The 144,179-nt window shown below is 38.2% G+C and overlaps 1 protein-coding gene across 1 annotated transcript; it reads right to left on the reverse strand.

The window, feature by feature from the left end:
• Positions 1-557: 557 nt before the first annotated feature.
• Positions 558-68,862, reverse strand: LOC150087441 (syntenin-1-like). The gene is made up of 9 exons (XM_090372071.1): positions 68,745-68,862; positions 48,998-49,064; positions 37,980-38,180; positions 37,660-37,824; positions 24,341-24,516; positions 18,052-18,193; positions 16,438-16,559; positions 9,947-10,003; positions 558-735 (listed from the first exon to the last, which is right to left on the reverse strand). The coding sequence occupies exons 2-8, from the start codon at positions 49,049-49,051 to the stop codon at positions 9,949-9,951; spliced, it is 915 nt and encodes a 304-aa protein (XP_090228197.1). The 5' UTR covers positions 49,052-49,064; positions 68,745-68,862; the 3' UTR covers positions 558-735; positions 9,947-9,948.
• Between the last annotated feature and the right edge of the window lie 75,317 nt (positions 68,863-144,179).

Genomic DNA, 144,179 nt, shown 5'->3' on the forward strand with positions numbered 1-144,179 from the left:
AAGTCCAGTTTTCATTAATACTTGTAGCAACAATTTAAATATACGTAATTCAATAAAAATATGATTTGAAAATAAAAGCAGTAAATTAAGTTCATATTTCAAAATAAGCCATTCTTGATGAGCCAACTGACACACACAAAACAAATTCGCTATTATGATTAGTGAAAAACTAATAAAAAATTTATAACCATACTTTTGTCTACTTCTGGGTGGTTAATGTACATAAACACGAGTATATGAAAGACACTAAGAATTCGTTTCAAAAACAACTCTTTTTAAGAAATCAAAACATATTTTAAAGCAAACTATGATTTTTCACAAATGTGCAGAATATACACAAATAACCCATTCATAATTTTGGATTACTTTTACTTAATGTTACTTTGCTTTAAAAGAATAATCTCTAAAATGTTAAATGCAATTTATAAATTTTAAATTATAAATGAATATATTAATATTCAGTATAAATTCTAATTATATAATACAACATATAATAAAATTTAATAATTTGAAGTTCAAATCTTCAGTCTGGTGAGATCTACAGTACAGTGACATTGATTTATATTCCTGAAGTATCCCCACTCCCCGACCACATACTCTCTTCTAGGTCAGAAATTTTTACATCAGAGAAATTGCAGATCCTGGTCAAAGGGAAAAATCAACTTGAAGGTGCTCTTATCTCTTGATGGTAATGATTTTGCAGAAATAGCACCAATAATTTTGGAATTTAGGAAACTGTAAGCAATAAAAAAAAATTGCATAGTTAAAAAAAAGAACAAAAGAATGATGACAAAGCAACAATAAATTAGAAAATTTATTTATATAGAATGGCAATAAAGTTCCTGGACTGGTGCAATAAAAAGAACAAAGTTTTATTCAAAGTAACTACTACCTGATTTAATGCACTTATTACACTGTTATAAAAGTTTCTGAAAAAGAGTTGGGGAAGGCATCTAGAGAGATTATGTTCAGCTTGGTGGTTGCATTTTTCTTTATGTCCTCAAGATCCTGAAATCTTTTTTTCTTTGATGGCAGTTTTCATCTTGGGAAACAGGAAGTCCTAGATTGTCCTGGTGCTAAATTGGGATCTGTACAATGCCACGTTTCATCAGAATTTTCATCAGAACAGCACAGAATGGGTGGGGTCATTGTTATGCAACAAGAACCAGCTGCCTTTATCTTGAAATTGCAGCTTCACCCGGGAAATGCGCTTCAATAATCTTTGAGGCATCTGTATGTAGAACAGTGTTGACTCTCTCCTCTTCAGGTACAAATTCCTTGTGAACCACACCCTATTTGTCAAAAAACATGATCAGCTTCATCTTTATCCTGAACTTCTTTAAATGAAACTTTTTGGGCTTTGCTCTTGAAGTCTATTGCATGTGCTCTGATGCTTTGTCTCAGGGTTGTTCTGAAACACCCAACACTCATCTTCAGTGACAACAGTCGAGGAAATCAGGATTGTCTTGACAAGTCTGGATGAAGTCTTTGCACAATGACACTTCACTGCTTCTGCTCATCCACGAGTCTGTGTGGCACAAATTTTGCACAACCTTCCTTTTCCCTAAATCGTCAAGCAGAATTTCAATTGTCTCCTTATTCATATCCAACTCATCAGTCATCATTATGAGAGTTGAACAATCTCTCGCTGCAATTTTCCAAACTTCGAACTCTATCCTCATGTCCATTTCTGAACTGCTTATACCTTTCAAACACACTGGTATTACTTAATGTTTTATTACCATAAACAGTTTTTAACATTTCACATTTCTCTGTTTCAGATTTTCCTAGTTTAAAGAAAAATTTGATATTTGTTAATTTCTCCATTGCAAAATCGTGACATGGAACACTAATGGTACTAACAAAACTGGTTGTTACTTGCAACCAGTCAGCCAACTAGACAATCTCCGTATCACCACCTGTTAGAGGAAGTTTGAACTACAACATACCACTTCAATTTGTTTTCAAACTGATTGAACATGACTGACACAGCACCAGTCCAGGAATTTTATTGCTATACATTGTATATAATGGGTGTTCAGAATATATTTAAGAGAACCTCTAAAATGAGTGTTTGAAAAGTGGACTCTGTGTAAGAGTGTACTGAGTCAGAGGGAGAGTAGTATTGGTATTACTAGTGGCAAATGATGCAAGCTTCTACATCAGTCAAACTAAACAAAAAAAAAAAAAAAAAAAAAAAACACTACCTTCCCAATCTATTCACTCTAATAATTCATTTGCCTAATTTTTCTTCAGTTATTCACACTACCCACTATCGCAAAACCAATTTTGGGGTTAAATTTACAAATTTTTGTAATGTAACCCGAAGCCATTCTTCTGAATTTAAATTTATGCCTCTCTGAGCAAGAGAAAGGATTCCATCAACAACCAGCTTACTCAATCCACTCAAAGCCTTCACCACCTCAATCAGATTTCCTTGCAGATGCTTAGTTTCCCCCATCCTGTATTTTGCAGAACTGAAATCTTTCTTTGTAACAGTACTCTTTTTGTTTTTCCCTTCACTTATCTCATTTCTCTTCTCTGCACACTCTTCCTAAAATGGGGTTCCAGAACTGTACACAATACTCAAGATGTGGCCTAACCATTACCTTATACAACAGGACAAACTTTATTTTCTAGTAAATTTCATTGGTTAGACATTTCAAGAATCAACCAGTAAAATAGTATTTTGTGTATCTTAAGTAAAAAATTCTTGAAGCCCAATTTTTATATGATTCTATGTTAGTTTAACAGGTTTACTCACAAACTAACATGAAAGCAACTTTACTATAGAAGTGAACTTGTATTATATAGGAATATGTTTGTATGGGAAGATTTGGATTGTGTAACTGTATATTTTTAATTCAGTAAGCAAAAGTGCTCAAGGAGATATCATTTCATATTCAAATCTTAAATCAATCTGCATTTTGCACAAACTGTCTTCCAATTTCTTTTAATGCTGATTCATCCTCAATTTCCTGTTTATTCATGAATTTAATAGTTATAGAGTTTGATAAGATACTCATTAATGTGTACCAAAAGTAATTACAAAGCAACAAAATCAGATGACATCAAGAATTTCTTACTTATTTTTTTGACAAGGTTTTGGCGCATTATAACCTAGTTGCTAATGCGCCAATAAAACTCAACCAACCATCAAAGATTTCAAACTGTAATCATAAACAGCTAAATCAATGGATCTTGCATATCTAGATTTCTAAAATATATCTTTATTTTAATCAAAGAACAACAAAAACTTGGTTTGGTTATATGAAGTGCACTGGTTAAGAACTCCAATCACCAATACTATCTATGATGGAAGAGGGAATTTCCACAAACAATATTTACCACGAAACAAATGGAATAAATTAATGCTATAATTAAGATGGATTGTGCTGGCAAGGTGCAATCCTACTAACTACCTTAGTACCAAGACATCCAAATATTCAAAATAAAATTAAATCACAAAAAATAAGAAACACAAAGCAACACTCACCTTCAGCAATGCAAACACATGATTCCCTCCTCAAGGAGGAATACTCCTTGAACAGGGAAACATCCCACCAGAGCATGCATGTCACTTTCATAATAAATAAATAGAGCTGAATAAAGACAGGGAACTCACAAGTACCACCTCTTCAAGGGGATATCAATTTTTAGTCTCCAAACAGGATTATATTTCAGCCATTGACTGCTATCCAGCCAAAAGTCAACTAATGTCCCTATATGATCTGAACACAGAAAGACAATAATAGACAAAAAAGGGTAAATTGCAGCCATTATCAATCCATTGCAGAATGGAATCCTCCATCCTGCAGTGGATTGATAATGAACTCAAATCCTTAAGTATGCTACGGCCTACTGCCTTCTATAGGATAAATAAACAAATGTAGCAAACAAAATGTAAATTTCAATGTCAACCCAGCCAACCAAGAGATCTAAACAATATAAAGAATTCCAGAACTAGGGGCCATAAATTCAAATTACAGAGGTTGAGGTTTATATTAATTGCAGGGAGTTCTCTTTTAGCCAGAAAGTTGTTGATTGTTGGGACAAGTTTCCCCTCGCAGGTAGTTGAGGCTGACAGTTTGAATAAATTCAAAATTCAACTGGATAGTTACCTGTATTAGGAAGGAAGCATATAATTTGTATTTTCTTATCTACTTGTTTTTTTTTTTTTTTTTTTTTGCAAGTGCAGCAAAAGCCTGTGGCTTCCTTGGACTATATGGTGAATACTATTACTTTTACTATTATTCTGTACTTCAGACACATTGGTTTGTTAAGGGGAAATCTTTGCTGACCAATTTGGATATTATATGATAGGTTTCATAAAGGAACTGGATGCAAAAAAGCAATTTTGATATCATATACTTGAATTTCAGGAAAGCTTTTGATACTGTTGCACATAAATGACTGCTGTGCAAATTGGAGCAATGTGGCATTAAGGGCAAGTTGCTGCTATGGATAAAGGGATGGGTGAGTGGGAGAAGACAGTGGTAATTTATATATATGATCTTTATTGGCAATGGGTTCGTGATTGGATTGAAAGAGATTGTAAGGACTGTCTTTGAGGTCGCATGGTGCTGAAGGGAATATCAAATCCAAGAGATTAGATTTCTCTCTCATGGGGTGGCAGTTAAGTAGGCTGATACCCAGGATTAATTAATGGACAATACTCTTTGTGGACTAATGTTATTAGCAGAGTCCCCCAAGGTTCTGTGTTGGGCCCATTACTTTTTGTATTTATCAAAGATATTGTTAACGGCATATCAGCATTAATGTCCAAGTTTGCAGATGATAGAAAGGCTGGCAGGATAGTTAATGAGAATGATGGTATGCTACTGCCACAGGATCTAGAAAAGCTAGGCAGATGGGCTGGGAAATGGCAACTGAAGTTTAACATTGACAAATGCAAAGTACTGCATATGGGTGGCAGTAATCCCAGAGTAATGTACTGCATGATACACCACTCTGGGATCTATTTCATTTATCCTACACTCAAGGCAGGGGAAAATGAAATAGACCTGGGAGTAATTGTGCAGTTAGATATGAAGTTCTCTGAGCAGCACAGAGAGGCTGTCAGGTTAACTCATAGGGTTTTTGTTAATGATATACAGAAATTTTGCTAGCATGGATAAGGAGGCGATTATACCATTGTATAAGGCAATGGTCAGGCCACATCTTGAGTATTGCATGCAGGTCTGGAGAACACATTTTAGAAAGGATGTAGAGCTACTGGAACGAGTAGAGAAGGGCAATGAGATTGGTGAGGGGGAACAAAGTGGTGCTAAGAAAGGATTAAGTTCTGCAAATTGCAGTGTATGGAGACTAGGCAACTGTGAGGTGATCTTATTGAGGTGTTTAAGGCTTTGAATCATTTGCACAAGCTCAATGCTGATGGGAATCTTCCTCAAACTCAGAGGAAGAACTGATACTATTAATGCTAATATGCGCAAGCCAATAAAACATTTACTGCATCTCATGTATACAAAATCAAAAGATACAACAAGCAACATGCTGTTACACATAAGTGTTCTATGTATAAATATAGTGCAAGCGCATCAGAAATACATAACTATATCTGAATAAATCAGAATATTAGTAAAACTGCATTGTTTTAAGTATATCTCATATTGAGGCTTATGTCTTAAATGCTTGAGACATAAGTGTTCAAAAAAGCATCCAAGTATTATGCCTTAATGTATTTTTTTTTTTTTTTTTTTTTATGTAAACTCCAAATGTGAGAGGTATTAGAACCTATAGTACTTAGTACCATGCTTGGGTTGGACGTTGAGAAGATGAAAGAAGATATTTGTTGATATTGGACTTGAACGTCTGTAGACTGTAATTTTCAGGAAATACATATAAAGGAAGGTTGTTCCAGAAAACAGCAGTTGAATGAATAAACGAGGAAAATGAAAAGTTGGTTCTGTGAGTTTGAAGTTGGACAGTAAATGGATGTTGGCTGGTGGCTGCACGTGTTCAGACTGTTTTGAAAGAGAGAGCAGGAATTATAGAAGCCAATTCAGAAGAACAGTGCCCATGGAAGTATCTGTAGAAGAGGCATGCAGCAGAAACAGTATGTCTATGAGACAGCAAGTGGAGAAACTCTGTTAGATATGAATCACTAATTAACCTAACTGCCCTCTTCTGAATGGAATCAAGAAGCCTGAGAGAGGTTTTCGGGGCACCACCCCAGATGTGGGAACAATATTCCATGGTAGGGTGGATTTGCAATTTTTACAGGGTGAGCAGCTGTTTCGAAGAAAAGTAACGCCGAGAGCGAAAACCAAGTTTTTTTAGATGCAGAGGAAGCAATATTTGTAATGTGCTTGTGCCAAGAGAGATTAGAAGTCAGGGTAATCCCCAAAAGTGATATATCATTTTGCCTAGAAATTGGAGTGTCACCAAAGATAAGCATAAGAGCAGAAGAATCCTTTTTGCAAGATATAAGACAAGACTGAGTTTTGGAAGGATTGAAATCAACTAAGTTGTCTCTGCCCCACTGGAGAATTACCTGAAGATCCGCATTTAGGGAATTGGTAGCAGATTTTCGAGAAGTTGAAGCTGATTGAGCAGGGCATGGTTTCTCAAAATAGAAAGTGGAATGCAATGTGCGATCATCAGCAAAACTATGGATAGAATTTCCTGTCAATGGAAGAAGGTCATTAATATAAAAGGAAAAGAGTGGGGGAAAGAACTGAACCTTGGGGGGACACCGGCATTAGTGGAGAAGTTAGAAGACAGAAAGCCATCTACCATCACCTTCAGTGAGTGATTAGAGAGAAAACTGGATAACCAATTACAAAAAACAGATGGCAAACCATAAGATGAAAGTTTGTTTAGACCTTTATGCCAAACACGATTGAAAGCATTTGAGATATCAAGAGCAACTACTTGTATTTCACCGAACCTTTCCATTTTAGTCCATAAATGGGTAACATACGCCAGAATACCACCAATGGATCGATAATGACGGAATCCATACTGGCGATCGTTGATCAGACGGAAGTTTTCTAGGTAATTTAAGAGTTGGCAGTTAATGGATTTCTCCATTACTTTAGAAAGAGTAGAAGTAATGCAATGGGACAATAATTGGATGGGAGGGATTTGTCACCCTTTTTAGGAACTGGCTGGATATCAGCAAATTTCCAAGCAGAAGGAAAAATACCTTGGGTATAAGAAAGTGAAAAAGGCGACAAAGAACAGGAGTAAGTTCAGGAGCACAGGTTTTGAGAACAAGTGGAGAAATAACACCGGGACCTGGATCTTTCTTAGCAACAAGATTCATCAAAATCCTTCTGACATCCTTTTGATGGAAGGCCACAGGAAACATTGAATGGAGCGTGTTGGGAATGGAGGGAGGTGTTTTACCAAGATCATTAATACATGAGTTGGAAGAAAAATGGGATGCTAGCAGGTCAGCTTTATGCTTGGCTGAAGTGACAACAGAACCATCTGGTTTGGACAGAGGTGGGAGCAGAGATGGGCAAAAGTTGTGGCCAATAGCTTTGGCAAGAGACCAGAATGCTCGACTACCATTAGTGCAAGAAGCAAGTTTTCTACTCTTAGCCTGTTCAAACTCTAGTTTGGACTGATTAATAACTGCTTTACAATTGTTGCAAGCTTTGGTGTAGGCAGAAAATGAAGCTGAAAAATTAGAAACAAGCCAATTACGATATGCAACGTTCTTCTCTTGAACAGCTTTAGCACATTTATTGGAAAACCAAGGTTTAGATAAAGGACGAGATTTTAAAGAGGAGTTTGGGATAAAGGATTCCATTCCTGCAAGAATAATTTCATTGACACGATCAGAGCAAACGGTGACATCAGAAGTTTTGAAACAGTAATCCGACCAAGGAAAAGAAATCTCACAGGTCATTCCATTTTGTATTCTTGTAATGCCAAACACGAGGTTGGGAATAGCCACGAGATAAAGGCTCCGTTGGAGAAGAGACAATCACCAAGTTGTGATCTGAAGTGCCTAAAGGACCACTCACGTCGACCGTGTACTTAGAAGGGTTGTTTGTTAGAAAAAGATCCAGCGTGTTGGCTGTATGATTAGGATTGTCAGGTATTCTTGTAGGCAAATGAACAATCCGTGCAAGGTCATTAGTAATTGCAAAAGCCTCAGCATCTCAACCAGCTGGGTCGGTGTGACTAGAAAACGGAAGCCAGCTGGAGTTGTGAACATTAAAATCACCAAGGAAAATTACCTCACTGTTATGAAAGTTGGACTGGAGAAAGTCAAGTTGCAAAGAGAGGAAGTTAAGGGCTCCAAGTGATTAGTGGAATTGGGAGAATGGTAGAGACAACGGAGTATATAGGTAGTTGTTCTCAAGTGGTCAATATATGAGTAGTGTGAAACCAGATATATATATATATATATATATATTTTTTTTTTTTTTTTAGTAGTTGTTGGCGCATAGGCTTCTGTGGCCATAATGCACCTCCCAAGGTTTTTGCAGTACATTGATCCAAGGCAGGAATCGAACCCGCGACCTTTGGGTTGCCAGGCACACACTTTATCCACCCGGCTAGCCCGTGAAACCAGATACATATGAAATTAACTGCTCAACTGAATTCCGGGCTATTAGTAGCAATGCTTTGTTTATAGATTGGTACACAATTTTTACAATTTGTTTTTTGCTTGTGCTGTTATTCATGTGCATGGAAAAAACTTTTGACAAAGTTCTGAGGTTTACTCTTCTGATTTACGGCTCAGCCCAAAAGTAAGTGTTCATTTTTAGCTATGAATTTCAGACTTCTACTTTTCAACATTATTATTATGAATTTTTGGAATGTTAAGGATTTCTGAATTTTGTTGTTTCCCAACACTGTGAAAATTATGACAGGCTGACTGCACTCTCTTAAATATAGGTAGAAGTGAAAGCTGAAACAAATGTTTCTAACTTTGGTCTAATTTTACACATCACAATTGGTGAATATCCCTTTCACATTGTCTTACATGATGCAAAAGGGAAATGCATTAAATGAGGTGTGTGATAATAGATGAAAATCAAAAACACTTGTCCCAACTCAGAAACAATACAACTTGAACTCCCCATTCATTTAAAACCATTTGTCTGTATAATATGATTTTTATGTTTCCTTGACCAAAAATTAGAATAGAAAGATTTTCAAGCACATGTTGCCTATATGAATTCAGATCTTTTAATTAATAAATGATATTATTAGAATGAGCAAAAAAATACCAGTAAGAGAAATAATAATAATAAAAAAAAAAAAAAAATCAGAATTCTGCTTAATACTTTGTAGCTTCTGGGGTTTCCAAGAAGTAGCTCCTGTAGTTTCTACCAAGATGTTTAAATGACCATTTTTACCTTAGGTATTTATCTTACATTTCCTGCTAAAATTCACTTAAAAAGGAGACTACCAAAATACAATTTATAGTGTTAACAAGGATTATATAAATTAATTTTTAATTATAAAATTATATAACTGAATCAGAAGTATGACTGCCACTTGTCCACTTTCTATGAGTGGTTTTTCAACATGGCTGCTTCACTGTTGTGGTGTGGCAGTAGACAAATATATATTATTGTGAATATTCAATGCTTATCACAGGATAAGAATGATAAGTGAGGAATTTGTTACAATGATCAGATTACAATGAAAATAACAATAGAGATTCAAGGATAAATAAATAAAATAATTTATGCAAAAACGGTGGAGTGAGGATTAAAAGGCAAGATTGAACTATTCTTGTAACCAATCTCCTCCAGCCAAATCGGACTATTGCACAGCAATTATTCTCAAAATTATAATAATTGTGCATTATAATGATGAAAAATGTTGAATTTTATATCAACAATCAAATAAAAAAAAAAAAAAAAAAAAAATCATATCTTTTTTATTTATCCTTTAACAGTTTCACTTCGCAAAATTTTTATTCAAAAAGATAATTTTCCTGTTGTTTACTAACCTTTATATATCAGGCACTGTGTGATCCATAAGTTTCTTTATTAAACTCCCAGAAATGCTTAAAAAAAAAAAGTTATAAAAAAGTTTATGCTCAGAACTTAACTTTCATAATTCTATAAATTATGAAACTGCAATCAACTAACAATATTATTGGTTACAAATAATTAATGTTAAGTGAGAAAGTATGGCAATTAATTAAACAATGACTGTTACAGACCTGATATAACATTCTAAGACATTCTATGGTCACTAGAATAAGCAAAACGGAAAGGAATGCAATATTTACAGTAATACCCCGAAGTTACGCGATAGGTGGGTCCGACGAAAATCGCGTAAGTCGAATTCGCGTAAGTCGGGGTACAACTTTGCATATAAATACATATAAATTTTGCTTAATTGGGACCAAGGACTAACAAAAACACTAGTTTAGAAGAAAAATATTAATAAAATTGCAGTTATTTATACATATTAATACAAAATATGTATTAAAAAAAACAAATGACTTACGTAAAAAAGTTATTTCGATGTCGATGGCTTCATAAAATCTAACAAATTCGTCTGACGACACAGCGCGTTCTTTTTTTCACGCAGAATTTCTTCGTAGCAAGCTAATAATTTTTTTTATTCCTTGCTTTGTAGCTATAACGCGTTCTTCGTTGGAGGCTATGTTTTCTAAAATTTTTAAGCCCTTTACAATTGAGCCCTTTTCAATTTTCAACCTGTCAAGTTTGCAATTGTCATGTGCTTTTCGCCGTTGCTTCATTTAGGCCTGTAGCACATGCAATATCACATGGTCTTTCATTTCGCTCAAAGCGTTTCACAATTTCATATTTTTTCTTTATCGACAGAGGCGGACTGGCCATAAGGGCCAGTGTAACCCTGGTGGGCCAGTGTGATTTTGGCCATAAACCATAGTATGAGGCCACTATAAATTTTCCCGGGTAAGAATCTTTGACCCAGACCGCCTCTGTTTATTGCTTTATAATTGCTTTTCTTTTTCTCTCTGATTCTGCAGTGTCTTCACCAGGACGCTTCCTTTTCACACCTTTTAATTAAGTATTTTACTCATTTTTAGGGAATAAAGCACAATTACAAAACGAGGAGGCACGCTGGATACGCATAAACAAAGCTGCGCGCATGTAGCAACTGAATAAACAACACCATAAAGGCAGAGATACACTATTAACACCTCACATTTCTAGGGGTTACTACCATAAAACAATAAAAATCCAGTTGCGTTTCTGCTAGTGAAATCTGTTATAAACTGGTAGTAAACTCGATCTAATTGCATTTGCGATTATACCGATAGCTGGAATTGTGTTGGTTTTTACATTATTATGGTGAAATGTGTTTCCCCTTCACTGATATAAAAAACATAAAAGCAACAAAGTTGAATTTTGTTCATCTTTCGCTCTCATTCTCCGCCGTCGCACCGTATATGGATAACATATGAAAAACGACCTTGAAGATAGTGGGCGGCAGCGTTGCCAAACGAAAAAAATCAAGAACCGCGTAACTCCGAGTTCGCGTAAGTCGGGGTAGCGTAAGTCGGGGTATTACTGTACTATACAGTAAATAAGCAATTTATAATCTCTTACATTTCTGGGAATAGGGTTTATTAGAGTAAGTACTTCCACCCACCCACCCACACATATATATATATATATATATATATATATATATATATATAATCTATTATAAAATATTGGAATAGATGTTAAAGGTATATCAGATTATCAATAATTAGCTGCATAATCATTGTTTTATTTCATTCTATTTTATATTTTTATTTTATTGCTAATTATATGTTTATTTCTAGGGTATAGCAATGCAAACCAACACAGGCTACCTTAGTCTTTATAGGTTCTTTTGGCCTTATAGCCAGCTTAGTACTTTTATGCCAATGTTTTAATACACTTTGAGTACCTATATAGTACCAATTATACTCTTACAGTAGTAATTAAACACTGGTGTTCAAAGAAAGTGCATCAACCCTTAAAATTGTAATTGTCGTCCGAATAACGTAAGTATAAGGCAATATTTATTACGGATTGATCAGATAAGAATGACACATGTAAGTAACGACGTAATATTGCATCAGCTGTTACTTTCAGCTATATAAGCACGCTCTGCAAGAGTTGCAGTCAATCCTTGCTTGTGCCAGGATGGAGAGTTAAGTGCAATTGATGCCATGAAGAAAGAATGATATTGTTGCTTTATGTGAGGAAAGATTTTCTTTCCATCATACTCCTTACAGAGTGTCTTGTAATCAGTCAACAGTGAGTAGATTTCTTTCCAAACTCGAGAATACTGGTTCTGCTGATAGGAAAAAAGGAACTGGATGCAAATGAGTATGTCAAAGCAGGACCGCGTTTTGAAGCGCTTATGCCTTAAAAACCATAAAACTTCTTTGTTTGCGCTGAAAAGGAAATGGGAAGAACATACATGAGTGGTAGCAAGTGCAGTAACAGTCAGAAGACACCTCTTCAAAAATGGAGCTGTAGCCCGTCGTCCTAAGAAGAAGCCCCTCCTCACACAAAAAATGAAAAAGGCCAATTAATTTGGTGTAAGGAGTGCCAAATGGACCCCCGGGCAGTGGAAGTCAGTTATTTTCTCGGATGGGAAGAAATTCAACCTGCATGGCTCTGATGGGAGACAAACGATTTGCCGTAGATATGGTGAAGAATACCATCCACTTTATGGTGTCTACAGTGAAATTTCCTACCAGCCAAATGATATGGGGGTGCATTTTGTATCACGGAGCAGGTCACATGCAGTTTATAAAAAGGTTCCATAAATGACAATGGATACCTGGCTATATTTGAAGGCAAATTGCTGCCAACCATTAGAGACCTCTTCAACCTGTCAAGTAACTGCATCTTTCAGGACAACTCTGCTCCTTGTTATCGGGCAAAAAGTGTAAGTAGGCACTTCTGTATTTACTTTAGCTTCATTTCTGCATTAGAGACTCAACAGTAATGCTTTAGCATTACTGTCGAGTCTCTAATGCAGAAATTTACTTTAGCAGTATTTACAGTATTTACTTTAGCTTCATTTCTGCATTAGAGACTCGACAGTAATGTGTTTACATTTGTTATGGGTGAAAAAATGGTTGGAAGAACAATTCATTACAACTCTGAGCTGGCCAGGAAACAGCCTGGACCTGAATTCTATAGAGACCTGTTGGCATCGTGTGGAATCTACAGTTGTCAGAAAGAAACCAAAGACCCTTTGTGAACTTCAGGAAGCCATAATTCGTGTTTGGAACCACGAACTATCAGTTGATTATCTTCAGAAATTGATCTTGTCAATGCCTTCATGGTGTGTTGCCGTCATTAGGGCCAGAGGCGGTTCAACTAAATATTAGTTTGCACCCGGTGAACTTTTCATTTTGTTTTCCATTTAAAATGATAAACTGAAGCAAACTGAGGGTGTCTGATAACATTTCAGCCATAATTGCCATGTTTACCAAAACTGTTGTATAAAGGTTGCAAATGCTCCATTTTGGAATACGAATATTACTCATCTTTGCCTTAACTATTAATAAATAACTTTTGTTTATATTTCTATTTTTGATGCTAGTCATTAATGTAACATACCATCACGAAAAAAGCTTAGAAATGTGAAATTCCAAGGTGATGCACTTTCTTTGAACACTAGTGTATATACATATATATGGAATGAAAGCTTTTAATTAAAAAAAAAAAAAAAAGGAAAAATTATCATAAATAGAACAGAAAAGAAAAAGATACAGAAAATTAGTACTGTAAACACCAGTGGCTGATTAATGCACATTCCACTAACTGCTGCTTATAATAACTAAGATAAAAACAAATAAAATACATGCCAGTAGCATGGCAAACCATTCGAGTGAAAATATAAATGAATCATAGATAATAACACAAAACAAAAGTGGGAGTGAAGAAAAGGGTATTGCAGAAGAAAAGCTACTAAAATAATTTAGAAAAGCCAAAATATACAATACCAAAATATATTTTAGAAAATGCCAATTAATTGAAAATTTAGTAGCCCACTGTCTGATAGCACTAGGTCCAAATTATGTGAAATATCGCTAAAAAGAAGACAAACACTATCTACAACACTGGATCAACATATTTAAATAAAATAAAACAGACTGACCATTATTAACACCCCAATAATGGTCAGGGGAATCAATGCCTTTCGAACATTAGACAAATCCACACACATATGAACCAATCGATCGATCTGCAAATACAATGGATTTGAATAATGGTGGCCTTTATGCAGTGAAAAATTATAATTATAGAATTATAATAGAAAATTATAATATTTTTTTTTTTATGAAAACCCCAAACGCGAAAGGTATCAAAACCTATAGTACTTACTAATTTTATTTATCTTCTTATTTTCTGTTCTTTTTGTGATATTTTTCCCTTTTTTTTTATTTAGTTAAAAGTTTTCATTCTATTATTCATGATAGTAGTGAGCGATATGTTAAAGCGTGCTTGTACCACCCTCTATACTAATTTTCCCTATATATTCTGATTTAACATTGTCTTTGTGAAAAACCCAAGTTTCTGGGAAAAAAGCCATGCTGTCCTTGTTTGAGACCAATTAACTTTGTCATATTATGAAAACTGCTCATAAAAATTCCTTATATCATTGATGCCCAGCAGTCATCCTTATTTTCTTAGAATCAGCTCTTGGTGGACTTACTAGTACTAGAAATGTGAATACCTTTCATACAGTCATATCTGGTAGATCTAGTTTGAGACTGAAAACAACTTCTTGCAAATGAAGATGATAAAAACTGTTAGATAAGCCATTACATTTAAAATTAGGAAAACTTATAGACATTTCTGTCCAGAAAACACTTTCAGGACACCAGTACAAAACAATGAAAACCTAGACAAATCCTGGAAAACTGGGATTAATAAATAACGTATAAATATTAATAATAATATAGCCATAATTATGAGAGCATCCTTAGATTCAGGGGAGGTTCTCATGGACTGGAGATGTGCAAATCTATCCCCAATTCACAAAGGTGATACAAATAATTATAGATCAGTTAGTTTAACTTCTGTTCTGGAAAAAATAATGGATTCACTGGTTAAAGAAGCGATGCAGGATCAACTAGACAAGACTGCAGTAATAGTTCAGACACAGCATTGGTTTGTTAAGGGGAAGTCTTGTCTGACCAATTTGATTGGATACTATGATGTGGTCAGAAAGGAACTGGACACAAAATATAATTTGATATATACTTCAATTTCAGAAAAGCATTTGATACTGTTGCACATGTAAGACTGAGTGACTGTACAAATTGGAGCGGTATGGCATTAAGGGCAAGTTTCTGCAATGGATAAAGGGATGGTTGAGTGGGAGATGGCAGAGAGTGGTAAACTGAAAATTCTCCACATGGACTAATGTTATTAGTGGAGTCTTCCAGGGTTCGGTGCTGAGCCCATTGTTGTTTTGTGTATCTATCAATGATATTGATGAAGGTATATCAGGCTTAATGTCCAAGTTTGGAGATGATATAAAGGTTGGCAACCTTTTTTAATGAGAGTAAAGACAGTATGCTACTGCAACAGGATCTAGAAAAGTTAGTCAGATGGGAAGAGGCAACTGAAGTTTAACATTGACAAATGCAAAGTACTGCATATGGGTAGCAGTAACCCAAGAGAAATGTACCAACTGTGTGGTACTACACTCAGGAAAGTGGAGAATGAAAAAGACCTGGGGTTAATTGTGCAGTCAGATATGAAGTTCTCTGAGCAATGCAGAGACGGGGTGCCAGAGCAGGTCATGGAGTTTTGTCGATGATATATAGGAATTTTGCTAGCAGAGACAAGGAGGTGATTATCCATTTGTATAAGGCAATGGTCAGGCCACACCTTGAGTACTGTGTACAGGTCTGGAGGCCTCATTTTAGGAAGGATGTAGAGTTGCTAGAATGAGTACAGAGAAGGGAAACAGATTGGTGAGAGGAATAAAGGGGTGCTGTTATAAATAAAGAGATAAAAGGGGTGCTGTTATAAATAGGAATAAAGAGAGGCTTAAGTTCTGCAAGTTGCAGCGCCTGGAGAGTAGACATATGCGAGGTGATCTGATTGAGGTGTATATAAGGCCTTGAAGGGTTTGAACAGGCTCAATGCTGATGGGATACTTCTGCTTGTCCAGTTTAAGAACCTAAGGGGGCATAGATTCAAATTGAGGAAAAACAGTTGTAGAATAGATGTGAGGAAGTTTGCCTTTAGCCAGTGAGTAGTTGATTGCTGGAACAGACTTCCATCTGTTGTTGTGGAAGTTGATAGCTTAAATAAATTTAAGGCTGGACAAACATTTGGAGTGACTGAATGGGTGAAATGGAAAGTTTTTTTTGGTTTTTTTTGTTGATGTTGTATAAGCTTGCTTTTTTTGCATCATATGCCTCAACTAATGCTAATATTACTTATTATGTAATCTTAGTAACACAAAATCAAAGATACAACAACTACTACTTACTGCTTTATCATGTGATTATAAACAAAATCAGGCATGATTGTCAAGGTAACAATATCACCACCTTCTTCTAAAATAGAATTGATTTCTTTATCTTTTAGCCCTATAACATTCTGTCCATTCACCTAAAGGGAAGTTATAGTAACAAAATTAATATTCAAACCCTTTTATACACTTATGCATAAAAATAATTATACATAATCTTATATGTTAATTTAAACTTTATATGAGGTGATATTCAGAAGTTTCAAGGCTAATAAAAAATGAAAAATAGCTACATGAAATTCACTTCGGATCATTAACACTCACGTGTGAAGCCACTTTAAGAAGATTTCACTTACAAGCTGTTCTATGGCATAACCCTTGAAGTAATACTCCCACCCACACAGGACATATCTAGCAATTAGAGAAAGCACTTCTGAAACACCTACAAAAATGTTTGTTATCCTTTGCATTTCCACTTTTGATTTTTGTTGATTTTACAAAATATCATTAAAACTCTCCTTCAGTTTAAACTGGAGGGAAGATTTAATGACATTTTGGGGAAACCCCCCCCCCCCAAAATACTGGAGCTAGGGATAAAGAGGTGGGGATCAGGATCATGTTGTTCTTTTCCAGAATTCCAGAATTCGTCACCAAAATACTCGCATAGTTACACTCCTTCAGTATAATCTATAACCATCTATTGGCAAAACTCCACCTCGTCATCACACATATTGCCACAGCCATGTAAATATGGAAATTTTAGAGTAGAGTTTCATATAATCTTTAAACTCTAAATTTGGGTTTCAGCAATTATCTGGGCATACTCAAGGAATTTATGTATACACTATATTACCAACAGCCTGATGGTACCCCCCCCTTCCCCCAAAGTGGAGTACCTTCATTGGAGTTTGCTTCACTTGCCAATCATCTTTCAGACTCTGGATCAGACATGATGGTCCAACCATTCCCCACCAACTTAACTGACATTATTTCAACCTTGTTCTGCAGCCATGTTAAAGATCACAGTTTATCAAATTACAGCAGAAAATATCATAGAAATGAAGAAAACTATTGCCAAAACTGACACTGAAAACAGTGTCAGTTTTTCTTACAAGAACCTGGTAAGAAACCAACTGTCAATGTGTATTGCATGCAATTCAAGGTATGCATGTAGATTTTTTTTTTTTTTTTTTTTTTTTTAATATGGCAATAAAAGATCAGTTTACTCTAAACAACAATAGGACAAATCCATTTTCTCTATTGTGCTTTTACACATTTACAAACTGCTAATCAGTTTCTCCCATATAGCCATATTTTGTTTACAACACATTGACATGTGTTGTAAAAAAAACATAAGTCTATCTCCTTTGCATTACTGAGACTTGTCATGCTCAACATGTTTTAAGTGATATCTTGTCTAATACAATGAGCAACACTTTGTCTGATCTTCAAAACAAGATACTGCCAATTTTTTAACACTTTATTATCCTATTCAAGACCTTAAAGCGATCTGAGAGAGAGAAAAAGAGACTAACTTGGATCACTGGATATCCATCTTAATTGATATTCATGTCTAATGTGGTGATTTTAATAAAAACTGAATAAGCAATCAAAAAACATTTTACTGTATACCTCTAATAAATAATGATTTATCAGCAGTCCATTCCGAGCAGCTGAAGAATCTTTCACTAGAGATGTAATTTTTCCATTTTTGAAGAGAAATCCCAAGTAACCGGCACTATCCTTGTGTAGTGTAACAGTGCGCTCAAATGGCCTATAAGAAATTGGAATGAAACTCATCAAATATGGGACTATAGTCCCTTGTTATTTTTCTTATTTTATAAAGAATCAATTTTAACAGTATTTACAATACATTAACAAGTAAGATTTTTACTATTAGACTTATCATTACATTCCTCGCCACTTAAATAAATTTGCTTATTTTTACAATTCATAAACATAACAGAATTTAGCAAATATGACATTCCTCTGTATGAGTCAAGCTCAAGTGCATGCATGCACGCACACACTTTCCTCCGCAAAGAAATAAACAAGTCTCCTATTTAAGAGTTAAATTTGGTTCAGTCTTAGCATGCTTGAATTACTGCCACTATTGAGACAATTTTTTTTTAGTTACAAAGACTGATACTTTTGTCTACTGTGTCATTCTACATTGTGAATCATCTGCAAACTTCGACATTAAGCCTGATATACCTTCATCAATATCATTGATAAATATACAAAACAACAGTGGACCTATCACCGAACCCTGTGGGATTCCACTAATAACATTAGTCCAAGAAAAGCAGCACCACTGATTACCACCCTCTGTCTTTTCCCACTTAACCATCCTTTTATCCATTGTAGCAACTTGTACTCCAATTGTACAAATTGGAGCAATACCATTCTGCTCCAATTTGTACAATAGTCTTCCATGCGCAACAGTGTCAAAAGCTTTCCTGAAATCCAAATATATGATATCAAAATTATTTTTTGCATCCAGTTCCTTTGTAACCACATCATAATATCCTATCAAATTTGTCAGACAAGACTTTCCCTTAACAAACCCATTCTGTGTCTGAATTATTGCTGCAGTCTTGTCTAGACGATCCTGCAATGCATCTTTAACCAGTGACTCCATTATTTTACCCGGAACAGAAGTTAAACTAACTGGTCTGTAATTACTTGTGTCACCCTTCGATCCCCCTTTGTGAATTGGGGATACCATTTTCACATCTCCAGTCACTGGGGACCTCCCCTGAGTCCAAGGATCTCTCATAATTATGGCTAAGGGTTTGCTTAGTTGCTTTTCCACCTCCTTTAATATAACTGGATAGATTCCATCCACCAAGAGAGAAATAGACAAAAGGCCACAGGTTCCCCACCCCTGGTCTAAGTCTCCCTTGCCATGTGTTATTATCAATCAAAACTTTGTTATAACTTCTTAAAAATGCAAACAGAGCTGGCCCACAAAAACAAAGTTGGGCAGCTCTATTCAGACTTCATTGGATGACTGATCCAGATTTGCTAATTGTCATTGCTCTCTCTGAAAAGCTTGGGTTTTGTTAGTGTAACTGTTAGTTAGTTAAGGAATACTTTCTGTTAGGATAGCAGCATTCCAGTAAACAGCTGATAATGGGAGGTGCCATTATGAACTGTCTACCATTACTGGAAAGCTTTTTGCGATACTGCATGAAAACATTGTAATCCAGCCTTTGATTATTCAAGAGAAAAATGATATATAACCAAAGAGAAAATTGCACTAAACTCATTCTGCTCTACTTAAAGTTGCCATTTTACTGTGTACATTACATGTATTACCAACCACTTGTGAAACTTTTAATTACTAATAAATTCAGTCATGAATAAAAATTTCAAGACTGCAGCTTTCAATCAATGCTTATTATGTTTTACTATTTCAAAATACACGAAGTTAAAAGCTTGCATTATAATAGTTAACTCTGTAGAAGAATGACTTTTCTTATACTAAACTGAAGATTTCACTAAATGGTGGTTACACAAAATTACATCAAGAAACTTTCTTATAAGAGTCTGTATTTAATTAGGATTAAAATAATTTATTTATATAAATAATTAAGGAAACTGTCACTGTTTTCAAATTTGTGGATAATTATGATTTTTTCCACCTCTAGTGATTCAGTTTATTTCTCGCCATAGCCATAATCAACAAGGTATTTTAAAAGCATAATAAAAACACAAGGAAACACTACCATCTGTCCAGAAAAGGCAGGACTCAGGATTTTAGCAAACTACAAACTGCAAAAAAAAAAAACCCTCAGTCGTGGGTTTAAAACCATGTTATATGGGACTACGAAAAAGTGCAAAAAGAAGGGGGGGGGGGGTTCTTAGCTCCATTTCCACAACTATCATTCAATAAGACTGTATTTTGACTAATATTATCACTGATATAATCACCATGCATTCCTATCTTCCCAAGAATGATGCCTTAACATACTATATATTCTGTTCTTCTCTTTCAGTTAAGGTGCCGTATTAGAAAGGAAACAAAAAACATCTATGCAATGGCATAGATCTCTCATACAAAATGCTTGCCATACAATGAGTGTCTTAGTACTGCACTGCTTCAAATAAATTAGCATTAGCATAATAAACAGCCCTTCCCTATTGACTTAGAGAGGTACTGTTCATTTGAATGTAGGCTGCTCTTTCCTCCCTCCCTCAAAGCAGTGTTGTATTACTTCAAGTAATCAGTACTTTTTCTAGTGAGATAAAAATGAATTACAGAAGTACTGGTATTATTCAAATATGAAGAGCTCTCCACCTTCACAACAAGCTACCTCTATTTCGCAGTATGAGTCCTTGTCACTGTGGGAGACACTTTCCTGAAAAGCACTACAGTTGGCAAGACTAAAGTCCTACAGAAAATAGGGGGTGGGGGTTTGAGGAAACAATAATTATGCCAATAAAATATATGAAAAAGTCAATAAATTTCATTTTCCATTTATATTATACAATATAAAAATGATAAGATTGACAATATAATAAGAAAAACAAGAACCAACAATATGTACACACATCACTTTCAGGGGACATATTGAAGAATAATAAAAATGTTAATTTATATTACTATATAACAAACATGGTAATCTTAAAAGCATTACAAAATCAAGTCAAAAATACATTCAGGAAAAATGTAAAATGTTAGTCATAACATTAAAATCTACAGGGAGGTGGAGAGTCCTTACGTAACTGTATATATCAGGAGTTGCCAACTCACTAATTTGTGTATAAAATAATTATTTCAGTTTTGTAATTTTGTAAATTCATTTGACATTTAAAGAATCAATCATATTACTGAATACCTTTCTTGACGTTCTATAATGAAAGGAAATAAAAATATAATAATATTAATATTACTATTAATATAATTTAAGCATAACACTATATATCGGGGGATCAAAAATTGGCAGTCTGCATCTGGACTGTGAGTGGACTAAACAGAGGTCAGTAATTTGTGCATAAAACTATTGCCAGAAATACCTGTGCACAGATCTGTCAAATCAAAGTGAAGGGGAAATGTGCTCTTATCATCATTGCTAAAGAGGGACCAACTTACTATTAACTGCATTTTTAATATTTTGATAGAGTCATCTATTTTTCAAAGACATGCTTGCACGCAGGCTATAAATAAGAACTTCTCAGGCTTTATACAGGATCACTGTGGTTTAGACAAGACGTAATTTTATTTAGATATATAATACTGCCATTAGAAATTTTAGATGTTAGCATGATCTACTTTAATAAGGTAAGTTACTTTTCTTGTAAGTATAATGGAATAATTACACAATTTTTATTAACATACTGAATAATTTTGCATAAACTTTCATAATAAAGGATTACAATTGAACTGAACTCTATCATAAGATTCTGCTGGCAAAAAAGAAGACAAATCTATGAAAAACTTGCCAGAGATTCTGTTTTACAGGAAATTATTATTAGAAAGAGTAGATGAGGACATGGATAAGCTGATTATAAATGTTTTTCTGTTAGGCAAGAGAAATCTATAATATGTAAATTTTCAGACATTGTGATCTACTGTACTGAGAAGACAACTTAAATTTTAGGTGCAGAACATTAAAAAATATATTTTTGAAATTTATTAATGACCTAAAAAAGGGATGGGTTAGTTAGAAGAACCGATCCATCTTTTTCAATTTTCCTTCAAAATTCAATGCCCATGAACCAATACAAATCTTAAATAGTTCTTTGAGGAATCAACATGTTATATAATTTTGTTTCCTAATTAATCCTCCATCCCCAGACTTAGGTGAAACAATGCCACTAACATGGATAAAAGCTACTGTTGCCAATTAAGGTAGTACTGATATTAGCTTAATTTTTCAGGTTAGAGATCTGAGTTAATTAATATAGTTAAGGATGTTACGTGATTGTTTTCCATTAAGATTATTACTAAATATAATACCACTCTTATAGCATGTGAAATTAATAATATAGTTTATTAAGCTATTCGCCTAAACTAATAACGTTTCAGATATCTTACCAATACTCATCGTCAGACTGTGCTGCTGCCAGACTGCTTGGCGATGCTCCCGGAGGTATGCACATCAGGTCTCCGAGAGCATCGGTAAGAGGAATCTGTTAGCAGCACAGTGTGACGATGGGTATAAGTAAGGTACCTGAAATGTTACCTTAATGCAGCAGTTTAACCTTTTTTTGTCTTGTGAACCCCTTTCAACATAATATTTTTAATGATATTAAATAATAGGTCTAATTTTTTTATTATAAAATATTTCCAATAGTACGTTTTTGTAAGTGATATTGCATAATAATATAAAATTATTGTTAAGTAATTATACATTAACAATGGTCTGAGAATGGAAAAAAAAAATAATAAAAAATAGTATGTAAAACATTTTTTAACACTATATACTGTAAGATAGGAAACTAATTATAAGAAATTTTTGGAAGATATGGTTTCTTTCATTGGCAATTCTTTACATTATATTTAATTTAATTTTACTTTATTCTATATTTGTTTATTATTAGTTATAATGATTGCTATGTAATGGCATGTGACCCAAACCACAATTAAATATAAATTTTTAACTGAACTACATGAATATTAAACTATTCTGCAGTTTATAAAAATATAAACTATGTAAATCAAAGCAGATGACCTTACAGAATTTTTAGTGTGAACTCCTTGTAACACTTTTGCGAACCCCCAGTGTTCACAAATCCCTGGTTGGGAAATGCTGCCTTAATGTATAGTAGTTTAGGCGAATAGCTTAATAAACCATATTAATAATTTCACATGGTATAAGAGTGGTATTATATTTAATAATAATCTTAATGAGTTAATTACTTTCAGTAATCTTTCGGTAAATGTTATCTACCTAGAGTCAAATACAATGGTATCCAGAGGCCACCATATTGCCCTACTCACTTTGTACATATATAATACAACTACACTACAACTGAGGTAGCATGGTCAATCTTCATGACCTCCATACTTGTGCTCACTGAACTCATATACTCAAATATTGAACACATTGAACAACCTCAGAGAAGCTTGTACAGCTTCTCTGAGTATGCTGTCCTGGTATAATGTTGGTCTGCTTGTTATTTTTTACAAGTGTTGCAAGAAGCTGAAAGTTATTTTTTTTTCTCTGGGTCTGTGTGTTACCTTTCTGGATAATGCTGATCAACCTCATTGTTGCTGGAAGTTTCTGCCAAAGTGTATGTAATTCTGTCCATCTAGGAAATTAAGTTGTTTAATGATAACTTTTCATGTGGTGTTTCATCATTACAATGATGTTTGTGGCAAGTTCTGCAAGTCTTCCCCGGACATGCTTTCCTGAAATCTCCTTTGCACCATGTGGCTAATACTAATAGTTTGCGTGAACTCATTTTTTTCCAGAAACTACCTGATTTTTTTAGCATTCATAGTGGCACAAGACTGTTAATGGTTTCAAACCATTTAACTATTAGTTTAGCCGAGTGGTCAGGAGCGGGAGTGCAGTAGCACATGCTCTTTGAGTAGACTGGGGTTCAAGCCCTTGACTGCTGAATACGGTCGATCTGCCAACCCGCACTGGACCAGCGTGGCAGATTATGGTCCATTTCCCTCAGCATGAATTGTTGAGGAGGCTTCCATCCTGCAGTGGGTTGATAATGGCTGCACTTTACCTTTTACCTTTTTTGTGTCAGTGAATGAGTTTTAAATGTATTGTGTGGAAGTAATCCAAGTTACCCTATTGCTGTTTCTCAAGGTTACTGTCTGCATTTCAAATTGTATCTGTCAATTATTTTAAAATTACAAATTTTTTTAAAAATTATATTAAGCATTTTTTTTTTTATAAAACTAATGAAAGTCATAAAGAAAATTATATAAATATTATGTTGTCTTTGTACACACCTGTCTCTTATAGCCATAGTAATTCTTTCCGATGACACCTTCTTTATGAGATCATGAACTCTGTTTGCACTAAAGCCAGCCACATTAATGTCATTAATCATTAATATCTGATCACCAAATCTTAAACCTACTTTAGCTGCAGGAGAATTTACATGTACAAATGCAATAAATATACCCTGGAAATAAAGAAATAATAAATTTTAACCATATCAAATGCAACTGAGAAGATTAATTCATCTTAAAAGTTTGTTCAAAATACATAAATAATAAAAATACCTTAATATTACAAGTACAGATTTTGAGTAATTTTAAACTTCGGAAATAGCTCTATGATAGTTAATTAACATGGAACATTTATACTATCAACACCTTTCTCTCAACTCGATTAAAAATAAAAAAAAAAGTAATAAATTTTTGGTCTTTCAATATGCAAATGAAACTCATAGGTACAACAGAGCGTCAAGAATTTTATTAAAGATCTGGGCACCACTTACAAAAGCAGGAGTAAAGTAAAAAATCTGTTATATTAAAAAAAACAAAAAAAAAAAAAAAACTTTTTTGTATTCAACAACTGTGTTTGAAATTTACCGAAGCAGCATGTTTCCAGATATTAATCAGAGAGCTTGAGTAGCATAATTCTCTTTGCATAGGAAGCATCTCCTACTACCCTTGCAAAATCAATTCTTTCTGCCAAATAACGTAGGAACACAAAAACTTCCAAGCCATCAACATTAGCTATCCTCATATGCTAACACACTTTGGTTGTGTACACATTTGCATTTCACATACAGTGTTTCTCATGATTTTAAATAACTAGTTTTTGTTTTACACATGTGCTGTGTTGTTACTTGTGATGTGCATCATGCAAGATAAAGTTTGTGACTGTGTTTTACAGCACTTATTTAAAGTATCGTTTTCTCTTGCTTCTAAGAAGAAAATCATTGAAAGAGGCATACCAATCCTCATTCTCACAAAAATGGAGAAATATTCAAAGATTAGGGTATGCAATTTTCCTGATCCATGGTACAGAACTGATCCTTGCCTGGGTGGGCGTACAGTCTTCATCACTGTATGGATGGGCTTGTTTCCTTTTTCAAGCGAAAGGAATATTTGGACCACAAATGGCGTTAGCGACATCTGTTCTTTCTGTGTGGTGGGGGGAAAAAAAAACCACCTGACATAAGAACTCAGATGAATCATGTAAACTGTATGATGAAAAACTGCATGTTCATTTGGAAACTTCAACAGTGTTTACTGGCACTTCTCAACCCAAAAATGACTTCACTGATTCCATTTCAACTGTGATGATGAACAAAATAAATGAGATGATGCATATCTGTAAGTTACTAATACTTTTTAATAAATTTAAAAAGATATTAGCAACTTAGGCAGAATCAGTTAACAGTATTTGTCTTTAAGATTAACGTAAGCCCAAGCCATAAGATTAAATACTCATCTAGGGAGAGTGGAAAGCTTCTCTGTGACTGAAATCAGAATGCAAGTAAAGTGTACAAATTTTGATTTGATTTCAATTATCGTGTTGAATATCACTGCAATCTGATAGTATTAAACTTTCTTTGCATCTATAACTAAAGGTGAGATTGCAGATATATTTGGAAAATCATTTTTCAACTGTTCATTACATTACTCCTGATAGTTGACAGGAAAGATTGTTCTATTGTTTCCTTGTCCATGCTTTTTATCTAATAAATGAATTTCAGAGTGATGATAAGTAATTCAAACTGACAATGAAGTGGCAATTATGATAGGTGAACATAAAGAATGACAAAAATAAGGGACAAATAAAAAACAGTCTTGTTTGTACATTGTTATGCTCACCAGCTGAACCTCAGTGACAAGAATATCAGTGCAATGTATTGCAAAATGTAAAGTTTTCTATGAAATGTTTTTTTGCAGATTTTTTTTTTTTTTTTATATTATCAAAGAGGTCAACTGCATTTGGCAGTTATGACTGGATGTCCATGCAGTTTGACCAAATAAGATTTATACAGAAAGCATGCTGAATTCATCTCATCATTAATCTAATTTTTTAAATTAGATTAATGATGAGAAACAACAATGGGCAAGTTTGGCCATGGGAAGATCAATGAAAATGGACTATGTTTGTTGTCCTTTGCCGCATCTAACCTGATCATCGGAAACAGTCAGTTCCAGCACCCTCAAAAACATCAACTTACATGGCGAAATCCATCTGGCAATCCTGGACTACATTCTGATCAACGCCCGATTTCGCTCATCACTCATGGATGTTCGTGCCATGAGGGGACCTGATTGCGGATCTGATCACTACCTCATCCGGGCTAAGGTGCAGCTCAAATTATGGCATGCAAAAAGGTCATCTCGGTCAGCCAAGCTGGACTGGAGGCAGCTAATGAATACTGCCAACAAAGGGGCATATCAGATCGCCCTATCCAACTGCTTCGAGACGCTAGCCGTGCCCGAGGATATAAATGAAGAAGAAAAGCAGATCTCTGATGCCATCCTGGAATGTGCCAAGCCCCTATGTCCACCTGCCCGACGTCGAACGCAACCATGGATATCAGACGAGTGCCTCGACCTCGTGGACAAATGGAAGCAGGCAAAGTTGGTCGACTTTGAACGGTACCGTTCAAAGTCGACCAACTTTGAATGGTACCGGCAGCTAAACCGAGAAGTCCGACAGAGGATGACAGCGGAAAGAGAAGCATACTGGAATCAAGTGGCAGACGATCTTGAAGTGGCGGCATCCAAGAACGAGTACCGCACTCTCTATCGCACCCTCAGATGTCTGAGTGGAAAGACCAAATTGACTAGTGACAACATCAAGGATGCTGATGGGACCTTCGTGCGATCACCGTCCTAACGCTTGCAACGGTGGAGTGAATTCTTCAAAGCATTGTATAATCACAACCCACCTCAGGGACCGCCAGAAGCCGCACTATCGATTGATCCCCCTGAAGTCTCCATGGTCGATGTTGAGCCTACAGTAGAAGAAGTGAAAGCAGCCATACAATCCCTAAAGAATGGCAGGGCACCAGGAGTGGACCAAGTCACCACAGAAGTGATCAAAGCTGGGGGAGATGTACTGCTTCGCCGACTACACTCACTGCTCAAAACCATCTGGTGCACTGAACAAATTCCGCTAACATGGAGGAAAGCCATTATTGTACCGATCCACAAGAAAGGTGATAACTGGGATTGCAAGAACTACCGTGGCATCAGCCTCCTTTCCATCATCGGAAAGGTCTTTATGAAGGTCATCCAGTCAAGGCTGCAAAAACATCGCGAGCAAACCAGTCGAGAAGAACAGGCGGGATTTAGACCCGGGCGAGGATGCTGTGATCAAATCTTTGCCATCCGTCAGCTGATGGAGGAGAGGATCCGGTGTGGACAGCGAACCGTCATTGTTTTCATTGACTTTAAGTCTGCTTTCGACTGTGTCCATCGACCTGCCTTATGGAAACTACTAGAGGTTGAACATGTACCTCGAAAAGTCATCACACTACTCCAAACTGCATACAATGGTTTAACCAGCCAGGTGCGCATCCAGAACGATTTACCTGAGGAATTTACCATCCAAACTGGAGTCCGCCAAGGGGATGTAGCCTCCCCGTTGCTTTTCAACATTGTGGTCGACGCCATTATGAGGCAAGCATTCAGAAACAGACGGGGCATACAATATGACAAGGATCACTATGTGACTGACCTGATGTTTGCCGATGATAGTGCTATCTTTGCTGGTAACGACTCTGAAGCCACAGACATCCTCTACGACATTGCCCGGCCATACGGTTTGAAGATCAATGCTGATAAGACAAAGGCCCTGACAACAGATGGGTCGCAAGCCACCATCTATCTCGAAGGCATCCAGATCGAGCAAGTGCAGGACTTTAAATACCTTGGGTCGCTGGTCCAGGAGAAGAAAGTTGCATCCACCATGGAAATCCACAGCAGAATCGGACAGGCGGCCACTGCGTTCGCCTCGCTCAAATGGTGTCTGTGGAAGAGGACCAACATTTCCTCAAAGACTAAAATCTGACTCTTCCGGACTTTGATCCTGCCCATTCTCCTTTACGGATCAGAAACATGGATTTGTCTCAAGCTAGATTTAAACAAACTTGAGGTATTCCAAATGCGATGCCTGCGGCAGATTTTGGGCATCTCACTTCGTGACCGCATCACTAATGATACCATCTGCGCCAGATACCAACAGCAACCAACCATTGCCGACCAAATCCAGAAGCAAAGGCTTAGATGGTTTGGCCACGTATGTAGAATGGGCACGAACAGAATACCATCCACACTCCTTTGGAGACAACGACCCACCCAATGGAGCATCCAACGGACTGCACCTAGGAAAATGTGGGCCAAGCAAGTGGAAAATGACTTGAAGAGCCGACGTCTCGACCTTAACCAGGCCAGGACTGACGCCATGTCTCGTAAAGTATGGAAGAACATCACAGAGCAAGTCTGAAACCCTGCAGCACCTACAGCAGCATACTGGTTGCGTGGCCAACCGCCTCCCCCAGTTGCCAGCTAAGGACCAAGAAGAAGAATTTTTTAAAATCAATTAGCATTGGCAGAGGCATATTATGCAAGAAAGCAAGCTTATGCAGCATCAGCCAAAAAAACAAAAACGCTCCCATTTCACCCCTCCGTTCGTTCCAAATACCTGTCCAGCTCAGCCTTAAATTTATTTAGGCTATCAACTTCCACAACAAAGAATAGAAGTCTGTTCCACAAATCAACTACCCGCTGGCTAAAGGCAAACTTCCGCACATCTATCCTACATCTGTCTTTCCTCAATTTGAATTTGTGCCCTCACAGGTGATTATTCTGAAGAAGAGGAAGAATTCCATCAGCATTGAGCATGCTCAAACCATTCAAGGCTTTATAAACCTCAATCAGATCACCTTGCAGGTGCTAGTCTCCAGACACTGTAATTTGCAAAACTTGAGCCTTTCTTCGTAAGAGCAACCCTTTGTTCCATTCACTTATCTTGTTGCCCTTCTCTGTACTTGTTCCAACAGCTCTACATCATTCTTAATAAGGCCTCCAGACCTGTATACAGTACTCAAGGTGTGGCCTGACCATTGCCTTATACAAGGGGATAATCACCTCCGTATCCCTGCTAGAAAAATTCCTGTATATCATTGACAAGACACTATGAGCTACTCTTGGAAACTATCTGCACTGTTCAGATTACTTCATATCTGCCTGCACAATTACCCCCAGGTCCTTTTCATTCCCTACCACTGTCAGTGTAGTACCACAGAGTTGATATGTCACTCTGGGTTTACTGCTTCCCATATGTAGTACTTTACATTTGTCAATGTTAAACTTCATTTGCCACTTCTCAGCCCATCTGCTCAACTTTTCTACATCCTGTTGCAGCAGCATACTGTCAGTGTCCTTAACAATCCTGCCAACCTTTGATCGTTTGCAAACTTGGACATTAAGCTTGATATACCATCATCAATATCATTTATAAATACAGAAAACAACAATGGACCCAACACTGCACCCTGAGGGACTCCACTAATAACATTAGTCCACAATGAGCAGTGTCCATTGATTACCACTCTCTGTCTTCTCCCACTCAACCATCCCATTATCCATAGCAGCAATTTGCCTCCAATTCCACACTGCTCTAATTTGTTCAACAGTCTTCCATGAGATTTTCCTGATCCATAAATCCAAATATATGATATCAAAGTTATTCCCTGCATCCAGTTCCTTCGTGACCACATCATAGTATCCAATCAAATTGGTCATGCAAGACTTCCCCTTAACAAAACCATGCAGTGTCTGAGCTATAACTGAAGTCTTGTCTAGATGATCCTGCAGTGCTTCTTTAACCAGTGCCTCCATTAATTTTGCTGGAACAGAAGTTAAACCAACAGGTCTATAATTACTTGTGTCAGCCTTTGATCCTCCTTTGTGAATTGGGGTCACATTTGCACATCTCCAGTCCACGGGTACCTCCTGAGTCCAAAGAAGCTCTCATAATCATGGCTAAGGGTTTGCTTACTTCCTTTGCTGCCTCCTTTAATATAACTGGATAGATCCCATGCATCCCAGGTGCCTTTTTTATGTTTATCTTCAACAATTTCTCCTCAACTTTCCTCTCAGTTATTACAAAATTATCTAGCTCACTGCCAGAGTTTAATTCACCTCTGGCATTCCCCTCCCTGAGTAACTCCTCATGTGTGAATGTAGATGCAAAAATACTCATTTAGTTTGTAAGCCACCTGAGCAGGATCATCAACAGTTGAACCATCAATATCCAGTGGACCAATCTGATTCATCCCTTTCCTTCTTGAGTTTACATAGGTAAAGAACTCTGTTGTTTTTCTTTACATCCTTTGCCAAAGATTTCTCATAATCTGCCTTTGCCTGCCTAATCTCCTTTGTGACTTGGTTACAGACCAGCTTATATCTTCTCTGTCATATGTCCCATTCATCTGACATCTATTTATGCCTAAACCTTGAACAATATTTCTTAGTTGGTATGTAAAGCCTAGTAGCTTCCAAGATAAATTCTTTGAATGCTTCCCACTTTGAATTTGCTGTTGGTAACATCATCAGTTGGTCTTACTGTATAGAATTTAAATACTGTCTCAGACCACCATAGGCGCCTTTATGAAAGCAAAAACCCTTCCCGTTACCCCTGATGGTAGTTACCTCTTTGAGTAAATCCCACTTCAGCACACTGATCACTCCCACCTAGTGGTTCCTTTATCTGCAGATTCTTAATGCATGAAGAATCACTACTGATAATCATATCAAGAGTATTACTCCCTCTAGTTGCCTCCTGAACATGCTGATGTAGAAAACAATCATCCAATAAATCCACAAAAGCTTTGCTAGTGTGGGAGTGACCAACCCACAAATTCCAGTCAATATCTGGAAAATTAAAATTTCCCATTATAAGACTCTCTGATTTACTGGCCCACTATTTTCCTGTACAGTTTCTTATTATACTCATCAGAGTCATTAGGCCTATAACACACTCCTACTCTCAATTTTGATCTCCCAATGCTTGTCACATCTGACTCTCGACACTGCACTGTCCAGTGTTGTCGACTGGCTTCACCTTCTTTGGATTTTGTGTGTTTCTTAACTAATAGCATAACCCCTCATCCCTTCCTATCCTGTCTATTCTTCCTGTCTCTGATATCCCAACAATATCTGCCTTTGTTGTTTTGAGCAATACCTCAAATTCATCAAATTTATTTACCAAACTCCTAGCATTGGTGTACATGTAAGTATGCATGCCTGCACCTGTTCCTATTCTTTGCTACCCTAACACAACCCATGTGGTTATTTGTACCGCAATGACTCCCAGCAGTCTCTGAAATACCCTGCATCTTGTTTTCCAGGCTACTGCTCATTCCAATAGAAGCAGTGCAAAAATCACTTTCACCTCTGCCAGTGGCTACTGTTAATCTATTAGTCCTTGTATCCCCCCCCCCCCCAACGTTAAATTTTTATATTACCTGGTCTTTAGCAACTAAGGCTATAATGTGCCAATAAAATCCAAACCAAACCCCCCCCCCCCAAGCTAGCTATTTTCTGCCACCTAACACTGCCTTGATAGCATCAGAAAATATTTTTGCACCCTTTCTATTTAAGTGTATCCCATCCCTGTAGAAGCAGTCCCTCCTGTTAACAAGTACAGACCAGGCTGAAAAAAAATTCTATCCCTTGAGCCTTGCACAATCTTTCCAGGGCCGAACTGATCGACAAGGCTCTCATCATATACTCCCATCATGTCTGGGCAGAATTGCAGACACTTTCAAATTCAACTCTAATTCATGGCTTTTTTTCAACAGTGACCTGTACTTGTTAAGTAATTCTGCCGGTCTCTTACTCTTAATATCATTAGTGCCAACGTGTACAACAAAAATATCACCTTTTGTGCCCTTAAACGACGATATCCGCTCTACGATGTCATCAACCTTTGCCCTTGGCAGACAAAGAATGATGAATGACAAAAAAAAAAAAAAAAAGAGTGGAATAGTAAAATGAATAAAAAAAAGGAGAGGGGGGTGAAGGAATATTTCAGAAATTTTTTAACAGAAAAGCACAACAGTCTTAAAAGGTTTGGTCAGAAAGTGAGAACAGCTTACAGGAATGACTTAAGAATCTCTCAGAAATGCCAGCTAGGAGATGAAAAAAGACAGCTGTCCAAAATTCTCAAACAAGAGAATGTTTCCCTTCTAGACTTTGGGAACATTAAACACTAATCTGTAAACTTTCCAGTTAGTGCTTATTAATTTTATTGAACTCGTGGATGGTAGTTTGGTTCCTTTTTCTGAAAACTAAACTTTCAGTTATAAAATCTTTATTGCAATAATAATGATAATAATACAATTCGATACATTGCAATATTGCCCTTCACGGCCACCAGACCAGGGGTTAACAATCATAATACAATATAATAAATAAATAGGAGAAAACACTGATATATTGAACATAAAGAAATACATATGTGGAAGTACAGCTCAAAACTCAAAGTATAATACAGTTATTTACACTACACTACAATATATAAAGAAGATATTGGCAGAAGCAAATAACTTCATGTAGTTATATAAGATAGGCAACGTTCTTTGCACTGAACAGAAGTAGTTAGTTCATCATTATTCACTGTCATACTGAAAAGTTAGTATGCCATCTTCATTTCAGATGGTACTGTTGGCTTGTGGCATTAAGATGAGCTTTGAGGAGAAGGATCAGGGAAGTACAAATCAAGGATGTGGCACTTGTATTCCCTGTCACAAGCAAACTTATTAAGGTCAGCAAACTTATTTTATGTGCCCACCCAAGGACTGGGCACATAAAAATAGCTGAAAAGGCAGGAACGTATCGGATAGGTGAAGATGGCTGAGATGTGGGCACAGAGTTGGAGTCGCTCTGAGGGAAGGCCGAGGGCCTCTCCATGAGGCCTCTTCAGCACCATCATTCTGGCACAGGTCCCAGAATGATGGTGCTGAAATCTTGCCAACGATAATTTTGATAGTTGTGATAAGACGTTTCATTCTAATCAGCATGGGGAGCCTGTGAATTTGAATCAAACTAGCCATTTCAGTTGTCCTTAGTTATGGAGGAAGTTTATGTTTGTTTATGGCCCATTTTATGAGCCAAAACTTGGCAGAAGAAAGTGGCCTGATTGTGATAGGGGCAATGAATGCCATACCTCTGCAGCACATAAAAGCTGAGAGTATACTGTGGTTTTTTTTTAATATATTTTCTAGTAGTTGTGACTTCATTAATATAATATAAATGCTGCTTGGCAATCCATCGGAGTTGAGCTGCCAGGGTAAGCAGCTTGTCTATGTGGTAACTGAAACAGAGCTTACGATCAAAAATGACCCAGATGGCTGGGTCATTTTTGATCCTAAGCTCCAGATGGGAATAGGAGAATTACACAGAATTGGCTGAATATACAAAGGCGTTTTCTTTACAGAGAATATCATAAATTCTGATTTTTCTGGGTTTATTTTTAATCCGAACTGGTTGAGGTAGTTTTCAAATTCCACGAGTGTATTATTATTTGATGTTGTTATCATGAGAAGGTTACTGTATGGAGAAATTGGTGTGAGGAGCTTCGTATTATCTGCATAACAGAGTATCATGCCTGGACTCAACAAGTGGGGAGATAAGTGCTGTAAACAAGAGCTCAGATAGGACACCACCCTGTGGCACACCTGAAGAGAGACTTCGCTCATATATGTGCCCATGGACAGTAAGCAGGATTATTCTGTTTTGAAGGAGTGACATGAGGAACTGCAGAGTGTCTCCCTTGATCTGATAGTGGTCCTGAAGTAGCTTCAGCACTGCAGGAATGTTTATAGAGTCGAAAGCCACTTCAAGGGCCAAATAGGTGACTGTAAGCTCTACTTGAGATTCAAACACAGAGGATAGAGCTAGTGGTGGCTAAGAAGTTAGTCGCAGTGGATCTATGAAGAAGGGAGTAATGGATTTGAGGAGGCTGATGTGGAAGAAGTTGTTTAGTTAGAATGGGGAGGAGTACCTTCTCAAGGAGCTTCAAAAGATTCAAGGCATTAGAGATTGGCCGGTAATGCTTAAGAAGTGTAGGAGATTGAATTTTGGGTATAGGCTTTGCAAGGTAGATGTTCCACTGCTGGAGAAAGAAGTGGCTTAACAAAACAGCATTAAAAATAGAAGGGGATCCAAAATATATGGGCCAAGACATTTGATAATGAATTGGGGGATTCCATCTGCTCCTGCTGTAGCAGAAGCTGGCATAGAATTAATGGCAGCAATTAGCTGTTCCCTTGGAGATTGATACTGCAGACATTGTGACAGGAGGGATTCCAGTTATAAGTGTATGAAGATCAGGACATCATTCCGTGTTCAAGGCAAATCTAGATATGAAGTTAAGCCACTGGTCAGGTTCAAGATTTAAGGGGAGATCAGAAGGTTGCTCAGAGTAGGGGCATTTTCCTCTATGAAGGATTATATCCATATAAAGCTTAATTGCTTGAAATTTCTGCTTGTTAAATGTTGCATGGGCTCTAGAGTAAGCTATTCTGTCTTGGACACTTTGCGACTGCTTCCATATTTTGTGCAGATGCTGTTTTAATTTGAGGCTCATTAAAATGGAGGGTCCATGCTCTGGACCAAGGCAGGATGGAAAATCTCTTTGATGATGCAAACATTGCAATTGTCTTAAGCCAAATAGTAAGCAAATTCACTGCAATTTTGAGATCGCAATTTTCTAAGACTGTCCACAGGATGACAGAGACAGCCTCAACACATTTAGAAATACTCAAAAACCTGGGACTATTACTTTGGTATTAGCTGAATTCACAACATTGAAGTTTGGAACAGGAATGTGTAAAAGAACTGGCTTGTGGTCCGAAATGAAATAAGTCCCTGGCAGGTAATCGGGTGTGCAAGGAAAAGAGGCAAGGATGAGATCTAGTTGGTTGTTACCTCTGGTCAGGAGATCGTTGATCATTTGTAACCCTGTACAAGATAAGTTTGATAGGAGAATTTGCTGAAGGTTAGCCAGCTGGGGAGGAAGATTAAAGCACAGACAAAGTGCAAGGATGAAGCTGGTTGATGAACCAGTTTGATATTTCATGGATGGCTTCATAAGAAGGTGCTGGGGGTATATATATATATATAACAATTACATCTATGAGGACCCTATGGTACTTGAGAGTAACAGCAAGAGCTTCCTATGCTGGTGTTTGGCTAGAAACTTGATGAACAAGTGAAGTTCTTAAAGAAAATTGCAACACTGCCCTCTCTTTGCCCAACTCTAGAAGTAAAAGCAGATTTACAGCCAGCTGGAGCACAGGATATAAAAAGTTCTTAGTCTTTATCAAGCCAGGTCTCGGTGACACAGAGGACATCAAAATCACTGGCAAGGAGAATTTGTTCAACAGTATCCAGTTTGTTTCGAAGGCTTCTAACATCCTGGTACAAGACTGACTGTATAATTCCTGGGGATCTTTTTAAGGTACATACCTCTAGTATTTTTACTGAAGGAAAGCTTTTGAGTTTGTCAATTCACGACCCAGGTTCTGATGAGCATTCCCGAACTGTTTATCACTGGTGATTGCAGGCTGATGTGGGTCACCACTAGTATAATTGCGACTTATGCGATGCACATTTTGAGAAAATACCTAGAGTGTGGAGCATTCATACTTGTCTCCTTGAAGCCTTGATTGCTATCAAGAGTGGATTAGTTGAGACTGTTGATGGGGTCTTTTTTCCTCAGAAAAGGGTCTGATATATATTCCTTGGGGCCAGGAGCCAGGATATACAACCTTTTGGTAGACAGCAGGTGAACACATAAGGAAGGAGGCATAGCATATTTGCCGACTTTTAAGCCATTTAACCTGAACTGAGAGGTTATGTTCCTCAATAAACATTATTCTAATAGATTCAGGAGATGTTCCTTCAGCTTGCCATTTTGGTTCGCCAAAGAACAGAGGTCCGAGAGCATATCAGTGATATGCTTATTTTGGTTCCTCAGTAAAAAGACCCCAACCTTGAGATCCTCAATTTGGGACCTCAATTGGTAAATTAGGTGGATCAAGAAATCTGCATTATGTGGCTGTAGAGGAAATGTCAACACTAGTTTCGGCATCAATTCTTGGAGAATTACCTTCATCCTGGAAAGCATCTGTTGTGACTAGTGGCTGGTTTGAGATGGAGAATACATTAGCATTCGAGGCACAATTTTGATCATTAATATTTCCAAAGGAAAATTAGGTTGATTAGTGCTGCATATAACGTGGTTGGCAGTGCCATCAAGGTGACGTTCTGTTGCTCACTGCTTCATCACATGCGACAGTCATGAGTGAAGGTTCAGGCAAACCAGTATTTGACTGAGAATACTGACTTGGATAAGTGATTGTCTGGTCAATAGGGATAGTTTCAGTCTGGGAGAGAGGAAGTTCAGATATTTTAGAGGCATCTCCAAGGCATTTGTCACATGTGAACCGTCTCCGATGTTGTTTGGAAAGATGTGTGATGTCTGTTTTTACCGAGTGGACACAAAAGGTTATTTTGCATACATGACATCGAATGGTTGGTTCTTTCCAGTCGTGGCAGGCTAGGCAGACAGATTGTTGCAAATTATTCTGTTTCTGTAACATGCCTGATTTTGGGTCTTTAAATCACTTGGAAGCAGTAAACAATGCTCACTTTTAAGAGTTAGTCTTTAATTCTTAGTACTTTTTTTTGCTCTGGCACTATTAAGCTTGCAGCTTTTATATTCACGTTTCCACAGCAATGATTAAGAGAACACAAGAAACCGTAAATGGTTGAGACAGGTGTACTTAACACAAAAGATTGAAGAGAGGGGGAATTTTCCTAGGGAACTTGGTAATCCGATGTTTTGTGACTTGGTAAAAGTTAACTCATTGTCACCTTAAGTCCTAGTAATGTGGCATTTGTCTGGTTTCATGAAGGCTAAAGTGCTAATGTATACAATGTAATGGAGGAATTCAAATGTGAGCAAGAATATTTAAAAATTAGAAATACCTGTTTATCATATAATGAAGATGATACCACATCAGGCTTCAGCAGAACAGGAATTAACTGGTGGGCGAATCATTCTATAAAGTTAAGTATAACTATCTAAAACTAAATTAATATCAGGAGCATAAATGGACACTGTATGCTACAGCTCGCGCACATGCACTCTCGTGATGTATTCAAATTCATAAAAAGTTCTTCTTAAAAACAAAACTTGTTCTTGATAAAAAAACAAATATTAGCATTAGCATCTGAGAACAATCCTCAAAAAACTTCCCTGTGTAGTAATTGATTACCTTATTAACTTCCTGTACTTTAATTCCAACCTTCCCATCAGCATTTTTACACAAAATGACTTCTCGAATACCATGCGTTACGCGAGACTTCACCAGACCTTGGGAGCTGCCCGAAAGTGGGGCAACCATCTGATTAAAAGATGTTGCTGGAAGGATATCCCGATTCTGTCAATCAAAAATAAAAAGTGGATTACATGCCTGTATGAGCATAAAACATTTGACATACTTAGAAATAAAATAGGATGGAAAACCTTTAAAAAAAAAAACTGTAAATTAATAATTGCATTATTATTTATCAAGTAAAAACATGAAAGACATACTAATGAAGTGGAAACTTCTGAAGAATAAGCAGCAACAGCTTCTGGTGTTATACTGAGACCCATATATTCATTAAGTGCAGGATAAAGTCCAGAAAACTTATCAGATGGAGAAATTGAAGTGGGATTTAATGGATAGGGCAAATTTTCTGGGGCTGAAGGAAGTTGGCTGTGTTCTTGCTTAAAAAAAGCTTGGTTTTGAATCTGAAATAGAAACATATTTGGTAACTAAGAAATAAATGAAAAACAAAAATCTTCAATCAAATTTTTATTCTTAAATTGCATAAACAGGTAAAATATTACATCACAAATAATATTAATACTTACCTGCTTCAAAAGTAATATAAAATTTATTTTAGATTTATGAAAGTAGATAGACAACAGTAAGTAATACAAAATGCTTAGGATATCAGTGGCAAGCAGTACGTGATCATCAAACAACTACCACGGGTTTACACCCAGAGCTTAATAGAACAAGTTCAACTTGGCTTTAAATGAGATATTTCTTTGCAGGTGATATCCATCAAGTAATAAACTATTTTAACACCTTATAACAACATTAAAAATATTTTAATAAATAAGTATCACATTACAAACCCTTTTCTGGTTCTTTTGCATCCAAAATGAGTAAGAAAAGGATTACAAATTTATCTGTCTCAAACTGTTGATGTCATGTCATAAGAGGTGTCACTAATCCAGTGTGTGGCATTTTCACAGCCCTTTGTTCTCTGGCACCCCTGACCCACATGCTCCATTAATCCCTGCTTAATTTTATTTTTCTAAAAAGCCCATCCTTGTCTATGTATACCATACCATATTTACAATTATTTTTATATATCACGTGTTCTATTATAATGCAGTGTGATCTTTGAATGAACTCCATCTTATTCCTTTCGTTTTTTTCACTGATCTTTTATGTGCAGAATCCCTTCTGTTCTTTTGTTAGCCATATTCTTGTTGTGTTATTATCTATCAGGAGTCCCAAACTATGGCTTGCAAGGGGTTGTTATATGGCCCACAGATATTTTTTATTGAGATCTGTAAAAAATTATGAAATTACATTTTTTTACCATTGGAAACTGCAAGATTTTTATCTAATATTATTCTTTTTACTCCAGGCTAATATTTGTGTTCTTTTATTTGGCTAGGAATGACATCGTACACAAGGGTGTCATACTGAATATTTATATTATAATCTCCTCAACTTAAGTCTTGCATGCTCATGCAACTGTGACCACAGAGGAGCTGATATATTTCAGTTGTATCAGTTGTAGTTTCCAAAATATATGTATGTATAATTGATTATTTAATAAATAGATAAAATGTGAGACAGATTTTTGGAGCTGGGCTTCCCACTATGCTGAATATTTGTATGTGGTCCTCCGTTAAAATTTTTGGGGACCCCTAGTCCACTATATGTTCAAATATTTTTTTTCCTATGGTTTTGTTGACATTTACATTTAACCAACATCACTCTTCAGTGCTATCTATACAAATTCATCCACACTCATCAGCTACTATTACCAGATTCTGCTGAAACAGAGACCTTTTTATGCTGCAATTTATTTTTGCATAGTAAGAGCCTGAATTTCAGCAAAACACTGGATCAATTGGACTTATTTTCACCTAAACATGTGTCTAAAATGACATAAATAAATTTCCATTTATAGGGCCAGGGCAGAGGAGATGATAACTTCAGTGTGTTGAGTTTTTATGGTTACCTGGAATGGATTTGACAGGCATAAAATTATGGCTAGCAAATGAGTTGCACAAGAGGAATATCTGTTCAGTGTCAGTGCAACTCTCATTCCATTTTATCCTGGACTAACAGGAGTAACAGCTAAAGTATTCAGTGTATGCAACTAGAAATTCCAGTGTGGGGTGATTAACAAAATCACAAAATTCAGTATTCAGATATTAAGTAATATCACCAATGTAAGGCAAGCTACATTGGTGAGGCTAAAATATGTATTAAGGACCATCTATAAACCACACTTTGGAAGATTTAGAAACTGGCATCAAAATTGGAGGACTGAAGATAAACAACCTTTGTTATGCAGATGATACTGTGTTAGCATTAGCATAGGCATTTGATGCAAGAAAGCAAGCTTATGCAGCATCAGCCGAAAAAAAAAAAAAAAAAAAAAAAACCCACTTCCACTTCACCCCACCGTTCGTTCGAAATACCTGTCCAGCTGAGCCTTAAACTTATTTAGGCTATCAACCTCCACCACAAGGGATGGAAGTCTGTTCCACCAACCAACCACCCGCTGGCCAAAGGCAAATTTCCGCACGTCTATCCTACATCTCTCTTTCCTCAATTTGAATTTATGCCCTCTCAGGTGATTTTTCTGAGCTAGAGGAAGAATCTCATCAGCATTGAGCAAGCTTAAACCATTCAAGGCTTTATACACCTCTATCAGATCACCTCGCTGGTGCCTAGTCTCCAGACACTGTAATTTGCAAAACTTAAGCCTTTCTTCGTAAGAGCACCCCTTTGTTCCATTCACTAATCTTGTTGCCCTTCTCTGTACTCGTTCCAGCAGCTCTACATCCTTCTTGAAATGAGGCCTCCAGACCTGTATACAGTACTCTAGATGTGGCCTGACCATCGCCTTATACAATGGAATAATCACCTCCTTATCCCTGCTGGAAAAATTCCTGTATATCATTGACAATACTCCATGAGCTACTCTTGCAGCCCGTCTGCACTGCTCAGAGAACTTCATATCTGCCTGCACAACCACCCGCAAGTCCCTTTCATTCTCTACCACTGTCAGTGTAGTACCACAGAGTCGATACGTTGCTCTGGGGTTGCTGTTTCCCATGTGTAGTACTTTACATTTGTCAATGTTAAACTTCATTTGCCACCTCTTAGCCCATCTGCTCAACCTTTCCAGATCCTGTTGCAGCAGCATAGTGTCAGTAGTGTCCTTGACAACCCTGCCAACCTTTGTATCGTCTGCAAACTTGGACATTAAGCCCAATATACCATCATCAATATCATTTATAAATACAGAAAACAATAATGGACCCAACACTGAGCCCTGAGGGACTCCACTAATAACATCAGTCCACGATGAGCAGTGTCCATTGATTACCACTCTCTGTCTTCTTCCCCTCAACCACCCCTTTATCCATAGCAGCAATTTGCCTCCAATGTCACACTGCTCCAATTTGTGTAGCAGTCTTCCATGTGCAACAGTATCAAAAGCCTTTCTAAGATCCAAGTATATAATATCAAAGTTATTCCCTGCATCCAGTCCTTTTGTGACTGCATCATAGTATCCAATCAAGTTGGTCAGGCAAGACTTCCCCTTAACAAAACCATGCTGTGTCTGAGCTATAACTGAAGTCTTGTCTAAATGATCCTGCAGTGCTTCTTTAACCAGTGCCTCCATTAATTTTCCTGGAACAGAAGTTAAGCTCACAGGTCTATAATTACTTGTGTCAGCCTTTGATCCTCCTTTGTGAATTGGGGTCACATTTGCACATTTCCAGTCTATGGGTACCTCCCCTGAGTCCAAGGAAGCTCTCATAATTATGGCTAAGGGTTTGCTTACTTCCTTTGCTGCCTCCTTTAATATAACTGGATAGATCCCATCCACCCCGGGTGCCTTTCTTGTGTTTATCTTCAACAGTTTCTCCTCCACTTTACTCCCAGTTATTTCAAGATTCTGTAGCTTACTGCTAGAGTTGAATACACCTCTGGCATTCCCCTCGCTGAATAACTCCTCATGTGTGAATGTCGATGCAAAATATTCATTTAGTTTGTTAGCTACCTGAGCAGGATCATTAACACTTGACCCATCAATATCAAGTGGACCAATCTGATTCATCCCCTTCCTTCTAGAGTTTACATAAGTAAAGAACTCTTTGCTGTTTTTCTTTGCATCCCTTGCCAAGGATTTCTCGTAATTTTATCTGTTAATTTAATCTGTTAATTTGCAATTCTAAAGATAATCTTAAAGAAACTCTGAGGAGAGTATGTGAAGCAAGTAAGAAAAAAAGGATTGTTTCTGAATGTGTGTAAAACTAAAAACTTTGTGGCGATTGGTAATAATCTCGGTTCCAGATATTGAAGAAGTTGATTAATTTGATTACTTAGGGTCAAGAATAAATAAAAATAGTGACTGCTCAAATGATGTAAAGAGACAACAGGCAATTGCTAAAACATTGGTCAATTGTTACATTATGTCCAGGATATGGTAGATATGCCTTATACTTTACATTTATTCTTATTTTAATTATTAAATTACGTTCTCTGTTGGGTCAACGATTTTCAATATATACTTACATTTATAATCTCTTCCTTTTGATTCAAAAATTTAACTACCTTTAATGTGTTTAGATTCAAATTACTTAATCTCTGGATTTTTTATATTTTATATATCTTAGCAGATATTGATCATTACAGAAACAGAGAACTGTTATGTTATGTTATTTGGTTTTTAGGAGCATTAGCAACTAAGGCCATATTGCTCCGAGATATGCGGTGGTCATTCCCTGACCTTTCCACATCCTCCGTATTTGGTGGTGACGGGCTCGAACCCCGGTCTAATCAAGAAGCGTGTGCTACGCACTGCTGCTCCTTCCCACCTGGCTACGGAGGCGCCCAAACAGAGAACTCCTTGTCGTTTTTTTGCCTTCAGTCTGGGTGGTTGGCCCCAGTTGAAGTCATCTAGATTGTGGGTAGACAACGATAAGTTTTTGCCACTTATGGATGTGAAGAATGGAATCTGAAAAAGAGTTGACAGGAAGAAAATTGAGGCATCTGAAATGTGGTGTTACAGGAGAATATTGCGTATTTCTTACCTTGCTCGAAGAACAAACAAGTGGGTACTGAATAAAATTGGCAGGCCTAAAATTCTTCTTCATAGCATCAACAAAAGAAAACTCAAGTTTTTTGGACATATAGTAAGAAGGAAAAATTTCTGTTAAAGAATATAATGGAAGGAAAAATTGAGGGGAAGAGGTGCAGAGGAAGACCTGCAACTAGGTGGAAGGATGGGAGCAGTGAACTTCTGGGCATGACACTTTGCGAAGCCGTTTGTAGAGCAATTTGTTCGTGACCACAAGAGCTTCTCAGGGAGCTATGTGACTGGAAGAAGAAGATAAACCACACTGATGCCAATACAGAATGCAAACTTTAGTTCAGCAGCTAAGACAATACAGAATGTAGACTTTAGTTCAGCAGTGATTGTGGGTAAACAACGATAAGTTTTATGTATATATATATATATATTTATATTCCTTGCATTTCTTTAAATCCAGCTTGGTATTTTCTGCTTGAATTACCTTCTATATTATTATCTTCAATATTATACAAAATATTTTATACACATTATGGTCGTAATGCATAATTGCTCTAGCAACTGCATTGGCCTATAAGTATTAGTTACAGCTTGTTACAAGTTATTAACTTTCTTTCCGTATTACTCATATATATATGGTAAGTCCTTGCTGTTCGTTGTGGTTATGTTTCTAGAACCTTTTTTTTTTAATTTTTTTATTCATATGGGTAAAGAGTACAGATGTTCTTTAAGATCACATTTATCATTTTTAATAAACTATAAAAATATTACTAAGGGGAAACCACTGACAGCTCTACCTTCTCACTCTGTACATCTTGTCCTCTCTTTCTCTCTCACGCATTATTCATGATCGAGTCACTTACAGTTTTTTCCTCAGCATAAATCTCATGAATGCTATAAGTAGACAAAAAATTAATAATGTAATCTATAAATAAACAAAAAGTCACCAGTTCATTTCTGCAAGGACTCAGATACTATGGCCTCATTTTTATTAAAAAACTGATTTTCAGTTGTTTAATTTGCTTTTCATTCTCTTTGCAAAGTTATTTGGAAATTAATCATCATCATTATTTCTTTTTGAAGTTCTTTCTAACAGGAAATTAATAGTCTTCAATAAATATACAGGAAGGCAGGCGTCCAAAAGAATCCTGTTTCACCTACGATCTGAAAAGTTGCAGGATATTCCTCTTTTATATTAATTTTATTAATAATAATAAGAAGTGACAAGTATTATATTACAGATGGTGGATGCTGGAGGCATCCACACCTGTAATACTTGTCATCTCCATCTGAATATATTTATATAATTGAAAGTATCAATGAAATTTTGAGAAATTCTCAATAAATATGCAATGCATAACTGATTTAACAGAAATAATGTGAACTATCAAAGACTGTGGTCTATAAGTGTTAGACGAGTGGCAATGAATTAAAAAATGGGATGACAAATATTGAGGACTCCCTGTACATTTTTAACACATTGTTTGCACCACAACATTAGATGGCAGAGGGAATATTTGCTGGATGCATCCATGTCTGTAACACTTGTCACTTTGAGTAATGTTTCAGCTGGAAGAAAATGGTTGGATATATGTAGTCCATGGAAATAGAAATGTATTTGTCTTAAGCAGGCAAAGGAGTCTGCCAGATGCATGTATCCCAAATAGGTGATATCATGATTATATATATATATATATAATTTTTTTTTTTATGTGAACCCCAAACACGAGAGGTATTAAAACCTATAGTACTTAGTACCGTGCTTGGGTTGGAGGTTGAGAAGACGAAAGAAGATATTTGTTGACATTGGACTTAAACTTCTGTAGATTGTAACTTTCAGGAAATAAGTATGAAGGAAGGTTGTTCCAGAAAACGGCAGTTGAATGAATAAATTAGGAAGATGAAAAGTTGGTTCTGTGGGTTTGAAGTTGGACAGTAAATGGATGTTGGCTGGTGACGGCACGTGTTCGGACTGTTTTGAAAGAGAGAGCGGGAATTATAGAAACCAGTTCAGAAGAACAGTGCCCATGGAAGTATCTGTAGAAGAGGCATGCAGCAGAAACAATATGTCTATGAGAAAGCGAGTGGAGAGACTCTGTTAGAGATGAATCATTAATTAACCTAACTGCCCTCTTCTGAATGGAATCAAGAAGCCCGAGAGAGGTTTTGGGGGCACCACCCCGGATGTGGGAACAATATTCCATGGCAGGGTGGATTTGCGATTTACACAGAGTGAGCAGCTGTCTGGAAGAAAAGTAACGCCGAGAGCGAAAGAGAAAACCAAGTTTTTTAGATGCAGAGGAAGCAATATTTGTAATGTGCTTGTGCCAAGAGAGATTAGAAGTCAGGGTAATCCGCAAAAGAGATATATCATTTTGTCTAGAAATCGGAGTGTCACTAAAGATAGGAGCAGAAGAATCCTTTTTGCGAGATATAAGACAAGACTGAGTTTTAGAAGGGTTGAAATCAACTAAGTTGTCTTTGCCCCACTCGAGAATTACCTGAAGATCAGCATTTAAGGAATTGGTAGCAAATTTTCGAAAAATTGAAGCTGATTGAGCAAGACAAGGTTTCTCAAAATGGAAAGTGGAATGCAATGTGCTATCATCGGCAAAACTATGGATAGGATTTCCAGTCAATGGAAGGTCATTAATATACAAGAGGAAAAGAGTGGGGGAAAGAACTGAACCTTGGGGGACACCGGCATTAGTGGAGAAGTTAGAAGACAGACAGCCATCTACCATCACTTTCAGTGAGCGATCAGAGAGAAAACTGGATAACCAATTACTAAAAACAGTTGGCAAACCATAAGATGGAAGCTTGTTTAGAAGACCTTTATGCCAAACACGATCATGCCTTTGAGATGTCAAGAGCAACTACTTGTGTTTCACCGAACCTTTCCAGTGGATTAGTCCATAAATGGGTAACATAAGCCAGAATATCACCAGTGGATCGACACTGACGGAAACCATACTAGCGATCATTGATCAGACGGAAGGTTTCAAGGTAGTTTAAGAGTTGGCGGTTAATTGATTTCTCCATTACTTTAGAAAGAGTAGAAGTAATTGCAATGGGATGATAATTGGATGGGAGGGATTTGTCACCCTTTTTAGGAACTGGCTGGATATGAGCAAATTTACAAGCAGAAGGAAAAACACCTTTGGAATAAGAAAGTGAAAAAAGGTGGCAAAGAATAGGAGTAAGTTCAGGAGCACATGTTTTGAGAACAAGTGGAGAAATACCATCAGGACCTGGAGCTTTCTTAGCATCGAGATTCATCAAAATCCTTCTGATATCCTTTTGACGGAAGACCACAGGAGGCATTGAATGGAGCGTGTTGGGAATGGTGGGAGGTGTTTTACCAAGATCATTAATACATGAGCTGGAAGAAAAATGGGATTCTAGCAGGTCAGCTTTATCCTTGGCTGAAGTGACAGCAGAACCATCTGATTTGGACAGAGGTGGGAGCAGAGATGGGCAAAAGTTGCAGCGAATAGCTTTGGCAAGAGACCAGAATGCTCGGCTACCATTAAGGCAAGAAGCAAGTTTTCTACTCTTAGCCTGTTCAAACTCTAGATTGGACTGATTAATAACTGCTTTACAATTGTTGCGAGCTTTGGTGTAGGCAGAAAATGAAACTGAAGAATTAGAAACAAGCCAATTACGATATGCAACATTCTTCTCTTGAACAGCCTTAGCACATTTATTGGAAAACCAAGGTTTAGATAAGGGACGAGATTTTAAAGTGGAGTGTGGGATAAAGGATTCCATTCCTGCAAGAATAATTTCACTGACACGATCTGAGCAAACATTGACATCAGAAGTTTTGAAACAGTAATCCGACCAAGGAAAAGAAGAAAAGTCTCGCAGGTCATCCCATTTTGCATTCTTGTAATGCCAAACAACATGAGGTTGGGAATAGCCATGAGATAAAGGTTCCATTGGAGAAGAGACAATCACCAAGTTGTGATCTGAAGTGCCTAAAGGACCTCTCACTTCGACCGTGTACTTAGAAGGGTTGTTTGTGAGAAAAAGATCAAGCGTATTGGCTGTATGATTAGGATTGTCTGGTATTCTTGTAGGTAAATGAACAATCTGTGCTAGATCATTAGTAATTGCAAAATCCTCAGCATCTTGACCTGCTGGGTCGGTGTGACTAGAAAACAGAAGCCAGCTGGAGTTGTGAACATTAAAATCACCAAGGAAAATTACCTCACTGTTAGGAAAGTTGGACTGGAGAAAGTCAAGTTGCAAAGAGAGGAAGTGAAAGTCTCTGACAGGGAATATCAGAACGGACATATGCACAAGTAGCACCTTTTGAGGCGAAAGGAATCATACAACGAATAATTTGAGCATCTGAGATGAGCAGTACTTGAATCAACTGATAACTGAGATTCTGTCAGAAAAAGTACATGGGGTTTGGCAGACTGCAAGTGGAAATGGACATCGTTGAGATTAGAATTGAGACCACATATATTTGTGAAATGCATTAGGAAGTGTCTGGAGACTAGGCACCAGCGAGGTGATCTGATAGAGGTGTATAAAGCCTTGAATGGTTTAAGCATGCTCAATGCTGATGGGATTCTTCCTCTAGCTCAGAAAAATCACCTGAGAGGGCATAAATTCAAATTGAGGAAAGACAGATGTAGGATAGACGTGCGGAAATTTGCCTTTAGCCAGCGGGTGGTTGGTTGGTGGAACAGACTTCCATCCCTTGTGGTGGAGGTTGATAGCCTAAATAAGTTTAAGGCTCAGCTGGACAGGTATTTTGAACGAACAGAGGGGTGAAGTGGAAGTGGGTTTTTTTTTTTTTTTTTGGCTGATGCTGCATAAGCTTGCTTTCTTGCATCAAATGCCTCTACTAATGCTAAATGCTAAAGTGCTTGGGAGATTTACATCTTTTCGCAGATAAGCTTTCTCTATAAGTTTGACAATTCATGGTGTATTCAATAGTAAGAAAAAGTGGGTGGGACATGCTGTATGAAGTAATGAAGTTTTTGGATATGGCGTACACGTGGCAAGAATATACCCAGATCCTTGACATAACGTGGCCTCGACAATGCTCCCCGCATACACACTACTCGGACTCCCTCCAGTCACTATCTGGCAGAGTAGAGGTAACAAGATTATACACTAGCTGATCCAGAAGCCTCCTAGAGAGTTACCAATAGGTTCGGTCCGGTGTACTAACTAGCGGCCGACCTGCGAACACCATTTTAGAGCTGTACCCTCGAAATGTAAGGAATATTGGATCTCGCCACGACGTTCATCATAACCTCAAAAGTCATCAATCATACTGCATGATGGAAGAGATAGAGAAGGGTCGACCGGAACTTAGCTCTAGAGACTAAACATGAGTTCCACCACTTGAAGCCTCCAATAAGCAAAGTGGTGGAATTTCACCGGTTGATGAAAGCCATCTACCACCTAGTACTGTCTGGTAACATAGAGGGGCGGAGTTCATCCATGTGTTGTGGGTGCCACACCTCGACCCCTGCTTACGTTGGTTCACACCTGGGTGGTCACTCACCATGTACCTGTGCATGGAGGTTATACCCAGGATTACTAACAGTCACACCATCGTGAAGGTGCAAGCAGAGGATTTGGCTGTCACAGACCGTCCAGACTTCGCCGAAATAGGGTCCACTTGACTTGAGTGTCACTCGAATATCAGTTCCATCAGCATTTTAGACTCCCAGGTAGCAAGTACAGCTTGGCTGGCATATCTGAGAGAATGTCTGTGACCTCAAAGACCAATATCTGTCAATAATTTGGTCATGATGAGACCGAGGCATCTAGTGTAAATTCATCTGAAAATATTCTTTTTACAAAGTTGGCAATTCTGACACTTATTTTCAATGCATAAAAAATGCCTGAGTAGATCACTGTGAGAATATATCTTATTGTTACAGGGCTTACACCAGCTTTCAGCTACCAAATTAAATGCATTACATTTAAAAAGGTTTTATTTCAACTCTTCCTTATTACAGAAAACAATGTATATAAGAATAAAGTTTTCACAGATGGGTACAAACAAAAATCCCACAATGTTAGATTTGATCTGCAGGGTTCCAGTTATGATAGCAATAGGTAGTTTGCAATATGAGGGTTTAACAACTGGTTCAAAGAGTTTCCATGGTAAATTTTGAAGATATTCCTTATAAGATATTATCAATTACTAAATGAGTAATGAGAAGTTCAACTTACCCTCATCATCTGATCGACTTTCATGTCTTCCAGTGAAGGATACAGTGATGACATTTTCTCTTTTAATCTGAAAAATTAAAATATCAAGTAGTTTTTATTTAAAAGATAAACACTTTTTTTTTTTTTTTAAAATTAGGGAGAAAATTCACATGAGAATATGCAAGCATTCTTGAAGGATAATTTCCTTCAATGGGTAATTCTCATCCAAAATGGGTAATTCCCATCCAGTACATCCATATTTTAACACTTGTTGCTAGCTTTTCTGATGAACTTTTTGACCTTGAATTGAATCAATCTGGATTGGAGTTGGGGGGGGGGGGATTTTTGGGCTTTCTTCTTACTATGACTGAAATAGTCAGCCTCTGGTGAAGGTCGCTTGACAAAAATATGCAGGTTTTCTTCTGTCAATTCGGATAGAGGTCTAAAAGTCAGGTGGTTTTTGCTCCAAGTGGATTAAAATTTGATGCTGTATATTTGCATCAAAACAGTAAACATGTTAATGACAGACTGATGTTGAAAACTATATAACAGTTTTTCAATAATTTCTATTTGTGTTGAAAATGATGCCTATTCTTTTCTTCTATTCATATTTAATAATTTTAACTTCGAAAATTTGGATGGGAGTTCACATAAAAAAAAAAAAAAAACCATATACTGTATATGGCACTCTAGTTAAGATTAAATATCTAGAGAAGTGACTAGTTGGCACAAATAAGGTTTATTGTCCTCATCCTCAAAGCATTCTGTCCAAAAGAGTTTTTAAATTGGCTTCTGTCACCCAGGACAGAATAGTGGACTACCATTCTCCACTTATTTAGGGGAGATCTGTATTTTAGTCCAATCAGCTGGTTTTTTTTTTTTTTTTTTTGGCACAACAGTTACCAGCCATACAGGCTTTTTCTGCACTGGTTGGGGGAAAGAGTAGATAAGAAAATATAAATTATTTTCTTCCCCCCTCACATAGGCAACCATCCTGTTGACCTCTGAATTTATTCAAACTATCAGCCTCAAATAACTGTGAAAGCATCCTGTTCCAGCAATCAATGACTTGCTGCCTGAAAGAAAAATTCCTACTATCTAGTCTAAACTTCTTCCACTATAATTTGAATTTATGCCCATGAGTTCTGGAACTTTCTATAACACTGAAAATTCATTTTACTAACCCCTATCAGAACCTTATAAACCTCAATCAAGTTACTTCTGAGGTGACTGGGTTACAGAGCTTTACAGCCCACATATTCAGAGTCCTTTCTCATTATGGTTCCCAATTTGCTGATCTCACCATGTGAGTTGCCTGTCTTTGGACCCTTTCAAGAAGCTCAATGTCTTTTTTCAGATGATGTCTCCATGCCTGAACACAGTATTCCAAATGTGGTCTTAAATTGCCTTATACAGTGGGACTATGACCTCCATATCTGTATAGGATAATGTTTGATAAATCATTGATAGAACACCACGGGCTTCCTGGCTCGCTGCTTACACTGCTCAGAAAACAATATCTGCCTGTATTATAACTCCCAGATCCCTTTCTTCCTCTACTATTTTTAATTCAACTCCACCAAGTGTGTAATTAATTTTGGGGTTGCTATTCCACAAGTGCAAGACGTTGTATTTTGCTGCATTAAAATATAGCTGCCACGTTTCTGACCATTCCTGCAGCCCGTTCATGTCATTCTGTAGGAGCTCTGCTTGGTACTGATCATTAACTATTCTACCAATCTTTAAGTTTTCTACAAACTGACATCAAGCCTTCTATCCCATCACTGATGTTGTTTATAAAGATCAGAAATAAGTGGTTCAAGAACCAATCTCTGAGGGAACCCACTTCTGACTTTACACCAGTCCAAAGGATATCCATTAATTATAACCCTCTGCCTTCTGCTCTGCAGCTGCTCAACAATCCATCTTAGAATTTTTCCAGTATTCCAGCTTATACAATAACCTCTCATGATGTCAAATGCCTTGCTGAAAGGCATTTGACTCAGATACACTATGTCAAAATAGTTCCCTATATCCAGCTCATGAGTAAGTGTCAAAATAGCTTTCTAAGTTAGTTAAATAATTTTTCCTTAACACATTCTGAATAACACATGTGGAATATTCAGAATTATGTGGAACTTCAACATGATGGCTGACTATTGCTGGATGCTGAAAAGGGACTGTAAAGTAGAACAATCTGCAAAAAAAAACAAAATCAAAGAAACAAAAATTTGACCCATCGTAGATCAGTTTTTAAACCATACTGCCTTTTTAATAATGTTTTAAACATGTACTTCTACAACATGGTTTTGCACTAACATGATTGATAAATTGCGGCAATCCTCACATAACATGGTACATACAAGGTGTCTCAAAAATATTGGTACAAATGTTTAGGGGAGGTAGGTAACATCTAAAGGAATGTGATTCGCATAGGAACCTATAACCGGAAACGTCACGGGAAAGTAGTAGCAGAGGCACAAGAAGCAGAAATGACACAAGACAGTAATTAGTAGCAAACATTTATCTGACATAATATTAACAATGGAGTACGAGATGGATGCATTTCATGATGTTACAACGGATGCTCGAAGGTTCCACCATGAGACGCCGATACAGCATGGATTGGTGGACATGGTCGAACACACCTGGAGTTTCTTTGACAGTAGCAGCAGCGACATGAGCATTTACAACCACTATACAACAGTTTTGGTAAACGCGACAATTATGGCGGAAATGTTATCACAAGCCCTCGATTTGCTTCAAGTTTATCATTTTAAATGGAAAACAAAATGAAAAGTTCACCAGGTGCAAAGTAATATTTTGTTGAACCACCTCTGGACCCAATGGCAGCAGCACACCATCGAGGCATTGACAAGATCAATTTGTGAAGATAATCAACTGATAGTTTGTGGTTCCAAACACGAATTATGGCTTCCTGAAGTTCACAAAGGGTCTTTGGTTTCTTTCTGGCAACTGCAGATTCCACACGATGCCAATAGTTCTCTATAGGATTCAGGTCCAGGCTGTTTCCTGGCCAGCTAAGAGTTGTAATGGACTGTTCTTCCAACCATTTTTTCACCTGTAACAAATGTAAACATATTACTGTTGAATCTCTAATGCAGAAATGAAGCTAAATTAACTACAGAAATGCCTACTTACACTTTTTGCCCAATGACAAGGAGCAGAGTCGTCCTCAAAGATGCAGTTACTCGGTACGTTGAAATGGTCTCTAATGGTTGGCAGCAATTTGCCTTCTAATATAGCCAGGTATCCACTGATATTTATGGAACCTTTTATAAACTGCAGTGACCTACTCCGCTATACGAAATGCACCCCCATATCATTTGGCTGGTAGGGAATTTCACTGTAGACACCACACAGCCTGGATGGTATTCTTCACCACGTCTACGGCAAATCATTTGTTTCCCATCAGAGCCATGCAGGTTGAATTTCTTCTCATCCGAGAAAATAACTGACTTCCACTTTTCGGGGGTTCATTTGACGTGCTCCTTACACCAAATTAATTGGGCCTTTTTCATTTTTTGTGTGAGGAGTGGCTTCTTCTTACGACGATGGGCTACAAGTCCATTTTTGAAGAGGCATCTTCTGACTATTACTGCACTTGCTACGACTCATGTATGTTCTTCCCATTCTCTTTTCAGCTCAGACAAAGAAGTTTTACAGCTTTTAAGGCATAAGTGCTTCAAAATGAGGTCCTGTTTTGGCGTAGAAACTCGTTTGCATCCAATTCCTTTTTTCCTATCAGCAGAACCAGTATTTTTGAGTTTAGAAAGAAATCTACTCACTGTTGAATGATTACAAGACACTCTATAAGCAATATGATAGGAAGAACATCCTTCCTCACGTAAACCAACAATAGCACTCTTTCTTCGTGGCATCAATTGCACGTAACTCTCCATACTGACACAAGCAAGGAATGACTGCAACTCTTGCAGAGCATGCTTATATAGCTGAAAGTAACAGCTGATTTAATATTATGTCGTCACCTACGTGTGTCAATCTTATCTGATACAATCTGTAAGAAATATTGCCGTATACGGACAATTGTTATTCGGACAACAATTACAATTTTAAGGGGCGATGCACTTTCTTTGAACACCACACTGGGAAATCCCAGTATTTTATTTTGTTGGAAAACCACCGTATTGAACTTGTGGAAAACATCTAGATTTCAAAGTTTCATTACTACTCCATAACGTGCCAGGCCATCCAAAAGATTTAAGTCATCCAAGCATTGAAGTTGTTCCTACCACCTAATCAACTTCCTTAATTTACCTTTAAAACTCATTACATCAAAAAATCATTACAATGGAATTTGGAAAAAATTGATTCTGAATATATTGAAGTGATGGAGGCATGGGAACATTTTTAAATTGTGGACTATATCAGAATCGTAGCTTTATCGCTCAAAGAAAATCAACCGTCAACATTAACTGCTTGTTGGAAAAATGCATGGCCAGAGTCAGTTCATTCAGGAAATATGGTCGAACTGACAGGAAATGGAATCAGTACAATAGTAGAACTTGCTAAGTCGGTAGCAGGGGAAGGTTTTAATGATATGACTACTGAAGATGTTCAAGAATTACTGGTAGAAAAAAAAAAAAAAAGGTTGGCAAAGCAGATTTGGTGGAAATGACATTGGAGGTAAACCAAATCAATTCAGAGGATGACAGCACAGATAAATTCTGAAGTTATAAATTTTACACTAAAATGCATCAACTTAGCCGAGCAATTAGAATCTTATTTTTTGAATGCACATCCTTCTACTGAAAGGAGGACAAAGTTCAAAATGGACCTTCAAAAATGCTTAGCTCCATACCATTAAATTAGAAAGATTTATCAAGCAAAAGCAAACAATCCCAGAATACTGATATTTTAGAGAGAGCAGAGGATACACTAGATTAGGGTTACCAGCTTCTGCACTCATAAAAAGAGGACATTTACATGTTTTGGGGCGAATAAAAGAGGACAGAAAAGAGGAAAAATATATTATGCAAATAATAAAATAAAGACAATGTAAACCACATTTACTGATGTTTAGGATTAGTACATTCATATTTGTCTCAAGAAATTATTTCTTTCAGTAGCTCTGGATTGCCTCTCAAATATGTGTAAAAATCAACGCATGACATATGTTTGAAATTGTACTGCAAAAACAAAATACCTTTTACAGAATTGACATTTAACCTATTCCTTTCTTTCGTCCACTGACTTTGCATTAGAGAGAATACTCTACATTTGCATTGTGAAGAGGAATTGCAAAGAAAAACTGGGCAATTTTCAACAGTTCAATTGAATTCGATTTAATGGAATTCAATATTTTTTGAATTACTAAAATATTTGGCCAACTTTTCATTTTTAAAGTCTTTATTATTCATTTGACACTCAAATAAATTGGTCAAAACACTTAACATCATAAACTGTTACCCCTTTGTCAATCAAGTAGGAAATAGAACATTCTACATCGTTCCAGCTTGGTACTGCATCCATTTTCATCCATATAAAATAGGAAATGGATTCCATATGGTGAAGCCACTTATCTAAATATTCCATGCAATTTTTATACAGATTTTTTGTATCACTAGAAAATTTTTCACATTCAAGTACAAGTCCTTCATCATGTTTTTTGTATAGCATTTTCTTTACTCTTAATGGCATGAAGTTGTGATCCATCCGTTTCGAGATAATTTCTTTCACTGAGACCAAGACATCTAGCACTTCTGCAGCTGAGTTACTTTCCCTTTCAATTCGTTGTATGTGTGTATGGAATACACTCAAGTGATTGCATGAACCAAAGATGAATCTCACTAAATCCATTTTCAAAGAACCTTTTAATCACAATGGGAGGTTTTTTTTGGGACAGAAAATAAGCCTGTAAAGCTGGAAACATTATGTGCCTTGTGATGCTTGGAAATAATGAAAGCCATCTCGTCTTGCTGTGAGAAAGGAGCTGTCTATATTGGGGACAATTGCTCAAAATATGTGCAGGGCAGCCCACTCCAATCAAAGTCTTGTTATGCAACAATTTCTTTAATTTTGCAAAGACCTTATTCCCTTCTTCATTTCGTCTCAGTCCTCCAAACATTGTATTTCAATTGTCCCCAGTGAATGCAATACATTTTTCACACAAACCATTTTTTTCAAGAGTTTCTTTAACATACGTAGAAATGGTATCTGCAGTCTCGTTAGGCATCTTCTGTAATTCAATTAATTTTGTTTGTAACCCTCCATTTACATCAAAATACTGAATAATTAATGAGAAGATTTTTTCAGAACCATGATTACTTCCATCAGTTGAGACCCCATAGTATGCCATTTTTATTTTCTTTTAAAGTTTTTACAGTAACATTAAGAGAATGATTTGCAAGTACAAAGTTTACAATGGCTTCTGTCTTGGTCCTAGCACAGGAAAGTCTTTTTGCTATCTCAGAATCAAAAAATACATTTTTTAACATGACAGTTGTGCAATCCATTGAAATTTAACTACTATGATGTTTAACAGCATGAAAAGCAAAGGTACCCTCTGCAGCAGCCAGATCATATTCTATTTTACCGACAGCTTTGACAAAAAAATCTGTAACCTTTCCCGAAGAGGCCTCACCCTGAACTGCTTTCTTGTGCTTCTCAGTTTCAATGTGTTGCTTCAAATCACTAACCCCTTTATTGGCTTCTGAAACATAATGTCCCCATTCTGCAAACTATACATTCAGCTTCCAATTCCTCTCGGCCAGATACAAAACAAGGAAATTTGTTTTTCTTCTCTTCTGTAAACATGCACTTCCTTTTATGCATTTTGGGGAAGTATAGTCTTTATAATATTAATTTTTATAATTGAAATAATAATAAATATTTTTTATTGTAAGTAGTGAAGCATAAATTTTATCAAGGTTAGGTTATGTTTTGCATTCACAACTAAACTGACCTAATTGCAGAAAAGCACCTACAGGTATAAAGATGGATAATAAATATTTTTGTTATTAAAGTGAAAAACAGTATTTTAAAAAAAGGTAAACTTTGGTATTAAATAAACTAGTGTCTGCCTCTTGATTGGATCGTTGATAAGCATACCAAATTTAGTCGACAGTACCCAACTTTCGATCAATTTGGTGTGCACACAGCTCGAATCCACGTTTACATATGCTGCAATCAATTTCTAGAGAAAACAGTCCCTCTAACTGTCAATATTTATTTGACATGCTGGAATTCCTGTAATTTATATATCTTTTTCTAGCACACCATCTGATCTTCACGTGTTATCTACTCTCTAAACCAAAATATTGTATTGCTAGACTATATAAAATTTATATATGTGCGTAAATTCTGAAGCAGGCATGGGTTGGTAACAATCTCAATGCACTAAACTGAGCATCGTCGGGGTCTTCTGCCTAATTGTCAACACGGAAATTCGGATTGAAGAATCGTCTGCTATTCCGAAAAAGATTCTGTATAACGTAATCTCGGTAGTTTTAGTCGAGCTTGCATAAAAAAATGGCATATAATATAAAAACCCGGACAATTAGACAAATTTATAAAAATCCACCCGGACAAAAATTTTAGACAAAAAATCCGGTTAAAAGAGAACGGATGGTAACCCCACACTAGATGCTACAGAAGAAAGTCCAGAAGGTAAAGATATACAACAGAGAAAATGTTATCGGTTGATTGTGCATAGAAGCGATGAAGAGAAAGAAAATTAAAATGAATGTACATTATCTGGCATATATTTATCACACAGTTTGAATGATGTTTGTTCAGTTATTAAAAACTAAGTTTCCAATAGTTCTAAAAAAAAAAAAAAAAAAAAAAGTGTATTATTGTTAGCTTTTGGAATGTAATCCCCCTTTTTGTACTGGTTCTTAGTCCCATATAACAATGTTTCGTACTACATGAGATTTTATAAGAACCTAACTACCATGTTATACGAGGGTTATCTGTACTTAAACATAAGTCTAGTAAAAGTAACATTTTGTTATAATTTAAGTGCACAGATTCTGCCAAATTGAATAAAAATTTGTGAAAAATCAGTTTCTTTCATTATTTTTGAAGAAACCTAACATGATGGAAACAAACGGAAGTGATTTTTGAAATCATTAAAAAATTATTCAGCAATACACTTTCTGAGAAAACATCGGTGAATTTTTTTCAAAATGCAGAGTAGTATTATTTTCCCCCATTTGTGTTACAGTGCTCCACAATTAACTGACTGAATACTGGACACAAGAAAGACTCTTATTTAACACAAGAATGTAGACAGAATTAATATTGACCTGTCACAGATGTAATGAAGGATATAATCATGAGGATATATGTCAAGATTTTGGAGGACAAGAACAATTACTTTGACCTCCGGCAGTAACATTCATTCACTGTCATATCTCACAAAAAGGATTCTTCTGCTCCTATGCTTATCTTTAGTGACACTCCGATTTCTAGGCAAAATGATATATCTCTTTTGGGGATTACCCTGACTTCTAATCTCTCTTGGCACAAGCACATTACAAATATTGCTTCCTCTGCATCTAAAAAACTTGGTTTTCTCTTTCGCTCTCGGCGTTACTTTTCTTCCAGACAGCTGCTCACTCTGTATAAATCGCAAATCTGCCATGCCATGGAATATTGTTCCCACATCTGGGGTGGTGCCCCCAAAACCTCTCTCAGGCTTCTTGATTCCATTCAGAAGAGGACAGTTAGGTTAATTAATGATTCATCTCTAACAGAGTCTCTCCACTCGCTTTTTCATAGACGTACTGTTTCTGCTGCATGCCTCTTCTACAGATACTTCCATGGGCACTGTTCTTCTGAATTGGCTTCTATAATTCCCGCTCTCTCTTTCAAAACAGTCCGAACACGTGCCGCCACCAGCCAACATCCATTTACTGTCCAACTTCAAACTCACAGAACCAACTTTTCATCTTCCTCATTTATTCATTCAACTGCCGTTTTCTGGAACAACCTTCCTTCATACATATTTCCTGAAAATTACAATCTACAGAAGTTCAAGTCCAATGTCAACAAATATCTTCTTTCGTCTTCTCAACCTCCAACCCAAACACGGTACTAAGTACTATAAGTTCTAATACCTCTCGTTTTTGGGGTTCACATAAAAAAAAAAAAAAAAAATTCATGGTGTATTCAATAGTAAGAAAAAGTGGGTCGGACATGCTGTATGAAGTAATGAAGTTTTTGGATATGGCATACACATGGTAAGAATTAGATAGTATGAATCAGAGCTGTATTACTCAATATGTTCTACGTTGGTAATAATATTAGTAAATTGATAAGAGGAGTTTACCTCAATATAGTACGTGGAACACTTCCGTATGATACCCTCCAGAAATTAAAACGGAAAAAACGAAAAAATCGACAACTTACCGGTACATTAGAGTAAAATATAAATAATTAAAGTGAAATATAAATAATTAAATAATCAATTTAACACAATTCAAAATCAATTCAAAACAATTAAAATTCAAATTAACGCAATTAAAAGAATCTAACGAAAATATTCAAAACGATTTTCCTTCCTCACTTCCTCACTTCAAGGAAGGAAAATCGTTTTGAATATTTTCGTTAGATTCTTTTAATTGCGTTAATTTGAATTTTAATTGTTTTGAATTGATTTTGAATTGTGTTAAATTGATTATTTAATTATTTATATTTCACTTTAATTATTTATATTTTACTCTAATGTACCGGTAAGTTGTCGATTTTTTCGTTTTTTCCGTTTTAATTTCTGGAGGGTATCATACGGAAGTGTTCCACGTACTATATTGAGGTAAACTCCTCTTATCAATTTACTAACATGGTAAGAATATACCCAGATCCTTGACATAACGTGGCCTCGACAATGCTCCCTGCATACACACTACTCGGACTCCCTCCAGTCACTATCTGGCAGAGTAGAGGTAGCAAGATTATACACTAGCTGATCCGGAAGCCTCCTAGAGAGTTACCAATAGGTTCGGTCCGGTGTACTAACTAGCGGCCGGCCTGCGAACACCGTTTTAAGCTGTACCCTCGAAATGTAAGGAATATTGGATCTCACCACGATGTTCATCATAACCTCAAAAGTCATCAATCATACTGCATGATGGAAGAGATGGGGAAGGGTTGACCAGAACTTAGCTCTAGAGACTAAACATGGGTTCCACCACTTCAAGCCTCCAATAAGCAAAGTGGTGGTATTGCACCGGTTGATGAGAGTCATCTACCACCTAGTACTGCCTGGTAACATAGACCTATATGCAGTACTCCAATTGAGGCCTGACCATTGTCTTATACAAGGAGATAATCACTTCCTTATCCCAGCTAGCAAAATTTCTGTATATCATTGACAAGACCCCATGAGCTACTCTTGCAACCTGTCTACACTGCTCAGAAAACTTTATATCTGACTGCACAATTACCCCAGGTCTTTTTCATTCTCCACTACCCTGAGTGTAGTACAGCACAGTTGGTACATTACTCTGGGGTTACTGCTACCCACATACAGTACTTTGCATTTGTCAATGTTAAACTTCAGTTGCCACTTCTTAGCCCATCTGCCCAACTTTTCTAGATCATGTTGCTGTAGCACATTGTCATTACTACCATTAACAACCCTGCCTACCTTCTATCATCTGGTAAGTTGGACATTAAGACTGATATATTTTCATCAATATCAGTGATAAATACAGAAAACAACAATGTGCCCAATGCCGAACCCAGGGGGACTCCACTAATAACATTAGTCCACAAAGAGCAGTGTCCATTAATCACCACTCTGTCTTCTCCCACTCAACCATCCTTTTATCCATTGTAGCAACTTGCCCTTGCCCTTAATGCCATACTGCTTCAATTTGTACAGTAGTCTTCCATAGGCAACAGTATCAAAAGCTTTCCTAAAATCCAAGTATATGATATCAAAATTATCTTTTGCATCCAGTTCCTTTATGACCACATCATAATACCCAGTCAAATTGGTCATACTACACTTCCCCTTAACAAACACATGCTGTGTCTGAATTATAACTGCGGTCTTGTCTAAATGATCCTGCAGTGCTTCTTTGGCATTAGCAGAGGCATATGATGCAAGAAAGCAAGCTTATATAGAATCAGCTAAAAAGAAAAAAAAAAGAAAATGCCCCTCTCAGGTTTGTAATCTGAGCAAGAGGAAGTATTCCTCAGCATTGAGCCCGCTCAAATCATTCAAAGCCTTATATACCTCACTCAGATCACCTAGCAGGTGCCCAGTCTCCAGCCAGACACTGCAATTTGCAGAACCAGTGACCCCATTAATTTTCTTAGAACAGAAGTTAAACTTAGAGGTCTGTAATTATTCGTGTCACCCTTTGATTTCCCCCCTTGTGAATTGGGGATACATTTACACATCTGCAGACCAAGGGGACATCCTTCAAATCTAAGGAAGCTCTCATAATCATGGCTAAGGGTTTTCTTACTTCCTTTAATATAACTGATCTAATTGAGGTGTATAAGGCCTTGAATGGTTTGAGTAAGGACAATGCTGATGGGACTTTTCCTCTTGCTCAGATTACTCACCTGAGGGGGACATAAATTTAAACTGAGGAAAGATAAATGTAGAATAAATGTGCAGAAATTTGCCTTTAGCCAGTGGGTGGTTGATAGTTGAAACAAACTTCCCTCTGTTGTAGTGGAGGTCAACAACTTAAATAAGTTTAAGGCAGAACTAGACAAACATTTGGAGTGAATGGATGGGTGAAATGGGAAGGATTTTTTTTTTTTTTTTGCTGATGCTATAAAAGCTTACTTTCTTGCATCATATGCCTCTACTAATGCTAACTGGATAGATCCCATGGACCCCAGGTGCCTTTATGTTATGTTTAACTTCAACAATTTCTCCTCCACTTTGCTGTCAGTTATTATGAAATCATTTCGCTCCCTGTTAGAGTTTGATAATTTTCTGGCCTCCACTTCCCTACAGAATTCCTCATGTGCAAAATACTCATTCAGTTTGCCAGCTACCTGAGCAGAATCGACAGTTGAATCATTGATGTCAAGTAGATCAATCTGATTCATCCCCTTCCTTCTAGAGTTGCATAAGTAAAGTGTTTGCTGTTTTTCTCTGCATCCTTCGGCCAAAGATTTATTGTAATCTGCCTCTGCTTGTCTAACCTTCTTTGTGACTTGATTACAGACTAGCTTATATCTACTATAGGTGTCTGTCTCCTGATAATTCATATGTATTCCATCCATTTTTCTTCTCTGCCACGAGTCTCATTAGTTCACCTGACATCCATTTAGGCCTAAACCTTGAACAGTATTTCTTAGTTGGTATGAAAAGCCTAGTAGCTTCTCATTTAAAATTTGCTGTTGGTAACATCATCAGTTGGTCCCACTGTATAGTATTCAAAAACTGTGAGACCACTATAGTCACCTTTACAAAATCAAAATCCCCTCCCTTTACCCCTGATATTAGTCGCATTAGCATTAGCAGAGGCATATGATTCAAGAAAGCAAGCTTATTCAGCATCAGCCAAAAAAAAAAAAAAAAAACACACCACTCCCATTTCACCCCTCCGTTCGTTCGAAATACCTGTCCAGTTGAGCTTTAAATTTGTTTAGGCTATCAACTTCAACAACAACAAGGGATGGAAGTCGGTTCCACCAACCAACCACCCGCTGGCCAAAGGCAAATTTCCGCACATCTATCCGACATCCGTCCTTCCTCAATTTGAATTTATGCCCTCTGAGGTGATTATTCTGAGCAAGATGAAGAATCCCATTGGCATTGAGCATGCTCAAACCATTCAAAGCCTTATACACCTCTATCAGATCACCTCGCCGGTGCCTAGTCTCCAGACTCTGTAATTTGCAAAACTTAAGCCTTTCTTCGTAAGAGCAACCCTTTGTTCCATTCACTAATCTTGTTGCCCTTCTCTGTACCCGTTCCAGCAGCTCTACATCCTTCTTGAAATGAGGCCTCCAGACCTGTATACAGTACTCAAGATGTGGCCTAACCATTGCCTTATACAAGGGAATAATCACCTCCTTATCCCTGCTAGAAAAATTCCTGTATATCATTGACAAGACACCATGAGCTACTCTTGCAGCTCGTCTGCACTGCTCAGAGAACTTCATATCTGCTTGCACAATTACCCCCAGGTCCTTTTCATTCTCCACCACTGTCAGTGTAGTACCACAGAGTTGATACGTTGCTCTGGGGTTACTGTTTCCCATATGTAGTACTTTACATTTGTCAATGTTAAACTTCATTTGCCACCTCTCAGCCCATCTATTCAACCTTTCCAGATCCTGTTGCAGCAGCATAGCGTCAGTAGTGTCCTTAACAACCCTGCCAACCTTTGTATCATCTGCAAACTTGGACATTGAACTTGATATCCCATCATCAATATCATTCATAAACACCGAAAACAACAACGGACCGAACACTAAACCCTGAGGAACTCCACTAATAACATTAGTCCACGTTGCGCAGTGTCCATTGATTACCACTCTCTGTCTTCTGCCACTCAACCATCCCCTTATCCATAGCAGCAATTTTGACTCCAATGCCACACTGCTCCAATTTGTGCAGCAGTCTTCCATGTGCAACAGTATCAAAAGCCTTTCTAAAATCCAAATATATAATATCAAAGTTATTCCCTGCATCCAGTTCTTTTGTGACTACATCATAGTATCCAATCAAATTGGTCAGGCAAGACCTGCCCTTAACAAAACCATGCTGTGTCTGAGCTATAACTGAATTCTTGTCTAGATGATCCTGCAGTGCTTCTTTAACCAGTGCCTCCATTAATTTACCTGGAACAGAAATTAAACTAACAGGTCTATAATTACTTGTGTTAGCCTTTGATCCTCCTTTGTGAATTGGGGTTACATTTGCACATCTCCAGTCTATGGGTACCTCCCCTGAGTCCAAAGAAGCTCTCATAATTATGGCTAGGGGTTTGCTTACTTCCTTTGCTGCCTCCTTTAATATAACTGGATAGATCCCATCCACCCCAGGTGCCTTTTTTATGTTTATCCTCAACAATCTCTCCTCCACTTTCCTCTCAGTTATTACAAAATCATCCAGCTCATTGCCAATGTTTACTCTACCTACATCATTCTCCTTCCTGAATAACTCCTCATGCGTGAATGTAGATGCAAAATACTCGTTTAGATTGTTAGCCACCTGAGCAGGATCCTCAACTGTTGAACCATCAATATCCAGTGGACCAATCTGATTCATCCCTTTCCTTCTTGAGTTTAAATATGTAAAGAACTCTTTTCTGTTTTTCTTTGCATCCTTTGCCAAGGATTTTTCGTAGTCTGCCTTTGCCTGCCTAATCTCCTTTGTGACTTGGTTACAGACCAACTTATATCTATCATAGGCTTCCATGTCACCCTTTAATTTGTATGTATCCCATGCATTTTTCTTCTCTGCCACATGTCTCATTAGTTCATCTGACAACCATTTAGGCCTAAACCTTGAACAATATTTCTTAGTTGGTATGTAAAGCCTGGTAGCCTCCAAGATTAGTTCCTTGAATGCTTCCCATTTTGAGTTTGCTGTTGGTAACATCATCAGTTGGTCCCACTGTATAGAATTTAAATACTGTCTCAGACCATCATAGTCGCCTTTTCGAAAACAAAAACCCTTCCCTTCCCTTTACCTCTGATGGTAGTTACCTCCTTGAGTAAATCCCACTTCAACACACTGTGATCACTGCCACCTAGTGGTTCATTTATCTGCAAAATCTTAATGCATGAAGAATCACTACTGATAATCAGATCAAGAGTATTGCTCCCTCTTGAGGGATTTTAACATCTTTGAGTAAATCCCACATCAGTACACCGTGACACCTAGTGGTTCCTTTATCTGCAGAATCTTAATGCACGAATAATCACTGCTGATAAGAGATCAAGAGTATTACTCCCTCTGGTTGCCTCTTGAACATGCTACTATAGAAAACAATCATCCAATAAATCCAAAAGCCTTGCTATTGTGTGAGTGACCAACCCACACATTCCAGTCAATATTTGGGAAGTTAAAATCCCTCATTATAAGACAATTTGATTTATTGGCCCACTATTTCTCTGTACAGCTGTTTGTTGTACTCAGAGTCATGATGCCTATAACACACTCCTACTCTCAATTTTTGCTTTCCCAGTGCTTATGTCACACTAAATTGACTCAACATTGCACTGTCCATTCACATCAACTGTATGCACTTCCTTTAAAATGAAATGCATTACAGTGACAACATTTTTTCAGTTAATTTCTTTAAAATTAAAATAAATAACATCCTATTCATTATTCAGCAATATTTTGTAAAGAAAATTTGAATATACATTAATTCATTAATGTAACAGATTCATCTCATTTCAGATCTATTGTCTAAAATTCATTAAATAATATCTCTCTATCTGTCTGTCTTTAATCTCTCTTTCATGTCTTTTAATATGGTGCTGCTCATACTGTGGGGGAAACAAAGATATTTCAAGTAAGGTGCAGTATGGTAAGGAATTACCATAATTGTACAAATGACAATTAGCAAAAATGTCTGAGTGGAGTATGCCCATCAGAAGTAATGATTAAGAGGGGGAAGATGGCAAATTAAAAAGAAAAGTTAGAAAAACAGTGCTTTAAATATTACTTAAGTATTTTTTCTAATGATCATAAAAAACCATAGTCCAACCAATGGACAAGAACGTTGAGAAATATAAGCCCATTTCTTCACCTTGTGTGAACCACAGCCATGCAAATAGCTGTAAGTGTTATTTCTCCTCCTGAGATTAAAGTAACATGTCAAAAATTATTTAATACTGATTCTTGAAAACATCTGTTTTTAGTAACATTCAATTTTCCTGTATTGCTCTCTTACAATGTGTTATGTGTTCTTCAATATATAACAGTATTATTAGTGTCATGTGAATACAGTGTTGGATTTCTGTTTATTTCTCAATTTTTTAAAATGAAATCCCATTTTGAAAAATGCGCAATTAGTGATAAGGAACTGTTCTTGCTGTCTGCAACAACCCACGAGGCCTGAAACCTCTCATTTTATCTGTTTTGATACCAAGTCAGAAAAAGCTGGATCTCCCTAATGTCAGCAATATATGGTATTTAATCACTCATTGTTCCCCAATGAATTTCATGCTTCTATCATAAATACATTCCATTGTGTACCAACAACGGCCGAACGCATTTCAGCATACAAATTGCCACAAAGCAATTAACATTTTGGCATCATTTAATGTAGTAGCTGATAATAAGAAATCAAACAGTTTCCAAACAATGCAATTAGTTTTATGAATCACACAATAATGGGAGCTATAAAATTGTATACATAGATAATAAGAATTCTCATCATCGGAATAAGTGACTGAACTTAATGTTTTCTAAAGTCAATTAAGCAATGGACAGAATCGCGCCTAACTTGTGGTCTCGAACATTTTGCCTTAAACATACTAGTAAAACAATCTACTCAGATATTGTAGAGCAGTTTTGCTTCTTCCAAATTAATAACTGCAGTAGTACAGTAAGTACATATATATTGTGCAGCATGTCATTAAATTTCACCTAATTTTTTTGCTAATTATTTTTAATGAGTTATTTTTTTGTGGGATAGTTTATTGTGCAAAAAAGAATCATTTTTAAAAATTTTCAAAGACCATGCACTTGTGCATGAACTTTGAAAGTATTAATTATTAAATGACAGTATTACAATCTTATTTTACAATAATGTAAAGAATAATAATATTCTTTCTTGGATGACACACAATGCAGAAGAGGAAATAAATGTAAACCGGAAAAGAAAGATTGTAGGATAAAGTGCAAAAATTTACTTTCACCCAGTGAGTAACCGATGGTGGAGAAAACTTCCATTTTGTATCTACGAAGTGGGTAGTTTGAACAAATTAAAGAGGGATTACACAAATAAGGGCGAGTGTAGCTGTTTTTTTTTTTTTTTGACCGATGTTTTGGCTTGCTTCCTTACATCATTTTCCTGCTATTAATACTATATTCTTTTTGTCAATTTTTTGGTATTTTATGAGTTAAAATGAATATATCAAAACTGAGTGAGATACTTACAAAGTAGATCATCTAACAAGAAAGACAAGGTCTATAATTTGGTTGGTAACAATTACTAGAAACTTATGTAGATACATAAGTTTCTGGTAAATGTTTGCATGTACTACTTATCAAACAAAATAGTGGTCAGGTTTATTTTGAAACAGGTTCTTTACTTTGGGTAAATTAGGACAAAACTTCAGGCACTTGAGAGCTATAAACATTAAAGTACATAAGTTGGCAAAAGCACACCAGGTTTTTGGTAAAATGCAATCTTATAATGGGGAGCAACTCACTCTTCAAATAAACAGCAATTCTTCTTAAGAAATATGCTGCAATGCATGCCATGAGAAACAGTATTTTTTTCATTACAAATAAACAGCAACCTGTATTTCATGGGAACTAAAGAGGAGATAGAAGTTTTTGAGATGGAGATAAAGTTTGAAAGTGTGAAATGGAGAGGAAAGGATCAGAAATGTGGAAATATTAAGAAAAGCAAGATAAAGGTTTTAAGGAAAAAAGAAAAACCGCATTGGACATGTGCTGAGGTGAGAAGGTTTATTAAGACACAAAGTTGAAGGAAAGGTGATAGGCAAGAGACTGAGAAGGAGAATTGAGAATGCTGTATTATTTGATAGTGTTATGTGTTTTGTAGGCTGAAGGAGAGAGAGAGAGAGCTACAGACTAGGAAATAAGGAGATGCAATTGGGTTCTGGCTGTCCCAGGGCTGAATGTGGCAGAGAACTTATGATGACACTTCTTGGGGAGAAGCACTATTCATTTGAAGTACAGGACGAAGGCAACTCATGCACATAAGCTCAGACATATCAATATAAATCATGTCGGTGTCCTTGTGCAACAGTATTCATTAGTAATAGCCGTATGGTACAAGGAAGCCTAAGGCTTATGCTGCACCAGTCTCTATCCCTTCATCAATGTCATCTAAGAAAATCAAAACAACAATGGTCCCAATAATGTTCCTTGGTGAACCCCAGTTGTTACATTAACCCAATCTAAGAAATAACCATTTATCACAACCCTCTATCTCCTGCCCCGAAGCCATCCTACTATTCATCTAAGGATTTTCCTTGCTATTCCAACCTGTTCCAGCTTATAAAATAACTGCTCATGTGGAAATGAGTCAAATGCTTTGCTAAAATTTAAATAAACAATGTCAAAATTATTCCCTAAATCCAGCTCACAAGTGACCCTGTCAAAATATGTCAGAAGACAGCACAAGTCATGGAGTGAAAGTTAGACTTTCAATGTGGAATGGCGGTTCGTGCTTTATCTGGGGAAAACTTCATGAACCAGTTCCAAAAGCATCTGGTTCATAATGTTTGGAATCTGTGGAACTCATTAACTAGGTCCAAAAAGGCTACAGGAACTCACATCAGCATGTCAGTATTTCACAGAACGCTGCTTTAAACTGCATGGCAACTGTGCATGAGCTCAATATTACAGTCAGCAATATGAAATGGCATTTGAAGTGTTGTTGTCCCTGTTTCCAACGTCTGTGGCCTGAACACTAGTGACAGAAGGTGCTACAGAATGTCTGGATGTGGAGATTGATCAGGGAGTATTTCCCGATGTTATAGAGAATCAAGAAAGACTCTCTGATCATGTCCCAAATCTGAAACAGATTTGGTGACAGTCATTAACCGAAGCCCATGCCCAAATTAGATGTTCTAGACAATTTTGTCTGTGCTACGCTATGCTACAATGTGTCTATACTAAGGAAATAGACCCTGTCAATATCATACAGGACTGATTTTATCAGTGATATCAAAAAGTTGGATTGGCCGGCTCACAGCCTAGACTTCAATCCCACTGAACATGTTTGCATGACAAATTGGAGTGCTGGATTAGGCAGAATACAAAATAGCCCTCTTCCAAACCAGGTCTAGCAGCTGCTCTGAGGGAGGAATGGATGTGAATTCCAGCAGAAATCTGCTGGAAGATGATAAAAAGTATACTCAAGAATAGTTTTTTACCATCTTCCAGGCTGAGGCTAGAAGGATCAAGGAAACCTTACTATACATTACCTTTTTGAATTAAAAGCCCTTTTTTTGCTACTTACAATGTGGTGTGTTCACACAGGCTATATAATAGGATTAATTAGAAAGAACTATTGTGATGTGGAATTCTAAAAAGGTTGGTTATATTTATCTTGTGGAACTTTATATAAGGTGTGTTGTGAAAGTGCAAGTTCGTATATGGCATAACGCTACATCCTGTATACAGGACAGACTGGAAACAGCTTGCAAGTCACATAAGCTTATCCAAAATTTGAATGATAATACTTGTTCTGAAGTGCAATATCTATTAGGGATGTTACTACTAGTAATAGCAAATAACGCAAGAAAGCAAACTTATATAGCATCAACAAAAAAAAAAAAAAACCCTCCAACATCACTTGTCCATCCCCTCCCACAGTTAGTCCAGCCGTTTGTCTAGGTCTTCCTTGAATTCATTCAAACTACCATCATTCACAATTACACAGAAGTTTGTTTCAGCAATTAATTAATTACCAGCTGGCAGAAAGCAAACTTCCGCACATCTATCCTGCAACCATCCATCCTCAATATGAATTTATGCTCATCTTTGAGAAAATGTTACTGAAGTTTCGGGCGTATGACAGTTCTGGAATAATTTGAATAATACATACAAAATTAATAGTGAAATATAATTAGCACTTCAATTACTTACATTTTCAGTATCACGCTAAACCAGTACAAAAATTTTTATTTCAAAAACCAAAACCGATAATAAAATAATTCAGAGAGCTAAATGACGCTATTCTAACCACTATCACTAACGAACAAAATATGCTCTTACTATTTAAATGATTATAATTACAAGTTATTGTATAATCCAAAATCCACCTATATTTGAATATTTTTTCCTATATATGGTTATACAATAGATGGCGCTGCGAATTAAATTCAAATCAAGAAATCTGAAATACATTTTTTTTTTTTTTTTTACATAACAGGGATATTATTATTATTATTAGCCTTAAGGTGCAAGGAAACACGGGAATTTTTTAGAAGTCAGAAGTAGAAGGGAATCACCAAGAAAGCAAATGATGATATCCAGCTCAGGACCCTGGGTTTGCCACGCCCATACTCACCAAATGTGAGCCATACTGCTTAGATTAGACTATTGTGGTTGAGTATTATTATTATTATTAGTCATATGGTGCAAGCAAGCCTGAGGCTTATGCTGCACAAGCCAAAAAAAAAAAAAAATCTGAATTACCCTCACAGAGAGATAGAGAGAGAGAGTCAGAAGTAGAAGGGAATCACCAAGAAAGAGAAGAAGGATGATATCAAGCTCAGGACCCTCGGTGTGCCAAGCCCATACTCACCAGATGTGAGCCCCTGAGGTTACTTTATAATTTTGTCTGTTGTCCCCTTCATGAGCGATTTGAGCCTGTAAATTGTTTGTTAAAAGATAAAATCATTAATCTTAATTCTTCGACTGACTAACCAATCATGTCAAAATACCCGTAAGAGTTTCTTTCCTACTCAAAGAAAAGCGTCCTTCAGTTTTGACTGACGACTGTATCTAACTAAGGCAAAGAGGGCCCGGTATCAAAAATTTTTTGTGGAAATTTCCTAAACAGCTTTATTGCAGGTTACCCTCTTTTAGTATTGAAAAACTTTTTCATGTAGGCTCGGTCTACAGTTGGATGTGTCCCTGTATTGTAGCGTTCATATTTTATTCACATGGCCATTTGGCTCTTGAAATCCATGAACAGTATAGAGATTATAACTACTATGGTTTCACAAGGTGTAAAACCATAGTAGTTATACTTCCTATACTGTCCATGAGCAAATACGGTCGGTATTACTTTATATAAGGAAAAGGTCATGTCAAGAATTTTAAGAGCCTGGATGGTTATCATCCCAAAACATTCCGTCCCGCCATGATACAAGCGCGAAACGGTCCACATAATATTGCATTAATTTTTCTGCCGCTCCACTACATGAAATCCATCGATACTATTCATTTTCTCCTAAGAGTTCATATAAGAAGAAAAGCACTTTCATGTTTCCATCTTAACAAGGTGGAAGCAAGAAAGTGAGAAGCTGAGGAAAAAGTACTTAGAACAGATGTAAAGAAGATACCTAATCAAACGAAACTATATTATTTTTCAATATCCTTCTATTTATCACTACGCTGCAATTCTTATACTTTCTTTCCTCAAAAAAAAAAAAAAGCATTTTGTAAAGCATGGATAATTTATATTGAATAACCGGTAGGGAGAACGGTGAATGATTTTAATTTACAAATAAATGTTCATAAATTTAGGAAAAAATTTCACTCATAAATAAATAATAAATAAATTTTGTATTATATAACTCATGCTTTGCTAACGAAAATATCATCATTACGCTACAATATACCAGCAGTCAATTTTTCCCTCTTGAGTCTCTCTGTCTTTTTCACCTTTATAAAAAAGCCTGGATTCAATAATTTCACAGGCTGAAGCACTATATTTTCCGTGCCAAAAGACGCAATCTTTTTTTCCCCCTGGAAAATATTGCTTAAAACTTCCCTATGTGTTATGGTCCAATTTTACTAGGCGCATAATGTAATTGTTTTTATCTTTAGTCGTAGCTAGAGACAATATTGACAAAACATCCAGGTAGTCTTCCAAAAAAGAATTAAAGATGGAGCTGTCTGTAATTCCCAGAGGCCTTAGCAGACTGCAGCTATCAGACATCTCAATCAGCAAACTCTTTAAATTATTTGAGAAATGGACTAAAGAGAAGGAGGCGCGTGTACGCACTTAGGTCTGCACACATGCACGCACGCGCACACATAGTGGGTTCTTATCGTACATATTTTACCCATCCTTACCCTCAAAGAATTTCTCTAGTTCTTCCTTGAATTTATTCAAACCATCTACTTCCACAACAACAGATGGAAGCCTATTCCAACAATCAACCACTCGCTGGCTGAAGGCAAACTTCCGCATATCTGTCCTGCAACCACTCTTCTTCAACTTAAATTTATGCCCCCTCGTGTGTAGTTAGTAAGAGAAAGAATGCCATTCACATTCAGCTTACTCAATCGATTCAAAACACCTCAATCAGATCACCCCGCAGGTTTCTAGTCTCTAGACGCTGCAATTCGCAGAACTAAAGCCTTTCTAGAAAAAATTCTGTATATCATTGACAAAACTCCATGAGCTGTCCTGGCAGCATGTCTGCACTGCTCAGAGAATTTCATATCTGACTGTACAATTGCCCCAGGTCTTTTTTCACTCTCCACTACCCTGAATGTATTTCCACACAGTTGACAAGTTACTCTGGGTTACTGCTATCCATATGCAATACTTTGAATTGGTGAGCCCATCGACCTAATTTTACTAAATCTTGCTGCAGTAGCATAATCGTCATTATCATTATTATCGTTAACCACCCTGCCAACTGTGTATCATCTGCAAACTTTAACATTAAGTCTGATATATATACTCTCAACGATATCATTAATAAATATTGAAAACAACGATGGGCCAAGCACTGAACCCTGGGGATTTGATACCAATACGATGAATAAAGCGACCAACGAGATGTCAGGGCTGAATGGGCGAAATATTAGTGGAAGTTAGTGAAACACAAGACAGTTACCACGTCTTTCAAGAAATGTGGAATCAGCAGTGTTTTGATGGCCCTCAAGATAATGTAGTCCGACGAAAGTGAAAGGTTAGAACATTAAATAAGTAATGAAGAGGGCCAGAGTAGCGACAACATGTAATTAGCGTTCTATGATAGGTAAAAGTTCATTCTACACTGACATTTTGTTTAGTGTTTGAAACAAATTCAAATGAATCTATGAGTATGTTTCGAATATATGCAATAAACTATTTTTCCCCAAATTTACCTTCTAAAACTTGGATTCGTCTTATTGTTCGGGTGGGTTCTTATCGTACACAAAATACAGTACTTTTCTTCAAGAAGAAAGAACTTGTCATCATTTCTCAAAAGGTGCAAGGAAGCCAGTTTTTTGTTCTCTGAGACAAAAAAAAAAAAACCTTTTCCAAGCTATATTCATTCCTATTATCCCATTCTACCACCAGAAGTTACCAGTTTAACTTCCTCTTAAAGCCAGACAATCACCATCGACTACCCAGAAAGGCAGTTTACTTTAGAGTTCGTCAACATGTTCATCAAATAGTCACAGTAATTCCCGGTAGGAGCTTTAGATCACCCATGTACCTCGGGGTGACTAAACACTTAACCGTTTGCTTGAGTTGAAGCAGGGTGGGGTTAAGAATAATCACCACCAGATGCCTTGGAATTATAGAACAGGTTTATTTCGTGCCAAAAAATATTTACGATACGGTATCTAAAATTTATACTATTTTTAATGTTAATTATGTACTTGTATTTTTATTTTTTATTTTTTGGGTTTAAATTTATATTTCCTCTTCATCTGCATTCTGAATAGATTGGATATAAGAATGATTCTTTTACTGAACATTCCTAATTTGTTTCAATTAAATACTGGAGTACAAAAAAATAAATAAAACGTGTAGCTTCATGTAAACTAAGGGTGTCCCATCAGTGTGGATCTCTATGGAACTATTATAAAATGCATTCACTGGGCAAAAAATTAGAAACCTTTATTATCTACCCTTTTCCTACATTCTCCGGTACACAGTGTCTGGAGACTAGGCACCTGAGAGGTGATCTGATTGAAGTGTATAAAGTCTTGAAAGGCATGAATTCTACTAGGCATCACAGGGATTCTAGATTTACAGACTATACGAAGGTCGGCAGGGTTGTTAATGACCATAATGACAGTACGCTGCTGCAACACGATCTAGAAAAATTGAGCAGATGGGCTGAGGGGTAGCAACTGAAGTTTAACATTGACAAATGTAAAGTATTGCATATGGGAAGCAGTAACACCAGATTAACGTATCAACTGTGTGGTACTATACTGACAGTGGTAGAGAGTGAAAAGGATCTGGGGGTAATTGTGCAGGTAGATATGAAGTTTTCTGAGCAGTGCAGACGGTCTGCAAGGGTAGCTCCCTGGTGTCTTGTCAATGATATACAAGACTTTTGCTAGTAGGGATATGGAGAGCATTATTCCCTTGTATAAGGCAACGGTCAGGCCACACCTTGAGTATTGTATACAGGTCTGGAGGCCCCATTTTAAGAAGGATGTAGAGCTGTTGGAACGAGTACAGAGAAGGGCAACAAGATTAGTGAATGGAACAAAGGGTTGCTCTTACGAAGAGAGGCTTAAGTTTTGCAAATTACAGTGTCTGGAGATTAGGCACCTGAGAGGTGATCTGATTGAGGCGTATAAAGCCTTGAATGGTTTGAGCATGCTCAATGCTGATGGGATTCTTCCTCTTGCTCAGAATAATCGCCTGAGAGAGCATAAATTCAAATCGAGGAAAGACAGTTGTAAGATAGATGTGAGGAAGTTTGCCTTTAACCATCGGGTGGTTGATTGTTGGAAGAAACTTCCATCTGTCGTTGTAGAAGTTGATAGCTTAGACAAATTCAAGGCAGAACTAGACAAACATTTGGCGCGAATGGATGGGTGAAATGAGAAAGATGTGTGTGTTTTTTTTGACCGATGTTATATAAGCTTGCTTTCATGCGCCATGTGCCGATGCTAATGCTAATGCTAATTTGACTATTCATTTCTCACCGGATTTGACCATTCTTCCAACAGACTGCTGTACTGTGACTATCTTAGATTATCGTCACAGTACAGCACAGTGGTATCGTCACCGTCATCCCCACACCGGGTGGTAAAGGCCCGGGTACGAATCCTGTCGATGACGAGAGGAACCATTATGGGCTTTTTTCAATCCGTCGCTGAGTTAGTCAGTCTCAGGTGTATATAGCAAGTTTCCGCCCCCCCCCCCCAATAAACTGGGGTTTTTCGAAGAGTATTCTGCAGATTTTACCACCATGGAATGGCCTCCCCGTTCACCGGACGTGAACCCTGTGTAGCATCTTTGGGATGCTGTGGAAAAGTCCGTTTGAGCTTTAGATCGTCCACCCAGGAATGCGATCGAATTATGAACAACGGTGCAGCAAGCATGGATGGAAATGCCTGTGGAACGCTTTTGTGAACCAGTGGACTCCATGCCTCGCCATGTGACTGCCCTTATCCGGGCGAAAGTTGGGCCTACCCGTTACTAGGTAGGTATCCCCTCAGTGTACATGACTGTTATGAACAGGCGTGATATCTTAGTATTAGTTTCAAATGACGCGAGGAAACAAGCTCGTATAGCATCAATTAAAAAAACCAACAACTACACACTTCCATCCGCTCTAATAATTTGATTAATTCTTCCATAAATTTTTTCAAATTACCTGCATACACAACACCAGATGGTAGTTAGTTTCCTACAATCTTTTCAACAAGCCTAATTCTTACAGAAATTTATTCAAATTATGAACAACGGTGCAGCCACCGTTGGTTAACCACCCTCGGACTGAAAAAAACTGGCAAAGCTATCCTACTACTACCCTTTTTTCAATTTACATTTATGTCTCCTTATACAGGGTGTTTCAGTTAAACGTTTCAGAACTTCTAGGAGGGGTAGGGTACATCCTGACAACTCGAAATCATATAGCAATGTGGGGTCGGAAATGCTTTCCTGAAGCGGTGTTGTACACAGAAGCACCATAAAGAAAAGAGACCGTAAGTGAGAAATCGTTTTAATAATACATGAAAAGAAGCAAAAGGTACATGGATTAAAGTAAGTGTTCGAAGTTTCTTCCACGGGCTACAATGCACGCCTCACATCTCCGACGCATGGACATCTGAACATTCTGGAATACTCCAGGCGAATTTCGAATTTCTTCGGCAGCTACTGCGATTCTTGCAACCAGCTCCTCAGCATTGTCAACAGGGGTGTCATAAACTAGCGATTTCATATGATCCAGAAATAAAAATCAAGACATGATAGGTCGGGTGACCGAGCAGGCCAACGCACGGGACCACCACGTCCGATCCACTGTTGACCAAATGTGACATCCAGGTAGTTACGAACATCTCCGCTATAATGGGCAGGGGCCCCATCGTGTTGGAACCACATTGTCTGTTGCGTCGATGCAGAAATCTGTTCATCTCTCAAAAGTTGTGGCAATACTTGCTGCAGAAAGATCAAGTAGATAGGTCCGGTTAGACGACACGGTAACAGGTAAGGTCCGATGAGGTGATCTCCCATAATACCGGCCCATACATTGACCGAAAATCGAATCTGTGCTGCACGACGTCGTATTGCATGCGGGTTCTCGACCGCCCAGATATGGTCGTTATGCGTGTTGAAAATTCCTTCCCTTGTGAAGGATGCCTCTTCGGAAAACAACACTTTCATGTATTATTAAAACGATTTCTCACTTACGGTCTCTTTTCTTTATGGTGCTTCTGTGTACAACACCGCTTCAGGAAAGCATTTCCGACCCCACATTGCTATATGATTTCGAGTTGTCAGGATGTACCCTACCCCTCTTAGAAGTTCTGAAACGTTTAACTGAAACACCCTGTATGTACCGTTCGAGCAAGAGTCAGGATGTCAGCCGCGTGCCCTCGTGGGTAGTACAGTTAGTAGGATGGCCTTCTTCCACACGCCGAGTGGAATAGACCCGAGTTTGAGTCCCTCTATGACGGGAAGAAATTTTATGGGACATTTTCACATCGTGACTGACTTGGTATTAGGCGATGGTAGCATCTTTTTTTCTCCCGGAAACTCAAGTCTTTCGTCCAGGAAGCAGAAAAGTGCAATTCTCAGTGTTTTATGTGAAGAATATCCGTTTGTGTCCTTCAATAATCTAGTTTCTGTTCTCTAAACCCATTAAAACAGATCCACATCCTTCCTAAAATAAGGTTTCCAGACCTCTATGCATTACTCAAGATGCAGCCCAACCATTACCATATGCAACGTGGCAATCAACTCCGTCTACCTGCGGGAAAAACATCACTGTATCACAGTATATATATATTGGTTATTGCAGTTGCTTCAGGAGGTGAAAGAATCCTTCTGAGGTAAACATAAAAGGTACTGTAAATGGCAAAAATCCTCAGCATTCCAAGGGTATGGGAAATACATATATGAGGAAAGGTTGAAAAATGTCTAGTCTCTCATAGAAGAAATGCTGGAAAGTCCTGAAAACCCATTTACTTTTCAACGCATTCCTCCCGTTAAGTAAATGCACTTTCTGGCACGATCCACCAGCTTTTGTAACTTTCTCAAATAAAATTCAGAAGATTTTGATTCAAACTAGTTGATGACAGCATCCATCACATCGTTAGTACACTGTTGAATTTTTGAGATTTGGATGTAGAATAGTCCGATGGAGCCAAATCCACTCTGTAAGGCGGATGATATAACAGCTCATTCCCACAGTCACAGTGTTGCCTGAGTAACAAACACTGTGTGCACCAGTGCAGTGCCTTGGTGCAAAATAGCTACTTTGACCAATTTCCTTGGCCTTTTGAGCTTTAATTCTTTGCGAAAACATCTCCTTCTGCATCCCAGAAGATGGATGACATGACTTCCCAGCCGACTTCTGCACTTGAAACAATTTGGCAGGGACGCTCCCACTGTTTAGATTTTTCTTTTGTTTCAAGGTCGAAATAGTGCACCCATCTTTCGTCCACAGTGAGATACCGTCTCCAAAACAAAGTTTCACTATCTTCAAAAGGCTGCACAATCTCACGACAACACCTCTCTTTCCCTTTCTAATCTACAATCAGTGCTTTAGGAACCTCGAGTTGATCACTTGTGAAACACTAGTCATAATATCGTGAGCTGGCTAACGTAGAGGTGTTGATGTTGTCTCATTGTACTTCAATGCATGATCAGGTCATTAATGGCACTCACATTTGCAGGTGTTGACACGGTAACAGGCCTCCCACTGCGGGATGCATTTTCAATAATGTCTCGTCCACTCTTAAATTTGGCAAACCAGGTTTTGACTATGGTGATTTGAAACACAAGATTTCCCCAATGTTCGCTGCACGTGTTCAGGAATTTATTTCCGAAATTCCCTTTAAATGAAGGTACTCAATGATTGCACGGTGCCTGATTCTCTCAATAGTCTCTATTTTCGTTCACCTTCCACACCTTAACGCCCTCTATAAAGGAGAATACAGTTACCAAACTGAAATTTTCTGTGAACACACAAGAAGAGTCACAGCACAGATTGGCAATATTGTCTTTCACGAAAATCTTTGCGATATATATTGGGCTAAAAATATTTTCAAATACTCCCCCTTCCGTGGATGTTAGTACAGACGAGAATAAAGCAATCAAACAATATGAAAACAATCTGTAAATGATAACAACATTTTTAGAGAACGGTTAATAAATTCTTCAACAAATATACAGCACTGATAAACTACTAGACCTAACTGGAAGAATAGACACATACTGGAAGAATCAACTAAGGAAACTCCCTCTCACTTCCATAGCAATCTTCCCAACAAATTGATTCCACAGGGCGGAATCCTCTCAGTGCATCTGTTTGCAACAGTCTTGCAGTTATTTCGGGCAACACATGATAATTTCATAACTTATGATATTGGAGTCAACAGTCATAAATAAATAAATCTTTTCTGCTCCCCTTTACATTGACAGGAAAGCATCATATGGCACAAAGAACCAGGAATCAACAATCATGTGCATAAGAATCATACTAGAATACACCAGGGTCATTAGCTATGTGGCACGAGGAACGACACGGGAGTCAGTTATTATTATGTTGTTATTATTTGGTTTTTAGGAGCATTAGCAACTAAGGCCATGTTGCTCTGATGATATGCAGTGGTCATTACCTGACCTTTTCGCATTCTCCGTATTTGGTGGTCACGGGCTCGAACCCCGGTCTAATCAAGAAGCGTGTGCTACGCACTGCTGCTCCTGCCCACCTGACTGCGGAGGCGCCGCGGGAGTCAGTCATGTGGAAAATAACCGTACTAGTACATATGGAACAATATTCATAGGCAGACGTAGCCACATTTTTGGCAGTACAAGCAGAAAGGTTGTTAGGTGGAAGTGGACATCCATCCAGAAAAGGAACCACAGTACCTCATCTATATGCATTTCCAATGGCAAAAACACTTGCTTCTTAAAAACGAGTGATCAACTTCAAATTTTTCTATTTTGGAAGGTACAGTAGAAGACAGACCACCAACATCTCAGAGGAGAAGATCATCCTCACGATGCCTAAATGTTAGCTTACCGCGGTGTTATATTCCACCACGAGAGACCGCAATTCTTAAATAACAAACCATATCTATGACATCATAATTCCACAAACATCACGTGAAGAATAATACTCTTTCCGTTACATAAGTATTTATTTGCTATTTCCAATTGCAGGAACCATCAGGACAAGTAAGCTAGCCACCATTTTCCAGAACATAATGCCGCTAATCCATGATTTCTCAATATTGATATTTTACGATTTAGTTAAATATCAACGTTCTGAAACTTAACTGAAGGGTGTTAATAACTAATTTGCATCTTACTATTAGTATTAGTAAGTGAAAATGATGCAAGAAAGCAAGCTTACATAGCATCAAAAAAAAAAAAAAAAAAAAAAAAAGAAAAGAAAAGAAAAAATACTGCCCACCTCACGGTCCATACCCTCCGCCTACAGAAGAATTTGTCTAGCACTTTCTTGAATTTATTAAAATTACCCACTTCCACAATCGCAGAAGGAAGCTTTCCCAACAATCAACCACACGCTGGCTGGAGGCAAACTTACGCACATTTATCCGGCAACCATCCTTCCTCAATTTGAATTTATGCCTCCTCATGTGTGTGTAGTCACGGCAAGAGGAAGAATACCATCAACATTGCGCTTACTAAATCCATTCAAGGTCTTAAACACCTCAATCAGATTGCACAGGTGCTCAATCTCGTTGCCTTCTCTGGATCCGTTCCAACTTCAATTATTCGGTCTAATAGTTATCAAAGCATTGCAGTGATCGCCTTCTTCTAAAAACGGCAGTTGCAAAGCATTGGAAGGCTAATTGTGAGCAGCACTTATTGCAACCGCATTAAGGACTGCTCAGCTCTCTGTCGGTTCGTCCAGATCTGATGAATTTTCTATAAACTTCAACCTAAGTCTTCATATCCTTGACAGTAATTCAAGATATGCTCTCATGTCTCAGTATCATCACAGAAACAGTTAATTCGTTATAATATACCAAGCGAATGTAAATTCCCAAAGATCGACCCATGCCCCCTTAATAAGAGGGTACATTTGCAAATTGGTGCAAAACAGATGACTTTGATAAGGAATACTTCTGATATCAGGAAAAAATTGTGTTACAGGTACCTTCTTCGATTCAATCCATCGTTCTTGCTATCTTTCCGACAATGTATCCCATATTTTCTTCTTCACATGATGCAGATCATTTGCAACTTCTACCTCAATTCGCAAAATTGAAATGGAATGGTCTTTGGAAGGTGGTAACAGGAACCTCTGTAAACTAAGTGTAGGTCAATTGGTAACCTGCCAGCTATGAAGGGTAGATGTTGATGATGTTTGTTGATGTATGGCTTAGGTGCCTCAGCAACTCAGGTCATATTGCGCTGTATATAATATGTCTATAAATTGTGTGTGTTCTTCGGTAGATTTGCTGTTTGCTGGACGAAAAACCAGAGCTTTCGAAAACAAAAACCATGAATGGTAACTTCTTGATTCGAACATGAAGTGGTCTTTTTCTTACAAAATTTTCTTTTAAAAGCACAATTTTTGTTTCATTACTTGAGACAAATTAATTCATGGAGTTGACACCAGCGAATTAGTTTCCGCATCAGTTGGTGAGACGCTTCCCAGTTGTGTTCTAGAATTTCCTTCCATAAACAAGATCAAATAATTTGCATATGCTACCGTTTTACTGTTTTGAAAATGCCTGCGCAACCAATCTTCTAGAATTGGTTCTACATTAGTGGCCCAAAGACAGACCATTCTGGACAGCCTTGACTACTCTAAGGGTTAAAAAATAACCCGTCATATTAGGGTCATCAGAAAATTACGGAAAATTACCTCATCTGCCCGTATGTATTGTGTCCAGAAATAGTGTGGCAGTTTGCTTATTTTGCATGACGAAAAACTCCAGTTTCTGGTGGTGGAGAACCTTGTTATCCTCACTTGAGACCGACTAACTCAGCCAGTCAGTGAAAAGAGCCCCTAAAAGCTCCTTGCATCGCTTACGGGATTCGAAACCAGGCCTTTCCACCTGGTGCGAGGAGGACGGTGATTATAACACGAGACCACTCTATGGGTTACCGAGCCTTAGATAGATTTGATAATAACCGATCTGTTTCCGAAGTAGTCTTTAACTACACTATAGATGGAAGAAGAGCACTTAACCAATCTAGGCATCATTAAAGCACTGTTTCAATTAACAGTGTCTCAAAGCCCCTGCGAATCTACAAACATGCAAGTATGTACTTAGCAGCTAGACAGTCGCTAACACAACCAACAAGAAATAGAGGGGCATGGAAACTGCGGAGCAGAGTCCATGCCCAGGTGTAAAGCCATACTGTTTATTTGATATTGGCAAATTTTCCTCAACGATACCAAGATGATCCACTGCTTAGCACTCAGGTCCTCTCAGAGGTCTAGTGAAGTGCCCCATCTCTAGTTCCTGAGGTTACAGTTATAACTGGCCTGGACGTATTTAAGAAAAACCTATTTAAAAAAAAAAAGAATTGATGCAATTTTGAGCTTAGTTTAAATGTTCCTCATGATCCCTCCTCCTCTCATTAACCTTGTTAGCCCTCACTGAACTAACGTAACTGTGCCCTGTATAGTGAAGTGACCTTTGTTTGAATCAAAGGATATAATAATAATTATTATTATAGAATAAGTGGAAGAAGGCCCTAACAGAATTCGAAGGAATGGACCCCACAAAGACCCACGTGATGCCGAAGCAGAAGCCCAATAGAACCTTGTGGAGAATCACAGATCACCTAAATCGGCAAATAATACCACATTACCTCCTCAACGATGGTTCTCCCTTGAATTTATTTAAGCTATCAACTTCCACAACAACAGACGAAAATTTGTTCCAGCAATCAACTATCCGCTGGCTAAAGGCAAACTTCCACACATCTATTCTACAACAGTCTTTCCTCAGTTTGAATCTATGCCCCCTCAGGTTTATAATCTGAGCAACAGGAACTATTGTGCTGCCATAGCATCCACTAGGATTAATGGAAGAGAAACGAGAGACCAGCAGCAGAAGGACCGAAAGCAGAAGGAACCGCCAGCTTGGGAAAGACTTCAGCAGACGATTGAAGAATTAAGAGTCAAGATAGGCCAATTAACCCAGTACCAAGGGGGTAATAGGAGTAAGAAATTGATTGGAAAAGCGAAGAGCATCTTCAAGAGAGACAGCGTCCACAGCAAACACGAGACAAAAAAAATCAGAGAATAGGAGAGTACTGGGACACACTGAAGCAGAACCTCCTCGCTCTCAGCGGGAGATTACACCGATACAAAGAGAGCTTCCAGAGAAATATAAACAACCGAATTTTCGATGAAGACCAAAGAGCCTTCTAGAGGAGTCTCAGAGAAGACGGGAAAGAAGAGAACGGACCACAAGAGCAGAAGACGATTGAGGAGTTTTGGGGGAACATATGGAGCAGGGAAGTAAGACATACAGCCGAGCCCCATGGATAGAATTATAACGGAAGAAAACCAAGGACGTAGAAGAGATGAAAGAGTGGGAGATTCGGGAGGAAGAAGTAAAACACTCTCACAACTGGCGAACTCCAGAAATAGATAACGTCCACAACTACTGGTACAAGAAGCTCACTTGCACACACGCACCTGGCACAACAGTTCACCCAAATGATAAGGCACCCAAAGACAATCCCGAAGTTTCTCACTCAAGGAATCACATATCTGAAGCCTAAAGACGAAGCTACAAGAAACCCGGTGTAATACAGGCCAATCATTTGCCTCCCAAGGATGTACAAGATCCTGACCAGCTGCATAACCAAGAAGATACAGGCCACTTGGAGAGCCAGAACATAATGGCCGAACAGCAAAAAGGATGCAAGCATCTGAGCAAGGAATGCAAGGAGCAATTAACAATAGATGCTGTGGTTATAGAGCAAGTCTACAAGAAGCACTGCAATCTGTACACCGTCTACATCGATTACCGCAAGGCCTTCGACTCTATGCCTCATAACTAGCTAATAGAGGCGACGAACATCTACAAAGCCAATCCGATAGTGACAAACTTCCTAGGAGAAATGATGGCGAAATGGAGTACCACCATTAAGGTCGAGAACATCACAACCAGGCCAATCCCCATCATAAGAGAAATCTTTCAGGGAGATGCCCTGAGCCCACTGTGGTTCTGTCTAGCACTTAACCCGCTGTCCACCATGCTCAACAGCAACAAGTATGGATATAACCTCAAAGAACGAAGGATGAACCCAGGAGCGGATTAAGGTCGGTTGAGGCCCCGGGCGCAGAAGAAAATATTGGGCCCCTTAAAAAAAAGAGAGAGACAGGGAAAATAAAAATACATGTTAACCAATTTTTTAAATAAATAAAAAATATTAAGTACTATTAATGTTTTATTTCCAATAAAATTTAATATAATATATGTATAATATAATTAATAATAGCATAATAAAAATCACAAAGTTTTGAACTAATATCTTCAACTAATTTGTTGGGGTTTTGCGTGGGCCCTTCAGAAGTCGGGGCCCAGGGCGCGCGCCCGGTGCGCCAGCCATAAAATCCGCCTCTGGGCGAACCTGTACACCCTCACTCACCTGATGTACATGGATGACATCAATTTCTACGCGGGAACCGAGAAGCAACTGCAGCCACTACTTCGGATCACCGAAGAATTCTGCAAGGATATTAGGATGGAATTTGGTCTAGACAAATGCAAAACCCACAGACTGCACCAGGGAAAATTAGCCAACGGAAACTACCAGCTGCAGACTGGTAAAGAGATTGAAGCCATCGAAGAGGGAGAGGTCTACAAATACTTGGGGATGATGCAGGCTCAGCAGTTACAGCACAAGGAAATCCAGATAGTCGCAATCCTGAACACCTGTAGCATAGTCAGAGAATTGCTCGTTGTTGTTGTTATTTGGTTTTTAGGGGCATTAACATTAATATAGCAACTAAGGCCATATTGCTCGGGGATATGCGATGGTCATTCCCTGACCTTTCCGCATCCTCCATATTTGGTGGCTCACGGGCTCGAACCCCGGTCTAATCAAGAAGCGTGTGCTACCACTGCTGCTCCTGCCACCTGGCTACGGAGGCGCCGAGAATTGCTCGACCAACAGTAACATCATACATAACAACAGCAACCACCCTGTGTACTTGGTAGCAATACCCGTCACGAGATGGAACCCCCAATCAGGGAGAAATAATAATAATAAGGGTGCAAGGTGATCACCCAGACTGAGTACATTCATAGAGACGACCAGGTAGCCAGGATAATACATCAGAAGCTAGCGAGGAAATATCAGTTGACCAAAGAAAGTGTACCATACTACAAGAAACCCCAACCTACAAGCTATATTGGGACCGCGCCATAATAACGGATAAGACCATCCCGCACAACAGACCGGACATAACCCTTGTGGACAAGGGTTATGTACGGATTGACATAGCAGTGCCCAACACTAGCAATGTCCAGAAAACCCATGAGGAAAAAATTAGGAAGTACACGAACCTGAGACATGATGTCAAGGAGATATGGCATATGCAAGAAGTAACGTCCATCCCGATCATCGTGTCGACCACCGGTGTGGTGCCAAAGACCCTACATAGCAGCTCCCAGAGAACAGCTACAAGGAACTCCAGAAAGTCGCAATCCTGAACACCTGTAGGATAGTCAGAGAGTTCCACGACCAACAGTAACACCAGACATTACAACCACCCTGTGTACTTGGTAGCAGTACCCGTCACGGAGCGGAATCCTCCAATCAGGGAAAAATAATATAAGAGCAACATAATATTAATATGGAACAAGTGTAATGACCATCCCGATTATCGTGACAACCAATGGCATGGTTTCAAAGAGACTTCATAAGAACCTAGCAACAATTGGCCTCCCAGAGGAGGAACTCCAGAAAGCCACGATCCTGAACACCTGCAGGCCAGTAAGAGAGTTCTACAACAACAGTAACTGGACACAACAAACCACCGCGTGCATTTGATACAGTACCTGTCACGGGGTGCAAAAATCCCATAAAAAAAAAGAGAAAAGTTTTTTTCTCTTTTTTTTTCACTCAATAGGCCCTTTGATAGATTCATTCAATATTTCACTCAACAGGCCCTTTGATAGATTCAACTGCAAAAGGTGGAAGGCGAGTGCATCCAGCCATTAGTAATGCTCACGAGATGATCATTAGATTCAGAGATCATAGAATTACATTGGAGAAGTGCCGATAACTCCTAAAGCCATATGACAAGAGCCAAATAAGACTAAAGACTTGGGATTAGAATATGGTTGAATTTGAAAGTGTCTGCAATTCTGCCCAAACACGATAACAAGGAGTATATGATGAGAGCCTTGTCGACCAATTCGGCCCTGGAGAGATTGTGCAAGGCTCAAGGGGTAGAATTTTTCTCAGCCTGGTCTGTGCTTGTTGACAGGAGAGACTGATTCTACAGGGATGGGATACACTTAAATAGAAAAGATGGAACAATATTTGCTGCTAATGCTATCGAGGCAGTGTTAGGTGGGTCGGAAAACTGCTAGGTTGGGGGGATACACAGACTAATAGATTTACAGTAGTCGCTGGCAGAGGTGAAAGTGATTCTTGCACTGCTTCTATTGGAATGAGCAGCAGCCTGGAAAACAAGATGCAGAGGATTTCAGAGACTGGTGGGAGTCATTGCGGTACAAGTAAACACATGCGCTTTGTTAGGGTAGATAAGAATAGGAACAGGTGCATGTATACTTGGGTGCACACCAATGCTAGGAGTTCAGTATATAAAATTGATGAATTTGAGGTGTTGGTCAAAAAATCAAAGGCAGATATTGTTGGGATATCAGAGAGGTGGTATCACACCGATATAAGGAATGCAGAAATGGAATTTGTGGAGAACAATGTGTACAGAAACGATAGACAGGATAGGAAGGGAGGAGGGGCTTATGCTATTAGTTAAGAAACACATAAAATCCAAGGAAGTACAGCCAGTTAACATGGTTGGACGATGCAGTGTCGAGTCAGTTTGGTGAGACATAAGCACTGGGAAATCAAAAGTGAGAGTAGGAGTGTGTTATAGGCCTAATGACTCTGATGAGTATAATAAATAACTGTACAGGGAAATAGAGTGGGCCAGTAAATCAGAGAGCCTTATAATGGGGGATTTTAATTTCCCAGATATTGACTGGAATTTGTGGGTTGATCACTCACACACTAGCAAGGTTTCTGTGGATTTATTGGATGATTGTTTTCTACAGCAGCATATTTGGGACACAACTAGAGTGAGTAATACTCTTGATCTGATTATCAGTAGTGATTCTTCATGCATTAAGAATCTGCAGATAAAGGAACCGTTAGGTGGCAATGATCACAGTGCGCTGAAGTGGGATTTACTCGTTTGTTTGTTTGTTATTTGGGTTTTAGGATCATTTGCAACTAAGGCCACATTGCTGCGGGATATGCGGTGGTCATTCCCTGACCTTTCCGCATTCTCCGTATTTGGTGGTGATGGGCTCGAATCCCGGTCTAATCAAGAAGCGTGTGCTACGCATTGCTGCTCCTTCCCACCTGGCTACGGAGGCGCCAGGATTTACTCAAAGAGGTAACTACCATCAGGGGTAAAGGGAAGGGTTTTTGCTTTCTTAAATACGACTATGGAGGTCTGCAAGAGTTTTAAATTCTATACAGTGGGACCAACTGATAATGTTACCAACAGCAAATTCAAAATGGGAAGCATTCAAAGAATTAATCTTGGAAGCTACTAGGCTTTTCATGCCAACTAAGAAATACTGTTCAAGGTTTAGGCCTAAATGGATGTCAGATGAACTAATGAGACATGTGGTAGAGGAGAAAAATGCATGGGAGACATATAAATTAATGGGTGACATGGAAGCCTATGATAAATATAAGCTGGTCTGTAAACAAGTCACAAAGGAGGTTAAGCAGGCAAAGGCAGATTACGAGAAATCTTTGTCAAAGGATGCAAAGAAAAACAGCAGAGAGTTCTTTATTTATGTAAACTCTAGAAGGAAGGGGATGAATCAGATTGGTCCACTGGATATCGATGGTACAACTGTTGATGATCCCGCTCAGGTAGCTAACAAACTAAATGAATATTTTGCATCAACATTCGCACACCAGGAGTTATTCATGGAGGGGAATGCCAGAGGTAAATTAAACTCTGGCAGTGAGCTAGATTATTTTATAATAACTGAGCAAAGTGGAGGAAAAATTGTTGAAGATAAACATAAGAAAGGCACCTGGGGTGGATGGGATCTATCCAGTTATATTAAAGTAGGCAGCAAAGGAAGTAAGCAAACCCTTAGACATAATTATGAGAGCTTCATTGGACTCAGAGGAGATACCAATGGACCCATGGAGATGTGCAAATGTGACCGCAATTCACAAAGGAGGATCTAAGGGGGACACAAGTAATTACAGACCTGTTAGTTTAATTTCTGTTCCAGCGAAATTAATGGAGGCACTGGTTAAACAAGCACTGCAGGATTATCTAGAGAAGACTTCAGTTATAGCTCAGACACAGCATGGTTTTGTTAAGGGGAAGTCTTGTCTGACCAATTTGATTGGATACTATGAAGTGGTCACAAAGGAACTAACTTTTATATCATATATTTCGATCTTAGAAAGGCCTTTGATACCGTTGCACAAGGAAGACTGCTGAACAGATTGGAGCAGTGTGGCATTGGAGGCAAATTGCTGCTATGGATAAAGGGATGGTTAAATGGGAAAAGACAAGAGAGTGGTAATCAATGAACACTGTTCTTCCTGGACTAATGTTAATAGTGGAGTCCCTTAGGGTTCAGTGTTGGGTCCCTCAGGGTTCAGTGTTGGATCCCTCAGGGTTCAGTGTTGGGTCCATTGGTGTTTTCTATATTTATTAATGATATTGGTGATCGTATATCAGGCTTAATGTCCACGTTTTCAGACAATACGAGGGTTGGCAGGGTTGTTAATGTCACTAATGATAGTACCTTGCAACAACAGGATCTAGAAAAGTTGAGCAGATGGGCTGAGTAGTGGCAACTGAAGTGTAGCATTAACAAACGTAAAGTACTGCATATGGGAAGCAGTAACCCCAGAGTAACGTGTCAACTGTGTGGTACTACACTGACAGTGGTAGGCAATGAAAAGGACCTGGGGGTAATTGTGCAAGCAGATATGAAGTTTTCTGAGCAGTGGAGACGGGCTGCAAGGGTAGCTCTCTGGTGTCTTGTCAATGATATACAGGAATTTTTCTAGCAGGGATAAGGAGGTGATTATCCCCATGTATAAGCCAATGGTCAGGCCACGCCCTGAGTACTGCGTGCAGGTCTGGAGTCCTCATTTTAGGAAGGATATAGTGCTGCTGGAGCGAGTGCAGAGATGGGCAACAAGATTAGTGAATGGAACAAAGGGTTGATCTTTCGAAGAAAGGATAAAGTTTTGCAAATTACAGTGTCAGGAGACTAGGCACCTGCAAGGTAATCTGATCGAGGTGTATAAAGCCTTGAATGGTTTGAGCATGCTCAATGCTGATGGGATTCTTCCTCTTGCTCAGCGTAATAACCTGAGAGGGCCTAAATTCAAATGGCGGAAAGATAGTTGCAGGATAGATGTGCGGAAGTTTGCCTTTAGCCAGAATGTGGTTGATTGCTGGAACAAACTTCCATCTGTCGTTGTAGAAGTTGATAGCTTAAATAGATTCAAGGCAGAACTAGACAAACATTCGGAGCGAGTGAATGGGTGAAATTAGAAGATTTGTTGGTTTGTTTGTTTTTTTCTAATGCTAATGCTAATACATAAAAGCATGAAGTTCAACATTCAGTATTAGTAGGCAACAAAAAGGGCACGTGGTGTTCAGTGTTTAGCAATTAGACACTTAGGGTGGGGTTAGGAATTCGATTGAAGTGTATAAGGTCCGGGGAAAAACTAGTAAAATGGTGAGTGAGGCAAGTACTTGCGGTTACAACTATAAAACTTTAGGGAACAGTAGACTGTACCCATTTCGGCCCCAAAAGAATTACTTGTGGGCCATGGGGTCCTATGTGAAATTTATATAAGGTGTTTTTGTAATAATGATTTTTTATTTTTTCAAATTTTACTCTGGCGGTCATACCCAGAAGATATTTAAACTCAAACCATTATGACAATTTTTGTAAAATAAGATTCTACTTATTCGTTATTTCCTTACCTTCAGAAGTTAAAAACAATACAAATATTATTGAAAGTGAGTATAACATAAAAATTAGATTTTCAAATAATGTCCTATGTTCGATATCAAACGAAACATAAATATTAAGAATGTAGTATGCGCTCTACTCCAGAAATTTTCAAGTCGACTCGCGCAAGCGCTCTTGGAGTGACGATAATGTGGGTGATCATTTGAGCGAGGGGCTCTTGTCGACATAACCGTTTGAACATGCTCATGGCTGGCGCTGATCTATACCTTATGAAGTTTACTTTCGGCAGTGTGTTGCCGAATGATGGAATAAATTGTTTGAAAGTGCACCGAGGCGGAGAGTTTGTCAAAATTCAAGGAAGAAATGGATAGGCACTTTTTGATGATGGGAATAATATCAGTTTTTTTTTGTTAGATGCAAAATAAGTTCAAATACTAGCATCATTTATGCATCAGCAGATAATAAATATTCAACAAGTGCACACAGAACGTTCGATTCTGTACACAATTTTTAAATTGTGTACAGAATCGAACGAAGGAGATACGATCTATACATGGTGGTACAGATCGTATCTCCTTGTTTCGGTTATACAGGGCATTAATCAGAGCCCGTCTTAATTATGGAGCTCCCATCTACGATTTTTGCCAGAATGAGTGCATTATGCTGGCTTGATCTAACACAGTGCATTGAGGATTGCGCTTGGTGCATTCAGAACACCGCCAGCTTATAGCCTCTACACTGATGCTCATGAGCCCACTAACTTTACGTAGGAAAACACTGTTACTGAAGTATGCTGTCAAGATACAAAGTTTTGCCTCGAATCCCATTCAGTCCTACCTATTCAATCCACCATTAGCAATCCTCTACAGAAATAAACCTAGCATAGTAAAACCAGCTGGTCGTCGCCTTTTTGAACTGTTGCAGAACTGGAATGTTTCCATCCATTCCGTACAACAGATAGCAACTTGTACTCAACCACCATGGGTTCCTCCTCCTATACCGACCTGTGACACTTATCTCTGCCAATTGGGAAAGAATATTTTGCAAGCATCAAATGTCAAATAACTTCATGCAGTTCACACTCAAAGGCATATTGATTTTTCCCCAATTTATCCAGATGGTTCTAAATCTAATTCAAACGTTGGAGCAGCTGCAGTGTTTTCGAATACCACTATCTCATCATTTCCATCTAAATTCAGTATATTCTCAGCTGAATTAGATGCAATTAAACTAGCTTTAGAAAATCTTTGTTCTGACTGTTCTTTAAAATCTGTTATTTACACTGATTCCCTCAGCTCAATCATGGCATTACGTAATTCCTCAGACAAAGTTCACTCTGTTCGATATGAAATTAGAAACTTATTATTGAAAATTGAAGAATGCCATCAATTGGTCACCTTTTGTTCGATTGCGGCACATTTTGAAATTTTGGGCATGAACTGGCCGATAAATCTGCAAAAAATCCAACAATCTTAGATTTAAGTACAAAACAAAGTACAACAATCAGACTATGCACGATAGACTGTTGTTCTTGTGACTCTTTGTACCTCAGCGTTGGTGGACAGAAAAGTGACTTTAACTACGAGTTCTCACAGTGATTGCTTGTATTAGATGGTAACAATGTTATTGTTATATATTAGAACTACTGGATTTCTACTGGCTCTGAAGATTCTACTTTTTGTTCCTTGGTAATGCTACTCCAGTGGATTATCCTTTTTGACGTATTGTTTGGTGGACTGTTGAAGCCAACAAAGACTTGATATTGATTGTATATAGTACATACAATATATTTGTTAATGATGAATCTTTCTCTATTAATAGTTTGATGGGGTGAAATTTGATCCATGATATTTGGCCTCTTGGGGCCTCCGTAGCCGAGTGGTCAGGAGCGGGAGTGCATAGCACACGCTCTTTGAGTAGACCGGGGTTCACGTCCCTGACTGCTGAATACGGTCGATCTGCCAACCCGCACTGGACCAGCGTGGCAGATTATGGTCCATTTCCCTCAGCATGAATTGTTGAGGAGGCTTCCATCCTGCAGTGGGCTGATAATGGCTGCGCTTTATTTGGACTCTTTGCTCAACGAAGAAAAGAATGTGTTGAGGAGCTTTCTCTGTTTGCTGTTTCTGATACCAGGATGGAACTTTTGGTAAGATGCCAGGCACCCGTCACGATGATAGCAGAACAGAGCACAAAATTTACACACAACAAACACAACACACATGACCGGTTATGGTGCAAGCATCACAAGAAGTATAAAAGCGGCTAATGGGAGGAACCCTGGGGTCCGCAACAACTACACTAAAACACTTAAATACTTAAAAATCAGACTATGCAGTAATCATACATGCTGCATGCATATCAGATTGGACAAAAGTATGGCACTCACACTAAAAATGAACTCTTTTAATTTAAACAGGATCCGAAAAATTGGCGCTCCACTGTCCCACTTCAAGACGAGAAGTAGTCCTTTCAAGGGCAAGAATAGGCTGTACTCACCTGACCTACCTTCATTTACTCACAGGAGAGATCCACCTGTCCCTATCATAAACAAGACAGAACTTCATCTCTGCTATCACTGGTTAATCTTCGTAAATCAATAACACTAGAGAATCTCATTGGTGACAAGGCAAATATTTCTGAAATTTTAAATTTCCTCAAGAAAAGTGGAGTTTTTAATTACAGATTTTTCTGACTGTGCAAGAATATCTGATCTCTTTATATAATAAATGAATAGGCGCCTTACAGCCAAAGCAGCTTAAGCGACATTAAAACCCCCACAGCAACAACAACAACAAGCTGAGCCATATCGAAAGAATGCAGTATTGCAATGAGATATTGCAATACAAGTTCTGATCAGTTTGCAGAACCTTTCTAAAAAAATGTTTTTCTTTTGGTTTAATTTCAACTGAGCATTTGCTGTTTATTTTCAGATGAAATTTAAGTTTCTGTATTAACAAATAAATTTAAAAGTATGGAAGCATTGTATTATTTATATACAGAAAATCATATTTATGTTCAAATTAATTTGTATGATGTACTGAGTGTAGTAACCGGTACCCACCCTGGCTGCTAATCACTGTTACACCAGTTGAAAAATAGACACCGCGAATATTAGTAACTTCCCGAAGTGTGGAGCCATTAGATAGAGTTGAATCCGATAAAACGCAGCACCCAACATTCCATGTCCAATGGCAACTGTCATTAAGGCTACAAGCTTCCTGACGAGGTAAAAAAGAAAAAAAAAAAGGGCACTGAAGTGGAAAAAATGTTCGGATTCGGCTCTCTTCATGTTATTAATGATCTTTTTTTTTTTTTAGTATTTTATTTTAAAAGTGCTGGCATCATACTGTTAGAGGCATCCTAGATTCCAGAAAATCTTACAGTCACATTTAAAAAAATATATATAATAGAAGAGCATTATGAAAAGAAAGAAAGAATAATTAGAGAAAATTAAAATGAATAATAGAAGAGTATTTTATTAATATTTACAAACTAGCTTGTTCGTCTGCTGAAGACTTTGTCTTTTGTTCTAAGGGCGTCGTTGTCATATTGCTTAATGTTCAGTCTTACACTGAATGCATTAAAAAAAATGTTTACAATTTATGTATGTAATTAAAAAGTAATTAATACAGTTTTAAATTTCTTTTTTGTCTTAATTAGACGTAGCATCAAGCAAAAGTCAGGAAATCAGTTGCGTAAAATGCATGTGATTACGATTTTGGTTTTAGGCTTAAGTAAAATGTGATAATTAAAATACAAATTATATAGTCAGTCGATAAAATAATAAATGGAATAAATTTATTTGTGTTAGTAATTTTAATATGAACATATATGAAAAAAAAAAAAAAAACAGTTTTCTTTTTCTCTACTTATGTTGCTGTAGTCTTAATGCATTAGAACGGCCTTAGTGGCTAGCAAAGTTGGAATGATCACAATCCTCCCCATACCGGGCAGGATGGTGATTATACCAACTGTGCTTCCCCATTCAGTTGTTTTCCACATCATGCAGTGGAAAACAACTGAGTTCAAATCTCATCAATGACGCGAGGAACTTTTATGGGTCTCAGGCGAGTGTAGCATGATTTCTTCTCCCGGAAACTCTGGTTTTTCGTCTTGTGGTCGATTTTCTGTTTGCCAGCAAACAGAAAAGAAAAACTGCCTGCAGGTAATATGCAAAAGTGAATGAGCAGTAAGTATTTTCCTTAACGCTGGTGTAAAAATGCAACATGAAACCTATTTCATTATGTTGAAGTTAACAGTGAATTGGATAGTCACTTTTTGGCGTATTAACTAATTATCATCGCTTTTTTCACCACATATTCGGTCTCAAGCGAGAATTGCATGGTTTTTGTTACTGTAACCTTGTGTTCTTCATCCAGAAAAACACTTACACCCGACTAGAGAATACCCACAATTTACAATCGTAATGTAATGCCTCACTTTGGTTGTACCTCTCTGAGCAGTGCAGACAGGCTGCTAGGACAATCCTTGGGGTTCTTCAATGATATACAAGAATTTTGCCAGCATGGACAAGGAGATGATTATTTTGTTGTAAAAGGCAAAGTCACATTTGAAATATCGCATACAGGTTTCAAAATTCTATTTTAGGAAGGACATAGATGTATTGAAAGGGTACAGAGAAGAGCACGAAGATTAGTCAGAGACAAAAAAAAGAGAGTTTACCAAGAAAGAATTGATTTTTGGAAACACCAGCTACTGGAAACTAAACATGATGAGACTATGAGATTTGATTGAAGTTTAATTTAAGCTTTAAGAATGGGTTGGTTAACTGAATGCTGATGGCATCCGTATTCCTTCTGAGACAACACACACTTATATTTACTAGCATGTGAATTATACGCAATTCACATGCTAGGAAATAAGTAGGTAAAACTTACTAAGACAATAACACTGAAGTCACTTTTAAATTCCTTGAATTTAATTTTTAATACATGCATATTGATTATTAAACACCTCGCATTTTTATGTTTTCATACCAGTTGGAGCTGAAAATGTCATTAAATCACCTCCTAAATATAAATTTTAGTTTCGGTTGGTTGGTTAATTGGACCGTTGTAGGGTTTTAGGCACATCAGCAACTTAGGCCATATTGCGCGTGTTGTGTGGTCGATTTGCTATTTGCTCGACGAAAAACTGAAGTTTCACGAAGAAAAAAAAAACATGCTACCCTCGCCTGAGACCGATTAACTCAAAAAATTGTGAAAAGGCCCATAAAAATTCTTCGCGTCATTGAAGGGATACGAACTCAGGTCTTTTCCCCCCGGTGTGGGGAAGATGGTGATAATACCAACTGACTGTGCTACCCACGAGGGTTTTAGTTTCGGACAAAAAAAAGAAAAAAGAGAAAAAGAAAAGAAATTGCGTGGAGCTGTTGTTGATTTGATTTGCTGTTTTCTGAAAGAAAAACCATGCTATCCTCACCTGAGACCGACTAACTCAGACATGTTGTGGAAAAGGCCTATAAAAATTCTTCGTGTCATTGACGTGATTCGAACTCGGGGTGTTTTCCACCCAATGTGGGAAGGACGGCGAGTATACCAGCTGTGCTACTCAAGAGGGCACATGGAGTTGTACCTGAACAGTATAGAGAGTGGAGTATAATATATAGTTTATGGTTAGAAGTATTTTCAGATAAAGGGCTGTGTCAGCTGGTGACTTGTCGAGAATCAACCTATTTCCAGCGCACCATTGTCCTGAACGTTTGAGCACGAAAACTTCCAGTAAAGACTGTAGTAGGATCTTTTCTCAAAAGTGATAATCAGCATTTGAACAAATTCATGGTGATAATACCAACTGTGTGGAGACGAAAGTTTCTTTCTTTTTTTGTTTCCGTTTAGCATCGCATCACTTGCGACGGCCATAGGACATCGGGAGTTGAAAGGTTTGCTTTCAAGACACCTGCTTCATGTTTTGTTTCCAGATAATATTTGTGAACTCATGAACTCATCTGCAGTGATCACGTTTGAAAGGAAGATTGGGTCATCCTGAATATGTTCTGGAAAATCATGAAACTTCCAAGATCTGTCTCACGTTCAGTTTTAGCGACAAAATATGTTGGCCGGTACCTAGGAGAGTTTCAGTTGTTTGCTAAGTTAAGAATGAAGTAACGTTCGCTAACTCATGCAATATTTTAATTTGATATGGCTGTGGATAGACGTCCTGAACGTTATTAACTGTCAATAGAGAACAACCATTTTCTAAATTATTACACAGATCACTCAATAGTTTGCTATCTGCCCATTTGACCGACTAACTCAGCCACGTTGTGAAAAGCGCCCACATCACCGACGGGATTGAACTCAGGCCTTTTCCACCCAATGTAGGGAGGACGGCGGTTCTACCAACTGTGCTACCCAAGGGCATCATGCAGTGAAAGCAGATGATCAGAAAGGCGCACGGTTCATAAACTGTATTTCATATATATGATATAATGTGCATTTTGCTATCTAGGGAGAAGGAGGTTACAATTCAGTTATACAGGTCAAAGGTGAGCATTTGGAAATTGAATTCGGGTCTGGAGGCCTTTGAGAATAGCAAAGGTACATCTATACGAGGTGAGATTTCGAAGGTGTGTTCACAGGGTTTGGAAATTTGTCATCTCATTGGAATGGATATTCTGTTGGGGTATGTAAGACGCATAGAAAGAAGAAAAATTATGATGGAATTTTAACATTGAAATGGGAAACAAAAACTAGGCGATATAAATAGAAACTTTTGGGTAAACTCAGGAACCCCAAGAAAAAATCAAGAACTCAGGAAATTAGTAAACAGTTAACTTCACATTTACATGTCAAACTACCTCATTGGGTTTTACATGTTGGAAAACTCTATTGTTCCAAATGTACCAAGTTTGGTACATTTGGAACAATACCAAAATTTCTTGAGGTTCCAGAGTTCTTCCTGAGAACCGGACCTCAGGAAGTTTACTTTTGGTCAGGGTATCGTCAAACGCTGGAATAAACTGCCTCCCTGGGTAGTGAAGGTTGACAATATGGTGAGCTCCAAGGGGAAACTAGATCCATGACTAAAGAATATGATATGATTTGGCATAGGTTGTATAACCAATGGTATCTCCCGACATATACTAATATTTAGGAAATTCTAAGGAGGAACGGGATGGATTGATTAGGTTTTAATCTGTGGTCTTTAGAATTGTGTAAAATCTGTAAACCGAATATTTAATAAGGTCTTACTTTCGACTGACATCAACTAATTCAACCTCACTTGAAATCCAACAATAAGTCTATTTTAGTCAAGAGACAGTATTCAACGTTTAAGTATCTTGATTTTTAGTATCTTTTTAAATATTTGTAGTGATTTAAGATAATTATATATATATTTAATTCGATAATTAATTTCATTAAATAAGTTATCTTGCAATCAAAACTCAGATTTTTTTTTCAACGAAACGAACAAATAAAATTATAGAATTTCAAAGCGGTCCTTTTAAGTTAAAACATGTGCTAAAGTATAAAAATTATAATAATTTTAATAATATCACGAGGCTATCTGAACAACGACAAATAATTCCTGTTTTTTTTATGGAAATTATAAACAATTTCAGAACATTGTTAATAGATGTCGCCACTATCACCTGAATGAAAAATTTTATTTTTTCTTCCCGTCTAATTTCATAAATAAAGATGAGCAAAGGATTTCTTAGGCTAAATATTAATTGATGGATTTGCAATGAAGTCTGAATTAATCTATATATGTATCTCTTCACAACATATACCACGATTCTTACATAACAATATACTCGAAACGTGCACGGACTTGTTTAAAGCTAACATATTGCATTAAAACATTTAATCTAAGAATTTCTTTTTCGCACACAAATTATATGGAAAAATAAATAATCATTGCCGTATTTCTATTAGTTGGATTTTATCAATATTTGGAATGGCTCTACAAATATTTTTTAAAGATCCAAATATAAATTTTCACGAAAATCCGTCCAGTGAGAGTGAGTTATTACTTGCGGACGGATGAACGGACGGACATGGTGAAGACTATGCGCATATATACTGTACAGTTTTAAAACATGAAAATTAATGTGATTCATTAACTAAAAAACTGAAATATACCTTATCAGATGCTTACAGCTTCGTAATCCTAGATAATTTAACAGGTTACTTATAATGCAAAGGAAATGGGATAGATATATTTCTTCAAAGTTGAAATTGGTACAATCGATAAAAGGGTCCAGTTTGTATTGAGCTATAATCTGTTCTATATCTACCATAATCTGTTCGGATTGGTTGGTTGTTGTAGGGTTTTAGGGACATTACCAACTTAAATCAATGGGTCGTATATAATATGTGTTAAATTGCATGTTTTCTATGGTCGGTTTGCTGTTTGCTGGCCTAAAAATCTCAGTTTCCGGGAGAAAAAACCCGCTGTCGTCGATTGAGACCGACTAAGTCAGCCATGTTATGAAAAAGGCCCATTCAGTAGTATATGTTTTTCTTTAGATTTTTATAACCTAAAATACTACATTCATTTATATTAATTGAGAAGTTATTTGTACTGTATCTATTATTAAAAGTTTCGAGTGACTGGAGTTTATTTCTATGATTACAAGAAATGTAAAATTTAATATCTGCATATAACAAAACTTTAATATGCGCAGGAAACGGTAGTAGAGTAAAATCATTAACATATATCTTAAAACTAATGGACCAATGGAAGTTCCCTGTGGCATTCCAGTTGAAAATGTAATATAATCAGAGGAATCTTCATTAAATTTGATCTTACAGGATCCCTTTGCTATATAATCAAGTTAATAATGAATCAACTGGACCATATAATTGTAATTTGTCTTGATCAAGTGAATTAAAAGTCCTTGAAAAATCGGTATAAACAACGTCTATCCTATAAGACTGAAGTAAGGAAATCGTATTGATCACGTCATACATGGTCAATATCAGACTGTTTATCGGTACGAGGGTGGTTCATTAATACTCTTATTCGCCTTGAATCCCTGGTAACAGAAGGTTGAAATTATCCACATTTATTATTTAATTTCTACTTAGCTCTAACATATGGACAGTTTTGTTTTCCAGCACTGCTTGTTAAATTTGAAGCACACTTGAGACCACAACAGCTTCAAAAATTACTGCTTCATCGCCAGGAAAATGTTTGTGTGCAAAAAGAATTTCTGGAATGGAAATAGGAAGAACACATAAACTGGCCACAGAGTACATGAAATTGTTAGATACATAAAGCACTAATGCCCATGGTCTTAATTGCTTTGCATCAAAAATAAACAAAGAAACAAAAATAATCTGGTAAACTTATCCTGAGGATACTGTTTTCTGGTGTGATCTTTTGACTGAGAGTCATCCTTTTTGGCTAAGAATGTTTCGACTGCTTGAGGCATTCCATAACTGATGAATCCGGGTCTCATTTATAGTCATCAGATAGGTAAAGAAGCATTTTTAGTAACTTGCAAACGGTTTAAACAATTATGATTGGTTTTTTGAGCCTTTTCCACATTATGGCCCAGTTTTCTGGACGAGGTTTGCATAGCGTTTTTCTTCCAAAGACTCGGGTTTTCATCCAGAAAATGAAACTTTACAGCCAGTACAGCATGCATGCAAAGTTTTTGTGGAGATTAACAGCATCTCTTGCTGTACCGACTCCCTAAAATCATCAACCATGTGAGGATTACCTTTGCATACTTTGTCATTGACAACGAAAATATAAAATGGTTATATGAATTTAAATTGGGTGAGGGAGGTGCCAAAGCGAAAGCTCCACAATGAACATCAGTATATCCATTTCAAAGCTCTTTCCAAATCCTGCCCTCAAAAAATAGAGCAAAATATTGGCTGTATGAAGGCATGCAACAAACAATCTTGTTAGAACCACGTTTCAGTACTATCAACACTGCCACCAATGAGGAAAGGAATAAAGTCACTTTATTTCTTTTCTAATAATATTCTTTATTCTTTTTGATGACTTTATTCCTTTTTTAGTAATAAGTTTATTTCATAAACGAGTGACTTTGCCCAGTGGATGCTGAATAAAATGGGAACCTCTTGGTTTGGAAAATGTGTTATTTTCTGACGAAGCACATTTTTCGTTGGAGTATCGATAGACACTCACAACTGTCGCATTTAGCTCCTGTCACTCACATTAGTTACAGAAAAGCCCATTCCTCCCACAACTCCATTCTCCAAAGGTGACTCTGTGGTGCAGTTTTACCTTTTCATTTATCCTCGGGCCATTCTTTTTTAGGAAAATCCACTTCTGATGGAATGAAAATCACAAACCGTTACAGGACAATGCTTATGAAGCCTTATTAGAAGAGAAGATTATTTAGGGTTTAAGAGAGCTCCAGTGCCTTTAAGACAAACAAGCTTCATGCATGATAAGGCGCTGTTTATATCGCTCGCTAGTTTCTGTTTTGCGGCATGAAACATTTGCACTTGATAAAATAATCGGAAGGAATTTTGGCACTTCTTGACTCCTTCAGATTAACTGCTGTGAGGGTATTTGAAAGGTCTTGTTTACCGAGATAAATCTGTTTTTTTAATCTTTAAAGAATAACATTTGGCATGAGGTTTCAGCCATCTCTCTCTAAGGACTTACTACAGAATATACATTACGTGGCCACTTCATTGAGTATGCAATTAGCTTTTTCATTAAATGGAGTGTTTTTTCAGTCACAGCATCACTTGTTCATAGGTACGTAGGGATGTTTTGTATTGTCCTGTGGTATGGGGTTTCTCCCCAACTCCACAGACACGAAGGGATATTGTGGTTGTTAAAATCGGTGACAATGGGTAAGATGAAGATTTAAATGACTTTGCACGTGGTACGATAGTCAGCACCAGACGTTCTCGGAAATTCCAATCCTTATGAAGTTTCTACGTACGATTGACTCGGATATATCTTGAATGGTACAATAATTGAATAACATCTAGCTAACGGAAGGGTAACAGAAAGGTTATCGTTAGTCAAATAAAAACTTAGTACAACACTGATAATTAAAAAAGGTTTCAGAACACACAACTCGTCATATCTTTTCTCGAATTGAGTATCGTGAGCAGGATTCCCCCTGTCAGCAAAAAAAAAAAAAAAACAAAAAAAAAGCAGGTACGGTTACAGCGTTCTGGGGAATACAACACTCGAGCCCTCGTTGGTGTAATCACAGTCCTCCCAACACCGAGTGGAAAAGCACTGAGTTCGAATCTTATCAATGCCGCAAAGAATTTTTATGGGTTTTTTCCACAATGTGGCTGAGTTAGTCCGTCTCAGGCGAGGGTAGCATGGTTTTTCTCCCGGAAACTCGGGTTTTCGTCCAGCAAATAGCGAATCGACTACAGAACACAAGGATACGGCGCAATATGGCCTAAGTTGCATTAGCATTAGTAGAGGCATATGATGCAAGAAAACAAGCTTATGCAGCTTCAGCCAGAATAAAAAAAAAAAAAAAAAAAACTTCCACTTCACCCCTCCGTTCGTTCGAAATACCTGTCCAGCTGAGTCGTAAATTTATTTAGGCTATCAACTTCCACAACAAGGGATGGAAGTCTGTTCCACCAACCAACTACCCGCTGGCTAAAGGCAAATTTCCGGACATCTATCCTACAGCATCTTTCGTCAATTTGAATTTATGCCCTCTCAGGTGATTATTGAGCAAGAGGAAGAATTCCATCAGCATTGAGCATGCTCAAACCATTCAAGGCTTTATACACCTCTATCAGATCACCTCGCCGGTGCATAGTCTCCAGACACTGTAAATTGCAAAACTTAAGCCTTTCTTCGTAAGAGCAACTCTTTGTTCCATTCACTAACCTTGTTGCCCTTCTCTGTACTCGTTCCAGCAGCTCTACATCCTTCTTGTAATGAGGCCTCCAGACCTGTATACAGTATTCAAGGTGTGGTCTGACCATTGCCTTATACAAGGGAATAATTACCTCCTTGTCCCTGTTAGAAAAATTCATGTATATCATTAAAAACACACCATGAGCTGCTCTTGCAGCTCAGAGAACTTTATATCTGCCTGCACAATTACCCCCAGGTCCTTTTCATTCTCTACCACTGTCAGTGTAGTGCCACAGAGTTGATACGTTGCTCTGGGGTTGCTGTTTCCCATATGTAGTACTTTACATTTGTCAATGTTAAACTTTATTTGCCACCTCTCAGCCCATCTGCTCAACCTTTCCAGATCCTGTTGCAGCAGAATAGCGTCAGTAGTGTCCTTAACAACCCGCCAACTTTTGTATCGTCTGCAAACTTGGACATTAAGCTTGATATACCATCATCGATATTATTTATAAATACCGAAAACAATAATGGACCCAACACTGAACCCTGAGGGACTCCACTAATAACATTAGTCCACGATGAGAAGTGTCCATTGATTACCACTCTCTGTCTTCTCCCCCTCAACCACCCCTTTATCCATAGCAGCAATTTGCCTCCAATGCCCCACTGCCCCAATTTGTGCAGCAGTCTTCCATGTGCAACAGTATCAAAAGCCTTTCTAAGATCCAAGTATATAATATCAAAGTTATTCCCTGCATCTAGTTCTTTTGTGACTGCATCATAGTATCCAATCAAATTGGTCAGGCAAAACTTCCCCTTAACAAAACCATGCTGTGTCCGAGCTATAACTGAAGTCTTGTCTAGATGATCCTGCAGTGCTTCTTTAACCAGTGCCTCCATTAATTTTCCTGGAACAGAAGATAAACTCACAGGCCTATAATTACTTGTGTCAGCCTTTGATCCTCCTTTGTGAATTGGGGTCACATTTGCACATACCAGTCTATGGGTACCTCCCCTGAGTCCAAGGAAGCTCTCATAATTATGGCTAAGGGTTTGCTTACTTCCTTTGCTGCCTCCTTTAATATAAATGGATAGATCCCATCCACCCCAGGTGCCTTTCTTGTGTTTATCTTCAACTATTTCTCCTCCACTTTACTCTCAGTTATTACAAGATTATCTAGCTTACTGCCAGAGTTGAATACATCTCTGGCATTCCCCTCGCTGAATGTGCAAATGTCGATGCAAAATATTCATTTAGTTTGTTAGCTACCTGAGCAGGATCATCAACAGTTGAACCATCGATATCAAGTGGACCAATCTGATTCATCCCCTTCCTTCTAGAGTTTACATAAGAAAAGAACTCTTTGCTGTTTTTCTTTGCATCCCTTGCCAAAGATTTCTTGTAATCTGCTTTCGCCTGCCTAACCTCCTTTGTAACTTGGTTACAGATCAACTTGTATCTATCATAGGCTTCTGTGCCACGTATTAATTTATATGTATCAAAAGCATTTTTCTTCTCTGCCATATGTCTCATTAGTTCATCTGACATCCATTTTGGCCTAAACCTTGAACAATATTTCTTAGTTGGTAAGTAAAGCCTAGTAGCTTCCAAGATAAGTTCTTTGAATGCTTCCCATTTTGAATTTGCTGTTGGTAACATCATCAGTTGGTCCCACTGTATAGAATTTAAATACTGTCTCAGACCATCGTAGTCGCCTTAACGAAAGCAATAACCCTTCCCTTTACTCCTGATAGTAACTACCTCTTTGAGTAAATCGCACTTCAGCACACTGTGATCACTGCTACCTAGTGGGGTTCCTTTATCTTATTTATTCTTAATGCATGAAGAATCACTACTGTAATCAAATCAAGAGTATTACTCCCTCTAGTTGCCTTCCGAACATGCTGATGTAGAAAACAATCATCCAATAAATCCACAAAAGCCTTGCTAGTGTGTGAGTGACCAGCCCCCAAATTCCAGTCAATATCTGGGAAATTAAAATCTCCCATTATAAGACTCTCTGATTTACTGGCCCACTCTATTTCCCTGTACAGTTTCTTATTATACTCATCAGAGTCATTAGGCCTATAACACACTCCTACTCTCAATTTTGATCTCCCAGTGCTTATGTCACACCAAACTGACTCGACACTGCACTGTCCAGCGATGTAGACCGGCTTCACTTCCTTGGATTTTCTGTGTTTCTTAACTAATAGCATAACCCCTCCTCCCTTCCTATTCTTTCTGTAGACGTTGAACTCCCCAAGTTCCAGTACTGCATTCCTTATATCTGTGTGACACCACGTTTCTGATATCCCAACAATATCCGCCTTTGATGCTTTGAGCAATACCTCAAATTCATCAAATTTATTTACCAAACTCCTAGCATTGGTGTACACGCAAGTATACATGCACCTGTTCTTTTTCTTATCTACCCTAACACAACCCATGTGTTTACTTGTACCGCAATGACTCCCAGAAGTCTCTGAAATATCCTACATCTTGTTGTTGATGTACCCAAAATCCTGCAGCAACCAACCAACAGTAGACTGGAAAAACTTTCTTTTCCTGGTCTGAAGAATCCCGGTGATGAGAAGATTAGAATGTGGTGATGTCGTTGTAACGGTATGTGTGTGGGGGGGGGGGTTGTTTTTTTTTTTTTTTTTTTGGTAGTTGTTGGCGCATAGGCTTCTGTGGCCATAATGCACCTCCCAAGGTTTTTGCAGTACTTTGATCCAAGCCCGAGGCGAGAATCGAACCCGCAACCTTTGGGTTGCCAGGTAGGCACTTTACCCACCCGGCTAGCCCGGTCGGCGGGGGGTTGTTATTGTGGTGCACAATAAGCCCTTTGACACTAGTGAAGCAACATTTGGATGATGCCATAGGTTATATGGAACCTGTTTCCGACCAGGCGCCTTCTTGATTAGACCTGGGTTCGAACCCGTGCCCACCAAATACAGAGGATGCGGAAAGGTCAGGGAATGACCGCCGCATATCCCCGGAGCAATATGGCCTTAGTTGCTAATGCTCCTAAAAACCAAATAACAACAACAACGACCAGGCGCATCCTTTAATGGCTACAGTGGGATTTCCCCAATACGATAATGCGCCATGTTACTATGCCTAAATTGTACAGAACTAGTTCCAAGAATATGGCAGTACATTCAGCATACTGCTCTGCCCCAATCATTAGATCTCAGTTCAGCTGAGCCTGTGGGTAGTGGTAACATACGTTTTGAAGTAGAGATCCCAACCATCAAATCTGCAAGAGTTGTGAGAAGCAATTGAGTCAACATGGAATGCTGTGGTATGCTTTTATACACCTCGTTGCGTACATGCCACAACGAATCCAGGCTGGGAACTAAAGGGAGATCTACTTGCTAGTAGGGTGTACCTAGAAATTTCGTTACAGATCAACGAAGTAGTCCTATAGACATCTGTGATGTACCGTTTAGTATGTCACAGATGTCTATAGTGGTGAATATTGAAATAATTTTTTTGTTTCTTAAAAAAAAAAATCCATTGAATTTTATGCTTCATTGTGTTTGAAAGAAATTATTTACTTTTGGTTGTTGTTGTAGGGTTTTAGGAGCATCAGCAACTAAGGCCATATTGCTCAGTGTATGCTGTTTGAATATTGTGTGTGTGTGTGTTCTGTGGTCGATTTTCTGTTTGCTGGATGAAAAACTTAAGTTTCCGGGAGGAAAAACCATGCTACCCTCGCCTGAGACCGACTAACTGAGCCACGTTGTGAAAAAAGACCCATAAAAATTCCTCAGCTCATCAACGGAACTCGAACTTAGGTCTTTTCCACCTGGTGTGGGGAAAACAGCGATTCTACCAACTGTGCTACATACAAGATCTACTTTTGTTCACATATGGAAGTAATTTATTGTAATCTTTCATGAGACCACTTTTATATTAATTTATATTATTAATCTCAGCTAGTGCTAGGCAAATTTTATAATGCCAATCAACTTGTCAGTATTCAATATGGAAGTAATGTTGCATATTTGTCCATTATGAATTCAAAGCACAGCACCTTTTATGAAGTGCAAAGAGCCGGATCTAGAATCGAGTTCAAAATCAAACTAATTAAAGAAAAATTGTCTAATTCTTTAAATGTTTTCTTTTCAGACCCATAATTCATGATGAATGTTAAAAGCCAATTTTTGTTGCAACATACCGCATCAAAGGAATAAAGTTTTGTGAAATTAGGGAAAGATTTTAAAGGAGATTTCATAGTCCCTGGTCATACAGACAATGCGATTCGTGCACTGGTGAATAAGTTCAAAAGAACTGGGTCTGTGCGTGACGAGGAGAGATGTGGACAGCACGTGAAAGCATTGAACAATTCGAGAAATGTTCAAAGAGGACCCAAAATTATCAGTTAGGAAGGGATCTCGAAGACTGAACATACTCAAGACATCACAGAATGAAAAAGCCCTACCACATCCAACTGCTGCATGACCTGCATGAAGAAGATTTTCCACGTCCAGCAGCAATGTGTGCAGAACTTGTCGATCAAATCCAAAATAACAGCTTAATGGAGCACACTATGAAATCTCCTTGAAAGGAGATTTCATAGTGTGCTCCATTAAGCTGTTATTTGTACCCTAACATGAGAGGGAGCATATTGGTCTCATATGACCCATTGAGTGGTTCCACGCAGTCAAGGGATTATTGACACATTAAGAAACAGCAAAATACGGCGGTCAGGCAATATTTTCGACGCACCACTCTTAGGAATCTTTTAAAATAGTTTTAAGAAATGCATCCCATCTAGAAACAGAAACTAAATAAAGGTCCAAGCGATGTTATGAATGTGTTTATTGTTCGTCTAGTTTAGTTAACAGCCCGATGCATTAGAAGTGCGTTAAAAACCTAAAAATATTGAGAGAAACATTAATTTCTATCATCAGGCAAAATTAGCTGCGTGAACTGTGAGTCTGGACTTCCTTTTAACACCAACGCTCGTGTGCGGAGCAGAAGTCCACTGTTCTTAGATTGCCATCGATTCAGTACTCAGTCAATAAATAAAAATTTCCCAAACAGTCTCGACGTCCGTCTGTAATTTAGCAGGGCTTGTCGTATATCCCACTTTCGTCCTAAAGCCTACGTCGACACGTGTCTTAGGTTAGGAAAGGCATTTATCCATGCAGGCAGCAAAAGACACGCAAGATCTATTAAGATTTTCGTTTCATAACTTCGGTGATGTTCATTAATAACCTGTGAGACTAGATAATTCCCAGCAGTCTTCAGGTTTCATGAAATTCTCTCTCTTGTTATACAAACAGGCGAGCCAGTGATGCTGCTAGGAGGTGTAGAAAGGGTGACCTACATTGGGCTGTTATTAAACTCTCAGTTATCCCCCTACTTATGATTGGCTGGAGTTTCCTAATTAGAATGTTACTGCCCCCCCTCCTTCTCCGCCTTCCAACTCCTTTTCCTTCGGTGCACTAAAGGAAAGCTCTAACACACGCTAAATCTGACATGCGACAGAAGGGGTTGATGGTTTCCTTTGAACGGGCTCCCAGAAAAACAACAGCCATGCTCTTAAGGATGGAATTAACACATTGATTAAAAGCTTATGGCCTCTCTTCATGAAGTGCAGAGCAAGGCTTAAACTGTTCCGACCCAACGGAAATGCACCTGGATACGGCGTTCCCCCTTGAAGGTAATAGCTGGCAGCTTGGCAGCCGGGGGACAAGGGGCTAACCACAGGGTGATTTATCATGCAAATCACCTGCTACGTCAGCAGAATGACAGACCAGCCTCGGCACGTTCTGCGTACGCTGCTGGTAATGAAAGCGACAGTTCTCTAGGCATGGCAACCCGATGAGCAGAAAACCCCACAGAGAGAACCAATAATGAGAGCCTTCAAAGCCATTTTCTGCTTCGCTATGAAACTAGCACCGTAAATAACATGGTTAAATTCCTACGAGGAAAGGAGACTGCTCAAGGACTTGGGGGATGATGGGAAGTAGTTGGCTGCCTGCATGCCTAGCGCTGGAACTGAATAAACTTTTTTCCCCTCTCTCTCTCACTCTCTCTCTTTGAGTGTTGTTGCTGCTGCCTTAGATGAAAATAAATGCATTGTTAAGGTCATGATCTCTGTAGAGGAATGAATAACATTTTCTCAGGTAATGCATTTAATTTTAATGGATGCTCTGTATAAAGAATTTCCTTTAATACATCAAAGGTCTTTACAACAAAGGACTAGAATAGAGATGACCCGCGCATTTTTTTCCATCATCCTCTCTTGCTAATCTGTTCGACGGAAGTGGATTAATTAGCTATTTGTGGGATCGTATGAGATATTCATCTTAGAATTATCTTTTGAAAAGACATTTTGGTAAGACTTTGTAATTATCGGAGAAAGATATTTCAGAATTGGCTGGGTTAAAAGAAAAATGTTCGCTTACTTTTGCTTGAAGTGATTGAAACTGCATATAACGCAAGTGGATCGGGCAATCAGAATTCACTCATCCAGAAATAATCATAGGATTTTATTAACTTGTACACTGAATGGTCACATTAATAGGAGGATTGATCAAATATAAAGTTATTGAAAATACGTGGAAAGTGCGCTAATTTGATTAGCATCTTCAGGATGACTATGTTTAATACTATCAAAACAAAAGAAACTAATCCGATTCTTATTATATTTTGCGCAAAAACTGCAATGAATTCCTACTTTACTTTCATGGAGAATAATGCGAAGGAAGTAATATTATCTCAACTTTATATTTTAAAGAATTCTGTGTCTGTCCAGGCAATAATATTATAGGGTTGGTTATTTTCTAATTCATCTATATTTTTCACTTTTTCTTGTAACAAGCATTTTATCTGAATCCTAAAATGTTCTTAAATTGCAGTAATCTTGGTGATGGAGTCATTGCTTCGCGTAGAGTGATAGAAGATGCCAGTATCGGTCTTATTCTCTTACCAATCTTCTACGATGTATGGATGATAATTAGTCACAAGCGGACCCATTGAGCAACGCCCGATTCGCATCAGCCGTTTGCATTCCACGGGTCTGGCTATTTGCTGGATGAAAAACCTACTTTCCTTGAGGAAAACACTCTCTTAGAAGCTAACAAATTTTTCATGAAAGTATCACCAAAGATCCTCCTCTGTATGGAAATTATTTCTCGACTTCTGTTGGCGATGGCATTGGATCCAGGTCAATTACACAGCCTTTATGGTTATCAAAGGACCAAATTCGCTTCTTGATCATGCGGAAAAGTTGAACTTTCCAATTCTATTTCGACAAAAGAAGTTTACCATATTTTTTTACATCGTATACAAGTTAGTTGGTCTCAAAAGAGGTCTAAGCAATCCAAACAACCTCAATCATTTCCAAACAGTATGGGAAAACAGGGTGCTGTTCACTGCACTCCTCGCGAAAATTTGATCTTCTCAAAATATGAAGTTTTTGTTACAGTAATTTTAGTTAAATGTTATATGAATATCTAATCCCATTTCTAATAATTATTTCATGTTATAATTTTACTTTTCTTCCAGCATGAAATTTTATCTATTTATTTCGTTTATTTGGCTTTTATATATGTATTCTCCTTTAATATTAACTGGTTCGCCATATATTGCCACTGGGTTCTCATCTTTAATGTGCTAGTTCAAACGTGAAAACCCAGCAGAATACTGCTGGGTTTTCACGTTTGACTGTGCCTCGGGTGTATCGAAATTGGTTCAATAATCAAATAACATCCAGCCATTGGCGATCCTGTAGATGGAAACAGCTCATAGATTTTAGAGGCCAATGGAGGCTGGCCTCTCGAATCCACGAGCAAAACTTGTGCAGGGTAACAGAAAGTCAGTCAAAGAACAATCCAATACGACAGCAGTGACCAAAGAGACATTTCCGAACGCACAACTCGTTGTACGTTGTCATGGACGAGGTATCACAGTCGACGATCGAACCGGGTTCCAGTCCTGTCAATAAAAAAACAAGAAGGTACAACTACAACGGGCTCAGAATACTGGACCAATACTGGACAGTGAATGACTGGAAAAACCTTGCCTAGTATGTTCCTGCTGTTTCATGCTAATTGGAGCATCAGAATATGGAGAAAATAGTATGAGTCCAAGGATCCATCCTGTTAGATGTCAATAATACAGACAGCTGAGTATATGACACAATGAATCCAGGCTGTTCAGCGCTAAAGGGAAGGAGTTACCTAATAAACTCAGTGCATGTTAGTACGAAATAAGATATATGTTCTGCACATTTATAGTTAGTGTTAGTAGGCCATGATGGCATTCCAAGATTCATGTTATAATCTTGGCATTCCAAGATTCCTGTTATATGTGCTAAGCGCCTAGGTAGCTTAGGCCACCTTGGATGATTTTTCGGACCGTTATTGCTTGTTTTCTGAACGAAAAACCAGACCTTCCTGGGGATAAAACCATGTAATCCTTGCCTAAGACCCATTTATTCGACCACGTTGTAGAAATAGCCAATAAAAGTTCCTTCCTTATGCAGATTTCCATAAGCCGCTGTAGATTCCCAGCTGAATTTAAATCCAGGGCTCTTCCAAAATGTATGGAAGAATGTGATAATCGATGCGTTCGCTGCTATTTCAGCAGAACAATGCATTATTATTAAGTTTCTCCTCAGAAGACAACGCGATAGGCCTGAAATTCTTCAAACACTTCATAAAGAATTTTGTTTCAGTCATCATGTCTGCGCGGTAGCACACTGATTATAACCACATTTCTTCCCACACTGCGTGGAAAACGCACGAGTTCGAACCCCGTCAAAGACGCGAGGAACTTTTATGGTCTTTTTTCACTTCATTGCTAAGTTAGTTGGTCTCAAGCGTGGACAGCAAAGATTTTTAGAAACTCTCCCCAGAAAAGTTTTTCTCCTGAAAAACCTGAATTTCCGGAAGACCTTGCCCTCCTCACCTGAGACCTACTAATTCAGCCAGAGCGAAAACAAAAAACCATAAAAGATCCTCGCCTCATTGACAGCGTTGGAACCCAGGCCTTGACCACTGTGCTACCGCGAAGACATTTCGAATATCAATAGGGTTCTAATTATATTATTGTATTAACAGGCTAAAATTGAATTTTATTTTTAAACAAATTTCATTACAGGTTCACTACCACTGCATAATGTGTATGTAATCATTAAAAGGATATATTTAAGTCCATGACCTATGCGCGAATTTTGCTATTTCGGTTCATCTCAGGAACGTCTCCTTGTGAGTATCAGAGTGATTATAATCATCATCCTCCTCATTTACTGGAAACAGCCCCAGTTCGAATCCTGTTCAACACGAGGAATTTTATGGGCTTTTTTTCTCAATGTGGTTGAGTTAGTTGGTTACATAAGTGGGATGCACGGTTTTTTCCTCCCTGCAGGGTAGTACCCGTTATGCTTCCATTTCATGATAAAATCATTGACGGTCGACTGTGGATCATGTAGTCTGTCAGTAGTTGCATGAATCGAGAAGTCAGCAAGCAATGTAATATGAGACAATAACATTCCTCTCAAAATCAGTAAGCTCAGCGTTGTGTGCTATGCCGCGAAGAACTAACCTGTGTGGCTCTCCGGCCTTCCTGATATCAGAATCATTTATTTATCAAGGAAAGTGCAATGGACTAGGAAAACAGTGTCTGGATACTTTTTATGGAGGGCAGTGTGCACACAGTATACCGTGTATAGACAGTCAGTGCCCACTTTAACAGGTACCTTACAATAGCGCACGCAAATGAATCGAATGTCACGTGACAGATGCGTGGCTCGGACGCTTTTTTCTAGAGGAAAGACAAAGGAACATTAGTGGCAAGGAACGGCAGACAGGCCACAAAACAAGCAATCAACGCATGAACTATGACCGGGAATAAGCAGTTAATATCGGGGGAGAGCGGCGTGGGATTACTAGAATTGTAGAGGGAAAGAGATGCGACTGAAATAACAGCTCGGTTCAAAAAGAGAATAAGAAGAAGGCATCAGTACATATTCGTTGAGAATTGGACTGTATAAGCTACAGCAGTAAGATCCTCTTGTATATATTTCGCCATCTGGTGAAGAGGATACGTATGGACTTGATAATATTGTTGACCGCATGGAAGTTTTGCCTCATATTATGGGTATTCCGACAGATTCTAGAAGTGTCTGCTCCTCTGATATATAAAAACCCAGTAGTTTCTTTCGAATGCGTATACAGAAAGGTGACAAAGATTTAGAACGTGTCCGCCAAACGATGAGAGCTAAAAGAGTTTCACAGAGGAATGATGGTTTGATATCACAGGGGAAAGTTGTCTGCAGGCGTTGTTCAGGAATTAAACATTCCCAGGATGACAATTGGCAGCGGCCTTGAGATGGCTAACTCATCTTACCATCAGATCAAGAAGAATCTCAATTTGGGACTGCATGCCATAAATTTTCATGGAAGATGTACAGACCACAAACCTTTGATAACAAAAACAAATGCCATTGTCGACTGCACGATGTATGATACGCCGGACTTGGACTGCTGCTCAATTGGCCCTTGGAATGACGAGTTACCCTGCATGCCCTCCAAATATGCACTTGTTTAGGTGTGGAGGATATCTGGAGATCGTTCACTATCTGGGTGTTATACAAATTTAAAGTTGGGACGAGGAGGAGATAGATTTGATTTGATAACATATTTTAAATAAGATATTTTATTTAAATATCGTGACCTGTTACATACCTAATTCTCGTAGAAATACGCAGTTTCCTTTACTGTTTAACATCTAATACGTGTGATATTAAATTGGGTTGCTGTTGTTGTAGTGGTGGTTTTAGGAGCATCAGCGACTAAGGCAATATTGCTTCGCATTTACTGTCTGCATGTGGTCTGTGGTCGATTTTCATTTCTGGATGAAAAACTAGAGTGTGCGGGAGAAAAAACCATACTACCCTCTCTTGAGACCGACTAACTCAGCCACGTTGTGAAAAAGGTCCATTAAAATTCCTCACGTCATTGACGAGACTCGAACTTAGGTCTTTTCCACCTGGTGTGGGGAGGATGGCGATTCTACTAACTGTGCTACCCACGAGGGCATTACATTGGGTAGTAAAATGGTTACAATAGTTTGCACTTTCACATTGGGTGAAAAGCCTGAGTTCGGTAATGTTGAGGTGGAGGTGAGTTTAGGGGTTGGAAGCTGGGTTTTTCATCGAAGGAAACCAATCATACAATACATGCGATCTATAGAAATAACGACTTGGTCTCACAGGCGTATAATGAGGCAAAAAATGAAAGATCAGAAAATATGGAAAATGTTAAATTTAAACTTGAAGTATTGGTAATATTTCTTTTGGTTTGCAGAGAAAGTCAATTATGGAAATATTGGCTGTGGTGTTTGTTGAACATTGGTTGTCCTATATTAATCTGTCAACGTATTATCACGGACATCTTCTCTGCTCTTTCCGCTTGATTTATTCTGTGATCTCTTTGGCAGGCAAGCAATGTAATTATTGAACTGAATGATTCTGTTGATTATGCAGCTGTAATATCGCACATTGCATTTCGAATGGGATTGTCAGTAATAGAACCTGAACTTTATCTTACATCTGATGAAATTTGTTCGCTTCAAGAAACTAATCTTTAAGTCCATGCTGCTATTACAAGTAAGCTATTAAAGTCTTATTTACTTTAGTTATTTAACAGAAAAATGTGGTAAAACAGAAGTTTGTTGACTATCTGCATCATGGTTAATTTACCATTAAAAATATTCTTTCTATCACGATAAAAAAACACAAAAAACTGCTCTAAATTTTACATATTATTATTATTTTCTAATTATCAATACCATCCTTAAAAAATATTTTAAGATATTACAAATTACCTACAAAATATAAAACGATATCAAACTATTTTGATAATAATGAACAATCCGTATTAGTACAATATCATTTCGGTAGATGGCGCTACATTTAAATGAAACTTTACTGAGGTAATTTTTAAAGGAATTATGTTGATGGGCGAGTTATCTTATTATTATTTATAAATAAATAATTCTTCACTTAATTGAATACCGAATTTAATGAAAACAATCGGTAATATTTGATATTTGAATTTTATGATTTATATTTTGATTTATGCTGGAATTTTTAAATATTATGATCATATAATTTAATAACGCTATTAAATGAATAAAACTACATTTTAAGAGAGAGAAAGAGATTTACCTTTCTTTAGAGAAACCTAAAAGAAAGAGTACTGATCTGACACGACTACTCATAATTAGTGTGGCAATAACGATTTCTTGTTTTCTTAGAACTTTCCTAAGAATACTTGATGCGCAAGTCAGGAAAAGCCTGGAGTATAAGGGCATGAGCCGCCTTTTTAAAAGGAGAATGGGGAAAGGCGTTGCTGAGAAACAGTCATTGACGCACAAAGAAGGTGAAGTAAAACATGGCGGAAGCCTCTCTTTCTCTCTCTCTCTCTCTCTGTGTGTACGCGCGCGTGTCTTTCCTCTCAACAAGGCACGCAGAACGTTGAGATCTTGGTGGAGAGGCATGCAAAAACATTAATTAAATTTCATTTACAAAGAGAGAGAGAGAGAGAGAGAGAGAGAAAGAGAGAGAGAGAGAGAGAGACGACCGGCGCGCTGCACCGATTTACGGAGCGTGTTGCTGGATATTTAATTATCACATTCAAGAATTGGGAGGTCTGCATCATTGCCCCGGTTCCGCCACTATCAATTCGTTTATCTCGGTAGAAGCTGCTGGAGTTAACTCGTGCATGATGACCAGGTTGGGATGAACATTCGGTGAGAGAGAGAGAGAGAGAGAGAGCAGAAGGAAAGGGGGAATTGTAAAGGGGAACGTCATTTTAAGGAAGTACCTCCATCTGCTACAGCTCACGAACGGAAGAGGATTAAAGATAGGAAACACATGAAAGATTTCGGATATAGAGTTCCTCTATAGCACATTTCACAAACGGATTTGACTCTTTCTATTTCACACAAGGTTTCTTAACTATAAGAAAGCTGTTTTGTGTTCACTTTTAGTTGTAAGTACTCCATATGGATTGGAAAGCGAAGGAAAGTTTTTAAGGCGAGTTCATTACGCTCGCCAACAGCTAATAAATGAAATTATTCAACCGAAATGACTTATCTAAATTACTTTGGATATTATTGGTGTCCAGAAAAAAATGTCATTCCTTGAAACTTCTGCAAAGTTATTTGTAGAATGCAATTCAAAAGGAAAATCGTTGTAAAAGTAAGCAGAAGGGAGAGGTTTATGTTGTAACTTTATATCACATGTGCTGAATATATTCACAGTTAAGGGCATGTGAGCAGATGAATGGTAAAATATAATCATTAACGTACTACCAGTAAATGGTAAGACAGCATTTAAGGAAAGAATTGGGGCTTCTTGAAAGGCACGAGCGACTCGTCTAGTAAGAACAACAAAGGGACGTATATAAGAGGAGAGACTACGAAAGTGTTGTAACAGAGCCTACAAACCAGGCATCTCAGTCAGATCTCCACCTGACTGAGGTGTATAAGGGGAGGAAGAAGAAAAAGGAACGGCGGTGGAATTTTCATACTGAAAGGACAAACAAATGCGAAACCAGGGAACATAAATATAAACGATTGAAGAAAACTAACGGTCTGGACCTCATGCAATTTACGTTTAATCAGTGTGCTGTCGAACACTGCAATAAACTACCTTCTGAGTGGCTGAAGTTTAGTCTGGATAAATTTAAGGGGAAGCTGGATTATTACCTTTTAGAGGTGAAAGTCTGTGCGTGTAGCACAGTGGTATCGTCACCGTCCTCCTCACACCGGTGGAAAAGGCCCGGGTTCGAATCCCGTCGATGACGCGAGGAACTTTTATGGGCTTTTTTCACTCAGTGGCTGAGTTAGTCGGTCTCAGGCGTAGGTAGCAAGGTTTTCCCCACAGATACTGGGTTTTTCGTCCAGCAAAACAGGCAAATCGAGCAGAGAACACACAATACACATGGGTATATATAATAACTTACCGGGTGACCGTATATAACGGTTTTTGGAGGAGAAAAGAGTATGGTATGAGGGATAAAATACGATAGACAATATCTCTTTTTGGCTGATGCAGCAAAAACCTACTTTCATTGCATCTTCTTTTGGCCTTTACTAATAATACTATTAGCCAACTCGCTAAACGAAGACAAGGTCCTCCTGGGTAGCACAGTGTAATCACCATCCTCTGACACCAAGGGGAAAAGAACTGAGTTCGTATCCCATCATTGACATGAAGAATTTTTATGGGCTTTTCCCACACTGTGGCTGAGTTAGTCGGTCTTAGGAAGTAGCATGGTTCTTTTCTATCGGACACTCCGGTTTTTCGCTCAGCACACAGCAAATCAACCGCAGGATACAAGCAATTTAGAGATATATTATATACGGGCAATATGGTCTAAGTCGTTGACGGGACTAAAACCCAAAGCAATAATTACAATATCTAACAATATTTGCAATATCAAATATAGTCTTTCGGACGTTGCTACTCGGATAATCTTTTAAAGCTTTATGAAACTTTTGGCGTCAAAGCAATACAGGGATAAAGCAAATTCTAGTTGATCTGGAGAGGAGAATACTGACGAATTGACTAGACAATAAATACTGTCTGATCAAATGGTAGTTAGTATTTTGCAAAAAATCTTAATAAACTGCAGGGCAAAATGGTACCACCACACCAAACTTTTATATGGTGGTGTACCATAGAATAACGACAAAATGAGGAGTCAGCGAGAAACTTCGGACAGGTATAAGGAACATTTATAGGGGTTGTATAAGAATTACCAAAAAAGTCACATTACAGAAGTCGATAGAAGATTCTCGAAAATATGGTTATATGACATTATTATGGCGTATGATCACCTCCAACGGCTAAACAGGCCTGACAGCGGTGAACCATGCTCGATATAAAGGTGTCTATAAGATTCTACAAATTCGATTCTTCCACTAGCGCAGACTTTAGCTGACCGAGGAGTTGGTTGTCGCCATGGACTGCGACGCCCAAGATTGTCCCAAACCTGTTCTATTGGATTTAAGTCTTGTGATCCTGTTGGTCACGGCAGTCGTTGGATATCTTCAGTTTCAAGATATTCCTCCACAACTTCAGCTATATGTGCAGTGGTGTTGTCGTGCAGGAACTGGGCAAAAGGTTGCACATAGGGTTGGAGGATCTGTTTTCGGTTCTCTGTGCAGTTACAGTACCCTTTAAAAGACATGAAGAGGTCTGTGGCCATTGATCACTATCCGCTCCACCTTAAGTGTCCCTTTCTCTGATATTCGAGGAACGGTACCGCATTTCTCGTTGACTCCAGATGAAATAACGATTAGAATCTGTTTGTAGGCTGAAGCAGGACTCATCAGAGAACAGAACTGTACCCAATTTGTCAGGGCTCCAAGTCACCAGTTTCGACGAGGTCTGCGGTGGTTTGGGGTAAAAATGAGATACAAACCGCTGGCTTCCTTAAGTAGAGTCCATTTGAATTGAATCTTCTTTACACAGTCCTGTTCGATATTGATACGTCACTGAGCAAGCCAAACAACGTGAATAAAGTGATGTGGTCACAACCTGTGATTTTATAGGCATGAATAATTGGCATAATATGCGGCTCTGTAAGGTGGTATATCAATTTCTATTGTATATTCGAAATTTGCATGCCAGGATGCCTATTATATCCAATATTCACCTTTGGCGACACTGTTCACAATAAAATATTCACGAGAAAACATTTTGTTCTGTTAATTTTGTCGAACAGTGTACCCAGCTGGATAATTAATACATAAATACTTTTCATTTATGGGTAAAGGGCATCAATGATTTCAATAGAGGTTTAAAAGAACTATTTAGCGAATATCATTTTCTTTCCCCTTGATATGTTTACACCCTGGAGAGTCTCCTTAACATTAAGGAATAATTGCCAAGCGTGATGCTAGCCAGAAACTAAAAGCAAAATATTAAAACTTAAAAACAAGAATTACCAAATTTTTATAAACCTGACGGAAATTATTTCTTAATTTCGGAAGATGACAGAAATCGAATTCAGACCTCATCCATGTGGAATGATCGAAACAAACCTGAGCATCATTAGATCATGCAGTAATCGAAAATCTAATAAAATCAATGTCAACACAGGTCCAAGAAATTCACGATTGAAAACACATTAATGCTTTTATATTTCCCTTTTGAAATGTGTCAAAATAAAACTCATTTTATAAAATCAATCAGTGGCCAGGCACTGCAATTCAACAACAAATCGTTTATGTCCCTTCATGTACCCGCTCTTAACAGATTCGTTTCATCTACATATCGTCCCTTAATTGGAAATATGCAAATGCTCTTTCTCAGTGATACTGTTTACTTGCTGAAAGTTCTCTTACTGTCTACATACCCATCACGATTTTCTTTTAATGTTTTTCAAACACAATAGTTTTTAGAGAATTCATTGCATTATAATTATTCGATTTTTATATTGAGAAATAATATAAACGAAGTATTTTTTAAATCCCTTCTATGAGCATTAAAAAGTATCGAAGACTGAACACTGAATTAGTAATTACCGAAATGGGAGAGAAAACAGAAAAACTTTCATTGCAACTGTTTTAAAAAGGAACAAACAAACAAACAAATGTCTGCTGAAATCTTTAGCCTTTATCACACGTCCCTGAGGTCCTCTACACGACTTAGGTTATTGCTCTGGGCTGACCGATCCAACTTTTCGAAGCTCATGTCTTCAAACCAGTCCATCACAACGCGAGCAGTATGGCATGGGGCGTTACCCTGATGATATAGGTATGGACCTTCCCTGACGTGTTGCCACAAATTAGGTAACTCATTATTGTCCAGGACGTCTCGACAAAACTCAGCATTCATAGTTTTGTCTAAAACAATCAACGGTTCTAGGCCAAACCATGAAAACAGCTTCACACCATCACTGCTTCCGCCAATCTTCATTGTCGGGACGATACAGTTCGGAAGGTTGCTTTCTATGGGTATCCACCCCCACCCAAGCACGACCGACAGACTGGTAGACCATGTACCGTGACTCCAAAGTATAGCTTTTCATTGGTCTACAGTTCAAGAACGATTGATTATTACATCAAGATAGACTGCGTGTGGCATTATTCGGTGATTTGTGGCTTGTGGACGGTTGCACGACCGTGGTGATCCATATCATGCAGCGTCCTGCAGTTTCAATCGTTTCACTTAGGGCCTTTGTGATGCGACAACGTCGATCTGCGTTTTTTCGTAGGACTCTCCTCTTATGATCCATCAGCTGTGGGGGTTTTCTTCGTCATTTCTTGATGGTTTCAGCATCAGTCCGTTTAATTTGCAGATCACATCACCAATCGTAGACCTAGGGGTCTTCAATGCCATTGATACGTCACATATAGACAGATTGCTTACGTGGCACCCTATCATTACATGCTGGAATTCTGTTAATTCCACCCATCGTGAAATGTTGCATTCACAATCGTACTATTGTCCCCTAGAAGGCCTACGCGAATATTTATAGTTGTGTTGGATACATAGTGTTTGGGTAGGAAGTAACCAGTCGTCAATGGAAAGGTGTCTGAGGGATTTTTTTTTTATTAGGCTGTTTAAAAAGTAAGGTATCATTTCTTTGGGAGAAGTACGTTTTGTCTATTTTTGTTTCTTTCTTGTTCTAAAGGGGTAATACATATCTTTGTTTGGTTAAATCACATTACATTATAAAACCAAAACGTCTGTCCTTGAAAAGTGGACAAATGGAGCACTATCAATAATCTTGCCAAAGAAACAAGTTTGTTTTTGGTGCAACCAGTTCAAACAACACCACGTTATTGTCTGCACATGAGAGTAGTCACAGCGTTATGGATATGAGTGCCCATCCGTAACGCTGTGACCCAACCAAAATACAATCCTGAACTTGTCCGTTCTGACTTTCACTCCTCGATCCTTTGAAAAGAAATAGCATGACGATGAATTTAAGCAATGCACTGAAACCTGGATGAATGGCAAGATCTAATTTTATGATTAAGTATAATTTTATTCGCGATAAGAATACAATCATACTTAATCCAGGTGCATGAATGTGATTGGTGAACTGCCCATACATTCAAGTAGTGCACCAACGTGTCGCTGTTTTGTGATTAGATGTTGTTATAAAAACATTAGTCGTGTAAAAGGCCTCGGTCAGATGGTAAAAGATGGTACAACGGTCTGGGCTAGACTGTAGAGCAGTTAGTGAGGAAGGTTTTTTTCACGGAATCTTGGATTTTTCATCCCACAAAGCAAGAACACCATAAAATACACACAATTTATAGACATGACAGATTTCTTATGCTTCTGCTCAAATTCTAAAACAACCTAAACCGCACATTCTCTTGATTATTGGTTCCAAATCAAGGACTGCATAATCCGAATCTTAGTGGATTATGGTCTAGTCATTTAACCTCAAAGTACTTATAACATAAAATGCTATAAGAGTATGAAAAAAGCCAATCATTAACCCCTTTCCTATTGGATATTGCTCAAACGGTTTGGAGGCAAGGTATCGGATAATGCTAAGGGATTTTTAGCACTTATCGATATATGGACAAAACTATCCCGACTTTGGGAAACTTTCCCATATCCCTGATGTTCCTCTGGTGAAGATAATGAGAATCTATTGTAATAATAATACTAATAATTACACCAGTTGCTCATTCCCTAGGTAGCAAGAGTTTGTTGCTTTAGCCAAAGTTTTTTAATTGTATGTTAGTTATCCACTTGTTGGAAGGGGATAAAACTGTTCATCTTAAATTATTCACTACCTTTACCCTTTGTAAACTTAGAGCAAAGTTCTCTATTTTTTTTTTTCATATTTCAGCCCTTGAGAAAACCGAAGTAGAAAAGGTGGATTGGAGATAAAGTCTTATCCGGTGATGCAGGTTAATTTTTTGGTACAAAGTGTTCTGTTGATATGTTCTGTCAATGATCGATTGGTATCATTAAGCACAGCTAAAAACGGTTCTGGGTAACGTCTTGTGACAGCTAATAATTGCCGAACTTTGTGGTCGTGATGGATGGAGATGTAGGTGAACGATGAGCAAGACAATTTTTATACATATTTACGTCAAGAAATTACCGTCATTAATATTACAAAAAAAAAAAAAAAAAAAAGCAAAGCAAAGACGGTCGGGATAAGAAACAAATGGGAGACTCCCTAGTTTTGGGACCACACTAATTAATGCTGATTTACAAGAGAAACAAGCCATTCATAAAGTAATTTTGACTTCTGTACCTGTACAATAATCAATAAGGATAGAATGATAAACTTTTAAATTTCTTCTAAGATTGTTAGAAAAATTTAAACAATGGTAAACAATTTTTTTCCGTTTAAGTTTCTACCTTACAAAAATTAAGCAGAAAGTGAAGAATATAATTATGTTATCAAAATACATTTTTTCTCTTTTAGCATATCTGCAAGGAACGTTCATTTGATCCATTTACTGCTTACCTCACTGGTAAATGGTATGGTAACCATGGCGAGTGGCCACTTTGTTAGGTACATCTTTCCCTTTCATGAAATGGAGTGCCCTTGAAGCGATATAAATCAGGTAAAAATATGCAGTTCAATTCAATTTGGTTTAAATTCCATTTGAATGGCCCTCATGTGTAGCACAGTTGGTAGGATTGCTGTCCTCCCCCACACCGGGTGGAAAAGACCTGAGTTCGAGTCCCATCGATGAGAGGAGGAATTTTTATGGCCCTTTTTCGCAACGTGGCTCAGTTAGTCGGTCTCAGGCGAGAGTAGTATGGTTTTTTTCCCCCGGAAACTTGGGTTTCTTGACCAGCAAACAGAAAATCGACCTCAGAACACACGCAATTTACAGGAAAGTATACACGGAACAATAAGCCTTAGTCGCTGATGCTCATAAAACTCTACAACACCTTTTGAAAATCAGTATCTTTGAAAAGGCAGCCGTGGTAGGATTTTCACGTATGTCTAGGTGTCGGGTGTATCGGCGTTGATTCAATAACCAAATAACATCCAGACAACGACGAACCTGTAGTCACACACAGATTTTGCAAAGTTCTGCAACTGAGCATTGATGCGCGAGAAGCAAACGGAGGCTGACAAGAAAACGACTTCAATTTTCGCGGCGATGTTCTCTGGTTCCTAGAATCTCTCCTATCGAAGAGGACCCTTGTTCTAAAGATCGGAACAAAGACCTTCACGCGCCACATAACTGCCGGTGTACCTCAAGGGGGGGTCCTGTCTGGCATTCTCTTCTCAGCAATCATGGTGCCATTTGTGATCAATAAGTGCAATTGGATCACATATGCTGACGATGTCAAGCTCCTTACTAGAATATCGCCATCCAACTCGGCAGCCGAAATCACTCAGCAAATCACTAGCAAACTGCAGGACATGGCCGACTACCTCAATACCTTCAACCTCCAAATCAACCCCCTAAAATCGGCACAAATAACTTATTCTCTAAAGGACAGCCCAACAACGTTGGAGCCTGTGCTTAACGGCTCCTCAGTTCCAAGTGTTCAAACACACAAAGATCTGGGGGTCGTCTTCGACTCCAAACTATCTTTCAACGATCACATAAACCTCATACAGTCGAGGCTGAATTCACTACGCTGGGTCGCCAAACAACAGCTGCTCCACACCACCGACCCACAACTGGTAAAAAGATACATCGTATCAATCCTTTACCCGACAATACTGTATGCTTCAGAGATATGGGCATCGGCCGCCGAATCCAACATTAAAAGAATATTCTCTGCCGAATTCTGGCTTCTAAAATGGGCCAACAGCAAACTCCACCTTCCCCCAGCTCTCAGATCAACGCAGTTAGCAGAAGCCCTTCAACTACGCAGGCTCCGGTCCTACATCGGAGAAAGAAGGCTGCTGTTCACCATCAAGCTGGCCACCGGTAAAATTACAGAGCCGAACTTCTGGGATCACTGCTCTTGGCGCATTCGTCCCCCTTATCTCCAGTCTTCAGCAGAGCTGCTAGCAAACCGTAACCGGCTAGTACTAACCGACAGATTCCTGCCAAAGCAAATGCTGCCCTCACTGCAAGCCATCGACGGGGACCTCCAAGAAGTGGTCAATAATAAAAAATACAGGAAGGGTATCCTCGTCGAACTGAAAATATAAAACTGTGCTTTGTTAATAATCTGATTTATCTTTTTTCTCATGAGTATCTCTTTTGTAAATATGTTTTGTTAACCCCTGGCACCACCATGCCGTGACCGGACTAATTGTATGTCTATCATTGCTGCAATTAAAGATTCTATTCTATTCTATTCTATACTTGCGCAGAGTAATTCAAAGCTACAGTCGGTCAGTACAGCAGCAGTAGCCAAAAGCGGTTGTGCATTCATTACAGAATGCACAACCCCTCGTGCTTTTTCATAGATGGGTACCTCAGCCGACGACCGAATGGGGTTCCATCCGTATCAGCAATAAACGCGAAGGTGTGGTTTATTGCTGACAGGAGTGGAATCCAGTTCTCTCTGGGCTCAGAAACACCAACACTGAACAGTCGAGCATTAAAAAAAAAAACGTTCTAGGATTGACAGATTCCAGTTTCTTCTGTTTCACGCTGATGGAAGGACCAGAATACGGGGAAAACATCATAAATCCATGATTCGTCTTCCATATGTGAACGGCTGTTATAGGTTGACTTCCTGTCTTAAGTTTGCGTCCTCCCTGATCTTTTCGTCTAGGTTTTCTGTGGGTCTTTTTAGACGCATCAGCGACTAAGGTCATATTGAGCAGTACATAATAAGTCTGTGAATTGCATGTGTTCTGTAATCGATTTGCTGGATAAAAAATCCGAGTATCCCAGACGAAAAAACCATGCTACCATCGCCTGAGACCGATGAACTCAGCCACACTGCTAAAATGACCAATAAAAATTGCTCATTGACGGGATTCGAATTCAGGTCTTTTCGACCCATGTGGGGAGGACGTTGATTATACTATGAGTTAAAAGACGTTGTCTTTATGAGTTAATAAAGTCGTATTTTATCATAATTATATTATTTCTTCCTGTTGGGGGAGGGTTTCCATCGCGTGACAGGTACAGGTACCAAGTGCATGTTTGTGTCCGGTTACTGTTATTATTGTAATTACTGTTGGTCGAAGAAATCTTTTACTGTCCTACAGGTGTTCTGAAGTTCTATATAAGTGTCTGTGAGTCCTTTTGCTGCTAAGTTCTTATGGAGGCTCTTTGGAACCATGCCAGTTGTTGACACGGTGATGGAGATGGTCATTATTTGTTCCATATGCCACATTTCTTTGACTTCCTGTCTTAGGTTTGTGTCCTCTCTGATCTTTGGGTGGTTAAAAGTGTATACAATTCAATAATAAATACATGCTAAGTAATCTAATTAAATTTCAGTAGAATGTAACCTACTCATAAAATGCATTAGATCTGAACGGATATTAAGCAATTTATATCGAAACGTATTCTACATTCCACATCTTATACGAGCCTATACAAATAAATATAATTTAGTGGGCTTGTTTTTATTCCAGCTAAGTTAATTCCTTAAGAGGTATCTACCACACCTCAGAAGACCAAAATAATTACAGTAACCGCATACATGCATAGATATTCTGACATTTTTCCATTAAATGTAAGCAATGGATCCCTTTGCAATGCGGAGGTTTATATGGTCACAAAATTTGAATTCCCCCTCTGGGGAAGTGTCATGTATTTTTGTCGGGTGGCATTCGCCTTTAATACCTCACCGATGTGTATGCAATATAAGCTCGGTGTTAGAAGGCGATGGACCAGCGACTTCTGTTCGTAGGCGCATGTGTATACGCACCGAGATACGGTAGAAGGCCGTCTCTCAGGTCGTCCGTTCTGGGACCCAGCTTCCGGCAGAATGTTCCATGTTGTACAGCGGAGTTAGCCATAAATGAAAGCCAGATGTGTTTGGCAAGCACGAGCCAGGAGCGATGTTGAAATTACGACTTTTTTTACGACTCTAGAGGTTGCTGGAATGATTCATTGACCGACCGGCGCAGAACTTTACAAATCCCTCGTCATGTGGAAATTTGCCGTGGGTTTTTGTACCGATGTCATTCACAGTTTGCGACGGTCAAGGAATTTTTGCTTCGTTTGCACACGGCACAAATGGGGGTTTAGGGTCATATGACATGGGACATATACAGCGACATTTGCAGATTAGCCACTGCAGCGCACTCTTCCGGCAGTTTGAAGTAGTAGTAGTTGGGAAATGTTGGTGATGGGCCAAGTGGAAGTCCATAAGAAATAATATATTTGTACAGCGCACCAGGTGGGCCATTAAGCAGCTGGATATGAAAATGTGTGAAAGAGAAATACGAATGGCAACAGTGGAAATGTAGGAGCAAACAGGGATTCAGAGAAGATTTTGTTCTTTCAATCTGATATAAATAAACATGAGATTCTTAACTAAAAGGATTAAACTACAGAGACAAAAATCACATATAAAAATTAATGATTTAAAATAGGGATGAGAGCAGATAATTTTATTAGTATATAATTTTTATTTAATTCAAATTCGAAGCCAATCATTTTAAATCAAGGAAACTTAACCCCCTGTTAACACGTCAAACAGAAGAAAATATTGTTTTTCATTCATTTTCAATTATTGGGTCAATAAACAGAGACCAATCTCAATTTCAATATACCAATCTCAATATTTCCTACTAGGTCATCAATGTTTTGATGACCTAGTAGGAAATAGTTTTGTTTTATTTCTTATTGGTATCAATATGCACATTAAATGACTCCAAAAAAGGTCATGGCCGTTAAAAGAACCATATCACTTGAAGTGCTGTTTTGGATTATTTTTTATTCGTATAAAGAGCAATACCCACAACAAACCAGCTTTGTTACCAACACCTCAGACTTCGCAGTATTTCAACAAATCACCACGACTTGCCTGCCTTACCACAAATAAACAGTACCTTGCTACAAACGAAGTAATATATCGCTCTCACTTGTTGGTAGAATTGCCATCTTCCCAACGTTGAGTGGAAAAGACCTGAGTTCGAGTCCCGTCGATGACGTGAGGAATTTTTATGGGTCTTTCTCCCAACGTGGCTGAGTTAGTCGGTTTCAGCCAAGGGTAGCACGGTTTTCTCTCCCGGAAACTCGGGTTTTTATTCCAGCAAACAGAAAATCGATCACAGAACACGTAATTTGTAGACAGTATATACTGAGCAATATGGCCTTAGTCGCTGATTAAGGTATGAGAGCTTGCAATGAAATACGATATTTCCTTAATAATACCTATAAAAAAATGTTTTGTACAAAAGCGAGCCTTCTTGATATGTGTGTGCTAAGTGATATCCAACCGTGGAGTGTCTGATGGTCAATATACTCGTACGACGTGTGGCAATAAAGTTCCTGGACTGTTGCGGTCATGTCCAATGAGTTTGAAAATAAACGGAAGTGGTATGTTGTAGTTCTAACTTTCTCCAACAGATGGTGGCACAGAGATTGTCCGATAGGTTGCAAGTAAAAACCAGTTTCGTTAGTAGCATTTTGACGCAATGGAGTAATGAACGAATATGAAATTTTGCTTTAATCTGGGAAAATCTGAAACAGAAACGCATGAAATGTTAACTGTTTATGGTGATGAAACTTTAAGTTGTACCAGTGTGTTTGAATCGTATAAGCGGTTCAAAGACGATTGAGGATGTTCGCGATGACCCAAGAAGTGGGCGTCCGTAAACCTCTCGAAATGAGGACGGAGTTGCAAAAGTTCGGGAACTTGTGGCAAAAGATCGTCGTTTGAGTCTCAGAATATGAGTTGGATATGAATAAGGAGACTATTCATCAAATTATGTATGATGATTTAGGAAAAAGGAAGGTTATGCGCAAAATGTTTGCTGCACAGCTTCGTGAATGAGCAGAAGCAACGAAGGATATCATCATGCGAAGACTTTATCTAGACTTGTCAAGAGAATCCTAATTTCCTCGATTGTATTGTTATTGGAGATGCGGGTTGGATGTTTCAGTACGGCCCACAGGCAATGGAGTGGACTTCAAAATCATCACCAAGGACCAAAACGTTTTGTTTACAGAAGTCTAGGATCAAAACAATGCTGTTCATTTTTTAACAAACAGGATGTGATTCACAGGAAATTTGAACCTGAAGTGGGGAGAATGTCAATGCTGAGTTCTATGTACAGGTACTTTAAAGACTACTGATGTGCATTTTCCGATTAAGGTCGGAATTTTCAGAGAAAACCAGCTGGTTCGTTTTGCTCGACAATGCTCCCCGCCCATTCCGCACGGAACATAGCAACCATCCACTTTACTCTCCCGATCTAGAACCAACGGACTTCTTCTTCTTTCCCCAATGAAAAAACTGCTCTCAAAGGAGAGAGAGATTTCAGGATATTGAGGATATAAAAAAAAACGTAACTGCCATAGTGAACGTAATCTCTTTGGAAGCCTTCTCAGACTCCTTTCAGAAACTTTTAGAACGGTGTAATAAGTGTATTCAATCATCAGGTGGTAATTGCTTTGAATAAAAATAAAACCATTTCTGAACTCCTTAACTTTGTTTTCTTTTTATTGCTCCAGTCTATGAACTTTATTGCTACGTCTCGTGTATAGTGAAATCCTCTTATTCCGAAGATCATAAACAATCTACTTAATACTTAAGGGGGAAACATCTTAAAAGGGTGGGACTATACATTTGAATTTCTTAGCGGGATAACTTGTTAAACAGAGCACCTTTTGGCTAAGAATATTGGCTAAATTAATATTATCGACATAAAAAATAAGGATATATTTTTCAGGAGTCACTGAGATTTTAAGTATAACTCTATGCTTCAGGTCTTATAGAATTTTACTTCAATTCTACTTGTCGTTTACTCCCAGAAGAAAAAGTCCACAGAGATTAAAACAAGACTCTTGGGTGGCCATGAAATCGGCCCACTTCTTGCTGTCCACTGACCAGGAAACTAAACATTCGGAGCATTGCACACCATGTGGTCAAATTGCGGTGGCCCTCTTCTTGTTGAAAAATGAGAACATTGATTTCTTTCTATTTGAGAGAACATAAAGTTTTCCAACAAGCCCGAGTGAACCATGCTGCTCCCTAATTGTCGTTTCCAAGGAGAACAGATTGATAACTTTTGTCAAAACTGATTCCAAACGAGGTTAAGTTTGGGATATCATTAATATGCTCATATAAAGCATGTCCATGATATCCTATAAAGCGTGTGGATTTTCTAAAATTCATATGCGCCTGTTTGATAAGTCGTGGAAGAAGGTAGTCCAGCTGCCAATAGCAATATTCAGCGAATGCTATGATTGACTATTACAAAATTTCTGAGAGCACGAAACAGAAATGTAAGGAAAAAATTAAATTGTAGTCTGATGCGAAAAAATAAACTGTGACCGTTCGATTTGATTTGATTTGATCTTAATGGCGCAAAAATGACTGGGGTTATAGTGCGCCAGGACAAAGTTAAAATTTCAAAACAAATCGACATTTTGGTAGTCTTTAAAAAGGTTTTATACAAAGAAATGACTCGAAGGCAAGAAAGAGAAGAAATCGGAGGGTGCAAGGTAGGGAGAATAAACAGGATGCAGCAGTTTTTCAAACTTATATTCGTGGGCACACTTCACTGCAGCATGCGAGGAATGCGCAGGGGCATTATCGCGCAGCAGGCGCATACCTTTTGACAACTTTCCCCGTATTTTTTTCATTTATAGCAGCACGTAGCTTTATGAGGAGGTTGGATTAATAATTCGCCCTTACAGTGCAGTCTTTTCGACGATAATTCGTTAGTATTACACCATGCTGATCCCTTTAGGCAGCAAACTCAAGTAAAGGACATTCTTATCAAAACTAAAGAACTAAAATGGTCTTGGGCAGGACACATAGCTCGAAGACATGATGACAGATGGACTAAGAAAATAACAGAATGGTACCCAAGAGGAGCTAGAAGAAAACCTGGAAGACAAAGGCGAAGATGGATAGATGAAATTCATGAGTTTTTGGGTAGTAAATGGATGGCCAGTGCTCAAAACAGAAGGAACTGGAAAGTTGCTGGAGAGGCCTTCATCCTGCAGTGGATTGAAAATGGCTGATGATGATCCCAAAAAAAAACTGATAGCATCACCTTGCCAGCACTTGGTTGCACCTTTTCCTTTTCTGGGTGGGGTGGTGATTCTACATGCTTCCATTGTTTTGACATTTGTTTATTTTCGGGATCATAGTGATGGATCCAAGTTTCATCCACGGTAAATAGCCGTGAAACAAACTCCTCTTGCTTTTTTCTGGAACATCAACAACATGTCATGTACACATTGTGCCCTTTCCTTTTTTTCGTAAGGGGTCACAAGTCTAGGAACTCAACCAGCAGACAACTGTTGATGGACGATGTTCTCCAGACCCTACCGTAATTTGGAGCTTTGAAGCTTATACAGCAATCTTCCAGGCTCACTGCCTCAATTTTTGCAACACTCTCTTCTGTTGCAGCAGTTGTTGGGCATCCTAGGATTTCTTCATCATGAACTAAGGTTCTGCATTTGAATTGCTTATACCAATGTGCAACAACAACACTGCAACCTGGGCAGTATTCTCCATAAACATCGACCATTTAACCCCCCCACCACCACCATCGTATAATGCTCAGATGTAGTCATGATTGTTCAAGTTGGACTAACAATTGGATCTACCGCTAATGGACCAGTTCGTAATCTCAGTCCAGAAAATTATTCTTAAGATATGACAGAAAGTCTTCATCAGCGGAATTATTGCTTTAATGCTTTTCAGCTGACCAGGACAGTTAAATCACTGTGCAATAAATAAAATGTCTGATTGATTTCTAAATGCCCAATTCCAGTTAAGAAATTTTTAAAGTCTTGAATATTCGCCCTGTATCATTTTGCTGCACACACTTTAACATTTCTCTTAGTACAATTGGAGTAAACAAACATCCATAAAAAGTGCCAGATTACGTAAGAGTCCTGGATAGCACGTGATGTCGAAGCGCGGTCAGCGGAAAACAAAAATCCTCCCTAGTAATCACGCTCGTGTGGCGATACAATAACGCTTCAATTTTGAACAAAGCACAAGAGAGAAAAGTACGCATGCGCACTCCTGAACTCCTTTGGGATTGCTCCCTCAGCGGTGCGCTAGTGAAGCTGGAAGGCTGGAGCCAATATAAAGGGTACACTTTAGTTCCTGGCTTACAGTATGACGTAATTTAGCAGAGCCGTTAGACTGCAAGTGGGCCTGCATCCTTGGACGCGATCGATAATGCTTCAATACCTTCTAATTTTTGCCTCTCCATTCAAGACATGCTGTGGCAGCGAGGGTAGAGGTGATTTACACTTCGACCTCTATGGTAAACAGTTAATACGAATAATGGGAAAGGCAGGAGATTGTGTCGCACGTCCCCTAAGAAACTAATTTAAATTTTAAAGAAATTACACTAAATTATTTTATAATTATAAATACAAATATTAATTTATTAATTGTTCTTCCACGAACTTAGCGAGCAAAAGAATAATTTTATGTGGTGGCAATATTTAAGTTTTTTATGTGCCACAATTGAAAGTTGTATTAAGAACTGTCCTAATATAATTTTATATATAATCATAATAAAACTAAGATCTGCAAAGAAAAAAAAAAACACCAGATGGCGATGTGTTCTGCATCGCCATCTGGTGTTTATTTATTAAAAAACCTAAAATATTTATTTGTTAGTCCAAAGAGAAATATTTATACAGGATATCCCATAAAATTTTCATCACACTTTAATTTCTATTTTCTGAATTTTCAAATATCAGAAAATAGAAATCATACGCATATACTATACAATATGAGCAATATCATTAACACCATGGACCAATTAGTCCATCTTAAGCAAGATTTGTGCAAGAGTTAAAATAAACCCGAGTTTCTAGGAGAAAAATCTCCCAGAAATTCTGGTTTTTCATCCATCAAAACCAGAAAACCAACCATCGAACCATAAAATACTAACATCTCGTGGAGTTAGTTGAGTCGCCGCAAATACGAATAACCAAACAGACAATCCTGGCTTGGATGTGATATCCTTGATTAGACACGTGTGTGTGCGCGCGCGGGTATTGGACTAGCTGCAATCGAAGTTACAATCTCCCATTGAATTCAACGAGCTTTGTTGGTGGTGTTTTTAAAACTGAAACCGGTGACTGAAGAGTACAGATGAGGCTGAATAGCCATCGTAAATTGTTTTTACTCCACAATGTGCAGAGGGACTCATTTTTTGTCCCGTTTAGGATATATGGCTTCTGAAATAGTATTCATGTTAATTTGCTTTCGTTTCTAGTCTTTCGCCTTTAAGGTGAAAGGCTAGTAATTTCTCTGAGGCCTGTAAAAAGACTGGAATGCATTAAAAAAAATTCTGATTTGCCAGTTCCTGGACTTCCGTGGTGTCATGGTTATCTTGTGGCGTATTTTTAGGGCTTCCTATTTGAAAAGAGGGTTGTTAATTCACATTTCTGATGATGAAATCCAAGTAATATAACTATACGTTACCTAATATTTAAAATATGACAATTAATCAACAAAAAATGAAAACAATTAGTAAATTTTTATTAATTATTAAAAATTGTAATGTCAGTTGTTATTACATTATATTTCAGCAAATATAGATTGAAGAGCCGAACAGACAAATCAACCAGAGAACAGCATTTGATATGATTCCCGGCCATCCTCTTAGCCCTCGTGGGTAGCACAGTTGGTAGGATTGCTGTCCTTCCCCCACACCGGGTGAAAAAGACCTGAGTTCGAGTTCCGTTGATGACGTGAGGAATTTTTATGGGTCTTTTTCACCACGTGGATGAGTTAGTCGGTCTTATGCGTGGGTATCATGGTTTTTTCTCCCAGAAACTCGGGTTTTTTGGTTCAGAAAACAGACAATTTTGGTTCAGACAATTATGTTTAAAAATTATTTTAAATGTTTAAGCAATTATGTTAAAAAATTAGAGAAAAAATTTCCCCTTATTTTAAACAAAAAGAGACCCATCTAATCGTCATCTGGAGCGCAGAGAGATGATTCTGAAACGATGGTAATTGAGAGGAAGCGAAAATTTAATTTCAGCGTGTTGAGAATCAAGTTATTTTTGTTAAGCCAGAGTGAGAGGGAATCAAAACAGGACTGGAGTTAACCACTGTCAGTTGAAGAATAGATAACTTTGAAAAGTTTAATATCATCTGCATAAAGTTGCACTCAACATTAGCAGACTGAAATACAGCAGACAGATGATTAATGTGAACGATAAAGAAAACTGGACCTAAGGTTGAGCCTTGAGAGGCACCTTGCGAAACATTAAAGAAGTTTATATAATAAACAATGGCGAAATATGGTCTAAGCCGCTGATAAGCCGAAAACCAAGAATCCAATGGAAATTGATCTACCACCTTACAGAACCTCATATTATGCAAATCATTCAATCATATAAAAACACGTGTTGTAACCACTTCACTTCATTCCGGTTTTTTGGCTTGCTCAGTGGGATAGCCACAGCTCCAATACTCAGGATGGCAAGTCATTTTTTGAAATGGCCGGCGGTTGGACGACTTGAAGCCGGGCAGTTCTTCCAGGCGGAGGTGGCACGTTGGCTTAATGTGTCACGCAGTGTCGTCTCCGCACTATGGAAGCAATTTCAGAAAACAGGAACCATTACAAGAAGAGCTGGCCAAGGTCTCCTGAGAGGTACGTCAACCAGAACGGATCGCTATCTGGCTTTAACAGCAAGATGAAACCCTACGATGTCCTGTCATCGATTGTCCCTTGAGGTTGCTGCGACCACAGGTGAAAACATTTCCAACAGAACTATGTTAAGAAGGCTCAATTCAAGTGGACTTTACACAAGGAAGCCAGTGGTTTGTATCCCATTAACCACAAACCACCTAAGAGCTGGTCGAAAGTGGTGCCATGAACATGTGACTTGGAGTCCTGACAAATGGGGTACGGTTCTGTTTTCTGATGAGCCCCATTTTAACCAACAAACAGATTCTAGACGGTATTTCATCTGGAGACAACAAGGAATGCGGTACGATCATTCAGCATTACAGAAAGGGACACTTACGATGGAGGCGGAGTTCTGTGCTGGGCGGAATTATGATCAATGGCCGCATCCCTCTCTTCATGTTTTTGATAGGGTACTGTAACTGTGCAGAGTTACCGAGAACAGCATCTCAACCCTATGTGCGACTTTTAAGGGTGTGGTTAGCCCAGATATTCTTTTCATGCAAGACAACACTACTGCACATAATGCTGAAGCGGTGGAGGAACATCTTGAAACTGAAGATATTCAACGATTGCCGTTGGCCAGCGCGATCACCAGACTTAAATCCTATCGAAAACGTGTGGACCAGACTTAAATCCTATTGAACATGTATGGACCGCGGCGTTGCATTGCACACCGACAGCCAACTCCTCGATCACTTGGTCAGCTAAGGTCTGCGCTGGTGGTAGAATGGGTTTTTTTTTGTCAAAGAATCTTACAGACACCCTTATATTGAGAATGATTCAGCGCTGCCTGTTAGTCGCTGGAGGGGATCATAGGCTGTAGTGATGTCATGTGACCATATTTTCGAGCATCTTGTATCGATCTCTGTAATGTGACCTTTTTGGTAATTCTTGGTAAATGTCCCTTATAACTGTCCAAAGTTTCTCGCTGTACTCATTTCATCGGTATTCTACGGTACACTACGCAAGCTGCACGAGTTACACCACGTTTTCTACTTTCTGTTAATTTTTTTGAGCAATGTAGATAGTCATTTGTATGGTCCGGTCGCTATAGATGTAAGAAAAAGTATCGCAGGGGGTTTGTTTGCCGACTACGCAAACGTTAATGTCTATTGCCTTCTAAAGATAAGTTTTCAAGGGGCGTAAACCACAATCGTTACTCACGAAATCGTAGCTTGACGACTGCCCTGTACTACATCAAGTGTTCTGTAGAGTATGAATGTTAGAAATCGATGGACTTAGTATTCGATATCCACACTGAATCCGCCCAATCAACGCACAACGCTCATGGCCCATGATCTTAAACGGAAGCCTCCTTGATATGATTATAGAGAAGAGGCTCATTTGCACAGTCAAAATTAAAATTAGTTAAAATTACTCGGTGGCAAGATCTCTGCACCCAAGTCCTGAGATATACAATCTGGTGACGTTGTTTATTTTTAAAGTAGCTCATATAGTAGAAAAGGCTGCCGGCCCTTGTTTTAAAACAGGTGGTACCAGTATTAAATAGTCTCATAAGTTATACGCATTCAAAACATAATGCTTAAAGATTGGAAATTTTATTTTTTTCTCTATGATTCCATCACCTAGAGAAATTAGAACAAAAGCTGGAGCCCGAACATCCTATTCGAAGACGTCGAGTCAAACCATCTTTTGACCCTTAAATTCTAGGGTACTTTGACTTGAATTGAAATTTTACTGAATGATTTTAACATCACTCATTTTCACTTAAAATTGTATTAAAATATGTTCTCGCATAGTTTTCGCGGGTAGTCAGACCCGGGTTCAAATCTTCAACAAGTCAAGAACTTTTAGGCTTTTTTATGGGTTGAGTTAGTCAGTCACAGGTGAAAATAGCAAGGTTTTTTGGTCCAGGAAAACGGGCAAACCGACCAGAGAATTCCCACAATTTACAGACGTAATACACAAGGGTAATTGAGGTAATTCTTGGGTGGATCTAATATGAAATTTTTTTATATTCCCACATATATAGGAAGATGGAGTTTTTTAAGCCAAACACACGGCTTAAGATATGGTTCCAACTAGATAGTGCCATTCCTCATAGGCCACACGGTCTTTAGAAATGAAAACTTCCTGCAGGGTTGTTGTTGTTGTTGTAATAAGGTTTTAGGACTTTCAGTCCTAATTGCGTGTTCTGACGCCGATTTTCTGTTTTCTGGACAAAAAAACCCATCCTGAGACTGACTAACTCAACCACGTTGTGACAAAGGCCAATAAAAATACCTTACATCATCGGTGGGACTCGAACTCAAGTCTTTCCCATTCAGTGTAGGGAGGACGACTGTTCTACCAACTTGTTACCCACGAGGGCCCTCCGGGGTATTCGAATCACACCAGCAACGCTGATATTACAAGTGAATTGAAGAATCTTTCGGAGCGCTGTAATTTGGTACCTGGTGAATACGTCCTGGAAAATATGTTTAATAAAAAAAATTGTTCCTTCTGTATAATATAAATTGCCCATAGTGGGCTATATATTTTACAAAAACAATTTTTGAGTTTGGAAAGTATCCAGTGCATAATAAAAGTCCATACCTTGGTCATAGCTGATTAATGGTTAATATTCTATGAAGAAAATCTACAAACTTTGTGCAGGATAAAAGGGGAGGAGGGGAAAGGAGGAATCAAAGAAACAAGAGCCAAGACAAATATTGGCGGCGAAATAAATACATCGCCATGTTTCTTTTACAAGTATCATTCTTCCGTTATTGGAAGAGATGGAGAATTTATCCACATAATCTGTCTCTTTCTCTGTATTGTGCTACTGCAGGCGAAATTCAATATCTCTTCAATATAAGGGAGTGACTTTCCTATCCTCCAGAGAATTTTGAGGCAACTATCCCCCGAGCCTTTGTTGGTCTATGTCCGCACTTAAGGCGATTACACGAGGTTTACTGGTCCCATATAAGTGGTCAAATTTCCTGGCTTACTAATCAATTCTCCCCCTCCCGACCTCAATGGCTTTGAGGGTCCGCTTTCCGAATATTTTGTTCTAATAAATAATCGATGTCAAATGGTTACAAATATTTAACACTTTGGGAACATGGAGTTAGTGATTGATCCGTGTATGAAAAACACGAAAAAGACACAGATCTGTAGGGAGGATCTGGTTTTACACCATTGTGGTTACCCGGAAGGAAAATGTCAGCGGGCATTATGGTTATCACAAACGAAAAAAGATTCTTTCTAACAGAGAATGCGACAGAACCAGAGGACATGTAATTTTTCAATTTAGTCACTGTAATTTTAACTGGGATGAGTACTTCTGGTCTAAGAGAATGTGGTTTCTTGGGAAAATGCATGAGGTTTCTTGGGAAAATTTCTTTTTAAAATCGTTATAGATCCTCCCAGAAAAAAATACTGTTTTGAGCACTGCGAATACGTTTTTCCCAAAGCACTCAGTCCAATTCTCTATTATTTACTGGAATATGTTTCAAACTTGCCTACTTATCGCCAAAGAAACCAGTGAACAAAATTCCAATTTAAGTTTCGACAGAATAACCCGAAGGCTGTCACCGTATACGGAGAGCAAGCCTGATATTGTGAAACAGTTGTGTTGTTCCGTCGTTGCTAGAACACAACCCTTTCGCGGTGGCGGCTTGACGTATCGATCTTTTCTCTCCTCTTCTCAAGTGTGTCGGAACATGTGGACGTTTTGCGTCTACTTTCTTAAGGAAGCGATGTGATCCAAATAGCGTTAACTCATTACCATACAAAGAGGTCACGAAGTCATGTAGAAGTTGGGGTCAAATTAGATGGTTCACAGTTGTGAAGGGGTTGGAAGAGATAAGGGTTGATGAAATTTAGATCTAATGGACTCAGAGAGAGAGAGAGAGAGAGAGAGAGAGAGAGAGAGAGAGAGAGAGAGAGAGAGAAATATACAGATAGACAGATAATGAAAAGTACAAGAAAAAGAATTTTCCTTCATCATCGATAGATGCCTTTTTCACAACGTGGCCCAGTTAGTCGGTCTCAGGCGAGGTAACATGGTTTTTCTCAAGGAAATTCGGGTTTTTCATCCAGAAAACAGAAAATTGAACATATACACAGCAATACGACCCTATTTCCCGATGCTCCTAAAACCCTATTAAAACAACAACAACAAACTGTGTATGTGTGTCAGAGAGAGAAAGTTAAAAAACTCTGTCAACGTCTTCCTTTTCGAAATGCACCCTGGAATTATTGAGCTTTTTCTAGCCTTAAAGACCGCTTTTTTTGCTCTTATTTATTTCCCCCCACCCTTACACATGCACTTCCAATAGCGCCGACACTTTCTCCCGATAAGGTTCCGGATACTTTAAAACCATCCTCCTGGGTGTATGGTGGCCACACAAGCTGTTTCTGTGTGTACAGTTTATATCTATCGTCCTGACTAGTAATTCACCAGATATCGCAATCACCTCTGAAGTTCCTGGCCTCGTTTCAAATTTAAAAGTTTTTCTCAAGTTTGGCGGAAAGATGCTATTCATTTCATCTCTCGACCGTTCAAGGAGTTGCGTTCTTCTTCATTGATGCTGTTGCTAGGCGCGGTTAAGTTAGCAGTTGATGAAAGGAATGTATATTTATCGCGGTCTCTTAAACGATGTTAATGAAATAGCGCGTTTAGAATGAATTGATGGGTTATAATAATAATATTATGGCCAATATTGCATAGTATGAGCATTTATACCATCGTTATTACAATTATTGTGATTACTCCTCCCTGGACTCATGACACGTGGTGAAGTAATTCATGGTACAGTAATTCATTATAATAGGACGCATGTTTTTAAGCCACGCTTGCTGCGTCAAATTTAATCCTTACAATATTGAGCATTAGATATATCAAAGTCCAAATCCACCAACTTTAAGGACTTTGTCCACTTAAAGAAAAAAGGAAGCATTTTCAATTTTGGGTTACCCGATCAGGGAGCTCATATATCTATAGTTTATTTTGTCTTCAGTGATGCTAGAGTTGCTTATGCACAATTGCTTGTGTCTCTGGTCTGTTTGCCGGACACAGAACTCGGTCATTTCGGACCTAAAACGACTGAAAAAGCCCAGAAAAGTTCCTTGAGTTTCTGATGGAATTCGAACCTAGACCCCTTTTCATGGACGGCGATTATAAGTATCGTACCACTCATGAGGGCCTCTTGGCCGAGTTAGAGGGGTCTCAGGCAATGAGAGGTTTAATTACTTTGGCGCTCAAGACATCTAACTTAACAGAAATCCCTGGTTTTTCATCTTGTCAAAGACAAATGGGCTAAATAGATGGCGAACTGCAGAAGCTACTACCTCCCCAACATCCATCCACAATAGCGACACCATCTACTGGACACCAGCGTTACTATTACAGAATTTTTCTTAATACATGCTCGAATCACGTAATATCACAAGGTAATGCTGTTCTAATCTCTATCCTTCTAACTCTTCTGGACCAATGTTGCCACCCGAGAGTATAAACAAAAACCAGACACAATGGCACCACCTTTGAGAGAACAGTCCCATTAAATGACAATGAACTAATAAAATATAAATGAGGTTAATGAATATGAAAGAAAGAACGATTTAGAAGGAAAAATTTCATAACGATTATAATATTTTGTTATTGTTTCCTTTTAAAGGATAGAAAAAAACACCTAAAGTTGGTCTAAACAAGAAAACATGCTTACTTCCGCCTAGCAACAGTAAATAAGTCTAAAGAGAACATCAAGCATTGTAGATATCCAATAGAATGGCGAAAAGGAAATGGATGGCACCTTTCCCCTCAAACTTGAACAAGTTTAGAATTTGAAACCAGGCCAGGAGCTTTTGGCGAATCGTTGACGCCACGATATCAACTGAATTACTGACCTGACACACTCCCATTTATATCGATAAACATAGCAGGATGTATGTGAAGCTCTTTTCTGAGAACGGACTCTTGCGTCCAAGTTATTAATTACAAAAACATGTTAGGGACCTGATGTGACAAGACAGAATCTAACGATGCTCGTATCTTAGAGCAGGCACGAGTCTTTGGCAAGAAATAAAGGGTATAAGGACTTCATGGTTACCATTTGAGCCGCATTGTGAGAAAGGACAAAAATCCATTTTCTAAAGATCATCTTACTGTCGCGCGCTAATAAATGATATTGAATGCGTGTCAAATATATTATTAATGATGGGCAGTTTGTACAGGCACTACAGTGCCTGTACAAAATATAAGATCGCTATGTGCATAAAACTATTTCAGACTTTTAGAATTCGGGTGCTCTATAAATTTGACTACCCTATGTATGTTTTATTTTTAATGGGGATGTTTCTTAAACAGGATTCACTAATAGATCCGAAATTCTTTCAAGTTGGTTTCACAATCACCTTGTAAAAGAAGTAAAATCATTCAAAAGAAAAAATTATACGTAAATAAAAACATAAGGAAAATGCGTCTGTAGTCTTCAGAATGTCCGTCTGCATGCAATAACTCGAATCCTAGAGAATGGATTTTTATAAAATTTTATATTTGGCGCTTTTATAAAGATTTGTTGAGCTATAGCAAATTTCATTAAAATCGAACCAATAGAAATCTGGAAATTATTATATCTTTCTCATTCGTCTGTCAGTCCGCATGTAATAACTGTACTTCTTGGATAGTTTTAAGAAAATATTATGTTTGAATTTCTTTGGGGGCCTCTGGGGAATGTTAAGGAGTCAGATTGCTATAAATGTAATAAGTAATAAATAAGATAATATAAGGACAAAATAATATTTTGTCCTTATATTATCTTATATTTATATTCGATAATTCGGACTCTTTCTTCCCTTTAATCCGAATAAGTGAAATTAGCTTTGTGCGTAGGACATTTCCCAAAGGTTGTGGGTATTGGGGTTGGTGGCACTATAATGCAAATTAAACTGGACTATCTGAGTAGAGAATGAAGCTGATATATTGGTTCCCTGCTACCTGAACATTAATTTTATTTCCCTTCGAGCGATTCGAACAGAATTCCTGCTATCGAGAATTTATCATACATTAAGAATTCACTAGCATTCCGCGCATTTAATGTACGACAGCTTTGGTCAGTGGCAGATGAGGGAGCAGAGGGTTGATCTCGGAGAAGAATATGTAGCTTTAGAACTTAATATACGTCCGCTGCACTAAGGCCACTGATGGTAACGAATTGCATCGCAAGTGTTATAAATGAACTATTGCATTCCAATCCCTGACTTGGTTTAATAAGTCTTAAATCGATGGATGGCTTACAGTGCACGCTCTGAATATGTCGATTTTGTTTCACTGGCTAAGGCTTGTTAGTTCGATTGTAAATAAATCACATTGAACACTGTGTGAAAACAGCAAGGGATTCTGATGTATATACACTACCACCAAAAAGTATTCGGAAAAATTCACTAAATATTGTACATATGTAGTATAATGCGAAAAAGGTTTAAAAAATGTGCTGATAATAGCAGAGATATCTCAAACGAATAGAATGGATCACGAAAATGTGCTTATGGAGTTTCAAAAAGACCTAATCGTTGGTTGTCACTTCAGCATATTTTCAGAGCTCAAAAGTCGCACGTTTGAACCTCAAAAAGTTAACTGTAGTTAAAAGGCAACTGTAGTGAAAAGATGGAATATTGGAATATTGAGGGCGATGTGGTGTGTCCATAGAAGGATCCGTAAATGCATCCACAATCTGTAGGGAGCTGAGAAGCATGGGTTTTATGGTAGGGGCGCTGCCAACAAGCTCCACATCAATGAACGCCAGAAGGCGTTTGCAGTGGTCGTAGTCCATCGTTCTTGACTCATTAAATAGTGGACGTCAAATAGAATGATGAATAGCGTTACATAGTGTAGATGTGGAAAATGCCTGGGGAGTGTCATCTACATCAATGTATTGCATTTACAATGAATTTCAGAGGAGGCACAGTAGAGTGTGGGACTGCTTCTCGTGGTTTGGATTCTTGACAATTTCTTGCTGCCCACACTTCAGCAATTCTATGGGATGCTTTCGGTTTCAGCAAGCCATTTAAAAACCTGTACCTGTTTTGAGGAAGAGGAAAGCCAAGAACTCGCTTGGCTTGCCCAAAAATATAGACCTTATCTAATCGATCTCTTTGGGTGGAGTTAAGATGCTGGATCAGAGTACGTCCAATACTCCTCTCTATTAGAGTTAAACTGGCGACTGCATTGAAAGAGGAATGGGCAAAATTATTGCTGCCTTCTATAAGGAACTGATCACTGATCAAAAGTTTTTATGACGGATCGATATTGTCATTGGAGTCAAAGTTGGGCTTAAAGTTTATTGTTTTGTTCATTAAAACTCGTGCTTTTTCAAACGTTTTCGCATAATTTTAGCAGGGTAGTGTACATGTGTATCATTTAGTGACCATGAAAGTCTTACAGGCTACACAAAGTCGATATATACAGGAATACACAAATTACTCGTGTAACTTCTGAGTGAATAAAAATTCTGTACTTTGTATGCAACAATTTTTCAAAGTTTTATTCTATTCTATTTATTCCTTTTTTTCGGAGAACACTACTTTTACTGAAACTGCGTGTTCAGAAGAAAAATCATATGTATTGTTTAATTTATTCAGAGCAAACAAGATACCAGTTCAGCAAACGGGTAGGTTGACTTATGTGAATAAGCCATAGCCAAAATTCACGATCTGTGATTGGTACAAAAAGTTCGTGGAGATTAGCATTAGCATTAGCATTAGCATTAGTAGAGGCATTTGATGCAAGAAAGCAAGCTTATGCAGCATCAGCCAAAAAAAAAAACCCACTTCCACTTCACACCTCTGTTCGTTAAAAATACCTGTCCAGCTGAGCCTTAAACTTATTTAGGCTATCAACCTCCACTACAAGGGATGGAAGTCTGTTCCACCAACCAACCACCCGCTGGCTAAAGGCAAATTTCCGCACGTCTATCCTACATCTGTCCTTCCTCAATTTGAATTTATGCCCTCTCAGGTGATTATTCTGAGCTAGAGGAAGAATCCCATCAGCATTGAGCATACTCAAACCATTCAAGGCTTTATACACCTCTATCAGATCACCTCGCTGGTGCCTAGTCTCCAGACACTGTAATTTGCAAAACTTAAGCCTTTCTTCGTAAGAGCACCCCTTTGTTCCATTCACTAATCTTGTTGCCCTTCTCTGTACTCGTTCCAGCAGCTCTACATCCTTCTTGAAATGAGGCCTCCAGACCTGTATACAATACTCTAGGTGTGGCCTGACCATTGCCTTATACAAGGGAATAATCACCTCCTTATCCCTGCTGGAAAAATTCCTGTATATCATTGACAATACTCCATGAGCTACTCTTGCAGCCCGTCTGCACTGCTCAGAGAACTTCATATCTGCCTGCACAACCACCCCCAAGTCCCTTTCATTCTCTACCACTGTCAGTGTAGTACCACAGAGTTGATACGTTGCTCTGGGGTTGCTGTTTCCCATGTGTAGTACTTTACATTTGTCAATGTTAAACTTCATTTGCCACCTCTCAGCCCATCTGCTCAACCTTTCCAGATCCTGTTGCAGCAGCATAGTGTCAGTAGTGTCCTTGACAACCCTGCCAACCTTTGTATCGTCTGCAAACTTGGACATTAAGCTTGATATACCATCATCAATATCATTTATAAATACAGAAAACAATAATGGACCCAACACTGAGCCCTGAGGGACTCCACTAATAACATTAGTCCACGATGAGCAGTGTCCATTGATTACCACTCTCTGTCTTCTCCCCCTCAACCACCCCTTTATCCATAGCAGCAATTTGCCTCCAATGCCACACTGCTCCAATTTGTGTAGCAGTCTTCCATGTGCAACAGTATCAAAAGCCTTTCTAAGATCCAAGTATATAATATCAAAGCTATTCCCTGCATCCAGTTCTTTTGTGACTGCATCATAATATCCAATCAAATTGGTCAGGCAAGACTTCCCCTTAACAAAACCATGCTGTGTCCGAGCTATAACTGAAGTCTTGTCTAAATGATCCTGCAGTGCTTCTTTAACCAGTGCCTCCATTAACTTTTCTGGAACAGAAGTTAAGCTCACAGGTCTATAATTACTTGTGTCAGCCTTTGATCCTCCTTTGTGAATTGGGGTCACATTTGCACATTTCCAGTCTATGGGTACCTCCCCTGAGTCCAAGGAAGCTCTCATAATTATGGCTAAGGGTTTGCTTACTTCCTTTGCTGCCTCCTTTAATATAACTGGATAGATCCCATCCACCCCGGGTGCCTTTCTTGTGTTTATCTTCAACAGTTTCTCCTCCACTTTACGCCCAGTTATTTCAAGATTCTGTAGCTTACTGCTAGAGTTGAATACACCTCTGGCATTCCCCTCGCTGAATAACTCCTCATCTGTGAATGTCGATGCAAAATATTCATTTAGTTTGTTAGCTACCTGAGCAGGGTCATCAACAGTTGCCCCATCAATATCAAGTGGACCAATCTGATTCATCCCCTTCCTTCTAGAGTTTACATAAGTAAAGAACTCCTTGCTGTTTTTCTTTGCATCCCTTGCCAAGGATTTCTCGTAATCTGCCTTCGCCTGCCTAACCTCCTTTGTAACTTGGTTGCATATCAACTTGTATCTCTCATAGGCTTCTGTGTCATGTGTTAATTTGTAAGTATCCCATGCATTTTTCTTCTCTGCCATATGCCTCATTAGTTCATCTGACATCCATTTTGGCCTAAACCTTGAACAATATTTCTTAGTTGGTATGTAAAGCCTAGTAGCTTCCACGATTAATTCTTTGAGTGCTTCCCATTTTGAATTTGCTGTTGGTAACATCATCAGTTGGTCCCACTGTATAGAATTTAAATACTGTCTCAGTCCATCGTAGTCGCCTTTACGGAAGCAATAACCCTTCCCTTTACCCCTGATGGTAGTTACCTCTTTGAGTAAATCCCACTTCAGCACACTGTGATCACTGCCACCTAGTGGTTCATTTATCTGCAGATTCTTAATGCATGAAGAATCACTGCTGATAATCAAATCAAGAGTATTACTGCCTCTAGTTGCCTCCCGAACATGCTGATGTAGAAAACAATCATCCAATAAATCCACAAAAGCCCTGCTAGTGTGTGTGACCAGCCCCCAAATTCCAGTCAATATCTGGGAAATTAAAATCTCCCATTATAAGACTCTCTGATTTACTGGCCCACTCTATTTCCCTGTACAGTTCCTTATTATACTCATCAGAGTCATTAGGCCTATAGCACACTCCTACTCTCAAGTTTGATCTCCCAATGCTTATGTCACACCAAACTGACTCAACACTGCACTGTCCAGCGATGTCGACTGGCTTCACTTCCTTGGTTTTTATGTGTTTCTTAACTAATAGCATAACCCCTCCCCCTTCCTATCCTGTCTATCCTTTCTGTAGACGTTGTACTCCCCAAATTCCAGTTCTGCATCCCTTATATCTGTGTGACACCACGTCTCTGATATCCCAACAATATCTGCCTTTGATGTTTTGAGCAATACCTCAAATTCATCAAATTTATTTACTAAACTCCTAGCATTGGTGTACACGCAAGTATACCTGCACCTGTTTCTATTCTTAGCTACCCTAACACAACCCATGTGTTTACTTGTACCGCAATGGCTCCCATTGCGGTACAAGTAAAGATTGAGAGACTGGCCTGTCCTCCTCTTCTTCTGTAAGATTGAGAGTCTTACAGAAGAAGAGGAGGACAGGCCAGTCACAAACATCCACAATTGCTGTATATAAAACAATTTATCTTAAAATTTTATTGACAAGTCTTCTACTTATGCAGAGTAGAAGACTCTAAGATTTGGACTATTGAGGACAGCAAAGCTGTTTTTCAGCTTTTCTAAAAGCTTTCTACAACTTTCGATACGACTATCCTATGTCCAGTATCTTAAACTTGCACCCAAATCCTAGAGCAAATCGTTTATTGAAGAAACAAGTACTTCCATCACATCCAGTTTCAGATTTACTAGATCAAAGAGGACATGTCGCAAGATTGTTCAACCACTAAACTGTACCACATCTCCACCTGGTGGCCCGTTTTAGAGCTAATTCTTTTTTAACGGTTTTCTTCTGTACAGTGGAAATCAATATCCCTCCATCTATTTCGTCTCTGATGAGGTTTTCAGTGCAGAGACCTCAAAGTAGGGCTAGTTTCATTTTTGTCAACTGGTAGAGTCTAATATACAAGAGGGTGGATCAAATATGAATGCGAATTCTTTTATAAAATTCTATTCCCAATAAGAATCAATGATACAGATATTTTTACTTCCAACCTCTACCATCTTTTTTTTTTTAAACTCCAAATGCCATTTTAGAAGAAATTTTGTGGTTGTGATCAGAATCAGAACTGCATAGAATCAACGTCCACCTCGTTATTTTTAACTTCTTTTTTTACTAAGAATTCTTAATAGTACGAACAAACAATAAACAGAGGTTCAAAGTCAGAATTAAGGCTACGTGGTGTCAGTATTAATGTCTGTAAATTGTGTGTATATTATGGTCGGTTTTGTTTGTTTTATTGGATGAAAAACGCACCTTTCGGGAAAAGAAGAAATGAGTACATTCCAGAGTTTACAAAGACCTCTTCACGTGATGTTCACGAAGTGTTTGGTAGTCGTGAGACAAGGTTTACAAGGTTTACTAGAAAGGTAGATGAAGGCACATAGAATAAAGGTTAACCTATTGATATGATATTTGGTACAAAGGTCTGTAAGAATGTTCTAAAATATTCTGAAATTTTGAAAGGATTGGAGCTGCTTCCAAATTAATTACACTGTTTCAATAGGGAATTATAGAATCGGAATTGGACCTGAAAGATCTTCAGTAACAAACAAAAGATAAAAATTTGGTGTCGATCCGACTTTTCCTTCTTGAAAACATACATACATTTAAATATATTATTGAGAGCGGGAAGAACTGAGGACCAATGGAATCGTAACTGTTCTTAAAAGCTTTCCAGGAGCAACGAAACTATTTTTTTTTAAATTTTGGGGGCTAATCCAACTTTTCCATCTTCAGTAATACTTGGCCATCCAATCTGGTAGAGATTTCAATGGGTAAAGGGAACTAGGGGTTGTTGAGTTTGGCGTGTGCCAGATTGGTCCAATTTTAATGAAATTTGGACTAGCAGGAGAAATCTTTCTAAAAGACTCAAATATAAATAAAAAAATACAGGATTTTGAAATTTAAATTTTTTTATATTCAG

This window comes from Mastigoproctus giganteus, chromosome 4 (assembly GCF_048544385.1).
Source record: "Mastigoproctus giganteus isolate SK-2022 chromosome 4, ASM4854438v1, whole genome shotgun sequence".
Classification (NCBI taxonomy): domain Eukaryota; kingdom Metazoa; phylum Arthropoda; class Arachnida; order Uropygi; family Thelyphonidae; genus Mastigoproctus; species Mastigoproctus giganteus.

Excerpts from the sequence above, each read along its gene's own strand:
- LOC150087441 (XM_090372071.1), bottom strand. The coding sequence starts at position 49,051 with ATGTCATCACTGTATCCTTCACTGGAAGACATGAAAGTCGATCAGATG. Across the intron at positions 37,825-37,979 it reads CAGAAGTTTCCACTTCATTA|AATCGGGATATCCTTCCAGC; the intron begins GTATGTCTTTCA and ends TTTGATTGACAG. Across the intron at positions 16,560-18,051 it reads TAAATCATTATTTATTAGAG|GTGAATGGACAGAATGTTAT; the intron begins GTATACAGTAAA and ends ACTTCCCTTTAG.